Below are 144,179 nucleotides of genomic sequence, written 5' to 3'. Positions count from 1 at the left end.
GAGAAAGAACAAGAAATAATCCACAAAATAAAAACAACACCATATCCACCCAAGGGGAACATCCAAAATCAAGCTGGAGGTACATTGGAATAATATGGCTTTAAGTGCCTTGTAAAATGCAAAGAGGGAAGAGGTGAAATGTACATCTGAAAGAAGTGTGTTCCACTGCATGAGAACTACAACAGAGAAAGTCTGCAGCCTTGTGCACGTGTGCACAAACACACACACACACACACACAGAGTACTTTTGGGTGGAGGGGAATTCCCCGCAGTGCCTTTAGATGTTCAGACAAGATGAGCAAGTTCAAGTCTGCCAAGGTTGTGCTTGCTATAACCTGGATCTACGTGATAAATCAGCACTTCAAATTAAGCCGGGGAGCCTCCTGGGATCCAAGACAGCAACCTAAGAATTGGTGCTATCCTGAAATGGCAGGGTTGTCCCACCAGCAGTATGGCTGCTACATTCTGCACCAGCTGCAAGGGCACGAGTCACCATCATTAAGGCATCCAGTCTAGGTGGCTTTCAACCGGCACACAAGCCAAAACTGGGAAAGGCCACGTAAAATTACAATATATGGTTTGAATATGTATAAATGGAGGTGTGTGTCTTCTGTGCATATATATAAATATATGAAGGACTGTTGATATATCTACAAGAAAATATAAGTAGCCCTGTGCACTGATGGCTTGAACTACTTCCTCCAAAAAGTTAGCCATAAGATAATATGACCCTTTGGCTGAAAAAGGTTCCTCATACATTATCTTGCTTCCATCCATTTGGACTCCAAGCAGTTAGATAACTTCTCTTGTATATTTAATACTTCTACTGTTTCTAGATATTATCAGCTGTTGAATTCTTTTATCCAGATTTGGCAGTTACGGAAAATGTTCTCATAAAGTGAATCAAGTGACAAAAAGCCTTCGACAATACATTGACAAGATGTACTTTGTGTCAATGCTTTTAAAACTTGAGCCCTCCATACGCATCCAGTTCATTATCCAGTTCATTATCTTAGGGTATATAGGTTACTTTTGCATTTTATCTATATTCCTAAAGCATTTGGGGGTGGAGAGGGGGAGAGAGAGAGAGAGAGAGAGAGAGAGATTGATTTACTTATTTTGTTGTCTCTTCCTGATTATTCAGATTTTTAAAAGTTTCTTACCTTTCATCAGACAAGCTGTCTGATATGATATACAAAATAGCTAGAGTTTGAGTGCTAGCTTATAAAATCCACCAAAAGATTCTTACAAATTTACTTATTAAATAGGCCTTGTCCTCTGTAGCTGCATTTCATGCATTTTATGTACTGAAAATTATGTTGCTGGTTTTGGACCAAAAATAAAATTACTTACATCTGTGTGCAATTACAACACACCTACAAAGGCAGACATAACAAGCAGCTCTGGGCTAGTGCTACAGATTGCTACAAAGGGACAGTGTAAGCAAACCACCCATATGTGTATAGTTCAAATAGGTTTGCATGCCCCAAAATACGAGGTGTTTTTACTGTAAACAATGCATATCCCATGGAGTGGGGTCAGGTAAGAATGAAGATGGAAAGTGTCCAGCAAGTGCAACAAACACATTCATGTTTCGCTTGAGGGACATAATGGCATTGTTAGTTGTCAAGCATGAGCACCTGAAAAGAAAGTAGAATTAATAACCTACCAAAAACATTTCTGTTTGGTGTTGCAGCAGAATTATTAATTTAGCCAACAAGTTCAAAACACTCAAACCTCACGGAGCTAACAAAAACAAATTCTGAGATGAACTTAACCAGCTGATAAGTAGTGTGCCGTATATACTGAATTCCCATTGCATGAAACATAAGATCCAATGTAAAGACAATACGATTCTAATGTGATGTGAGAGAGAATGGTTTGTAATAACAGTTCAGTCTCTGTCTTGTGTCCTGGGGAACTCACAAATGATACAATGCTTAATCTCCTTGATTCATCTTTATCCAGCCTAAACATTCCCTACTTCCAAATGCTTTTGAGGTAGAATTTTCCTGTTTCCCCAGACTCTTCTTTATACTTTTCACTGAATTCACTGTGAATTGAATAGGAGCTAGTCCTCATGGAGGTACATAGAAGAGCTTTACTTCTTGGCTTTTAACCCTCAGGCATTTTTTAAATACTGCCCCTAAAAGTCTTGCACTGTCCCATGGCATGTTGTAGATAAATCAACTCATATGACTATTTCACAACACATGCATATTTATGCTGTGCCGAAGGAAAGCAAGCTTGAATCAAATCCATTGTGAAGTCATGAAAGCATTCTTCTGTCTGTCTTGAGGCTGGCAAGTAAGTGAATGAGTGTGAAAGGAAGGGGAGCATAGGGGGACATTGAAGGACTCTGACTATATCCCATTTTGTTGATCAGTAGGAATGAAGCCATACCCAGTCCTGTGTCTGGAATAATGTGAACAAAGCTCTAATTGGTCAGATACTTCTGGAATAATGTGAACGAAGCTCTAATTGGTCAGATACTTCTTGGATACTTACCATATTTGCAAGTAGAGAATATCCTACTGGAGATACAGATGGGGCTTGAAGGCAGAGAGAGGATCAGAGGTGATACAGGTCATATGCCCAAAGCCATTATTAATAGCAAGCCATGAGCCCGAATAAAACCTCCCTGTGTCTTACTCAATTTTTCATAACAATGCTACAACGAAAAGCTTTCACCTCACCACCTCCATGGTTTGGCTTACAAATTGCACTGAGAATAATCCATGATTATCCACATCACCTTAGCCAGGTTTGTACAACTTTAAGCCAAACCCAAATGAACCACATTGTGGCTTAGCATAATTGTCAACCTAGGCTTTATATTATACAAAACTTTGATATACTTTGGTCTGAAATTAGTGTGATGTTTGATGTGTGAAATCCAGAGGACAGTCTGGGATCAGCAACCCAGAAAAAGAAACAGTGACAATATAGCAGATACAAACCACAAACATTTTAAATCCATAAATCTAAACTTTTTATATCCACAAATCATGGACAACAGCATAGATGGACTGTCCACCCTGTATGCAAATGTGAAATATTCACCCAACACAACATGTTTACTTTGCTCGCTGAAAGAGGATTAAAAATCAATACTCAGCTTTCTAGCCTTGATTAGAAGTTGGGCAGCAACTTAAAAGGACTCCTATTCTGGCCGTCACCCTTGGCAACAGCTGGCCGGTCTGGAGGGGAGATGGAAGTGGCAGTCTACTCATTCTTTCTCTGTATCCCAATTAGTTTTTACGGTTGTCTGGAAACTGCTGTTCAAATACACCCATACAGCTTTATCTCCCATCTTAAGAGGACTGCAAGAGATAAAGTTAATCAGAGACAGCTTTCATGCTATGAATGTAGGCCAGGACAGCCTCCTGTTGCTGTCCCTTTCCCAGTTGCATGGTCTATCTAGGCAACATCCTTCATGTCATATGCTGAAAGTCACAGGAACATTTTTTTTTCTTGTTATTGTTTTCCTTTGCTTTTAAATTGCCTATGAAAAGCTGACAGGTTGCTCCAGGTCTATGGAGAGGAATGGTCTTCAGTTTCGTCTGTCCTGTCAGCTAAAGGAGTTCAGCCCTTTTACCAAAGGAGGCTTTCTGAAAAATGTGTGCTAAACCAGGAAAGCCATTAAAAGGGGGGTTGAATTCTACAGCAACCACAAGATGTCAGGGCAAGGCCGTGGTTGCAGTTCAGGTTTCAAAGTCTCAGACTTAATAAGGTATATCTGTGTTAATTCCCCCCAAGTAGTGTTTTACAACTATTATTATCTTTTCAGGAACAGCTTCCGTAATTTCTTAATGATTTTTCATATTTTCAGCTTAGAGCTATTCCAAGTAATAGTCACAGAGTTTGAAAATCCAAGTAATATTTTGTGTACATCCATAGATACTTACCCAACACCCAGTTCCCTTTCAGGGTAAATGACATAATGCAGAATGTGGAGAAGGAATAAGAAATGGTAAGCCAAAGAAGGGTATGAAATAAGAGAAGAAACTTAAACATAGCCAAAACAAGTTCATGCCAACAGCATTAATTATGCCTCTCCATACCTTTCTATCCTTGCAGGCCATCTTTATTACCACCATCTCCAAACATTTGTTATTACAATTCTTATCTGTCTCCTCTCTGAGGTTCTCATGAACTCTATCCAACCCTGACTTGCCCCATCTTCCATTTTCTCTCTTACTTCTTGTATTGTTTTGTGATTCTATTCTTTTATCATGACCAATGTACTTCTTTCATACTGGTCTTTCACTTTTATACTCAATCCACATTCCTCATCACCTATTCATTCCTGACACTGTTGCTTGTTTTATCAGACACACTACCCCATTCCCACTGAATTCAACTTACTTTTATATTTCTCCTGACATTCTTAACTCTCACTTCTCTATAACCAAGTGGGCAGAAGCACTATCTTATACACAGTCATTTGTGCTTCTTTCAGCATTCATTCCTCACAACAAACAACACACTACCACTCCTTTTCTACCAGCATTTGCACGGCTTAATATCTTATCCATTATCCTACCTTTAGTAGACACTAGACAACCTGTGAACCGTTTGGTAATCCTTTCAGAGATATTTCCTTACTGAAACAGAGAAACAGAATGACCATGGGCGGGCAAAAAAGCAGGGGAGTGGGAACGACTTCTGACTTCCTGCTGGTTTCCCCACTGACTTTGCTTGTGGGAAGCTGGCAGGGAGTGTCGGAACTCACTCCTCCTCCTCCTCAGCTGGCCCTCAGAACTGCCTGCCACTTTGCTGGGGGGAGGAGGAACATAGGGAGCTGCAGACCATGAGGAAAACTACACCCCCACTCCCCATTCCAGCATGTCCCCAAGGGTCCCCTCCCTCCAGGGGGAAGAGGGCTCACCCATTTGACTGCTGGCACCCCTAGCCAGCCCTACCTCTCCAGCAGGCATCTGAGTTGCTCTCTCATCCTTCCCTTACCACCAACTGCTGTTAAGAGATTTCAAATTTTGTCCTGGGTTCCAAAGTGGCCAATTGCTGATTGCCCATCAGACCTTGCTGCCAACCGATTGAGCACAAGGGCCAGAGGGAGGCAAGAAAGAGGGCAGGGATATGCCTCTCCCATCTTCCCTTCTGTCATGCAAACAATGGGTTTCTGAGATGTGTAGTTGGAAGGTGCCATGGTGCTGAAGCAGCCACAACGTTGCCAAATTTCAATCCCACGGGAGTAATGTGTCCCAGATTTTGGACACATTCTTTAAGTTAGCCCATTTGAGGTATGTTGATTCAAAAATTGTTGCCCTATGATACACCTTTTTACCCAATTAAAGGTTACAAACATACAAACACTGAGATTCTACCAAGGGAGGCAAATTCATCTAATTGCTCTAGTTTTTCTTTTGTTTTTATCTCTAGTTTTATATATAACTTTCAATCATTCACATCTTTTTCTCTGTCATACAGAGTTTCCCTAAAAGAGTTCTGCAAGTCTTTGAAAACATGACTGTCCTCCCAGGCCTGGGGTTAGATTGGTTATTGAACCCCTGGTTGAATGTTTTGGCTTGTAGCACGTGTTTTGTCCAGGTACACATATTCTTCTCTTTTTAATTGTTTTCCTTTCTTTTGATTATATAAGCTGCCCAGAGTCATATCAGAGTTGGGTAGCCTTCTAAATTTAAATAAATAAATAAGCACAAGTACCTTGGGCCTAGATGTGTTAATTTTCAGAACAATATTCCTTGTTGTATTATACCACAATTTCAAAACAAATCACTTAGGTTATCAGTCAACAACACAGCGTCATCTACATACAAAAGTGCCCTAATGTCCCATACAACTACATTCCAACATCATTACAAGCATTCCTTATACAGTACATTTATTCCAAAAATGCATTAAACAACCAAGAATACATCATATACTCTTGTTTTGCTTTCTGCTCAATGAAGAATTGTTCTCTAAGAATTCTGTTTCTTCTCACTCATGCTTTACTTCCATCATATCCCCACATATGGTGCTTTGGCAATAAGCAGGAGTCAGTAGAGTTGAATATGGCCTATGGATTATTGTACTTAGCTTTTGGTTGAAATCATTACATAGTCGAGCTGGATGGGGTTCTTTAATTATTGTAGATGATTTTGACTCCACCGGGAAAAAAGCCTTTTATGGGAAATTACATTCCTATGGCTTATTCCATCTATCCCTCACTTCAGTTTTCATGCCAAATAATTCATTTGCTTTTGTATTTAATTCTATTTACTCTCTTGTTAAAGACATCTTGTTTTGCCCTCTTTACCTATTCCCCAAACAATGTACTCCTCTGACTTTCCATTCAGTCTGATGGGAGATTCATCTATCCTTTAACATTTCTTCATACTTTCTCTTCCTGCAGTCTTCTCACTCCCATTTCTTTCACTTCTTTCCTTTTCTTCTGTGTTCATTTTTTCCCCAGGATACACTCTTGAGATTACCATTCAGAACCAGTTCTCACCCTGTTTGCTCCTACCCCCCTCCTTTTAGATCCTTTTAGATTCTTTTAGCTGTTTTATATATTTTAGCTTCTCAAAACTTTTTTTTAATAAACTCCAATGTATCTTTTATGCTTTTTAATTGACTGTACCCCACCCTCCTTATGCTCTATGACCCTAATAAAGATTTGATTGACTTGTCTCACCCTGTGTCCTTCACTGATTCTGTCAGTCTGTCCTCATAAAACATCAAAGACTTATGCTTAAACCACATATTTGGGGAAAAACCCTTTTTCTAAGCAGACGCTTACTTTTTACTTTTACCTTTCTCATTCATTCTTGGGTCTCCAAGTGGCCTGATCACTTTTTTTGTATTTTTTTCATTTCATTTATTGTAATCCCTTCTCTTGTTCTCTTTCAACCATTCACGTCACTTAGTAGAATAATTTTCTATCCTGGATCACATTCCTTCAAAATACTGCATAATTCTTCCTCAAACTCGTATCTAGGTCTTCCATTATCACCATTCATTACATCATATCATATAACTATCATTAACCTATGGATTCTTTCTTTCATATACACTTATAACAATCTAGGTGTCAAGTTCAGCCCAAGAAACTCCATGAGACGGTTCTGGAATTGCTCTGTTCTTTATTAGCTTGTACCTGCTAGACAGAATCTCACCAGACTAACTCTAACTCCCAAAGTCTGCAACTAAACACTATGAATTCCTTAGGGTGGTGCCAGTCTCATCCTCTTAGCTTTCATATGCTCCTCCTGTGGGCTGAGGAGATGCTTCTCCCCATGTCCTTGACTCTCCTCACGCACATCCTCCATCACACTAGGGGACATTAATTCATACATTCAGTCATACATTTTAGCTCTTTCATTCATAATTAAATCTATATCTTTAGTTCCCTGCTTGTGTTTATCAAATCTACTTCACAAGTTCATTCAGATCTATTACATCCTTCCCTTTCTCTTGGTTTCACAGATACTTTTTTGTATCTGTTTTTGTTTTTCATTTCATTTATTTCATGCTCTTTACCATTTACTACTCTTACATTCCAAATATTTCATACGCCATAGTGAATATCAGATGGGCCCATATACGACCTCCACCATCCATCAGGGTGGTCAACTGAGGCTTTCATAAAATGTAGTAAGACAGAGCAGTTGTAGGTTATGTTACCAGCCTTACTAATACCTGCATCATGTGCAGCATTTCCTGCTAACAGTAAAAGTAGTACCAAGCAGGCTGGCCCATTTTGGCCAGTATTCCACAAGTGCAAATCAGGCCCAGTTTTACTTAAGAATGTTCATGCTATTTTGGGCAAGGTAGGAGCTCATAGACAAGCTATGAAGTTGCATTGCTGAGTATAAGGATCACAGAAAGAAACTTTATAGCAATTTACAACATGCACATGAGACTAAATCATAAACCATGACTTCTATAACATAATGCAGAGAAAATGAGACAAAATTAATTGGCACTGAATAACTTTTTCTTTGTTATTGTAGTTGTTTTCACTAAGCAGCTGTATATTGATTCTTTTTCTCTTGCTTTTATTTTGAACAGATCTGAAGAAGTTCTTTTTGTTGTTCATAGCATCTTTTAGCCACATTCATTTACTGTATTTATGCTGGCTGCTTTTTATTGTATTTAGGCTGACTGTTTTTGCAAGATTCTCAGTGGTTTATATTAGTAATTTACAGTTTATGAGCAACATAAGCACTTAAAATGAAATGTCCATGATAAGAACTAAAGTAGATAAATCATTGGCTCATTCTGAACTTTAATCTTTCTAACATCATCTCTAGAATTCTGAATTGCCTGGTTGTCCCGGTCTTTGATGAGCATTTTTTGTCAGACTGTCTTCCTCTCCCTCTCCCTCCCATTCTCATTCTTTCTATCTCCAGCCAGTTAGGTGACAGTAACTTTAGTTGTCCTTGGCTGATTTCAAAAAGATAAGCAGAGTCAGGCCCTTTTAATACTTGAATAGAAGACCATAAGAAGACACCAGGAGTGTGAGCCAGATTGGAAAACTGAAAAATGTCCCAGGAGAAAGCAATAACAATTTTCTTCCCATGTTATTGCCAAGAAAATGTATTGGACACCTCCGTGAAGTTATCAGGTGTTAATCTGAGCTCAAAGGAGACTGTAGTGAATGGGAAAGCTAGCTGTCACCCTATACCTGTCTGGTCTGAGTTCTGACCCATATCTACTCATGCCAGCTATTCTGCTTTGGGCATTGGGAAAGTCTACTTTTTTGGAGATCAGGATCAGTTTTAAGTTCAGTTTGCATAGTGCTCAAGCTAGGGATATTAAACAATTGAGTCTTTGTTAGTTTTGAATAGGAGATTTTTGCTTGTTCAGAAGCTGGATCGTGTAAGTGCGTAGTAGCATCAGTGTGTGGGTTTCACCTTTTCTACAGAACAATTATATTTTCAGAACAGCGCTGATTTCTTCTTATCCTCACTTTTTAAAAACATTACTTCCTTACCTGGAATCTGGCCATTTTCCAATGTAACATTTTAAAATCACATCAAAATTTCAAAAGAACGGCTCCACTATTTAAGACTTCAGTTATGTTCAGATAAGCAAGCATTCATTTATTTTAATAAATTACAACAGTCTTGTGAAGGAAGGTTGTATCATTCATCCCCACTTTAGATCAAGCCCTGAAATCTTTGAAGAGTGATACTAACTACGCAGACACAGTCAAATAATATGTTGCAAATGTAATTGTAAATAGCCTGTTGGATTTCTCTAGAAACAAAATGTATGTTTAAAGTTAATAAAATAGGCATTCATATTAAGTGGTTGGTACAAAGTAGAATTGTAAGTTGTAAGTTGCAAGACAATAAACAAACAAAAATATCCCGTGATTTGTAAACAGTTCCAAGAATTAGCATCAAACAACAATCCTATAAGTAAATCAAAAATTATAGCAGAGAAAATAAACAGATGCTTGCATTTCAGATATAACATTTTGAGTGTTGAAGCAAAGGAGATTTTTTTGTTTCCATTACCTTGTATAATATTACACAGAAGCCTTATAATATAGAGATGTATCATTAATTTCCATTTATAGTGGTTTATCCTAACTGGTTATAGGACAGGTCTACAAATATCTGAAAGGGCTTTCTCTAAAACAGTGTAGAGAATGAATGAGGGCCTATGGACAATGTAGTGGCTTTAAAAACGAGCAAGGCCAAGCTTTGAAAGAGGTACAATCAGAGATCTAGACATGTGTGTATTTCTAAACGGACTTTGCAGATAGCCAGACGTGTAAAAAAATTAGGGAAGAAATTAGTATAGATGACCGAAGCAACTACAAGTTCAGAATGTGATCAGGTAGAAGGGTAGATATTATTGATTACAAGTGTTGTATAAAGGATGCACAAATCATATGAGCTTAATGAGATTTCTGAGAAATGTTTCATATGATCATCGTGTACTGATCATTTAATATGAACATGTTGCATATTAAAAAACATAATATAAAATTTGAGAGAAAGAGGCTGCTTGCAGCCCAGTTTGCACATTGCTAGGAAAGTTTAAACACAGCCTTTTACATTAACTCTGCATGTTTGATTTGTATTTTTAATCACTATTTTATATGAACAATGGCCATAAGCCACAAAATATAACTGAAAAAAAAGTAGCATTTATGACTTTTTACAATAGGATTGGAAAGTTTTGTTGGATATCCTATTGTGCATATTTATACATTTAATTTCCTTTATGACTGCTGCTTATCATGCCATTTCCCCTTTACAACTAAATGTTTTGTATCCTTGACAATTTATCTCTCTCAGCACACTTCTTTTGTGTGCTCTTGGTACATCCTGGGTTGTGTTATCTATTGTCATATACATTTTTCCACAGCCACAGAACATAATGAACAACATTGAAAAAGAGGGAAAAAATCATTTGTCCTAGCATTTGAGACCTTTACAATAGCCCTGTGAGGTAGCCATGCTGTAAGAATAACTCCATCCTTTAAGAGTACAGTTCGGAATGAAACATTCTGGAGTCAAGAGATGAAACAGGAGATTATGTTCTTCAGAAAGCACAAAACAACACAGGCTGATAGTGTATGTAAAATGGAAAGCACTGTGGAAGAAGGGTACTGAAAAATATATTCCCAAAGATTGGGAAACAAGCATAACCACACTCAAATTATAAAGCCTCTTCTAAAGGTCCTTGTATTTGAAGATGCCAGGTTTGAAGAAAAAATTCCATGAGGTGTGGAGAACTGAAAAATCAGTGACTCAGTCAGAAGCCCTTATTTCAAAGCTGCGCAACTGACCACAACATCAGTAGTTTGCCCAATCCAGGAAGGGACCAGGAACCTATGAAAGAAAAATGCTTAATGAGGCTCTTCCTGCTTTTGGTACCCGATATGCTAACTGTTTAGGACTGGAGACAATATGTCTGTATCTGTTTGTTAGCTGTAAAATTCCTCCACAATGTTATTGTAATTATTTCATAAATTGGTTAAGAATGCTGTCTTCACTGCTGAAAGTGACTAATTACAGGTGTTTTAATAGGGTGTTTACAATCTTGTTTGGAAATCTTGTTGACTTCAAGAAATAGGTTCAGGTAAGCTCATTGCAGTGGAATTTCTTTTTTCATAATTCAAGATTCTTCTTCTTGTTTATTCCTGCTTAGGGAAACTATATGTTCTAGGGTGATATTTACCAAAACGCCGATTCTCACAGAACTTGAAAATCACTCCCTAGGGGACTGGGTGAAAAGGCAAGCTGTGCAGCTATCATATTACTCTACTTGGAACTATTGTGCACGAGTAGGAAACACAAGAACTCAATTCCAGGCATCCGAGAGTTCCAGGCAACCTACCCAGAAGTCCAGGATCAAAGAGCAAGTTCATAGAGGTTCATAACACAGCTCTTCTGGGCCAACTTGGGAGGATAATTTGCAAATGCCTCTAGGTGTCCTCTCAGTCCTCACACATCCCAGTGTCCCAGAACCTCTGCCAGGAGGTTCATAGGATAAGGGCAAATTTGCAGAGTGGGCCCATGGGAAGATAAAAGTGGGGTGCATTCTACTTGCCTCTTCCCGGACATGGTAATCATTTTTTAAAAATGACTTGAGATAAACCCTACTTACTACTTCAGTTCTTTTGAGGTGTAATTATTTTGTGCCAGTAGTTTAGAATTCAGATTATTCAGACTCATCTCAGAAATCCAGTCTCTCCTGCTGACACCATTTGCTTAACAGTCATCCACCTGCAGAATTCTTCTCTCCTTTTCAGCCATCCTCTGTGGATAAAAGAGTAGATGAAAGCATCACCTCATCCCTCAATTTCTTCAGCTTCTTTCTTGGATCTTCAAAGTCCATGGTGATACAGTTGTAGGTTTTCTTTGCAGCAACATTTGTCCCCACGGGAATGATCAGGAAGAGATAATTATCAGCAGACCTAATAAATCTTAGAAATTGTTCTGTCACATGCTTGTTTCACTTAATACATAAGTTTCTCTAGGAAGGCCGTACTCCTTCATACCTTAGTAAGCCACTGAAGGATATTTCCTGCTAATATTTTCCATAATGAGGTATCTATTGTGGTAAGCTGCCTTGAGCACTTATGTTAGCCAAAAGGAAGGGTTCATACTTAATAAATAAACAGAAAGATAAAATAACTTTTCATGGACAATATAAAAAATCACTACCATCGACAATAATCTAGAATAGTGAACTGACTTGGCAGTGATAGTTACAACCAGACAATCCACTCATGTATTCATTTAAGAACCTATCATCCTAACATCCATTCAATGTGAAATATGGTCATTAATTTTGTGCTACTTCAGTGGTGTATAGTATCATTTTTTAAACTTTCAGGGCGCCACAGCAGTGCGGATTTTTCCCACAGCAATTTCAGAACTGAATTATTAAGGGATCTCTTCCAAGAAAGGAGTAGCAGACCAGTGTAATTCCTGTATGTTCACTTTTGGAAATTAATTTTCAAATCTGCAAATTTGTGTCTCAAATTTTCATTTTAAAATTAATTTTTTTATTTAAACATTTGCCAGATCAGATACAGGAGGGTAGAAATTGAATTTACTGTATAATCTTTATGAGGCCGCAGAAATCCAGGAGAGATTTGATTACCTGGGGCTTGCTCTCTGGTTAAGCTAAAATGATTTTGCTTTAAAATGGAATGGGATGAAATCTGTATGCAAACTAGAGTTTAGGAGCGACAAAATATAGCATATTTCATTAAAACTGGTAGAAGGATATTAGAGACAGATGCTATAATTATCTGAAAGAAACATATAACGTTGATTTCAAAACAATATCCCCAAGAGAAGAGTTAATTTAAAAAAAACTATATTCTTAGTAAATCTAAGACAGTCCTCCAATTTTAAAGATATTTGGCAAAAACAAATTAACAATATATATATATATATATATATATATATATATATATATATATATTTTTTTTTCCAAGTAAACATAGCATCTTGAAAACCGGTTAATCAGAGGGAACAATGGTCATCCTATCATGGTGTAGAATACAGTGACTTGTTATAGAAAATGAGCAAGGAAGCAGGACTATGGAGTCATCTACATGTCTAATTTGCCATGATGCAAAGGCACGTCACTAAATATTTCTTAAGGCTGTGTCCGGATAAGGTAGCATCCATTTCAGCCTGCTGCTGAGGCAGGATGAATCAGGTCCAAGGTGTTCTGACATAAGAATATTCTTTTCTCTGGCACTTCAGCAGAAGGCCTCCCATGCAAACATTTCAGGGTGCATGGGAGAGGAGCCTTGGGAGACAGTGATTAGCTGGGCTTCAGATCTGGCCTGGCAGGTCTGCTGAGGAACCCCTCTCCTGTCTACTCACTGTCCTTTTCACTTGCAATGCCATTTTGGTTGTGGCTTTGAGACAGATCAAAAAACTTGCTTGTGTAGCCTATTTCTTTTCTTTTGGTTGGGGGTAGGATGGGGTTTGGAGACTTTATGTAAGACTGAAGACAAGTGTATCAGGAGGTCAATAAGCAAAAAATTAGATGGAAAGAGTGGTGCTTTCTTTTGAGTTGCAATTGCCATTTGAGAATAAACTTCCTTTATAAACACCACCAGAAAAGGAAGTTCAGTTTTCCTGAGTACATTAATCATATCAATTTACCCTAAATACATACTAATTTAACATGAGACCATTCTGAATGGGAGGCAATCAATAGCTGTTGATAGAACTCAACAAACAATCTGGACAGAAAATGCCACCAGTAATCCTGGAGTGGCTCTTAAAAGAGCTTTTTAGATTTCATTAATAGGAAGCTTTCTCTGACTTTTTGATAGCTGCTTGTTGCACAGCCAGAAGCACCATTGGCAGAGATTCAGATTAACAAATTCAGAGAAGTGTTCTTAATTCCCTGTTTGCTCAACGTTCTTCACGCAAATGTTCCTTTTAATTAACTTTAATTCTGAGTTAATCCCAGAAAGCTGGGGAGGCCACCATCTGCCCTGCTTGCCCACCTATCCCTCTCTCCTGATGTGTGGAGTGACTGGTGGCAACCCAGGTTAGGAAGGAAAAGGATGGCAAGGAAACACCAGCTGCTGCCCCGAAACTAGCCTGTCTTATATTCTGTGAGAGCCGCAGCATTGATCAGCTTGGTTACTGAGGTGCACTAAAGGCAGGGGGCTATGGGGACGTCATATTTTATACCAACATGTTTTCTCTCACCTTAAGGATGGGAGGAAAGCAGATTATCATTGCCATGTGAATGAACCCTGGGTCAAAATATTATTAGGTGACTGAACACTGAGGAGAAGTGAGGGAGGTTCTTACAAATGGATTTAAAGTCATGAGAAGATTTATGTTTCTTTCCTAATACAGTAACTGCTTATCACCTGATTGGGGAGTTGAAAATGCTTACCTCTTGATGTATGTCCCAGTTTGAGTAAAAAAAAGAAACCCCAAAACCCCCCAAAACAAGGAAGTCTCTGTTAGAAAAAATACGCGGGTAATGGAAATAGCTAGTGGATCACAGGCACGTTTTGTTTAACTTGGAACTGAAAAAGTTCTCCTTTTCTGTCTTATCTACTGTGGTTAAACACATCTTTCACAGCTGTTATGTGGACTTGACTTACCAGACGGTTTCCATCCTTCTTCTCCTGTTCTAGATTAGACAGCGTGAGTAAGCCCAGAGTAGCACCCACACAGCTCCTTCCCATAAAAGGGTTCTTTCGACAGAAGCACTAGGATGGCGTTGACTGCTTTATTCACTGCAGAAAATCTGTCTGAAGGGACCTATCTTTGTGAACAAAAAAGATGATCAGATCAAATCAAATAACTTTCTTACAGCCATAAGGCCAGAAAACAGCAATATAAAACTTCAGAGGTGAGTGACTATGAATATACATATATGTCAATTTACAAATAGTAAGTATAGATATAAGATATATAACAAGGAATAAGAATGAAATATAGAAGTACAGGATAAAAATACAATAATAATAGAATAAAATAATACAAAATCCAAGTGAGCAAATGAATCAATCTTCAGCTACAAGTAAGATGAATAGCACATATAGAGGCACAAAACTGGGCAATGTGGGAGGATATACTTAGAGTCTTATCAGAGGAGGAGCAACAAATTCAAGAGGTAATCCAAATTGTAAGATAAGTCTGAATACTCTTCTGTTTCTCTCTCTCTCTCTCTCTCTGATCACACACACCTCTTTCTGCAGAGGAAATGATGCATTATTTGTTCAATTTGTATGTGACTGCCATAGGGATTTCTCCCGGTCTGGAGAACTGCTTGCACTTCTTGCTTTTGTAACCGGAACTTGACATCGGATAATGTTGGTAGAGAGGCAACAGGTACTTGGATTTCCATGTGGAAGAGGTTTCTAATCCTAAAAGTGGTTGAACCTGCCAGTAGCTAAACTACAAGCACAGATTCTGGTGAGATGGTGATCCATAAGGGGGATTATGATGATTGTGTTACCGATGGCAGTTATGGCTTGGTATTGCTTAGGGCTGTTTTTTAAAACCTCCATTCTTTTAAACATCTGCATAAAGACATTAGAGAAATTATGAAGGATGTGGGCTGAGCTACCAGTAACATGCAGATGACACCCAGCTTTATCTGTTTTTCATTTAATAAAGGTGAGACAGTTAGTATTTTGAATCAGTGCCTGGGCAGGGTTATGGATCAAATAAGGGACAATAAACTGAGATTCAGCCCAGACAAGATAGTCAGAGATACCGCTTGTAGTGGTTCATCTGTCTAGTCAAATGAAGGTCACCCTGGAAGGAACAGCACCTTCTCCAAAGGTTAAAGTGCCTAAGTGGCCTCAGTGGTTTGGAATGCCTTTTATCAGTTTTGGCAAATACCCTAGCTGGAACAGCTGTACACAATCTTTCAACCGCTTGTTTGTAAAACCTTTATCTTTTCCACATTTGGTGGTTTAGAACCTTAGTGTTGTTGCAATGAATTGGGATTTTACGTCACTGTGCTCCTCTATTTAGTTTTTATATAGTTGTTATATAGCTTTTATGTTGTTTTTATGCTTTTATATTGTTTCTATATTGTTTTACATTTTATAAATAAATATATAGTACTAGCAATATTAATAGAAAGAATAAATAGTTCATAGTACATGCCACACAGGAAGAGCACTGTTTTATTAATGTGTTCTCAAAAGCACTTCAAATGTACTTTATTTCTGGAGGAAAACCTAGTCGATATAAAAAGGACTTTCCCACACCTTCTTATTATCTATGCATCAATACCTGTAAGTGTGTTACGGAACATTCTTTCAGGGTAGGAATTGGGTGGAGCTTGGCTAGAACTTTCCCCAGATTTGGAAAGGCAAACTTTTATAGCTATTTCTTCGTTCCTCACTGCAAGTCATTTTAAGATGGCCGTTAGCCAAGTAGGTGATAAGCTGTGATCCCAGCACTGTCATCTCAATTTTATCATCTGTAGAAATCCAGCTGGAAGCAAAGAAGAATTTCTGAATCTGGCAAATAGGAGTTGAGAATTTATGGATTTCTTTGTCTTGCTATTGACTTAAAAGCACCACTGAAAGATGGTCATGAATTCTCAATCCCCATTTTCATTTAAGACGAGTGTTGAAGAAGCTGCATAATAGTCCTTGTCTTTTCTTTAAAACACATAAAAACAAAGCCAGTAGTAGCCATGTTAGCGTGAGGAAAGAATTCCAAACTATTTTCACTTACCAAAAGATTTTTTCTTTCTTTATTGAATAAAGCAGAAGAGGGGAAAAAAAGAATATCAAAAAAAGAAGACAAATTTTATGTGTGTGTGTGTGTGTGCACTTTTCATGTGTATGTGTGTATAAAATTTTACATAAAAGTTGACCATATTTCATTGTAATTGTCCATGTATAATCTGCATCCATAGGCAACTTGTTCATATGCTGCAAATACAAAGAGGACTTCAATCTACAGAGTAATTGGGGTTATTCTATTGTTGAAAAATTAAGCTCTTTGCAATAATTAGGGTACTGAGCATCCACTTCCATTGTCCAGCTGCCAATTTCCATGCGATAGGTATATGGTTCAAAGGAATAGTGTGCATCCCAAAATATTAAACATTATTTCAAAGTCAAATTAATATATGTAATCATTTCTTACCAAACATAGTAACTTTAGGACATTGCAAAAACATGTCTTTTAATGAAGCACCATTCTGGTTGCATCTCCAACAACACAATGATTTTACTCATTCCTTTTCTGTACAAACAAAATGGAGTTGAATAATTCTGAAAATATTGTTTTTGTTGTATAAGCCTTAATCTGAGATTTAGTAAGATTTTTGGTATTAAGGTTATTTTTTTTTCATTGTTTAGATAAAATGGGGGTCTCCAGTCCCTTATTCCTTTCAGTCTTTAAAATCTGCATATCAAATTGTTTTATTGGTAACCGATATTTATAAAGACTGACTGTGGGCTTTTTGGTCTGATAGGATTTACTAATCCCTTCTAATAATTTAGGTTTCTGAGGCTGAAAATGGCATTGGTCCAAACTAGATGTCGATAAATATAGTAATTGTAAATACTGCCCAGGGGGGTATGATAAACAATATTTATCTTTTAATATAGAAAAGGATAAAAGCCAATCACCTGCTAGTTGATCTAAAGAAATGATCCCAGCATCTATTCGGATCTTCTGTAAAACCAATGTTTTATCAATTTTGAGAACTAGATTACTCCATAGTGTCAATTTAGCATGAGTAATAATATAACACTGTTTTCAAGTTGAGATAATAACATGAGATATAGCAGCTGTATTATATTTTGAAGCAAAACTTGTCCAATTAACTAAAGGTGCTATATAGGAATATTCCAAAATTTTGGTATATGTTGGTGAAGTGGGCTGCACATCATGAAAACATATGCCTTTTAATAAAATTGGCTAGTGGGAAAAGGTGTTACCAGACTCCTGATTTTTTGTCATGTTATCTGATAAAGAATTCTTGGAAATATGAAATCTTGCAACAATTTAATTGGTTTAATAAATACATCCCCTCACTATGGATAAAAAGCAAAGACAGTCATGTTGGTTCATGATGAAAGAAAATCCAAAATCCACATAAGGGCAAGACCTTCATTGGAAGTGTCCTAAATGCCCCAAAGACTGACTGACTGGGCTTTTTGCTCTGATAGGATTTACTAATTCCTTTTAATAATTTAGGTTTTGTGAGTGGCTTTAGTGACTTTAATTAAGCTTTTTGATTGATTATGTGCCATGAAGTCGTTTTCAACTCCTAGTGGATAGATAGATAGGTAGATAGGTAGAGCTAGATGGTACAAAAAAGCAGGAACTGGAGAAGAAGTTAGGGTCCGGGACATTTTTTTAAATAACAGAACATTGTTTGGGAAGTTTTCTTGCACCACAGCACAATACCATGAAGGGTCTTTTCCCTAGTATGTCCTGAAGACAGCAATTTTATATATATATAAAATTATAAATGATATAACAATATAATATATATTATATATATAAATTATATAACAATATATAAAAAATACAAAATGCAAAAATACAGTAAAAATCATTTATATTAAGAAGAACAATTCACATATTATATTATATTCACATATAATACAGAATTGGTAAGTGGCACTGGCAAGAATTCATCAATCACATCGTCAAAACCTGTCAAAATAAATGTTTTCAATACAGTTGAAAGGAGCAGGTATTGGAAGAATGCTTAGGAAACAAACCATGTCAGCACAGAAACAAGTCTGATCTCAATGTGCATTTCAGCGAGACCACATTTTTTCTGGATGAATCAGAGCTGGCAAATTGGTTAAACATTAGTAAAAGTTGCTCTTTCCAACTGCTACCTCTTAGACTTGCAAAGAAAAAAATGGTTCAGAGCATACCCACACTACATGCCAAGCCTTACTCTGTTGCAAGGTGCTGCTTCATCCAGAATGGACTGAATTACGTTTTAGATGGCCAACTCCCTTAACGTCTCCAGCCTGGATGTCCCGCATCCATTCCTAGATTGCCTCAGACAGGAGTTAATCACTTCCCCTGCCCTTGTAGGCTTGGAAGAGATAGTGTGTCATCCACAGACTGATGAGCTAACAGTCCAAAACTCCAGATGAAGTCACCCGTGGTTTCATGGAGATGGTAAGGAAACAAGTCCTCAGTCACCTTTCAGGCCAAAAGTCATCAGGTGAAACAGGCTTCCACCAATGCCTTCTGAGAATGGCTCTTCAGGAAGGAATAATCCCTTACCATGACCTCCCACCATGATCTCCCACTTAAGTAAAGAAGATCTGGTGCATAACGGTAATTATTAGCATCATTCAATTCAAGAATAACTTACTTAAAAAGGACCTTGCTGCAACCTCCTTATAAAGAGTGGAAACTACCATATCTTAGACAGAGGTGTTGAATTACTTCCTAGAGAAATCAAATTAGACAAATCTAATATGGCTGCTTTAAAGAGCTATGCTGGACAATGATCACGTAAGCCTGGTTTAAATACTTCAGTGAACCTGTCATGTGCTCAATGTCAAGACACTGAAGTCTCCAAGGTGAATCAGCAGAGGGAGAGACATTGATCTCTACCCCTGGCTTGCTAAAAACACGCTGTGGAGAAGGAAAAAGAGGGATGACCCCAACCACTCTTATTAGCAATATGTATCACTCACTCCCCCAAATTCTGAGATGCAAGTCCACTATAGCATTTATATTAGAGTAAAATGTTCTGTATTTATTAGGTCCTTACACACACACATGGATTTTCCCCGTTTTGTACCTTACTACAGTATTTCAGTCAAGAGATGTCCCTTATATTTATGGAAGGCTAGTGGTGGTTGTATCTTAAGTAAGAAAGGAAGGGAACAGACATACCCTGTGCTTTCTGGCTCCTACATTTCTCCCTGTTGAAGAGCTGGTTTTATGTTACAGAAATGACACAATTCTGATACTTCCCCAGAGTCCATCTCATCCCACTCTGGTAATGGGATCCACTCAGCCCCACCATTACCAGAATGGGTGGGGGTGGGGGGCAGTAGTTCTGTGACACAGGACATGGCCTAGAAGGTTCCAGTAAAAGGGTATTACTGTGAGTCTCTTGATGCTGGCTTAGCAATGTAGCCGATACAAATACCAGCTACAGACTCAAGTGTCTGTAACCAACACTTTCTGATTTCACTAATCTTGACAACATCCCGATAAGGTAGGCCATGACAGTTCCGGGTTTTGTAGATAACTAGGAGGCCTTCTGCAAGAGCATAGTGCATTTTCACACTGCGAAAACCTACGCACCATGTGCCACCAGTGGGAAAAGGACACACACACACACACACGAACACGCAGGGGAACTGAACAACTTGAAACAACGCTGGTTTCTCAGAACGCGAGCGGGCCACTCGCTTCGCGCCCGCGGGCAGTTCCGCCGGTAGCACCAACTACTCAGAGGGCGGCGGCGGGTCGCTCTCCAAAGAGCGAGGGACAGAATCTGGTACCCCAAAAAGCGGCCAAAAGTCGGGGAGACGCCATTTTCCCCGACGAAAGGGAGTCGGGCGAGGAAGCAGCCAGAAGACGCACTCCGATTCCGGCCGCAGCCGCGCCCGAGGGCAGGGCGAGGAACTCCTCCGCGGCCGCCGCACCGCAGGAGGGCCCGCGCTCTCGCCCAGGGAGTGGGCGTGGCGGCCACTGACGAGCCCTGCTTGGCCTGGCCCCTTCGGCTGGGAGCTGCCCTCCCGGGGCACTGGGTGGCTTTACGCCGAGTCAGGCAGGCAGTAGGCGGTCGGGCGTTGCACAGGGCTGCGTCTGCTTTGTCTTGGACGCGGGAGCAGCCGCCGCCGCGACATCCGGACGAGCCCGTCTCGGCCAGTTGGAGCACTCCGCCTTGCGGAGGGGGTGCGGGCATAACCAGCCTGCCTTTAAAGCCCCTACGTCGGACCGTGTAGGACCTAAGCAAGCGGCGGTAGCAAGCCTTGCTAGTAGTGATGATCTCACGCGTTCTTCTGGCGGCAGGTAAGCGGAGGGACGGCGGGACTTCGCGCCTGAACGGATGCAAACGCAACTCCTGGGCATGAATGTTGGAGACTGCGCCTTGCCTGGAAGGAGGGCGAGAGGGTCGCTGCGTGGACGAAATAGCTGGGCGCTCTAAGTTATGAAGCTGCGTTGGTCGCCGTACAGGCTGTCGTCTAAGCCAATGTGAGACCTATTTCTGCCTGGTGATGGTACCGAAAATAAAATAAAACATGATTGGTAGTCCATTCACACAGTTGCCTGGCGGTTTTCTGAGAAGCTGTCTGCCCGGTCAGGACTTCTTTGCACTACTGCCAAATTTAGCTTGTTTTGATAGCCAACATGGGGCTATATGATAGCACTGAATCGCTGGGATGGGTGTAGAATATAGGGATGCGTTCTGAGTTCCGTTACCAAATTCTCTGAAATATCTGAGAGACTGTCCTGTAAATAAATTCTTCAAATTACGGAAAGTTTATAACAGTCTTTGATTCTCCGTTTGATAAATTTCTCCTCCTTAAAAAAGTGCTTGAAGGTATTTTCAGATCAGATGTTTCTGTACTAATAGCTAAGTCCCCGAGCTTAAAAGTCTACTAGGCAAATAGTTGCACGAAAGAATATGAGCGTCCCAGTCTGTGCTGTACTTGTTGTGTTAGAGAGTTGGAGGAGAAGCCGTGTGTGTGTGTGTGTGTGTGTGTGTGTGTGTTTGGTGGGCATGTGGTTATGAAAATATGAATACACATACTATACTTAGTACATTTGTGTGCCATTCACATGTAAGTGTGTCTGGCCTTCATTTATATCTTGTTTTGTTCATGCCTTTGTTTTCTGTTGCACTGTGGTTCTATAAATAACTTTGCCCCTCATGCAATGCAAGTTGATTTTGTGTTGTTCTGTGGGAGAATTACATGATAAAGTTCAGCGTTGCAAAAATCTTTTTGGAATTCGACTCCAAGATTTGGATAATGTATTAGAATGCCTAGATTTTCTTTCTTTCTGTTTTGGGGGGGTACTGAAGCATCCTTATTTCTACTTGTAGTTTGTGCCATCCTGGTGAATGGGGAGGGGATTGGCATACTCCAGAATGAAGCTTCCAGGAGAGAAAACAGAGAAGACTTGACAAATCTCCATCTCCGTCCGTCCCCAAAGGCTTTGGCACATGTGGGAGAGAGAGATGGTTTGTTATCCAAAGGAGATAACTTGAGTGAACTGCCTCAAGGTATGCCTAAGAATGCTAATGTTTCTCCTGTTCCCTATACTGTATAAATGGTGTGGCTGTAAGAAACACATACATGAGTGGGTGCATGGCAGATCTCTGAGAGTAATCATTATTGAGAGTGTTACCTTGCATGGTCTCTGGAGAAGGAGTTCATCTATCATTTCTTGGGATCATTGATTTTACTTACATTAACTGGCAGTTACTGATTTTGATTACTTGTATCAATAAATGTAATCATACCTACCTCTGAACTCTGTTGTGGCTTTTGAGAAATTGGGATTGCTGATGCTGGGAGGTGAATATTTTATAAGATCTGGGACATCATTCCAATTTTTGGAATACAATTTTATTATAAAGGACAACATTGGCTTCTATAAACTTTGTTCACTTTTAAATGGATGGAAAAAGGACGGCCAGGCATTCTGAAACATATAAATACATTTTGAAGGCTACGGAAATTCAATAAATAAATAAATATATGTTACTCTGTGTGTGTGTGTTGTTTTGTTTTGTTGTGCATTAGTCCTATCTCTGCTTAAAGAATTGGAAAAAGACCCATGAAATTCTGGGGAATGTTTACAATTTAAAGGGAACAACTTTGTGTCTGGGGATGAAGTATATAGCAAGACCATATGTTGCATTTTTATAATGTAATATAGTAATAGGATAATAGAAAATTAAAGCACCTGTATTTCAGTGAGAGTCATGCGACATTTTTATTGTATTGTTTTATATGTGTGTAATGAATGAGGAATGATTCTTGAGGACAAGTGAGGGAATTACAGTGAAATGATCCCATGGAAATTCTTGCCATATTTGCTTGATGTCAGAGTGTACTGATATTTTAGCCATTCCTTATTTATATGTTCTGAATTATTACCCCAGGGGCCCTAAGATGAGTCAGCCACACATTTCAGTTCTTATCAGTTATTAGGACTGCTACCTCTGCCACCCATGACTTTAAGTCCTCTAGTGAAATACTGCCACTTCTTTTCCACGTGTCCCTGCCATTTGTAGCTTGTATGCTACCCTAATTTCTGGATGGTGTAGTGGTATGGAACAGCTATATAAACTACTGCTATTTGGTTCTCTCTCACTTTCATAGAGATGTAATATGCTCTGATGGTGACTCTTTCTCCTTCACTAATTTTCCTCCAAGGATCTGCAAACTTGGTGACATCAGTATTTCCCTCCCTCTTCCTACTCCTCCTCATCCCATTGACAAAACATCTTTCATCTTATGGAAACATTTTCTAGCCCTGATATTCCATGGCAACAGTATTCTTAAATATAACAAAATAAGTCTTTCTGGTTGGCATTTTCACTACTGTATAGAATTAAAGTCACTGGGAGATTTGAGAAAGGATTAACTGGTGAATAATGGTCCTGGCCATGTAGAATCTATTGCTTGTCCCCTCATGTTAATTGCTTTATGTATGGGTCTGTCCAGACAGAAGTACTAATTTTCCAGTCTGTAAATGCTGTCAATTGATGAGAGGATCCACAAATGACTCACAGTTCCTCTCCCACATAGTGTGGCTCTTCTTACCTTACTGAGTTTAGTCACTAGGCTAAGTTGTGCCATCTGGGGGCGTCTAGCTTGGGTTTCCATTTCGACCTCTTTGCCTATTTATGTCTTGAGATCCTAGCATGTTTTCTGCCAAATACTGATGCCCATGAAATAGTCATTAGCAAATGTGTGGGAAGAACACTGAGCTGCTCTTCCTAACTAGGTTGACCATTCAGCATTTCTTTGGATCCAGATTTTCCATGCAACTAATATTGTCCATCCAGCTGACCTGTTCTGTTTAATCATTGAGAGTCCTTAATTGCTGGGAGTGGGGGAGGAAGAGAAGATAAATCATTCAAAGTGCACCTGCTTTCCTTCTAGTTTCTGAGGACTGGGATATATATTTCATTTACATTTCTGGAAATCTGTTAGGTATATAGTGGATATGGAGTAGTTGAACACCTCTACCTCTCCCTATCACTTTCTAATTGAACTAAGGGTGAGGACCTGTAATTGGGGTCCAGCATCAATAATTTCATGATAAGCAGTGAGCTATGCTGTAAAGACTCCCTCAAGTGAAGCTCAGCTGCTCTTGATAACCCAATGGAAATGCTTTGCTATTGCCTTCTTCCTTGTTTTTTCAACTTCCTAGTCTGATCTACAAACCTTAGGGCTTCCTGGTGGTCTCTCATCCAGATACTAACCAGGTCTGACTCTGCTTAGTGTTTTTGAGATCAGGTAATTGTGGTTTGTAATGTTATTACCTAATGGGAGTTATGAGCAATTGTAACTTTGCTCAATAAGAATGATTTCCTTTTGTTAGTAGTAAACACCCTAGCTATTTACTTTGACAGTTATGCTGCTGAATCTGTTATGCCTATTCTGCCACAAGCTTGGTTTCATGGAACTACAATTTGGGCCAAAGCACAACCATTACACAGTGAAAATCAACACAGTTTAATTGTAACTTTGCACAATGGTACCTTCTCCTTTTCTGTTACAGTCAGGAATGGAGGAGCAGGATAAAGGACAAACAGGGCTCTTAATCTTTTTTCTAATAATTATTTTCCTTTTCCCATAAGATTTTGTCCTGCCTCTTTCTTGATGCATATTGTCCTTTTTTGATAACACGTTGCATGGAGAAAGCAGCTTAACTCTATGTATGACTCCACTGTAAATTTAGCATACTATAAGTCAGCCATTGGTTAATTGTGGCAGACCTACTTTAGCAGGACTACGAACAGCATTAGGCAAAACCCAGAAAAATTAAAGGCAAATAGCAATACAATCTCTTGCTTCTCTGCATTGTGGTCACCAGCATGAACAAAGCAAACATATGCCTTTTCTGAATGTTCTAGTAATGTGTGTGCGAATCCTAAACTCATAATTGAAAACTGCAATTATGCCACAGAAAGCCCTTGAGGTTTCATTGAGGCTAGTAGACATGACAGGAACAAATGTTCTTATGTGAGTCTCAGATGGATCCCACTTTGAATTCTTCAGCTGTCATTCAGGCAATATAGGCTCTACCCAAAATGACAGCTTGGATCTGTCATTTTGCAAACTGTGTTTGGGGAGGGCACAAGGTTAGAGCGTGTCCATCTTACTGTGAATTTTTAGATGAAACCCCATTTTTAGGAGTAGGGGTACATTTATTAAGAGGCATCATAGCAGAACTTAAATTTCTAGAAAAAATGGAAGGGCTAATATTCCCAAGCCTATATTGGCTGGAATATCCTTTGATATTCTAATACATGATAACATGACGTTAGTGTTTTTCCTTCTTTTCCCAGTTGCTTTCATGTCCAAGCCACAAGATCCTGTCACTCCAAATAAAGGAGGGAAGAAAAGAAGGAAGGGAAAGGGAAAGAAGAGAGATCCCTGCTTGGGAAGATACAAGGATTTTTGTATTCATGGAAAATGCAAATATATTAAGAAACTTAAATCTCCATCTTGTATGTAAGTTACTTATACTATTTATATCCTGCAATATTTAATTGCATACAATGAAAGCCATAGCTGTACTGTAGATTTAATTGCTAGTTAAATACATTAGTAGAAGCGCATATATAGAGAGCTATACAGTATATTCAAACTCTCAATTTTTTAAAAAAGGCTAAGAATGGCAGGATATTCCTTTGCATAATGTAGCTTACAAGTAACAGTTGTACTGAGAAAGAACACAGGAAGTTTTTGTTTGTATTCTTCTTTGCAAAGTCATATTCATTATACATTAGGTCTCAAATATTGTAATATGGGCCATGCAGATTCTGGATTTTTAAAATCTGTCAGTATGTCTGCCAAGCATAATTTTGCTTCCAGAAAGACAGATGAATAAATGTGTGCTTTCTAAAAATGTGCTTCTACTAATTTATTTAACTAGCAATTAAATTTTAGGAATTTAGAAACCTAAAGTAACACAAACATTTGTAGTCAGAATGAGAAAAATTGGTACATATGAAACAGGGTTCAGGATATTGATACAGGCATCTTTTGATTCTTGCCTGAATTTCATTAACACTTGTAAGTTGTGAAACCTGAACATGATGCTCATTTTAAGCTTTGACTACATTTTACTGAAGTGGTTTGAATTTATTTGAAAATCACATTCCCTACCCTCCACCCCCAAGACGACAGTTGATTTAGGGTGCTAGATGACATGAAGATAGATGATACAGTGCAACAAATAGGATGGTGGACTAGTGTTGCTTCGAGCTGCATAGTGCTTGACTATGAATGCGAGAGAAAGTTGCCTGATTCACTTATAACTCTAAATCACAATGCCCAGTGCAAAACTCTTTGTTGCATGTTTCAGTTGGATGGATCTGAACAGTTGTAATTATATCAGAGATAGACTGTAAACAATGGATTTTTATAGTGTGTTCTGGGTAAAAGCTACAACCACAGAAGTATGTGTAGTAGTCATCTGGCTCTCAGCGTAGTGTTACAGTACTATCCAGAAAGATAACTTGACTATACCTGACTACTGTTTTCTTTACAATTCTGTCTCTCATCTCTTCTTTTACTGTTACTCCCTACTTTTATCAGCTGATTTCTGAAGGTTGAAGTTGGCAGATATTAGCTAGGTGCTATTACTTGTTCAAAGCACACAGCCCCAGCTTTTCTACATGCATCACACACACACACAAACCCCTAGAAGGAAAGAACTGAGCTTGTGGGTGTGACACCGTGATGCTGCTTTCATCACTCTGACAAAAGTAGTGAGATCCTGTGGATGCCACTGTACAATTCACATGCATAGTGGCCAGGCTAATCCTTTCCTCAGCCACTGTTTTACCATAAATAGCTCCTCTTCAGCTAATCCAGGAGCTGCTAAAATGCTATAGTGGGAACAGTAGTGTCTGTTTTGCCACTGTACTCCATGTCTAGAGCCAGAAGGAAAAATAAAGCATTGTCTAACTCTTATCTATCTATCTATCTATCTATCTATCTATCTATCTATCTATCTATCTATCTATCTATCATCTAATTAATGTATTAGGACCTCAATTGCCAAAGGAACTCTAGGTGGTTGGGAAGAAATGTGGGCTTGACTCAGAGAAGAGCGAGGGATATTCCAAGCCATTGCAGAAAACTTATCTAAGTCCTGGGACAGTAGAAAGCGTGAGAAAGAATCTAGGGGAAAAAAATCCCTCCAACTCCTGTTTTCTGACCTTGCCTACCTTGAAGGGGTGATAGCAGTGTACACAGTAGAATTAAAACAGAAGAAAAACATTTGCAACAGCTCTCTCTCTCTCTAAGTATACACTTTACATTAGGACAAACAATGCTATAAAACTCACCAAACAGCATTCTGAATCACCCTGCCCTTATGTTACAGTACGTACATTTGTACAGTTTGTGAGTTCAAACTAAGTCTACTGTCAGTTTGGCTTAGCATGGCATGCAGATACATCCTTATTCTTTTTAGGAAGCATATTTCTGTCTGAAAAAAAATGTAACTGTTCTTACTATGGAAGGCAATAAAGTGAGAAAGAATGAATCAGTGAGAAAATATGAATCAGCGAGTGAGAACTGTGAACACACGAATACTCTGCTAAGCCCATTCTTTGATAATTAGAGGAATAAATGCTTAGTTCTTAGAGCAGGGATATACAGCAGGTACGGCTGAAAGCATGAGGTGGTCGATTCCCAGGAAGAAGGAAACCAGGCATGGCTAACCACAGAGAAAAAAGGCGTTTGCTGGAAGGTGAACCAGCTTCTTAGGATGCTCCCTCCCAATTAATAAGATACTAGAGGCAGATGCTTTGCCTTGCAACATGCCTGCTTGCTATCTTTTTATTTTAAAATAATATTTTAAAAAGATTGGGAAGCAAGGGGGTGTCTGTGGCACATCAGTGCTCATGGGCATCATATTGTCTACCCCTGCCTTACAAAGATTTACTTACTTCCTGTCCCTCTGGGGGGCTGCAACTTGGCGTTGGTAATTCTATAAATTCCTTGTACAATAACAATTCTAAACAACAATAACAACAAATTACTTCTGTTTAAAAGAGTACCCTGTGCAGGCTTGGCTGGTTAAAATCTAAATAGATTTCCAGAAGTCTTCTGAAAGAAAACTCTGTACAATTAATTTGTGGGGTGATGACTCTACATGCTCTTGAATGAATTAATATGTATGCTTAGGATGTCAATATACAAAACAATCTTGGCAGAGTGTGGATTACAGTCAGCTACTGAAAATCTCAACAAGAGAGTGGTGGAGAAGAGGCTTGATGGATTGTAAATTGGGAGCATAGCTTTTATTCATTAAACTTAGATGGAAGGAGCCAGGTGTATCAGTAGCAGATGTTATTATAATCCTATGGAATAAGCTTCATGCATTGATTTTTTTTACAAATCTTGAATTCCTAGATGCCAGGAAGACTACCATGGGGAGAGATGCCATGCCCTTAGCCTTCCAGTGGAAAACCGCTTTCACAGTTATGATCGCACAACTATCCTGGCAGTTACAGCAGTGATTCTGTCATCCCTGTGTCTTATCATCATTGTGGTATTATTGATGCTCAGGTAAGTAGTTTGATGGGATTGAGGAGAAGCGTGGAGACCTAGGACTGCCTTCTGCTTGTGATGATTTGAAAGTGTAGGTCTTACGAAGGCAGAATGTATGTGTGTATTTGTATAACCTCTGTTTTTCTGAGGGCCTCTGAGTGGTTTATATTTTGTCTATAGCCTCTCATCCAAAACAGCTTATAAGGCACTTTGATAATAGAAATACTGAGTACACCAGAGTTTAACTGAGATTTGCTTTATTCTATTTCCCCTTGATTTGATTTCCATACACCCTCTGAGAAAGGCACATTATATCTTTATGACAAATAATTTGCTGATAAAACATGAAATGAATTTGAATCCTGTTTTCTTTCTTCTGCTTTGACTGTATGACTTTAGAAATTAATATTCAATTACTTTTTCTATTATTGAGTGGTAATCAGGATGCCTCACAGGAGCCAGCTGGTGAGTTTTAGTGCAAAGTATTTTGTATTTTGTGGTGGTCCTATCCCAAAAAATTTCAGGATGGGATTTCCCATATTAGATCCTCAGGATTAGGAATGGAACAGCCATCAGTCCTCTTTGAATATCTGTGTAGGTTTGGAATTGGTCTTAATCTTTGGGTCTTCTTCTTTTTGGATTATCCAGATGTCACAAACAAGGAGTATATGATGTAGAGAATGAAGAAAAGGTTAAATTGGGCATCACTGTCAATCAATGAACTGTCCAAGAACTGCAAGGTAACCCTTTTAGCATATAACTTCTGGGTAAACTGGGCCTTCTGTTTGTTGGTATGAGGAGAGACTATTTAATGGGTTTGGTCCTTTCCTCTCATGTGGCAAATCAACATAAAGAGGAAATGCCTGTGATACTGGGTTGAATCATAACAATTTCTTTAGAGGCAACTGGGGAATTTAAGAATCCAGAGCTAAATGTTTCTGCTGTTGCATTTTGTTGTCCTGGGCTCTCTTGCCAAGTAATACATCTGCTGAGACCCACTTTATATACAGTAGTGTCCTACCTAGTTGTGAAACATGGGGGAGGAAACAGGACTGTTACAAAAGAGACACCTCAGCCCAAGGGAGGGGGAAGCATAAGAGTAACTCTGCCTTAATTATGCCAGGTCTAAGTTGCTCTGAAGAATTGCTTTAGCAAGCTTTCTAGATTCTGTACTTTCCCCTACCAACTATATAGATCTTTCCAGAAATCTAAGTAATCTTGGTTCCTGAGTTTGCCTGCCTTACAGGGCTTGACACCAGTCAGCCTCTTTGCTATTGCAGTCCAGGCACTTGTTCCAACTTTCTTTTTCTGAAAATTTCAGCAGCTGAGCCACATTTTGTTTTAGGTATACATTATTTACCCCTTTGCCATTCTATGGCAGCTGCTATTTCCTATTTCCGCTGCATTCCTTCAGAGATTGTAGACCACAGTTTGGAATATCAAAACCAAATGTTCTGTTTTTCCTCAGAGACCATTTCCTTTATGGTCATCCTGGATTTTGAAGATAAACACAATCCTCTTACAGCATTTCCCTAATCAGGTTAAACCCTTTAAGCGGGTATAACTGGGTCTGCTGTAGGGGGCTAGCAAGTTGGATGTAGTTAGTTCTGTTGAATTCCATGAGAATTGTAGGCCTCCTGAAGTAGCTGTAGTTTATCCTAATTCTGTTTGGAGGTGGCTGCCAACATAATACTAGGATTGGGTCATTCAAAAATGAATATTATACATCAAATGTTGTGTAGAGTAAATTATTTTTTTAACCTGAGGCATCCTTTCATTACAAATTCAGGTTTTAGCAGTGAAACAAGTTCTACGTTCACAGTCGAATGGATAAAACTCTTTCTAGGACATGCTTAAAGAGGAACTTGTATGAATGAAAAAAAAAAAATTTCAAGGGGATAATGCTTTGTTGAAGAAGCAAGTCATCTCTCTAAATTGGAAGAGCTCTCTGAGAGAGAGAAGCACATTTATTTGTGGAAGACTTGTTCACAACGTGGAGCTATATAGCCCAAGAAGATTTGAGATTTGTCTTCTTACCAGTGGAAATGACACTGTCATGAACCAAGCAAACAATGAACCAGGAAACTGGATTCTTCACAAAATTGCTGATGAATACTGCTCTGAAAAACTGTGAAAAACTCTCCTGAAGAGTTCTTGAACTTTATTTAATCTGAAAAAATATTTAACAAGAGGCTTCATTTTAAGTTATATATTTATTTTAGATACATTGTACATGTTATTTATTTGAGACATAATCCTGTAGTCCTGAAATCAAAGGGAAAGACAGGAGTATTGTGCAGTGTACCACTCTAATAAATAACCCTTTCTTATGCTTGCTGGCACTTGAATCCTGATTTAGAGATTAAAAGCGAAAAGCAACTATTTTTACTGACACAATTTTATGATATCTAACATTTGGCCGAAATATATGCAGTGTGGACTAAAATTCTTATGGGAAATCTATTTGGACCTTGCTTAGAGGTATATATTAATAAAGTTGGCACTCTGATTGAAAACTTCAGAGTATTTCCTCTAGAACAGTTTAAACAATATAACTAATCCTGTTTCTACGGTATAGGGTTTGTTCAGATTTCAGTTCTATTACTGATGCTTTGGCAATGCTGAATTCTGCACTGTGCTTTTTCTAAAGACATTTTTTGGTCAGTATGTAAAGTGTTTGAAACTCAAAGCAGATGTTTTGCTTTATTCTGATGTTTTTATATTTTATTGGATTTCCTTATCTTGTTAGCTCTGGCAGCATACAGTCAGATAGACAGATAAATAGATAGATAGATGATAGATGTTAGCCATTCTGGAAGTGTGTTGAGCTCAGAACATCTCTGTGTTGAGCTTGAAGCAAGTGCTTCGAGTTCCAAATGAGAGGGGAAGAAACTTGAAGCATTTCCAGAATGAACCAAATGCGTTAAGTACATCTGTATTTTTTTGCCAATGGTAATGAATAAACATTTGGACATGGGAGGGACAAATTAAAGTGATGTTGCTGAATTTTAAGCAGGAGGTTTACTACTAAGGGGATAAAATTGAGTGTTGTCCATATCACTTTTGACTCCAGGTAAGGTTCACATGAGTAAGAAATAACACAGAAACCAGGGGAAAAATTCTAATTTAAGCTTCTTCTTGTTTATTTTGTAAATTGCTGAAAATATACTTTTTTTTTTTTGCATGGATGCATACAATTTAGATATAATATTACCAGATCAGCTAGAGATATCTAAACAGTGGTTTATCTTACTTGCTAAACTATAATTAAGTTAGATTGGCATGAAGCCACCTGCTGTGATATGTAAACCATGATTTATGGCTTCTCATGTAGTATATACTACAGGGTTTTACTTCTTTTATGATTTATGCTTAAGCTTTATGCTAAAGCATTGAACTGAAAGTTTACGTAGCAGAGTGAAACATTTTTGTATGACACATTTTGTATAACAGCAAATTAAAAAGGAAATCTTAAATTTATGTGTATTCTTTCACATATAACATACAGAAGTAGCTGATAGACAGCAGATAAGATGGGGAAGGATAAAAAAGAGAAATGAGAATATTCCAGGAGTTGGCTTTTGTCTTCCACTCCTATGTAGTACAATATATCTAATGTTAGCTTTTGTCTATTCCTTATTTCCATCAACCTTTTTAACCAATAGGAGTTAATCAAATAAACTCATTTGAATTACATAATTACAAAGAGGCTCTGTATTTCCCGCATAGCTATCAATTGTATAGGGTTGATGTCTTTAGGATATCCCAAATCTCTGCATTGTTATCATCCTACTCAATCTGTTGGGCTAGTTAGCAACCTCTGAAGTGTTGCCTTGACTAAAGTCTACTACTAACATGGCTCAAGTTCTGGGACATTCCTCCTCCAACTGTATCAGTTCCAGAGTGTTAGAAGCCCAGCTCTGTCCTCTTTTTATCCTCCAGTGTGTTCAAATACTTTCAGTTAGCAGGATCATTATCCTGTTGAACTTTCTTCATCCAGAATGCATTTGTTCTGCTCTTTGTGCAGTTCTTCAAGGAGGGTCACTCAGGATCTTACTGACAAAGGACTGCATGCTTCTTAGTAGGAGTTGGCATCATGCACAGGCTAAATGCCTCTTGCACACCATCTTGGATCATGGATATCCCATTCCCAGGGCATGGAAGGCTGCCACTCTTGCTCATAAAACTTCATTATAATTTGTTTAAATTGCTTTTTCTGCTTGTTGTCTTCTTTAGTTTCTGCATATTATGAAACTGTATCCAGACTGCAGAAAAGCTGCATCTTGTTGCTTCTCTGTGTTCTTTTTGTTTTGTTCTTCCATGTGGCTTTTTCAAATGTTCCGATTATCCCAGTTGTGTTGTGGGAAGCACTGAAGCTGCAAATCTGTCTCTGCTTTTCCCATTTCCATGGGCTTTTGACTGAATGTTCACTTGATGCATCTTTTTTCATTGTGCAATTGCTTGCTTTATTCCTATTATTCTCAATACAAGTGCTCAGTAAAACATCTAAATACCTTGAAATTATACATTCACCGGCTTTAAACTGAACAGTGAATCCTTTCGCTATTAAACTACTTACTCTAAACGTTTTCTCAATTCTGAAACCTAGGACATCTTTTACAATTACAGGATAATAGTGGTATTTCTCCATGTATGCATTTCAAAATTTCCAGCATCTTCTACTTTACTGCTGGCCCTATCAATAAAATAAATCTTTCCTTCAGCATATAATTTTGTAGGTTCAAGATCAGTTAATCAAATGTTCCTGTGTAAAAACCCTGTTCCACACCTCTGTCACTATACTGTTACAGTAATTATTTCTCTTAACTCTTTCTGAACCCCTTTTAAATGGCTTTGCTTTCAATACTGATTTTCCTTTTTTAAATATCTATCTTAGATTTAAAACAAATTTCATCTTTGTTTCTTCATTCTGATTATAATTTCCTCTCAGCTTCCTTTCCTTGTTGGAACCCATTTCCTTTTCTTAAGAAACACTATTGTTAAAGCTGCTTGAGGGATTTGTTTCTAACATACTTACAAAGGCACTGGGCATTTCAGGAAAACCACTGAGATTTGACTCAGTGACTGCTTTTTTTTCTTTCATCAATATCATGCAATAGTTTCACCACCTTTAGCATTTATTTATTTGTTCCCACATCTCTTTGATTTTCTAAAATTTCATCTTCTATAGTTCTTTCAGGAAAAAAACCCCTTGCTATTGAAGTTGTTCTTTCATACAGCTCCTGTAAAGTTTCCCATATGCACTTTGCTCTGTTCTCATTTCTTTGCATTTACAGATTATCATTAGCTAATAGAAGTCTTGACCTGTCTATTTTTCTTATCCCATTTTTCAGAATTTTCTAATGAGCTTTCTTAAATTATCTTTAGATACAAGCATATAACAGGTTTTTCTCACTTTCTGCTCGGATTATGTTCTCCCCAAACCTCGCATAAAGTGAGACACTGATGGAACAACAGGATATGGTGTCAAATTTTGGAACCCAAATGCATTGAGAAACATGCTCATTTTTAGAGCCTTTTCTTAAGGCTATTCAAACATTTTCCTCCTTACCATGTTTTGTGTACAGTTAAAGTATTTTCTTCATCTGGATTTCTAATGCATATGGTTGTTATGGCAGACAAAGAGATAGGATGCATCGCAGCACTACATATTATATTAGCATTCTTTTTAATGTTGCAACAGTAGATACACCTAGATTACAAGTTCATCCTGGGGTTAAGGATCCTTCACCAGCTTCAGCACAACACAGTATGTCCAACTTTGTTTCTGGTGTTAGATCCTTTTTGTTTTAGTTAAGGGATTTGGACAAGATGCTGATGGTTGTTTTGGCCCCATAGTAACAATTGTAGCTACTGCAAGTATGGAAGTAAGTGGAAGACAGAACACACAACTAGAACTACACAATACAATGGTAAATGTGTGAGCGGGGGCAGAAAGGGGTTTTGGAGAGAGAATGTTCAAGTGGCTTTGGATAGGAATAAACCTAGGCATGTATCCAAATCTTTGGGAATAATTGACTATGCTGGCACAAATTGCATAATAGTGATTTTTAGTTTTGTGTAAAGCAGATTTTTAGATGAAAATGATCAAGCATACAGTAGCAAAATCACATAAAGCACGGAAAACCTGTATACCTCACATTTTCACAGTTAATCTGATTCATTGACTTACCTATGCAGTTGTCAGATCTATTCTACTGGTCATATTTGCTCCTTAAAAAAGTGCTAACATACAATCACTCTTTGCTGAATATTCCTCTTTTATATACGTGTTTCATCCAGTCAACTTTTAATCATCAAAATAAACTCTCAGATCATCTGGGCTTGTTATAACTACTGCAGTGTTTTAATTCCTTTATGAAAGGGATGGGCAACCCACAACTAGAAGATTGCATTTGGTCCACTGCTATCCAGAGATTGAGTTGTGGAATTTCAGTGGCACTTTTGTTAATTTTTTTCTTCAAAATTAAAAAGAGAATAGGAATGGGAGGATTATGGGAGGCAAGCCACTCACATTTCTGCTCTTAAACCTATAAATACTTTCCAAAACCAGCCTGAAATATATTGTTTCATTTCTGTTGCTACACTATAATAAATGTCATCCAGCAGTAACAACTGAAAAGACAGGCAGTAAGAATGGTGAATGATATAAAGAATTACTTAGAGAAGCACCAACATTCCATATTGCTATATCATACAGGAATGAAATTTCACTAATGCCAACCTTTGTCTATTGCTTATTTTAAACAATGTCAACCAAGCTAGTGGAAGCTTATTCAACAAATCATGTCTTAAGATGATGTGTGAACTCAATGACACCTAAACCAGATGATAGGTTAGGACAAGCAAATGATTCCTCAGATAAGAATCATGACAATTTAGCTTTATAGGCCAAGATCAGCACTTCACGTCGGAGCCCAGAAACCAATGAATCATAATTATATGTACCTATTTTAAGAGCCACAAAGAGGATGACTCCAAACTCTGAACCAGTTGAAGCTTCTGAGCTATGTTTGCTAATCTCCCAGAATGGTCCAGGAATTTCTAAATTTGTTGCCATACTACCCCATCTAGAGATGCTGGGTAGATCATAACATACAAAATCACAAATTCAGGGTAAGGGGATGGGTTGGATTAACATGGGATGGATATCTCTAAATTGCTGTGTCTCCAGTTTATAGACTCCAGCAGAGATGTACAGGCAGTGTGTGGGAAGAGCAATATTTTGAGACCAAAACAACCATCCCAATATATTACTAACCACTTAGCAAGCTGTCCACACATGAAGGTGAAACAGCCCAATCTGAAAATGGAAATCAGTTGTTCATTTCTCCATCACTTGGTCAAAGTAGTCAGGTTCTGATATTCAAAGTAAATAATTGATGCCAATTCAATAATATAAGTAGATAAGTAAGATGTAAATAGTAAATTAGCAGATTTATGGTTTTGGCTGAATCAAGTTCAACTCAGGGTGACTTCATGCACATGTCCACATAATCTTCTTGGCAGAAGTGCTTTGTCAGTTTCCAATCTAGACTATAACCTGGTATTCCTTGAAGGGTTCACATTCCAAGTTCTAACTAGGCCTGATCCTGTTTTCTGAAGCCAGAAAAGATCAGCAAGACATTGGCATCTGCTAAGACAAGGAGTAGATGGGGGGAGAACATAATGTCATAACTCACCTAGAAACAAATAAGCTGAAACAATACAAAAGTCCCATGCAGACTTACAGAAAACTTATTTAAAGCTGCAGCAAAGACTGGCTGTGGGCACAATACATTTAACCAGGTCAGTTAGACATCTAATTAATCTAAACACATCACTAAATATAGTTAGTGTTACACTTGTTTTATTTTCTTGTACAAACTTAGTCCATTTGATTAATATGTGGTTCAATGTATTTTGTGAAGCCAGAAAATGGGTAAATTAATTGACCAGATTAAGTGTGTAATGAGAATGCAGTAGCTGTCTCTAAGTCTCTGGAAAATAGAAGTGCAATGCAAACACATATTTACTGGGCACAGGGAGTGGGGTGGGGAAATCCAAGACTGGCTTCAACTGGTGTTAGCAAACCTATTCTATGCTGATTTTAAAAGGAGCCCATATAGCCTTTAAGTACTATAACTTGATAACTAAAACCAAGTGCATTTTGTAAACAGAGGCCACAATTGGCAAGGAGTTCAGATTGATAAAAAACATTTCTAGTAACCACTGCCCTTGGTTCTAGCCATGGTCCTAGCCATCTGGGTGTACAGTTACAAGGGCTTGGGGAGATGAGAGGAGATGGGGTGCTATTTCCATCTTCATTCCACTCTGCCATCTGAGACACAGGTTTGTATTACACTAATTATTTTTGCTCTTACATTCCATGATGAACTATGTCAACTGAGAAATACAATCAAGGATGAGCCCAAGTATTATGCTAAACTGTAATGTGGTTTGTTTTGTTTTTGCTAATCACGATACAGATAAGCCTAACCATTGTGGCTTGCTGAGTACGATTTAGCATGTTGTGCATGAACCAGTCCATTATGGTTTGTTCAACAAACTGGTTCAGAGTGAACCATGCCTTTACATTGTGTTTGAACCCAGCTAGTGTTGAGGGCAAATATCAATTATTAGGACAGAGATTGTGCTAAAAGCAGAATTACTAGCTGCGAGGCTTATAATCATCTTTATATATAAATATAAAGCATAAAGTGAAAGCATAAAGTTTTTCTCTGATGGGAAAATATCCCAGAAATCTAAGCCTGAGTAGGCACTGGTGTCTGTAAGCTCACCCACTCACACGTAGTGATGTGTTTTCCTTCTGTCCCTGAGATGGGAGGAAGGTATGTTGTTTTGAAAACCACAGCTCCCACTGCTGTCTTTTTACTGCACCATGTCAACAAGGCTGGTAATGTTACTGCCCACATGGAAAATAACAGGGGTTGCTTTGTGGGTAGCAGCTGGTTAAACAGCTTTCCCATTGACTTTCCCTCTCCCTTACACCACGGCCATGTGCTTGAGGCACTGGTTTAGAGAAAGACCTGCCCACTCTTCCCTTGGTTACTTGCTGCTCTAGTCCAGGTGCCTCCAAGCAGCCAGCATTTTTGACACATACACTTCCAAAGTAGCTGGTTGGCAAAACATCTGGGTGGTTAATGGTGGGGAGGTGGGGACAGAATCAATCTGCCTGGGAGGCACCATCACAGAAGGTAAGAGGTGGGTCTAAACTCCTCTTTTAATTCTAAACTCATCCTGAGCAAGCAAACAAGCCATTGAGACCAGTATCACTCCACACCATGTCAACTCTTAACAGAAGGGAAATCCAATCTTGTAAGATGGTATGGAAAAGGGAATATCATCCTCATGGAAGATCTGCATCTTGTCTTCTACAATGTTGATATTCTGGTGACCAAAAGAAAAAAGCTGTTGGATGAAGTTCTGTTTTCTCTAGCAGCCAAAGGAAAAATGGTCACAGAGGCACAGAATCTCATGGGCAGATGAGAGGGGGCAGTCCTACAGTGGGCCAGTTGGAGCCCTGCAGAACACCAATCCTTTGAAGACTCTTCCATGGGATATAGAGTGTTTGCATAGGGAGGTTTTCTTGTGTTTTCCAATAGAAAACATAATTTTCCTGCCAGATCATCTTGATCCAGCTCCAGCCTGCCTTAGAAGCTTTCTGACGCCAAGATGGAGGTTGGCTCCATTGTCAAGAAATGTCCCCAACAACCAGTAAGTGGGCTATCAATTTTAAGAGCCCTTAAAATTGAATGAAATGACTTGGCTACAAGTATATTAACTGGTTGAATCCATATGTTGAGCTACCATTCAGCTGCAAGTTGGTTTGGAGGGAAAATTAAATATGAGCTGGCAAGAACTGTGGGAAAGAGCTAATATTAGAAGTTCACTCTGTGGAACAGATCAGCAGAAAACATGGAAGCGAAAAGAAGTACAGAGCAGAAAGTTCAAGTCTTGAGGGGTAAAAGGCTTGAAGTTAAGATCTACTGAACTGTGAACCTGTGCTACTATTCTTGTGAAGAAGCAGTCCTGTTCTATCAAGAAGCCTGAATGTAATCTATCAACCTTTGCTGGGAGGGTGATGTGGGAAGAATTTAGAAAGAAACAATTTGTATTTTGGGTAGAAATTTGAAGGAAAAAATCTATAGACTTTAGGAGAGGAATGTAGGATTGGCAAATGTCCAACCATGTCTCTCACATACCCGACACCTCCCCCTTTAACAGTAACTAAGTAAGCACCACTGACATTTTAATTTATCTTTTTGTATCTTTTAGTTTCTTTGTCAGATCTTTATTCCAATAACACACTATCTAAATTAAAAGGGGGAAAAGTAATACATTACTTTTATTAGGATTTCATTTTTAAGGATCAGTGAAGCTTTCCTTAAGCTGCAGATCTTGTCTTTTTAATTTTATTCTGGCTGATTTTCTGCTCCACTTCAGCATTTTGTTAACATCTAGTCTGACAAAGACCTCAGAAGATTGCTCACTGCTAAGTGACCTTTTTGTTGGTAACATTGCAGTGCCCATTTAGCCTTTCTCCCTTTGTGTGCCCATAACCACCATCATTAAGACCTCTTTTGCCTTCAGTGTCTGCCACAAATTCCTTATTTAATGGTTTGGTGACATCATTCTTTTAGCCAATGGTGAACTTTTTTGAAATCATGTGTTATTTTTACGTTAATGTTGGTGGTGGGTGATTAACAATGACCACCAGATAAGTAATAGGGCATGAAACCTTCCCCTGTTTCTAACCAGTGAAGATAACAATAGTCAAACTGTTTATAAGCCAAAGCTTTTTCATTAGCCTGTGGGAAAATATGATAATAATTTCAGTCCACCAACTAGCGGTACTGAATTCGCATCACTGTTCTCCCCCGGGTATTGCCAGCGTCAGCACAAAGAACCTTTCCCCGCCCTGCCTCCTCCACATGGGGAATTGGAAGACGGTTTCAAACATGCATGTGCAAATAACTTGGATCAGGCATGAGTCCAAGATAATGTTTCCCATTTCAGAGAGATTTATCTTGTTTTCAGATCAGTGCCTGACTCTGGTCTGATGTGGTCCAGGGCAAAGCAGGCTGGTTTCAAAGCTGTGGACCAACTTTGGAGGGTATAAGTTATTTTTGTAGGCCTAGTTTGATTTATTCTTGCCCCTCCCATAATCTCTCTGTAAAAGGACAGTTTTGGGGGGGGGGGAGGGGGGACAAAAGAGAAGGCACATGGTTTCAAGCTGAAAACTTTATAAGGGCTTTCTAGTCTCAATATTTTTTGGAGGAACAAAGCCATCTGGTTCTTTCTTTTTGGTCAAGTGGATAGTTGATGGGTAATAGCAGCCACAACTGTCATGTCCGTGTAACTTCCATAAACAAGAACTGCAACTAACTGGGAGACAGATTATCTGCTGTGGGTGGCTGATAACATTGGCAACCTTGCAGAGTTTCATGCTCCTTCTCCCTGACTTCACAGTAGAGGGAGGGCAGAACAGGCTAAGCTGGAGAAGGTTTCATCTGTCTCAGTGAGACAGGTGGTTGATAAGAAGAGAGGGTTTTATAATAGTATTTGGCAACACCGGCAGGGTTCACACATTGTGCTAATCCATAATTTAACTGTGTTTTATTAAATAAACCAGATTGGGCTGTTGGCACAATGCTAAGCCATAATTAATAGTTTACAGACTACAATGGTTGCATTCACACAACACACCAACAGCAACAAAGAACCAACCATGTATTATGGCTTAAAGTTTTACATGAACCCCAGGTTTTACTGGATAAAAAATGAGCAAAAATTCAGTTTGGATTCTACTATTTTAAAAGAACTCAAATGTGAAATTGTTTGCTTAAGTGCAATTATCTCTAAGATGAACCTCTGTACAAGAAGACTAGAAAGGTACCAAGATAATGATTAAAAAAAAAAAGGATCTGTTAAGTTTAGGAAAATCAGAAGGAATGAAAAATGTAATTTCCTCTGTGAAGAACATTTTCCCTCTACCTCCAAGTCCTGCTATGCTGCCTCTTCATGGTGGTGAGGTGTTCCTGAGAGGGATGAGCCAAGAACACCAGGAATATACGCCAAGAGTATATACTCCCAGTAAGGTTACCAAAGGCATGGTGGTCATTCCAGCTGCCTAGCTAAAGCAAGCAGGCATCTATATTAGGCAGCAGCAATATAAGAAGATGCTGGAAGCAGATGATCACTTTGGTGACAAATGGTATGACATACTGCATGGGAGAAGGAAATCATTCCTATATTTTACCGAGAAAATCACATGGATAGACAAGATTATATGATTGACAATACAGTGCCAGATGATGGGCCCCTCAGATTGTATGGCACTCAACATGCTCCTGAGGAAGGATCTTTTGCAGTATCAATGGTGTTTATGATATGGCTAAATTGAAGCCTTCTGGATGTCTAGTTGCTGATATTTCATACAAGAAAAGAAAATCTGAAACTGTAAAGACAGAATTACAGTGGGAACATGGAACGTAAGAAGCGCAAATATGAGAAAACTTAAATGATTAAAACTTAATCTTAAAACTTAAAAGATTAAATGACTACACATTAACACCTCAGGCATCAGCAAATTGAAATGGACAGGAATTGGACACTTTTAGTAAAAAAAAATCATGCTGCTACAGACTAAAGATAGCAATGAAGGTAAAAATTGCTGGAAGAATAAAAATTGACTTCAAGAAAAAAAGAGAGACCTTGAGAAAAATGATAGAATTTGAAATGTTTATACAGAGCCAAGATCATTTATTGGGATGCATTTACAAATTCTTCCTGAAATATGACATGAAGATGGAATAAATTCAAAATTGCATGATAAAATGGATGCAAAATTTCAAAGAAGTAATCACAGAGGAACAATACACAGAGCTAGGGGGGAAAATAAATAAAATTCATTCCAAGCTATACATTAGGGAAACTTGGTATAAAATGTTTTATAGATGGTATACATTAATGATCATCAAGATAGATAAATCAAATAATAATAAAATGTTGGAAATGCCACAACAAAGAAGGAACAAAGAAGCAACTTGGATGTTAGAACAGATGGTGGAAATTACCAAAAAGAGAAGCCTAAGTCTGTTTTCAGAGATGAAAATAGACATGGAAAAACAAGGAAAATCTTCAAAAAGATTTTTGAACTCAGAAGGAGATTCCAACCTCCAACTGGTATTCTAAAAGACACCAGTGGACAGATAATAACTGATTCAAAGAGGATCACACAGACATGGAAGGGATATACTGAAGTTCTGTACAGTAATGTCAAAATCCAAAATATCTTAGAAGAACTTAGAAGATCTAAGAATAACTAGAAGATACTAGATGATCATCAGCACTTTGGCCATTACCAAATCAGAAGGCTACTGGAATTGATAGAATATCCACTGAAATATGACAAACAGCAGAAGTAAAATCTGTTGGATTGTTGGATAGGATGTAACCAAACTATGCTAGAAAATCTGGAGAATGATACAGTGGCCATAGATTGGAAGAGGTTAGCCTACATACCAATACCAAAGAAAGGAGACTTAACAGGATGTGCAAATTATCACATAATATCCTTAATTTAAATGCTAGCAAAATAATGCTTAGGTCCATCCAATACAGATTAGAGCCCTACATGGAAAGAGAAATGCCAAATATTCAAGCTGGAATTAGAAAAGGCCAAGGAACAAGAATCATTATTGTTGATGTATTCTGGATAATTGAAAAATCAAAGAATACCAAAAAGAAGCCAACATATGCTTCATTTATTATAGAAGGACTTTTGATTGTGTTGGCCATGCCATGGCTTAAGAACCATAGCTTAATGCACAGCACTCGGTTTTCAAGTAAAAGTCTCAGTTCTGGCCCAAAAATCTCCAGGTGAGCTAGGAGGAATCTCAAAGGCTGTCACCAGGTGTGAAGGAACATAGACCTGGTCTTGAGAGAAAGAATGTAGACCTGGTCTTGGGAATGGGGAAGGAATGAAAGGGGGAACATGCAGAAAAGGTTACACAATCTGAGAAAGATTGCAACAGCGAGGAAAGTGTAAGAAAAAAACCTCAAAATGATCCTGCCTTGATTTTGTTTGGTCTAAGATGGGGCAGAGAACCTCTGAAAGGTTTCTGAGATTCTGTTAATCAACCCTATAGTGTATTTCTGGAATCTTTCCTGTGCTTGTTTCTTGACCTTGCCTACCTTGAAGGGTGGACATCAGTTAGCACTGACAATATTGAACTAGCTTGGCCAATGATCAGTGACTGGGTTCACACATTATACTGCACTGTGGGTTGCTGAAAAAGCTACAATAGTTGGATTTATATGCTAAATCAGAGAAGGGTTTACAGAACACCTTAAGTCAATACGATTTGACTGATTCCCTAAATCACTTTGGTCAGATTGACTGAGTTTATAAATCACACTATACAATAATACACTGTAGCTTATTATTGTATAGTGTGATCTATAAACTCAGTCAATCTGACCAAAGTGATTTAGGAATCAGTCAATTAATTAAATAAAATTTGAAGTCCATGTACTTGAATATAAACCTGACTGGGTTTTGTTTTATTTCATTAGAGTCAATGAAATGGTGTAATTTCATAAACATCTCTCCAACATTGCAAGAGTGTTCAGGCTCTTAAAAACACACACAACTTCCAAAATAGATGACCTAGACAACTGAAGTAAACAGTCTGAAAGAATGACAGACACTAGTCTTGCTACTATTCATCCCTGTCGCTCACAGAAGCTCATTTCTGAGGTGATGCCCATACATATACTCAGTCATAAATTGCTGAAACTCCACAGGCAGGATCCCCTTTCCAAGCCAATAAAATGAACAGGTCCTTGAAAATAGTGGGCTGTGTGATTAAATAACAATGCCAGGCCTTCCCCCCTACTATCAGTAGCAAGGACTATTACTAGCTGGGAGACAGATGGCCTCAGCCTTCCTGTTGCACAGCTTGAAAAATAGCAGACCTGCTACTGGAACAGACTAACAGACAAGCAAGGTAGCATGGACATCTAAGAGCAAACAATCTGCCATAGCCATGGTTATTTCTCTGATTGAAGACCTGCTGAATTTCTAACGAGGAAGGCAGCCGACAGCACCAACAGCAGCAGAGCAACAATAACTGGAGGCAGATCTTCCCTGTAACCTCCCTCTGGGTTGAACCTTTAGGCTGGTTGGAAAGTAAGACTAGCCCCCACCAAAAGCCAACTTAAGAAATTATTCCAATTTTTCTCTTATTTAACTGTGAAAAGCAGTTTGAGATTTCCAGCTTCCAGCTATGCAAGTGCTTTACATTCCAAAGCAGAACGTTTTCTCCCATCTCAGTGTAGCAGCCTGTTTTAAAGCACAAGAGACAACATTTTTTCTGCACCCTAACTTTGGACATCATGGTATTTCATATATGCACAGAGAGAGAGAGAGAGAGAGAGAGAGCGCACTTGGTACATATGTGTATCTGGCAAATATACACACATATATGTGTTAAATACTAGAACTATTCCTATGTAGAGTTAAGAAAAAGGCTTACAGAACCTATTAGCAAGATATTCAGTATATATAAGAAAAATACCAAAAAGCTCTAGATTTTTAAATGCAATTACATTCAACACAGCTTCCTCCCCACCTACTTTTGCATCATGTCCCTGTCTACTGTTGAATGTTGTTGTGGTTTTAGTAATGGGCTAGATGAACAAAGAAAAATTAAATCCAAGCTAGTCCAGGTTGATATTTGTCAACAGAAAATCAATCTCAGGGATTGGGATTCAACTTGATTTAGGTGGAGTTGAGTTTGGCCAACACAGGACTGACTCCATTTCAAGTTCAAGTTGTTGAGTTAGAGCAGTTTCTCAACCTTAGCAAATTTAAGATGTGTGGATTTCAAGTCCCAGAATTCCCCTGCCAGGATCTGAAGTCTACACAAAGTCGACAAAGGTGGGAAACACTGAGTTAGAGTCTTTAAATGGTTTGTGCTTCTTGGATTTACCAGCTAAATAATGGTAAAAGCATAATTACTTTTAAGGGAATTAATGTTATTTTCAGTATGTTTATAAGTTATTTTGAAATGACAACCCACCACATAGGAAGTTTGTGTTGCTAGGATCCTCTCTGAGGGAGGAATGTGAATTGGTACTGAGGACACACTATTCTCATAGAGTGTCCTCACACCTCTTTTCTAACCTATCTTTGTAAATTCTGTCTATAGAATGTGAGTGTGTGTATTTGTAATGTTGACCTGAATTCCTCTAGCAGCAGAAGTAAAGTTGGGAGAAACCATATGCTTAAAAAAGCCATTGTTGTTGCTATTTCTTTTAATATATTTATTAAAGCAAGACATGTTTTTAAAAATACACTAAGGTGAGAGGAAGCCTTTGGAAGCCTCCTTCCATACACAATTTACTTTTATCATAGTTCAGAATTAGAATGCTAGTATTCAAATGTCTAATTAAAATAATTTACTAAAAGTAAATAAGATCCCATCTGAATTGGAAATATCAATTTCTTGGATAAGATTAATCTTTTATGTAGTAAAACCTTTAAAATAGTTATACTGTATCAACTGTTATACTGTAGCAAGAAGAGCTTTTCTTCCTGTCCTAGGCCAAGATCACTTCACTTCTTTCCAAGAAGGAGTCTGGTGAGTCCTTTTGTTTTTCTTTTAGCTTAAATCTTAAAAGGCTATTACCACTATGAAGACATCAGCAGGTCTCACCATTTAAAACCACAGATACTACTGGGATGAGGGCATTACAGTGGAAACACTTCTATATATTGTAGGAAATTAATGCGAATGATTCATTTGTTGGCACCATTCCCTTTCAGTCATTGTTAAATTAAAACCCTACATGGCAGCTGTCAATGGCTTCCATCTTTCAGATGATACAAAGTAAGATGCTGGCTTTCACTATCAAGATACTAACTGGAGAGAAAAAAAATTAGTCAGGAAATCACAACATCCTGCTTCTCAGACAGCTTCTATGCTACAAATGTATGTTTAGGAGGAAAACAAAAACAGTCCAACCGCTTCTAACCAGACTTAGCCTTGATTCTCTGGGCCAAATTCCTTTCAGTGTATCTGTCCACTCTATGTTCAGCTTATAGTTGAAGAAGCCCTAAAAGGTCAGGCTCTGACAAACATCCCTTTCAGAGAACTGAATACACATGGATCAACCATTCAGAAGCCCTACCACATGGCTTTTTTGGCACATAGAAAATAATTGTCACTTGGTGTCTCCAACTTTAATAGCTAACAAGAGTTTTATAGGTCAAAACATGCATCAACAATTATATTCTTTGTACACTGATGAGTGGAGAAGTTGGCAAATGTTAATCATGCCAGCTAAAGACTGACCTAGTTTTCTTCCCAATTTTCATATAGCTCTCTCTGCAGCAAGGAGGAGAATGCTAATGAGTTAGTTGCTGGGATCATACTTCACACTAAATTATAATGTGATTTAGTTGGCTTTGGAACAGCAGGGTACATGAACCAGCAAAATGGGTCATATTCAACAAACTATGGATAAACAAATTATGACTTAGTACAGTAGCTGAACCCAGTCACAGAATATTTTATTGCATATGCATGAAACACCAAGCAAGACTTGGTGCTAATCATGGCAAAAGAGCCACCTATGGCTGCTGCACTAGGTGATGTACCAAATCATAGACTAATATGTTTGTTGGTTGTCTTCAGTGTCTTAGTTACCCTTGTGGTGGCTAGCTGGTTGACCCTTGAAGCTGTGGCTAGATGGTAAACCGAATGCTGTCATCTAGAGATAAATGATAAACCATTAGTACACTGTGATTATGTATTAAATGCATAATGTACTAAATACATAATCATAAGGTAACTAAAGGCAACTTTCCCTAGCCAAAATTTAACCTATGGTGCTGATTCAGATGACTTGCTAACCCTTTTATGGCTTAGCGCATCATGTAATCACATTATAATAGAAGTTTAAAAGTTTCTATATACATTGCAGTGCTGAAAAAGAAGACTTATGACTGGTCCTCAAAGTTGCGGCTATTGCAGTGTCCATGCAGTCATGTGATCATGATTTGAGCCCTTGGCAACTGGCACATATTTATTTACAACAGTCACAGCGTCCTGCAGTCACACGATCATCATTTGTGACCTCACAGCTGGCTTCTGACTGTCATGACCTAAGACTCAGACTCTGACTCTGAAGAAATGCAACAAGAACCATTGGGTGGAAGTTTTACGAAGAGAGATCTGAATTTAAAATAAGGAGGAATTTCTTAAGTGTGAGAGTTATTAAGTATATATTAAGCAGTGGAATAGCATGCCTTCTGAAGCTGTGGGTACTCCACCATGGAGATTCTCAAGCAACGGTTGAACAGCCATTTTTCTGGAAAGATATGAGGATTCCTGCTATGGGCAGAAGAGAGGACTAGAAGACCTTCAAGGTTCCTTGCCATGTTGTGCATGGCATCTGTTGCTCAGGTAACTGCTTGAACACTAAGTCAGTGGAGTTCCTGAGGGAACTTCCTGAGGACTCAGATCAGGATCAGTGGAGCTTCTATTCTCTGGTGGAAATAATCAACAATCTTAATGGCACTTGACTATAAAAGCATTAGAGGCAACCTTGATGCTATCTTGGGTTATCTTGGGGTTGCCCCTTCCCAACAAAACCACTCTGCAAAATCAGATTCAATTTGTAAGCAATACAGCTGATGCTAATCCATTATGTCTGCTAATGGATTGCCCTTTGCATGCTGGATCCATGACCACAAAACACAGTTGAAATTTGGCTGCTTAGATTATGCAGTTCATGGCTATGCTCACCTTGGCTACTGTGTGAGCCATGTCCAGGACCTAGGCATGAGACAGCACCCACCTCTGCTTGCACCATGGGAAGTGCTATGGCCTATAGTGGCAGGCATCCCCTCATTCTCACTTTATCCCCACCAGTGCATGATGAAGGAGAAATAACAAGCATATACTTAACTTTGGCTGGAGCAAATGTCTGAGATAAAGTGAATGCAAGTACATTGGTGCCATTGGAAGGGCACCATTTGCCTGCTTAAGTTTTGGTAAGTGGACAGATCTGGCATTCACAGGTAACTGAGACATAGAGGGGATACCATCTGGCATTCTTCATCATGCTGAATGGCTAGTCATCCAAATGGCAGCACTAATCACATCTGACACCTTTAGATCACTCCTGGCTGTCTGGCAGCTACTTTAACTATTGCACAGGCATCTTGTTCTGCTTATTGTTATTCAGCATCACAGGCTGCCTAATGTTACCAGAGGTCAGAAGACACCTGGATGATACCTAAACAGGTGTCTAAATATCCCCTAGGCTAAAAAATGATTGATGTCCTTTTCCCTGCTGACCTATGCTTTGCAGTGGTTGCAGCACAAGCTGGAGTACATTTATGCTACAGTATGTTGCCTTGGGGCCTGCAGCATATCCACTTTGATAGTAGTGGGAGATCTGCTGGCATGTTTGTGTCATCACTACCAACCACCTTGTGCTGTTGCTCAGATTCCTGCTGCTGCTGACCTTTGTCTTCAGCCTCTACTTTTGTGGAAAGAACTCGCCCCTCAGACTGGGCTCTTCCTCAGCCTTACCCACAATGATGCACTATTGTTACTTCAGGAGGAGTGGGCATAGTACTAAGTTCCTGCCAGCAGTTGCCTCCTCTCCAAAAAACAAAGCCCAAACCTTTGACAATGCCCTTTCTCTAATTTGCTTTGTAACTGGCTTATTCAGTTAGTTTTTTTATAGGGCAAGATGTATTTTGGATAACTAGCTAGCTCTGAATTGGGTGGGGTGGGATAGGGGTGAAACTTAAAGGAAAGCCTCTTTTTAAAACAGAAAAAAGGGGTTTCTTATTCATGTCTCTCTGTGTGTATATTTGTGTATCTAGTAAGCAGCAGTGCTATCACTGCCTGTACACAAAACTAATTGGAAGAATTAGTTCCCCCATTTGGGGAAGGGGGTTTGTTTGAGAGGGAGGAAATACTCTTTTGAACATTTAAAAGGGGGCTGATTTGAAAAACAAGGGAACAAGAATGGTGAACTAATCCCCCCTCCCCTTTCTCAAACCATCACACTGAATCAAATCTGAAATTGAAGGTGCTGTGAAGGTTGTCTCAAAGGCACACTAGAAAACCAGGGACCATGACCACTCCAGCATGAAATCCCATAGTCCCTCCCAGTAATTTCTTCCTCTGTAGCTTGCTGTCAGATCACAGCAGTTGGATCCAGAGTGGCTCCTTCTGTTGCTATGTATTCCTTCAATGTCTGCCGCTGTTTTGCCCCAAAATTCCACCTGGCCTTAGTGACAGCTATACAAATGTGACCAATCTTTCCTGCTGTATTGGCTCAGATGGGTGAATCTGAAAGTAACACTCTGGTTGCCACTTCCAATCAAAGCAGGTAAAACAGAATGGAACACCCATAACCCTTTTACCCAGAACAATGATGTTTTGAATGGTATCCAAAACAAATCCTATTTCAATTTGTGCCCTTGAACAAAACATCCTTGGTTCAAGCATGGACAATTTAAACCACCTGTTTCATGCACAGAATATTTTGCACATCCCTGAATTTAATTTATTAAAATATTTAGCTTGCTTTTTAATAAAAGTAATGCCAAAACAGATTAAAAAGGATGAGATAGAGCTCAAGAACGTGTCAAAACATATTAACAAAACTGGATCAGAAAATACGTTAAATATATTTCTCTTAGCATTAACAGAAGGCTATCAGCACACATAGTTAGGAAAAATTAGGACAAAAAGCATGTCTTAAAATGAATTAACGAAAAATTATTGTAAGGAAAATGGTAACAGAGGTTATCATGGTATTCTGCAGATTTCCTAAAGCAAGCCCTGAATAATACACAACACTGACATGTACACAATGCACATTACTGTTATTGAAAAAGTGATTTATATGTCTTAGTATGTTGTTTGAACTCAGTCACTGTAATTTATTAAATAAACAATGGTTAAGCATGCTATTGCAAACCATAATGTGATTTGTTAAACTATGGGCATAGCAAATTGTGTGAACCAAACCATTGACTTAACAATGGTTTATGGCTTGATATAATGTAGCTTATTCAACAAACCATGCCTCAACAGTTGGTTGCACAATGTATGAACCAGGACCCAACAGCATAAATTAGCATGAATGTGATGTGAACCAGTCTGAACTTCCAAGACTGCGTTCATTTACTGTCCATATAACTTGTTAGCTGCAAAAGGGGAGGAAAGTGGAGGGGGACGGGGTGTAAAATTGCAGCGCGCGCTTATTACCTGAACTTTGTTTTCTTGTGTTATACCAGTATTGCCAATAACTCTCAAGGTTGGAGGGCGACTAACTAAATATCCAATCTGTTATTTATATGGGAACCAGTGATAGAGCTGTTATTATGACAGAAGAGAAAACCCTTGTGTATTTTTATTGAAGACATTAAAAACTGCTAACTGAATGATTTAAGGCGGATTTCCTGGTAAACCGAAGAAAACACTGAGCAGGAAAGACCTAACGTTCCACACTTTTCAAACTACCAGTAAGACGCGCCGTCACCTGCTGTTCCCCACTGCGCATGTCTCAACTGTACAGGGACAAAAGACCGCTAGCGCCGTCCGTTAAAGCTGTTGCCCATGCGCATGCGTAGCTTTTTTGGACTAGTTAAAATGGCGGCTCCCGTGGATCTTGAGCTGAAAAAGGTAAAGAAAGGGAAAACAGGGTTGGGCTTGGGCTTGCCTGGCAGCAAGGAGGATTTGGAAGTTAGGCTAATGTTGTCCATTAGCAGAGGAGTCCGGTTGGGTTTTGATGGTTGGTGTCGCCTCCCGAGAGGGTCTCCGAGGAATTTTAGGCCACTTCTGTATGAAGAATATCAGACTTCTTAGCGTTTAAAAGCTTATTCTTGATTGAAAGATAAACTTCCCTTCCAGTCGAGTTCGACGTCATAGAACATCAGCAAATTCTGCTGGTGAGTTCATCTGATCTATCTCCTCTTCCCAGCTTGGCGAATGATCTCCGCAAACTTTTTACTTCTATTGTTTCCCCTCCCTCAGCAATATATATTTGGAAGCATTTTGTCTGTGAACCGAATTGTGGCGACAATTTATTTCTCATGTAATCCATTTTCTCTTTAAGCAAGTGTCATTGCTCATTGTTCGTAGGAGAATGTTTAACAGAATGTTTTGGTGGGAATTTATTTGAATCTTTTGGCCCTAAATTTCGTTGTGTATCTAATTCGAAGAATGAAGGGAGAAAAGCATCGTTATTGATTTAATTCTATTTGGAAACTGTAGTCAAGTGATAGTCAAATTTAAATTAGGTTGCTTTTTGTCTTGGATCTATATAACAAACATCTAGATGTAAACATTTTGGGTAGGGGTTAAGATATGTTTTAACATTCATATATTTAATCCTACACAAGTTGCATAAAAGATAAAACTAACAAAATTTAAAATGTGTAGTATTTCAATTCAAACTGAGCTAACTTGTTGCAAACTGTAATTCTAGAAGTTTAAGGTATCAAACCAGAACACTTTGATGATATCTGTCAACTAATGACTCTTATTGACATGGATCTGTCTCCCTTTTCTGTTCTTCCTTCCCTGCTGTTATTTTTCCTAATTGTAATTATTTATAATAAACTATCCCCTTTCTGCAGGAAAAATATAAGGTCATTATACTTCTGATTTCATCTATCATTTAGGCTCCATCGAAGATAAGCACATTAGCTAACTGTATTTGACTTTCAAAACCTTCCATATCCCTTTACACTTTAAATTTCATTGTTTCTTGTTCACCCAGTTTTAATCTTCGGGGTCTGCTTTCCGTATGTGGAAGAAATGAATTAACCTATCATAAGCAAGGAAAAATCTCCACTCAATGATAAAACTCACTGGGTTCACACATAGCTAAGCAAGGGCACCAAACGTCTGTTCATACATTGAAGAGATAATGTGGCTTTTGCTTGTTATAGTGTATGAACCAGTTATAAGGGAATTTGTAGAATGCAGAGCAGATCTACAGTTGAGTGAGTAGTACTGCCCATTTACTTTGCAGAATTTTTGTATGCAATTATTATTGCAATTTTGTATTGCAATTATATAAACAAGGTAAATATTATTCTTTCCACTAAACTGTCCCTCAGAGCTGTGATGCAGGCCATGATGGTAAATTCCCATTTCATCACAACATTCTCTGAATTATATAATCTGATTGTCATTAAAGATATATGCATATTAGTCCTCATTTAGTGTTATTCCTGGTTTTCTTCTTTAAACTTTCTTGGTCTTTGGTGCGTAATCCACCTTTTTCTTTCATTTACAGTACCTGATGTTTACATATACAGTACATGCTGTTTGTAAGAGACTGCAGTGGGGGGAAAGGAGCTCTTCTCTATTTTGCCATCTTTAATCATGATGTCAGCCCCTACCTATACATTAGACATTCTGAAGTTGTCCTGGCTTTTCTCTTTGAATAGATGACTAGTTAGATATCTGCTAAAAAATTTAAAATGTGCACTATAAAGGGGCTCAGATGTTCTTTGCCACAGTGAAGTCAGTCACTTATATATATTTTTAATTTAGCTGCATTTGTATTGTTCTCCATGTCAGGCATTTTCTGAACTTCAAGCCAAGGTCATTGAAACCCAACAAAAGGTGAAACTGGCAGATATACAGATAGATCAGCTGAACAGAACAAAGAAGCATGCACATCTTACAGATACAGAGATCATGACTTTGGCTGAAGAAACAAGGATGTATGAAGGTATAGGACGAATGTGAGTAATTGCTATATTTCATCAGGTATCTTATTTACATTCAGTTTTCTTGTTTTCTCAACTGTTTTAATTTTCCTACAGCATTTATACCAAGTTTGTACGGCACAGTCAACCATATTGGTGTTGAGTTTAGCATATCATGCATACCAGGACTGTGGTTAAAAGAAAGATTGTTAACTCTAATCTGTAGAACCATTTGTCTTTGCTTTATTTGGTCTAGTCATGGTTTTGCATGTCATATGAATCTAACATGTCTGTCTCATGGTTAAACAGCCATTGGTCTGAGCAGAAAATGAGGTGAGATATCAGATTATCTCCAGTGCTTCAGGATTGTTCTAACCAGAAATAATTTTTAGGTAAAAAGGTACAGAGATTGGTCTTCTTTTTTTCTTCTTTTTTATTATGTTGTTATAAATCTTAATACATTGTGCTGTTTCAGTACAGCGATGTTTATTATTTATTGTTAAAGATTATTGACATTCTTTTATTTAGGTAGCTTAAAGTATTGAAAATAAAGGTCAAAGTAATCACAAGTGGTAGGCAAGGGATTTATCTTCTCCCCTACCACGTGTGATTACTTTGATCTTGATCAGTTACCATGTACCTATACTTTAAAAAAGTGACAGCTGGCTACTGCAAAGGTGGCTGGAGTTCTGGCCATAAAACAAGGAATCTTTCAGATGGTTCCTGACAGCAGTCAGCAGTACCTTCTGTAATGCACTGTATGGATATCTCTTTTTTCCCCAGACTTTTTCTTTTTGGTGATATACTTTTTTTAAAAAAATGGTTTATTGTTGTATTTTGTAGACAGCCTAGAGTTATGGCAAATTGGGGCAACCTATAAATTCCATAAATAAACATCAGTCAGCGGATAAAGCCTAGGCCTCCCAATTTCTGACCTCTTGTAGAAGTGGCCGCTAGTTTCAACTTCAGAATCCTTAAATTGATTTCCCAATTGAAGAACAGTAAAGTGGTGGGAAGGGACAATGCCTTCAGAATTCTTGGAAATAAGTCTTAATTGGTGGGTCTCTGTACTAGCTGCTGCGTGCGAATACCTTTACACATATCAGATGTAAAAACAGTAGAGAATTAACTACCTCCATTTCTGTCTCCAAGAGAGTCAAGCAGGGATGCATTCTAGCTTCTCTACTGTTCAGTTTTTATGTTAATGACATCCCTTGCAAAACCCAACTTCATCCTCCAGCCCTCACCCATAGGCCCATTTTTATTTTACTCTGTGCAGAAGATGCCACCAAGTTGGCCTTCGTGGTTGCTGAGGAGCAGTAATATTCTTTTGTTCAAGGGATGACCTAGACATTAGTTATGCTTAACACAAAGATCCTAGTTTTCACTAAAAAGTATTTTAACCTTATAATTGTCAAATCAATGATAAACCTATTGGGTGAGATTACCAGATTTGCAAACCACAAAAGCAGTAACTGTGTGCCTGCAGCCATCAAATTATTCAAACTGAATGTCTTAGGTTTGCTGCTATATGGTGTGAAGCTCTGTGCATGCAAGGATACTTCTACCCTGTAAGTAATTCAATCCAACTTTCTGAATTTTTGACACATTCTCTGTGTCCCTTGATCAGCTGGAAAGGTACTCTTTGGGCTGGAATTTGGCTGTCTCTCTCTCTTGAGGCCTGGCTTAGTCTTTGCCAACTTGCTATATACATACATGCTGTATGGCTGTTTACTAAATAAATATCTACACATATAAATTAAAACTTAACCAAGATAATTTGAGTCACAGATGAACTGAACCAGAATGTTAAGGCTACTGATAATGCAGTCTCAAATATGTAAATTTTCCAAAAACTTTACTGGTTGGATTTTTCTTTAAATAAACATTTTATGTATATTTTGTGGCACTGTAGTCACTTAGGAATTACAGAATCATAGAACTGGAAGGGACCAGTTTGGCTACTAAACCCAAATTTTGTTCTGTGCAGGAATTCATATTAAAGCATCCCTCACAAATATCTGTTCAGCCTCTTCTCCCCAGCCAAGGGAAGCCTACACCTCCCTTAAGGAATTGGTTCTATTTCAAACTGATCTTACAATTATGAAGTGTTGCCTAATATTCAAGTAGAATCTGCTTTCCTGTAATTCAAAACTATTGCTTCATGTTTTGCACCCTAGAATAAATAGTGAACAGGTAATACCTTTCTTCAGTGTGATCTTCCCTCAGGTATTAGAACAGTATTATCATATCCCTTCCCTGTCATATTTTCTCAAAACAGATCTCTGAATTTTTTCTTAAGATTTGGTTTCTGGTCCCCTATCGTCCTTATCTTTATTTGCATTTGTTTCAGTTTGTCTGAATCCCTTTTAGCAGGTGGTGCCAAAACTAGACAGTACTTAATATAGGATCTGATTAGAGCACAACAGAATGGAAATATTTACTTCCCCTAATATGGACAGTTTAATTTTATTGATGAGACCTAATACTGTGTTTCACTTTTTTGCAGCAATGTTATATTGTTGATATATATTCCTCTTGTGATCAATTATAATTCAAAAATTCTTTTACCAAGTCAAATATTCCCCATTCTGTAATTGTGCATTTGATCTCTTTTTTCTAAAATTGCATATGTCTCTGTTAAATTTCATTTTGTTATTTTCAGACAGAATCATCTTTCTGTCTGCTAGACTAATTATTATTTTATTTCTTATCATTATTATATTCTGGCTTTCAGGATAACAATTTTTCCAAAGCAGCTTGCAAGTAATATGAAAATTTGTAAATAAATCTACAATAAATATTATGGAAAGCCAAATAAATATTTCTAAAATCCTTTCTCCGAATAGCTAGTCATAATGGTCTGTTGGTTTGTTGAAGGTAAAGAAAGAATCCAGTTGAGCTGGCTTCGTAGATGTTTGTCACATGTCACCTCTGTCTCTTCAGGGCTACTTGCAGTAGGATGGTTGGTTCCTGCCAGGAATCCTACTTCTTCTTGTTCTGGGTTTGTTAAAAAATTGTTTTTTTTTTAATCATGTGATTGGCTACCCTCATCTTAAGTTTCCTTAAAAATCAAGAACTGCAGCATGGTAAGTTTCCTGCAAAGTTTCTGCTATTTCCACTACATATACCTATCGTTCCTTCTTTGTTAGATTCCTCTTGTTCCATCATCTAAAGGAGAAAATTGCCAGCAAGCCAACTCTGAAAGTTAGAGACCAGGCTTGGCAGAGTTTCTCTCCAAAAAGATGTCAGGATGTTTAACACCCCATTACTTATACTATATATGTCTTTGAAAAATCTGCATTTTGCAGAATAACTTGCCCCATCCTGAATGAAGTTAGTCCTTAATGGACTTGATGAGCCTTGGCAGTGGCTTTGTAACATCTCTAGCAGAGTACTTCATCAGCAAGCTTGCCTGGCCAGAGAGATCATGTAGAATGCATTTGTAGATATCCACATAAGCAGCTGAAAGTCACTGGTGGGCAAAACTTTTTGGCAGACGAAAAAGGAACAAGGCTACTGTTCTGTCTGACTAATTAAACAAAGAAGTTGAGGTGGCCTAGATCTGAAAATGTGCGAGGCAGTTCAGATAAAATTTTATTTATTTAAAATATTTGTATAGCTGCCCATCTTATGTATCATAACTCTGGCCAGCTTACAACAATAATGAAACAATAAAAAGTCTAATAGCGACATAAAAAACTCCTGGCACTTCACAGAGCAACACACCGCTCATATCCAACAGGGACACACTACTCAACATTTGTGGGAAAAGCCAGGGCTTCAGGACTTTTCGGAAGGCCAAGAGAGTAGGAGCCTGTCAAATCTCGGGGAAGGATTTTCCAAAGGTCAGGGACTGCTACTGAGAAGGTGTGCTGCCTAGGTCCTATTAGATGGCAACATTTAAGGGAAGGGACCTGGAGCATGCCCATTCTGTCGGACCTGGTGGAGTAGGTAGATACCCTCAGGGAGAGGCATTCCCACCAGTAACTGGTCCTGTGCCATGTAGTACCTTGAATTGCACCTGGAAAAGAACTGGAAGCCAGTGCACATAGCAAACCATGGAGTGCCCAAAACTCTGTGTGCCGCTGCATTCTGGACCAATTGTAAATTTCTGGATGGTTTTCAAGGGCAGCCCCATGTAGAGCGTGTTGCAGTAATCCATCCAGGAAGTGACCAGGGCATGAGTGACTGTGAACAAGGCCTCCCAGTCCAGGAATGGGCGCAATTGGTGCACAAGATGAATTTATGTGAAGGCCCCTTGACATTTCCAAATTGTACACCACCTCTGTCCAGGGCAAGAGTCAAAGATGATACCTCACCAGATTCATAGCACAGAATGGAAGCAATACTTAAGCATCTTTGTCATGACCTCTGAACAAATAGCCAAAATTGAGCCTAGCAGAGAATCAGTTTAATCAACACAACTTATGGATAATACCAAAAATCCATTTCTCTGGGTGTTCAGTTGGAGCTTTCTCCAAATGCACAAGATTGCTTCTACAATGCACATTTTGTGCATTTAGCAGTAACTGTGTAACACTCAGCAAACAAAGTTGTCCATTATGTCATCACTAGAATTCTAGAATTAGCTTTCCTTAACTGAACAACAGTTAAATGAACATTTTAAAAAAATCAGTTTTGATCATGAGCTTTAATTTTTTTTACAATGTTTATTTTAGAACACTCATATACTGCTGCGTTCCAAAGTGATTCTGGGTTGTTTAGAGTAATAATAATAAGAATGACATACAAATTAAAAACTCTATTAAAAATCAAGAAATACAAAACAAAAACCTCCACCTTAATGGTGAACATCACTCCCACTTTCTTTCTCACACAGCAATGGGCTGTAAGTATTTTCATTATTTGGATGAATTTGAATGAATTCTGTTCATTATCCCCATATTCAGAGGGAGTACCAGAAACACTTGCAAATATTCAGACAGGGTATTATGCATTTTACACATTCATCATAGTATTCAAATTAAGATATTGATGTCAGTTCACAAATAGTCCAAGCAGCAAAAGTCAACATTGGTGTATGTGCTTATATCAGGCTACATAAGTCTTTCAAAAGAATATGAACTAACTGAATTAATATGTACTGGCAAAAAGCCAAAATGCTGGACTGTCTTCTGAGAAACAGATACTACTTGAATACAACATAGACTAATTTATCATCCTGTACTTTGCATTGCTGGCTTTCCTTTTATGAAGCTGCAAATAGCTTTTGTTGAAGATATCCCTATCAGACCTAAACATCTGAAAGTAGCACACAGAATTATGATTATGTTATTGCTAGATAGTGATTAGTGAATTGGTGATAAAATGTCTGACTTAGTAGGATTTTAGTGCACGTAATTTCTCTGAATCTATTTCTGAATAAACTTACATGAGATTCAGTTATGAAACTCCTGTTATGTTGAAAGTGCTTTGTTCCTATGTAAATATGTATCAAATTGCAGTGTACAGTATATTCTTTTTTTTATGATGTTCAAGTATAATAATATGAAACCTCTTGTGATTCTGTGTGCTTTATTATATTAACATCAGAAGCATTTGTGCAATATCATTTCTCTCTTCATTTTTAAATTGATAGTGCAAGATAAATCTTTGTGCTTTAATATAATATATGCTCCACTTCAAATTTGTGCTTCAGGAATCTGGTAGTTAAGCAATAGCTTTGCTGCTTGTAGAGCTAAACCTGTACCACACGTTTCTTAAAATTTGATTTGATATTAAAAAAAATCTCTCTCTCTCTCTCTCACACACACACACCCACACACATACACACATACACACAGACAGAAGTTTGTAATGGAACTGAATATCTGATTAGAAAAGCATCAGAGCTGCAACATGGCCAGTAAATGGTTTGTTAACTATGAGATACAAATATAAAGGAGACTATAAAGGAGTAATAATGATACTCTATTTTTAAATTCAAAATGCTAATACAGGTAGTCCTCATTTAGTGACCACAATTGGGACTGGCAACTCAGTTGTTAAGTGAAATGGTTGCTAAGTGAAACCACAACTGTGCTTATGCTCTTACTTCAGCTTTCATTTGCTTTACAGACCTACAAAGGTCATAAATGTGAGGATTGGTCGTAAAGTTACTTTTTCATCACTGTTGTAACTGTGAATGGTCAATAAATGAGGCAATCACTAAAAAAGGACTACCTGTAAATGGAAACTGGCAGATTTTTCCTTAACAATTGTTATGAATTTTTAGCTACAGCTGAGCATTTTGAAGTTCACTGATGTCAATGTGGAAGAGATGCTCAAAACTGTAGAACTGAAAAGACCAATTACACCATTAATACTAATCCCATCTGTGCAGTAATCCAAATCAAAGCACCCATAACAATTGTCCAGCCTCTGAATATACAGTGGGGCAAAAAAGTATTTAGTCAGCCACCAATTGTGCAAGTTCTCCCACTTAAAAAGATGAGAGAGGCCTGTAATTTTCATCATAGGTATACCTCAGCTATGAGAGACAAAATGAGAAAAAAAATTCCAGAAAATCACATTGTCTGATTTTTAAAGAATTTATTTGCAAATCATGGTGGAAAATAAGTATTTGGTCACCTACAAACAAGCAAGATGTCTGGCTCTCACAGACCTGTAACTACTTCTTTAAGAGGCTCCTCTGTCCTCCACTCGTTACCTGTAGTAATGGCACCTGTTTGACCTTGTTATCAGTATAAAAGACCCCTGTCCACAACCTCAAACAGTCACACTCCAAACTCCACTATGGCCAAGACCAAAGAGCTGTCGAAGGACACCAGAAACAAAATTGTAGACCTGCACCAGGCTGGGAAGACTGAATCTGCAATAGGCAAGCAGCTTGGTGTGAAGAAATCAACTGTGGGAGCAATAATTAGAAAATGGAAGACATACAAGACCACTGATAATCTCCTTTAATCTGGGGCTCCACGCAAGATCTCACCCCGTGGGGTCAAAATGATCACAAGAATGGTGAGCAAAAATCCCAGACCCACACGGGGGGACCTAGTGAATGACCTGCAGAGAGCTGGGACCAAAGTAACAAAGGCTACCATCAGTAACACACTATGCCGCCAGGGACTCATATCCTGCAGTGCCAGATGTGTCCCCCTGCTTAAGCCAGTACATGTCCGGGCCTGTCTGAAGTTTGCTAGAGAGCATTTGGATGATCCAGAAGAGGATTGGGAGAATGTCATATGGTCAGATGAAACCAAAGTAGAACATTTTGGTCTAAACTCAACTTGTTGTTTTTGGAGGAGAGAGAATGCTGAGTTGCATCCAAAGAACACCATACCTACTGTGAAGCATGGGGGTGGAAACATCATGCTTTGGGGCTGTTTTTCTGCAAAGGGACCAGGACAACTGATCTGTGTAAAGGAAAGAGTGAATGGGGCCATGTATCATGAGATTTTGAGTGAACACCTCCTTCCATCAGCAAGGGCGTTGAAGATGAAACGTGGCTGGGTCTTTCAGCATGACAATGATCCCAAGCACACTGCCCGGGCAACGAAGGAGTGGCTTTGTAAGAAGCATTTCAAGGTCCTGGAGTGGCCTAGCCAGTCTCCAGATCTCAACCCCATGGAAAACCTTTGGAGGGAGTTGAAAGTCCATGTTGCCCAGCGACAGCCCCAAAACATCACTGCTCTAGAGGAGATCTGCATGGAGGAATGGGCCAAAATACCAGCAACAGTGTGTGAAAACTTGTAAAGACTTACAGAAAACGTTTGACCTCTGTCATTGCCAACAAAGGATATATAACAAAGTATTGAGATGAACTTTTGATATTGACCAAATACTTATTTTCCGCCATGATTTGCAAATAAATTCTTTAAAAATCAGACAATGTGATTTTCTGGATTTTTTCCCCCATCTTGTCTCTCATAGTTGAGGTGAAATTGATGATGAAAATTACAGGCCTCTCTCATCTTTTTAAGTGGGAGAACTTGCACAATTGGTGGCTGACTAAATACTTTTTTGCCCCACTGTATCCAGTGAAGGGGAGTCTACCATTTCTCTGGGTAATTGATTACATATTCAAACTGTTCTGTTTGCATTAACAACAACAATAATTTTATTAAATTTAATAATATACATGTTTATGCAAGTTTAATAAGTTATTATTATTAATGTTAAACTGGAATCTGACTCCTTGTGACTTAAAATCATTATTCTATGACCTGCTCCATAGGATGTTAAAAAAATATATTCTTTTGTATAACATCTTTACAGGTATTTGAAAAGTGGTCTCATATCCTTTCTTCCTTCTTACGTTTTTAAAATTATGAACTTCTCTATCACTAATTAATAGTAAAATGTCTTTAAAATCCAATCCTTTTCTTCATTTACCAATGCCATGTTGTCTCAATTACTGTTTTAGAGATGTTCCACCATTTTTATAAAAGGTTGCAGTATGAGCAGTGGTATAAATCTACCATCCAGTTAACTGTCTAGCTATGCAAAAATACTAATTTGGAAGCCATATGTTTATTTCTGTTTTCTTAAGTCATGTAAATATATTAGAGTTGTAAACAGCTCCCATTTCCTCAAGCAAGCTGATTCAAATATTAGATATAGTAAGACTGATAGTGTTATTAGGGTAAGTAGTGCTGTTTTTTCCCTTGCTCTGGAAGAACTGTATCTCATCATTGCATCTTCTTGCTAAGAATAAATTATAGATTTCACTTGAAGAAGGCAAAGGGTTGGATCAGCGAATGATCACACTTAAGCTAAGCAGATTAGAAGAAGATTAAAGTTTATCAGAGAAAGTAAGTCTCCAGAAAGAAGAGAATCAAAGGACCATGTCCAGTGGTTGAGAGTAAGTACCAGGAGCAAAACACATAGAAGATATTCTACATCACAACAGCAGAAACAGTTTTCAGGTTGCCACAGGAAAAAAAAGGCTTTCGGTGTACATGGGAAGAAGAAAAAACATTGTGGAACAGGAGTCAGGATAGTGGATCCCTGAAGGAATGGGGGATACAACAGCATTCTACAAGAAGACAAAAGAGTTCTGATAATAGAAAACTCACTATTGAAAAAAATGTGTGGCAACCAGACCAAACATTTGAAAATAATGCTGCATATCAGGAAGATAAGGAACATAATAAAACAACTGTCAGCATTTATAAGTTCATTGACAATTATCCTCTTCTCTTAATCCATGTGGTACTGCAAAGGTCAGCTGCATTCATATCATTAATATTCGTCAAAAATCTGGGAGGAAAGCTCAAGAAATGTGAAGCCTCCAGTGATCCATTTATCTGTCCTTCCAATCTATGAAAAATGATTAAAAAGGGAAAGATAATTATAATCTTGTAGAAGAAAAATATTGCCCCTATCTCAAAACTATTGGAAAAGGATGATCAGGGAAACTACAAATCAGTTAGTCTGACACTAATGTTTGGCAAGATTCCAGAGCAAATAACAAAAAGATCAAACAGTAATCACTTTGAACATAATGCAGTCATTATCAGAAGTCAGCCTGGATTTGTCAAGAAGTCTTGCCAGACCAACCTTATCTCATTTTTCTTATATCCCTGTGAGATTGTGGGAATGTTGGAAATATAAAATAACATGATTTCAACACAACATTGACAAATTATCTCATAACTTTCTTATTAACAAGGTAGTCAAATGTGGGCTGGATGGTATGACAAAAATATATAGCTGGCTCCAAAGGTTAGTTGTTGTTTCAGTTGAGAAGCCAATAATTTACTAGGTTTCAATAAAAAAAACTATATCCAATGTATAAGGGAATTAAATTCCAATTTAGCAGACGTAAACATCTAGCTCCAGTGTAAGCAATAAGATGACCATGAATCTTTACCCTTAAAAGCAGGCCAGGCATTCATTAAATTCATAGTGTCTATTTATACAGAAAAAAAATCTTGTTTGATCTACTTTGTAAATTGTTCACATTGTAATAATGATGTATTACAATAGCATCTTGAAAAGAACAAGATAGTCTTTTCTTATATTAATTGATAATATTAATGGAACACCATTGGATATTATAGTAGGACCTATATTGCAAATATCTATCCAATCAACTAAAAACAGGTTTGAAAAATAAGTCACGAACAAGTGCTAGGCATGTTTTCAAAAAGTATGTTCTAGTAATTGATTTAATTTAAAACTATATTAAACTTAAAAAAGAATTGCATTGTTTTCCATGTATAGGAATTAATGTACAAGGCATAGTGCCCCAAAACATCAGCTACACTAATTGTTCAGGCAGAGGTTGACATTTTTTAAAAAACACATGTCCATTCTGGAAAGAACTCAAGACTCTATTTTGGGTTCTGCTTAAACTAGAATAGATCATGCAATGGGAACAGAATTTGTTTTCTTTAGCAATTAAGCTCTGCCCATCCTATATACTGATCAGTTTACTTAGCTGCCTAATCCACCTTTTCTACCAATCATTACCCAAGTCTTCGGTCTTTCACTCCAGTTTGCTCTCATAGCACCATCTATATCACCAAGATGGACAACAATTTCAGCAGCAAGAATCTGTTTACAGATTTTGGAATGCTGGAATATGCCAACAAAACTATATCTAACTTTTGTGGCAAAGATTAACATGGAGTCTTTATGACAATTGTATATTAACAAGCAATGGAAAGGGAGGTGATCCATCCTCACCCCCAAAGTGAGCCATAATGGCCAGATTCTAAACCTTACTGGTTAATTTTTCAAAGTTAACGTCTAGTGCTTCTAGAAGTCAAGGTAGGGGTAAAATGTAAAGTTCCTATATTCCCATTTTGCATCAAAGATCTGTTCCTGCTTTTCATTTTTTTAGCAAATGGATGAACAGTGCTAGCAATGATTAACATAGACTGCCTGGAGAGGAAATTGATTGATTTGTACATTGCAAACTGTCTTTTTAAACAATTTTTTTTAAAAAATCCATTTTAGTGTGAATTAATTGCGGCTTTATTTTTAAAATAAAATCAGATAAGAACAAAGATAGGAGCTTAAAATGTTTCTTAGTTTTAAAAAGTTATTTTTTTTAGTATAGTTTTTTTTTAAGAATCTAAATGCTTGTAGATAGTCTCTGTCATTCTTAATGCATCTTGCAAAATGCAAGATGGTGGTTGACATGATGAGCTATGAAAACCCTGCAAAGTAGCTCAACATTGATGTGTCCAGAGGTGGTATGTGGCACATTGAAATAAGTAAAAACAGCTGTATAAAAGGGGTTGCTTCTGTCCACTTTATTATATGACAGAGTTGGGTATGTCAGGAGGGACATAAAAATAACTGGAATAGAATACATAAGAAATGTGTGTGCTAAAATGAGGAGAGATGGAATCCATAATTATTCAATCAGTGATGAATACAAAAGCATGACGTCTACAGGATCTCACTGATTTCCACAGACTGACAAAAGCAGCATTGCACTGCAAGCTCCACTCCTTTTGGGTATGCATGCAACCTTGCAACTTACACAGAAAAGGGGCAGGGCTTGTTTTGTAATGTAGTTTTCATCAGTCTGTCCCCCCTTGCTCCCCCCCATTCGTGGTTGCCACTGTATGAATGTGAGTGACCAGCGTGAAGGAAATACACTGAGATGGTTTGTTCATACAGGAAGAATGAATGAGAATCAAATAACTAAATAAATACATGAAAGAAGAAAGAATTGTATGAGAGGAAGGGGAAGATGGAGAAATTCATGGCTGGATGGAGCTGATGAAATCCTCAAAAAGAGAAATGTGAGAAGTTTAAAGAACAAAGGCCAGTATGTGAACTGTTGTAGTAAAAGCAAAGATGGTTTGTAAGGATAAAAGAATTAAGTATAATAAATTGAATTTCTTTTTCTTATCATTCCTTTGGCTTGCTTTTTTTTTACTTCTTTTCTGTGCTTTACCTAATGTTTTCCCTAAAAGGGAATAGAATGATTGTTCTGTATGTATGGTGTATATATGTAGTCTTCCAGCTGGATATTGTGATGTTCTGATTTATGATCCATGGTTCCCTGCCAACTTAAAGCATTATCTTGTCATCCTCTGCCCTACTCTTTAATTAGCAAATAGTAAATCCTTGTTATCTTTCTTAATTTATATGAATGCTCTGTGGGTGATAAATTATATACAGTATCTAAAATCAAGAAGGTAAAAAAAGAAGGAATCATCACACCTCCCCTCCTTCCAAGCTGTGAAACAGTAAAAGGCTGAATTTATTCATGAACTTAAGAGAAATTAGTAATGCAAGAAACAAAATTATTTGGAGCTACTTATCATTTTAAAAGTTCATCATTTACAGTCTTTTAGAACAAGTGAATTTTAACAGCTGAAATGAAATGAAGAATCATCTGAAGATGATGCACAAGACCTTACTCTCTGGATCAGAAAATAGCTGAGTTAAAAGTCTTAGTTACCAATTCACACATAAAAAAATCACTTTAAAAATTCCGATAAATGTACTACAGATTTTGAAACAGAATTGAAAGTAAATGAAGATATTCAAGATGAAATTATCTGTGTACAGAGTATTTCACAGAAATAAAGTATGATTTTTAAACATTCCTGTTAAAACTGAGCAAGATCAGTCCATAGTTTTTCTTTTTTTAACATAAATTAATATGTTAGATTTTGATTAGATTTGTAGGATCAAAAGCACCAGGTAATATATTACATTCATCTCAGCAGGTAGAATCTTGCTGATACGGACAGTGAATTAAGGATAATGATCTTTTCCAGATCTGTCTCCACAACATATTTAATATGGCTCATTTGGCTGTGCGATGAAAGGCATTTTTTTTCCAGTGATTTTTTTTCACTTGTTTCTGGACTCTGGACTAAATACTTTTTTTTATCAGGAAGCAACAGAAAAGTTCATTGATCTGGAATTTGCTGAAGATGTCTTTTAAAATATCTGATATTTTTCATATTTTAAAAAGAAAAATGGGTCACCTTGGTTTGGGGTGGAGTTCCTGTGTTTTCTGAACCCCCCTTTTCTGTTTCTTTTATAAGGTATTGATCACTATTTTTCTTATATTGTTTTCCAGTACTATTTTTTACTAAATGTGCTAATTGTTTTTTTTTATTTTTAGCTACTTATATTTTTTTATGTTTAATGAAAGAACTAAAATGAAAATACTTTATTTTCCCTTGACCCACAACATTTTTTTCATGTACTGTTTTTATATTCATATCATCTTTAGTTATTTCCTACAATGTGGAAGGCCTTACATGTCCTTTCAAGACAGAATTTTAGTAAATCAAATAATTTAAAACTTTCCAAAAGACCATTTGGAAGATGGATAGTCAAATGCATATAATTTCAAAATCTGCTAGAGGTGTTGTGAATTAAGTCTTCAAAATTTTTAGTGGAGCAAGAAATAAGTGATCCAGAAATATAATTTTAATAATGGTGATTAAATTTTAAGATAATTACACTGCATTTATTCGTTATTATGGCCCCACTAAGCATGTTGAACATACATGCTTTTGAGTATCTTTTTACTTTAGCAGTGAATCAGATACATTTTTGGCTGGAAATGTTAATCAAGTTTTAAATTCTTATAGCATTGTTAACACCTCTTCAATTTTTTTTTTTTTTGGTACCTTTGAGTCAGTCTTGACTTCTGGCAGCTGTCTGGACAAGTCCATGAAGGGTTCTTGGGAAGATTGTTGGAAGTGGTTTTTCATTGTTTTCTTCATGGGGCTGAGAGAGGGTGACTAGCCCTAAGTCACCCAGCTGGCTTTATGCCTAAGGCAGAATTAAAACTCACAGTCTCCTGGTTTCTAGCTGGGTTCCTTTAACCACTACAACATACTGGCTCTCAAGTCTGGGTGTTAATATTCTCATGAGGACAATTTTTTTTTTAGTTTATTGCTGTAATATACTTAACTACTCGATTAATTCTGCCCTGAATAGCTAGAAACCTTATATAGTGAAAATCAGTAGCTTTACTATGAATTAAAATCAGTTCTGTCATTTTATGTGTTTTGCTGCAGGAGCCAATATGCGCCACACTGAACTTTGCTTAGTCATTTGTAGGACCTTATCTGTGAATGTTTAATAAATTAGATTGTTCTGTTTTCTTCTCCCTTTTGTTCATATTTTTGTAGGTTTATTCTTCATCCAAAAGAAGTAATTCACAACCAGCTCTTAGAAAAACAAAAAATAGCAGAAGACAAAATTAAGGAACTGGAGGTAAGTTTGGCATATCTAAAAATGATTGCATTTATTTATTTATTTAGCATTTTTATTCTATATGGCTCATCTATATAAAGTGATGCCTTAGCAGAATGGAAGTTTCAATGGAAATCGGCTGTGAAGCCTGAGATAAGAAAACACACTAACTATGCCCAAAATTTAAAGGCATAATTTGTCTCTTCCTTTCTTTTATACCAAAAAGTGTTAAGGCGGGGCAATTTTGAGATTCTTCCTCATCTCTTCTTGCCTTTCTGGGCTAAGTTCATGTTTTCCTTATGGTGGCTACATGCCTCAACTCTTCCAAATGATGGTCAATTAACAGTGTTGGAATAGCTCTTCTAAATATCTTAACAACTCATCTCTCAGTTCATAAGCAAGTCCTTCTCAAAATTGGTCAATCAAATCCAAATAATCCTACCCCACATCTCTGGCAAATAATTAAAACTTGATATGATTCACAAACTTTATCATTATCTTGTTTCAGCTTGCAAGTTTCTTAATTTGTTGTTGTTTTTCTGGTCAAATCATCAAATGGAGCTCTGAAACTTTGCCTGAAATTAGTAATTCAGTAATGGATCAGTTCCTTCAATGAGGAGCACAGCCAATTTGTTAGCCCTTTCTTTTAGCAAACCAGAGCAAAAGTCATTTTGATGTGATCTATAAGAAATTCTGCCAGTCAACCTGCCATGAACAATTCATGCTGAGTCATGAAAGTCAGAAATTGTTCCTGGGCTCTTCTAAATGTCTCTGGTATGCTCCTGTGAGAGTACAGAAATATTGGCTGGGCTGCTGCTTGCTGTACTGCTCCATGCTGAAGCAAGCCTTGTCCCAAATGCTGTATGAGCTGTCCATTACAGAGTTCTTGGGGTTCTCTGAGCTTGGTTATTTTCTTGCAGACGTTTCATTACGTGGCTAGGTAACATCTTCAGTGCTAGAAGGGAGTGGGGTTTGCTCTCTGTTTCTATACAGTAGCTTTCCCTCTCAATGTTGGTGGAGGTGTTGTTTTTTCCTTGGTAATTACTTGATTAGGCTGTTATTTACTCCTTGCTTGTTTGTCTGAGTTGGTAGTTCCTTGATTAAGGTATTGTTTACTGCTTGATTGTTTGTCTGGTGTTAATCCTGGTGTTAATCTCTGCTTATCTGGGTGTAGATTGCTGGTGAGGAGGTGTTCTGGTCTTTTTGTTTCCTTTTAAAAACAAACAACACCCCCACCAACACTGACAGAGCAAGCTACTGTATATAAACAGAGAGAAAACCCCACTCCTTTCTAGCACTGAAGATGTTAACTAGCTGGGTAATGAAAAGTCTGCAAGAAAACAACCAGGCTCAGAGAACCCCAAGGACTCCACAATTCAACCCTGAGCTACAGTGGGGCAAAAAAGTATTTAGCCACCAATTGTGCAAGTTCTCCCACTTAAAAAGATGAGAGAGGCCTGTAATTTTCATCATAGGTATACCTCAACTATGAGAGACAAAATGAGAAAAAAAATCCAGAAAATCACATTGTCTGATTTTTAAAGAATTTATTTGCAAATCATGGTGGAAAATAAGTATTTGGTCACCTACAAACAAGCAAGATGTCTGGCTGTCACAGACCTGTAACTACTTCTTTAAAAGGCTCCTCTGTCCTCCACTCGTTACCTGTAGTAATGGCACCTGTTTGACCTTGTTATCAGTATAAAAGACCCCTGTCCACAACCTCAAACAGTCACACTCCAAACTCCACTATGGCCAAGACCAAAGAGCTGTCGAAGGACACCAGAAACAAAATTGTAGACCTGCACCAGGCTGGGAAGACTGAATCTGCAATAGGCAAGCAGCTTGGTGTGAAGAAATCAACTGTGGGAGCAATAATTAGAAAATGGAAGACATACAAGACCACTGGTAATCTCCCTTGATCTGGGGCTCCACGCAAGATCTCACCCCGTGGGGTCAAAATGATCACAAGAACGGTGAGCAAAAATCCCAGACCCACACGGGGGGACCTAGTGAATGACCTGCAGAGAGCTGGGACCAAAGTAATAAAGGCTGCCATCAGTAACACACTACGCTGCCAGGGACTCAAATCCTGCAGTGCCAGATGTGTCCCCCTGCTTAAGCCAGTACATGTCCGGGCCCGTCTGAAGTTTGCTAGAGAGCATTTGGATGATCCAGAAGAGGATTGGGAGAATGTCATATGGTCAGATGAAACCAAAGTAGAATGTTTTGGTCTAAACTCAACTTGTTGTTTTTGGAGGAGAGAGAATGCTGAGTTGCATCCAAAGAACACCATGCCTACTGTGAAGCATGGGGGTGGAAACATCATGCTTTGGGGCTGTTTTTCTGCAAAGAGACCAGAACGACTGATCCGTGTAAAGGAAAGAATGAATGGGGCCATGTATCGTGAGATTTTGAGTGAACACCTCCTTCCATCAGCAAGGGCATTGAAGATGAAACGTGGCTGGGTCTTTCAGCATGACAATGATCCCAAGCACACTGCCCGGGCAACGAAGGAGTGGCTTTGTAAGAAGCATTTCAAGGTCCTGGAGTGGCCTAGCCAGTCTCCAGATCTCAACCCCATGGAAAACCTTTGGAGGGAGTTGAAAGTCCATGTTGCCCAGCGACAGCCCCAAAACATCACTGCTCTAGAGGAGATCTGCATGGAGGAATGGGCCAAAATACCAGCAACAGTGTGTGAAAACCTTGTGAAGACTTACAGAAAACGTTTGACCTCTGTCATTGCCAACAAAGGATATATAACAAAGTATTGAGATGAACTTTTGATATTGACCAAATACTTATTTTCCGCCATGATTTGCAAATAAATTCTTTAAAAATCAGACAATGTGATTTTCTGGATTTTCCCCCCCATTTTGTCTCTCATAGTTGAGGTATACCTATGATGAAAATTACAGGCCTCTCTCATCTTTTTAAGTGGGAGAACTTGCACAATTGGTGGCTGACTAAATACTTTTTTGCCCCACTGTACATATATTCTCTTCTGTTGTCCATTGCATTATGCAGATTTGCTATTAGTAAATCCCCTTGCTCTTGGTGTTGTAATCATGCTTTGGCAAGTTGTTCATGGACAGTGGGGTTCCCATTAAGATCTAATGCCATCTTCACAATCAAAGACAGGGTTCAGTGTCTCTCCTAACAGACAGCAGTGAGGCTTTCAAGATGGATATCAGCCCTTCAAGGTAGGCCAGGTCAGGAAACAAACTGTATGATCTACCAGAACTTTATTTTATTGTAATAGTGTATAATAGCAGAACCTTGAAAGCCTGACAAAGTTTTTTGCTCTTTCTCCCTCTTCTACAAAAAGTGGGGCAATCTTTAGTTCCTTTCCCATCTTTTCCTGTTTTCCATGCTAAATTCATGTTTTCCTAATGGCTGCTGCATCCCTTCTTCAAGGCTATAACCATACTGCTCTATGTTTTTCTTGAGGAAGGGGAAATTCTCGCCTATTTTACGTCAGTGTTAGTCCTCTCATGAATCCACCATGATTTTCTGCAGCAAAACTCCTAGATCTAATCTCTTTAGGATTTTGAATGGAATTGTTTGAAAATCCTATTTCACATATGTTTAGTTTAATATCAGGCTGCTATGAAAAATGCCCTCTATTTTATTGCTTCATTTAAATTTTTTAACTAGAATTTGGCCAAGTTAACAAAGCACAAAGCAATTTGAAACAACAAAAAGCATGTATGAACAACAATCGTATCAATGTGAATATCTCTTAAGACTTGGGGAAATAGCTTGTTATTTGGCAACTTAAATGTTAATTGATTGATTAGGTAACCATGAAAGCAATGCTGTTTCTTCATTTTTGTTGTGTATTAAGTAGTAAACAGTATGATGTTCTGACTGAAAGTTTCCAATTTCAGTTTGTTTCAATTTGCATGATGCTTAAGATATCCACATCTAGTTGATTTATTTCATTTAAATATTACTACTTCAGCTTATTTGATTATCTGAATTCAGTACTTTGTGGCTTCTGCTGTTTGTTGTAGGAAATTATTCAGTTTTTAAAATTTCAGAAACTTGTTGGCTTAAGCAGGACTGCTGGAACTTTGTCTAGCTGAAATCTTAACCTTCGCGCATTTGAAGTGTTTTATTATGTGAAGCAGTAATAGCGTAGCCAAATTCTGTCGGAAACAGAAGTTTTAGGTGTGAATAATTCAGACAACTATTAGCTAGGCTTCTTTTGGTGCCAGTATTAATGGCTGTCTTAATTTCATATTCACTTCTTTTAGTGGGCCTGTTTTTTGCTCTAGATTGTTGCAATCTTCTGTTAAGGCCTTACTATCAAACAAAACAGTGGGTTAATCATAATTTTTATTCTCCTCTATGGTATAAGTGGGTCCTAGAAGCATTCTTCAAGTAGAGGCTCTGTTAAAGCAATGTTGTTTGGTAACCTCCAAATTAATTGTTGAAATATAGTGATTAAGGATTTGGATTAGGACTGAGTCCCAGGTTTTAGTCCACTTTCAGCCATGGAAGCTTACTTGGTAACTGGACCAGTCACTCTCTCTCAACCCAGTCTATCTCATGAGATGCTTGTTAGGGGAATAAAATAAATGTAAGCTATACTTTGCTTCTGGAGGAAGGGCAAGTTTTATATTTATATAAATATCTAATCTGAGAATCTAAGAAAATAAAATCAGGTGGGCATAGAGCAGATGGGGTACAAGAAGAGTGTCCATGAGCTCATCAGTGTTGGAAATCCAAGATTTACATCATATTCTGATTGTTTTGCAGTCCTTTTGAGGTTGAATGTGCCTTGGACATGATTTTGTTATTAACTTTGTAGTCTTTTCTCGATTGTTATGTAAGAATGATGAATCACAGTTTGATTTTTTTTTTTTTTTTTTAACTTTTCACCTGCAACCAGCATTCTGTTTGCTTGGTTCACATAACTGTTCTTGGTTTACCAAAAGAGATATTTTGAAGCATTTGCATACAAACTCAAAGGAATTTGTTTGGCTTTACATTTTATGACAGACTAGAAATATTTTGCTAAAAAACTAGAGATATTAGTAATATTTTTGATATTTATTCTCCCTATTAAAGCCTTTTACAAGGTGTGAGAGAATTATGTATATGGAGGTATATAAGAAACATGTAGAAGATGGAGGATGATTTGTGGATAGGAAGAATAGGATATATAAAGCTATTTTTTAGAGTTCTATCATTGAGGCTTGTGACCTAATATTATCACATTTAGCTATCAACAGTTGTCCAAGAACTATTACCTCTTACCTAAACATTTATTGTTTATCCATTCCCAGAGAAGATTACAATATAGAAAAAATCAATTTTGTCACTAGAAAAACAGCCGCTGAACTTTGGATCTTTTAACATGCAAATTATAAGCATCATGACTGAAATTTGGGGGGTGGGGGAAAGAGGCTTTTTTGGGCAGCCTGAAAAGTAGTTATTGTTAGGAGAAAATATATACAGTATTTTAAAATCCTTCATTTTAAGGAAACATAATCCACAAGTAAGCAAAATATTGTTTGAAGAAAACATTATCTGATTTTATTTTGTGTTTAAATTTTTTCTATTTCAAAGAAAACAATGTTGGGATGCTCTAAGGACATGGAAAACACCCATTCTTCCTTATGAGAGGAAGTGATTATGCTGTGTGTTTTTATTGTTAGGGCTTGATAATCTCTCTCTGTCCTGTACTATTCTGAGCTTGTTTAGTTGCTGGGTGTTGTCAGACAAGGTAGCTAAAAATAACAAACAGCGGGAGGTTGCTATGAGGTGGCTTTCTGTAGTGCTGTAACTTGCTGGAATGATATTTGCAGTGTGAAGGAGGTTCAGACCCTTTGGCATTTTTGATAAATGGTTTTCCTGTTTTTCAAATCCTTTCAAGTTTCAGAGTCACATTGTTATTTATGCTTCTTATGTATAAAAGGGACAAAGCTAAGAGTTGTTTTACTCTTTAACCAGAATTCTTGCCCTATGAAACAATAGGAAAGATCTCCTTTCTTTGCTATGATACTGTTCTAGCCTATTAATATAGCTAACAGTATTTAATAATTTTTTTGTAGTGTTAAATTGAGAGTTACAGTTTAAGCTTCACCTTAAGATAGGCATCCCTATTGTTGGGGATTGAACAATTTGAAGTAATAAGAAATGTCACATATCTACTTAACAAGTAAAGGAGGAGCAAGGGGACCTGGCACGTATTATTGAGAACTGGTGGGCGAAGATAAGAATTATTATTATTTATTTAAATTTATTGGCTGCCCATCTCTAGTGGACTCTGGATGGTAAATGTAATGGTAATGGTAACCCTGCTGGTAATTTGCCTATCAGAGTTTTGGTTTTTCAGCAGCCATGACTCCATGGCCAGGGAGGGGGTGAAGTTGCTTCCACAAGAAATATTGGATGTAACCATATGCAAACCATCTTTGCACAGGTGACTAGAAGTGAGTGCTTGTTTTTGAAATTAGGCTTTACAGAGAAATTGGGGTGCTGTACCACCTGCTCTGCTGCCCAGTGGGATGCCTCCCTCAGCTTTTGGACTTCATCTCCAGGATAATACTGGATTCCTCCCCTCTTCCAGTTATTGGTGCTGAGGGAATTTCAGGCTCCCTGAAGCATGGGTAGCAGATTAGCTCAGGAGTTCATGGCCTCTATGGGCTTGTTTCAACTGATATCTGGCCTGACTCATACAGGCAGTCACACCTTGTATCTAGTATAGGGCAGTTAGTTTACAAGAGTGGGGATTTGTTAGGATCGTGTGCCCCAGATGTCTTATAGTTCCAGAAGGTTTCCTACAGGCATTTCCCTAACAATTCAGTGGGGGAAAGGAAGACAGGATGGATATGCAGGTGCAGGTTACAAGTACCAAATCAGATTAACCTCCTGAAGAAGTCATCTCTTGGTTTGGCCACGCTTGACAAACTTCTGCCTGGTTTCTAATATCTTCATCTTAGGGAAGATTCTGGAGAAAGTGGTGGGGGAAATTGCAGAGAATCCTGGATGAAGTGGATTATCTGGATTCTTCTAGCTGAGTTTCAAACCTAGTCATAGGATAGAAACTGCATTTGTTGCACTGTGGTTGACCTTCGTCGCAACCTTGGTGAAGAGAATGTGGCCCCCCAATTCTGTTTGACCTTTCAGTAGCATTTGGTGCTATCAGTTGTGCTGTCCTTCTCTGGACCACTTGCAAGAGTTGGGGGCACTGTTTGACAGTGATTCTACTACTTCTGGAATGGCTGGTTCCTACTGATGTAGGATGGGCATTAAAATAGGTTAAGTTAGTGCCCTTTTGAATTTAGGAACTGTAATATGATTTAGATATTAAGTTTTAATTTTACAAAAAGGCTGTTTGTGAATGTAATCTCTGGGCAGGGAGGCCTATTCATTTTTTTTTTTAGATTTTTTATCTTGCCTTTATTATTTTTTATAAATAACATTTTGGCCTTCGATGGCCAGTACTCATTGCCAAAGTACAAGCTTGGCTGTCTTGTATCTCAGCATTAATATCACCTCTCTGGAGAAGCTATAATAGTTCAGGTTTTTGGGATGTGATTTTTTTTCCAGCTGTAATTAAAACTATCAGCTATATAATAATGTCATATTATTATCATATAATTATATAATAATATAATAAGGAGATCAATCCAGTATGGCCAAAGGATAACCTTAGCCAGTGTGCAAAGATGGTTAGCCAGAGCCCAATCTCGACTTGGATGAAGCTTGCTTCTTGTTGGAATGCCATGTTTGAAACAAAGCAGAGATCTTGAAATATATTTCATTAGAATTTGGACTGTATGCTAAGAGTTTTTTGAGAGCATCAGTAGGCACATAAGTGAAGGTAATCCTGTTGACAATGTGTACTTGGATTTTCAAAAAACATTTGACAAATATTTTCATCAAAGCCTGTTAAATACTCAGTGTTATCACTAGGCAGAGGACAACATACCTTTGCATACCAGTTGTAGAGGAGCCACTGCGGGAGGGGGGTATGACTCCACCTCTTGCTTGTGAGTTCCCTCAGATGTGGGGTGGCCACTATTAATCCAAAATGTTGGATTAAGTTGCATCTTGGCCTGATCCAGAAGATCTGTTCTTACGTTCTTATCACATGCCCTTTCAAAGCATCAAAATTGCAATAAATATTTTTAAATAATCATGTCCCTGAAATTCAGAATTAAGACAGCTCACTTTTCCTAAAATATTAATAACTTACCCAGCTGGATTTCTCTCACCATATGATTTTGAAAATAAGCTTAGCATCATGCACTTATATTTTTTATAATTACACATCACTTCCTATGCTAAAGCATATCAAAGTAGTTTTATCTTAAAACAGCAGTAAAATACATAATAATTCATTAAGCCCCTATACATTTAATTAAACCTATTTTTAAAAGTTTTGGGGGAGAAAACACACATTCTTCATATTGGATGAAGAAGTGAGTCTTCAACAGACACCTGAAAAATAACATAATAGGTATCTATGAGATTTTAGGGGGGTGAGAATGTAGGAGCTACTCTAGAGAAAGCCCACCTGTAAGCAGCTGCCAGTTTAATTCTATGATTGTTTTCCTTTCAGTCTGCTACTGTTTTTATTACTACTTATTTTAATGAACTTACATGGTCGCCCATCACACATAAGTGATTCTGAACAGCAAACCCAGTTAAAACATCAATATACTAATATGAAATGAAAATAAAAAATAAGGATACACAATATAGTTGAGGTACATGTTAGCGTTTTATTTGCAAAAACTGATTAGGATGTTCTTGCCTTTAATGTAGTTCTTCTGGAAAACATGTTTTAACTTTGTAATGTCTCTATCCTTATATTATTTCCAATAGAGAAAGATTTTAAAACAAACTCATTTTAATGCACAGCTATTCATAGAATCCCCCTGGTCCAGATTAAAACAACATCCTATTGCTTGATAGTTTTATTCTACCTGTATAATGTTGATACAGCTGCAAAGTTCTAATTTTCCCAATGGTTAATGGAAGTCTACTGGTCTTTTGATGTTGTGGTTGATATCATCTGTTTTTCTAACTGTTCACAGTAAAGGGATGCCCATGAGGTCAGTAGTGCTGCTTAGGTCCCTGTCTCCAACTTACTAATGTATCATTATTGGGGTCCCCTAAATAAATTAAAATGTATGCATTATAACACCTTCCTCCTTTTTTTTAGCTGGGGATTCAACAGCAGTTGAACTCTAACATATCTAAATACAGAATACTAGGTGGTAGAAATTTATTTTCCATCTGTAATCAGTGTTCTCAGAATCCATATAGGTTTTATGATGGCTTATTCTAACTAATCTTTCCTTTTTCTCAAGTACTGCACAAGAACAGAAAAATCTTAGCAGATTTTTATCGTATCCCCACCCACTGTGCTTGAACTGATTGAATAGAGCAGTTAGAGCAACTAAAGCTGACAAAGCTCTGAATCATAATTGATAATATGCCTCAACTTTCAGGTATGTGAATCATAACTTCCTGCTTGATTCACACCTTGCTTTTTAATACCATTTACTCTGCTTGCAGTGATATGCCAATAAAGAAGGAAGGCCTCTTTATTGCATGCAGTATTAGGTGCATAAAATATGTAGAGGGTAAGGAAGATGACCTTCACAGAGATAGGAAGGATCCGTTACCAAAGCAATGAGGGGAAAAACATATCTTAAGTCCACCACAAGCAGAAAATATGCGGAAGAGGCTTAGATACCTCCCTAACTTACATGAATATAAGAAAGAGTGGAGGTACAGCATAATTAGACTTGCAAGATTCTTTTATTATAGCCAATCTCAATAAAAGCAGTTTTGCCTTCCTGTGGAGTTGATTCCTGGTCTGGTCTACCTGGGAGGGCTGACAAAATATGAGATGAGTGTACCAGAAAGATGATGTATTGTTTCATATTTGATATTGATGCTTTGACTTTCAGATGTATTATATCTTTTAGAAGGAGAAACAAAAAGCAATAACTTTTGAAAGCCATCTTAATTTTGAAAGTGAAACCGTCTGTTTTTCATATTCTTGAAACAAAAGCCTTACTTATGAAAGTTTTGCAAGAGACCCAACACATCCTCTGTTATAATAGAAACACTGGGTATCAGAAATGGTTTTTCTCAGATTTATATCTTTCTATCTAAGTAATAACATGATACATAATGTAGCATGAAGCTATATAGAGGAAGATGTGAGTTTAATGTCCCTTAAGAAAACCCATCCTGATATACAGATGTGCAGAAAGGATAAAATAATTGTTCTATTCTTTCACTTTTCATTAATTTGCTTTTTCAATCCCTTTCATAACTAAATGAATGGGAGACCCAGCCAGTACGCTACTAGGTGGTCTGTGTGTATGTATAGATATACATATATATCTATACAGAAGGTTGAAGACAAATCTTACACCAATTATTTATTTATTAAATTTAAATCTCACCATGAGTGGAATGATGTTCCAAAGGGCAGGTGTCACAGCAGAAAAGGGTCTCCTTGTTGGTTCCACAGATGAAGCTCCTTGGGAGATGGAACCTGCAACATGCCCCTCCTGGCAGACCTGATGGGACAGGTAGATGTAACTAGGGAGAGGCAATCCCTCAAATAGTGCCCCCCATGCCATGTAGGGTCTTTAAGAGGCATAACCAGCATCTTGAATTGGACCCAGAACCAGAGTAGCAATCAGTGCAGCTTGCAGAGCAGAGGCGTAACCTGCAGTTCTAGGAACATACATAACTGCCCGTGCCACTGCATTTTCCACCAGCTGAATCTTCTGGATGTAGAGTGCATTACAGTAGTTCATTCAGGAGGTGGCCAGGGCATGGGTAACTGAGAATAAGGCCTCCCAATTCAGGAATGGGCACAATCTAGCACACAACATGAAGTTGCACAAAGAACCTCCTAGCCACACTGTCAACTGTTCCTTGAGCAGGAGTTGTGAGTCCGAAAGGATCCCCAAATTGTGCACATGGTCTCTTTGGAGCACCAAAGATGGTAAATTCCTGGATCCAAAAGGCCCCCAAACCGAAATCCACTCAGTTTTGCCAGGGTTGAGCTGGAGCCTGTTGTTTCGCATCCAAACCCTACAGCCTCCAGGCACTGAAACATGACATCAACAGTGTCGCTTAATTTGTCAGGGATGGAGATGTACATTGAGTATCAGCATACTGATGATACCTTACCCCATGGCAGTGGATAACCTCACCCAGCAGCTTTATGTAGGTGATAAATAGGAGCAGAGAGAATTCCAGATCCTGCTGCACTCCACATAGTAGGAATGGAGAGTAGGACCTCTTGCTCCCAATCAACACCGCCTGGAACTGGCCTCAGAGGAAGGTAGAGAAGAAGCAAAATGCAGTGCCACCCGCTCCCAGCCCCTGGAGCTGGTCCAGAAAGATACCATGGTCGATGGTATCATAACTGAAACCTTTGAATTGAATCTGAAATTAGAAAAAGATCTTTGTGACATGATGGTTATTTGCTTTTCATGTAGATGGTGGACATGGTGGACATTAATATAGAAAATGTGTGGTAAAACATGAAGTCCTAGAAAGTAATCAAATTATCATAGTACTCTGGAATGGAATCTGGTCCAGGGGATACCTGTCCAAATCCATAGTGGCCTTCTGATATATATTCATCAGGCACAGTAGCAACTGAAGCCCAAGGGAAGGGGATTGCCATCCATTCTGTAAGAGTATTTGCCACTAGTTTAGTTTAGTTTAGTTTAGTTTAGTTTAGTTTAGTTTAGTTTAGTTTAGTTTAGTTTAGTTTAGTTTATTCAAGAATGTATTTAGAAAAGCCATTTGGATCTCTGTATGTCAACTCTTATTTGGTGTCACTTATTCAGTGTTTTGCAAACACTTGGCTGAGTCCATTGAGTTCTACTAAGGAGATGAGGAGAGCTCACTTTCTGGCCTTCATTCTGGTACTTTTTGGGGCCCAGGGAGACTTTTCGTGTTTTTCCCTGTTATTATCCTGTTTGTTCCTGACTATATAACAACAGTATTACGATACGGTGGGGGGTTTTCCCCTCCTTTTATCTGGTTAGCACTTTGTTGCTTATTATATTTCTATTTGAATAGAATCCCTGTTGTGACATATCTCATGCTATTGATACTGTGGGAAGTATTTTAATTAGATCTGTATCCAGAGTCTGACTTCCAGGTGGAAACGTGGCAGACTAGCACATCTCTGAAACAGCGTGGATAAAGCAGAGGCAAAGCCCGGCAGCCAGGCAATATGCTCAAGCTAATGGAGCTTCTTTGGACATGTGCTGGGGGGCGGCAGCTCTTCACAAGGAAGTCCACAGGGTCCAGAGAGAGCCTGGGGGTGACCTGTGAATAGAGCTCCAGGAGCTGCAGGAGAAGACACCATGCTCACAGCTCCACACGAAGTTTGTAAAGCTCATTTACAAAGTTTCTAAAGCACATTTAAATGGAGCAAATTAAAGTGTAAAGAGACCTTCAGAGCAGCAGAGAACCTAAAGCCACCAAGGTGAATGTATCCTCGATCCGGGAAAGATTGAAGTAAAAAGGAAGGAACCAGTTATAAAGATTTTAAAATAATTAAATGCAAAAAGCTTACCGGGATTTTGGAATAAAATAGTTAAAAAATGGACTAAAAGAACAGTTAGATTTGGAATATTGCCTCATTTAAAGTATTTTGTGAATTAAACAAACAGAGAATATATCTCTGTGGGAAAGAAGAATGTTTACATTTGTTAAGGAAGCTGATTGTTAGAGAAGTAGAAAAAGAAGGGAAAAATGAAGTTCTGAGAAGACCATGTGATTACAGAAGTATGGAGTGCTGAAAGGGTCTAAAGTGTTATGGACATGGGGAAACAAGCCTCTCTTTATTTTTCACCCCCCTTTTATGAATTACAAATTTGAAATCAAGAAAAAATGGCTATTACTAAAGGGATTGAAAATTATAGAAGGGAGGAGAGGATTATTGGGTCTCTCCAGAAGAATATATTTGTTTACGACAGATAAATTCATAGAAGAGGATACTATTTCATCGGCCAGCAAGATTATTATGTGTGTATAAAATGGAGATATATTGAAGTACCCACAATGGACGATAAAATAACAAGTACTTTTGCGGAATACTAAACCTTTTTTGAACTTTCTGCTGAAAATTGAAAGAGCTAAAATGATGATGTTTGGATTGGACAATTGAAAAAGTGTTGAATAGGGGGATGAAGGGATTATGGTTATGTTTAAAAGAGAGGAGGGATAATAACTTTGACTGTAACTGCTGTGATGAAGGTCAGAATTCACTTTATCTTTTTTTCTTTCTTTTAACTGTATTGTTTCTTGTACTTTTTCTTCTTTTTTTCTTGTTTCTTCTTTTTATATATTTCTTCTTTTATTCAAGTAAAAATTCTCAATAAAAATTATTTTAAAAATCTGTATCCAGAGTCTGAAAAAAGGAATACTTGGGGCAAATCAGTGTGCCATTCCAAATGGTTTGGGTCACTAGGGCATGTGAAGTATTAACATTTGTTGTAGAGGTTATTCCTGTTTGCCTTTCCTCTTACAAAAGAGTAGCTTTCATCTATACTCATGGAAGAATACTGTATGTTGTGCCCAAAAACTTTTAGCTGTTTCACTTATTGCATAGTAAATATGTCGACCAGAAAATCCTCTGTTGGAACATATTATGAATTAACAACTGAATTCCAAACATATGTTCTAGTTTTATTTATCTTAATACTGTTGTTTTTGTTATGTCTCATCCTGACAACATGGCTTTATAGTTAGCATAGTGTGGCTCTGAGAGCTACAGTGGGGCAAAAAAGTATTTAGTCAGCCACTAATTGTGCAAGTTCTCCCACTTAAAAAGATGAGAGAGGCCTGTAATTTTTATCATAGGTATACCTCAACTATGAGAGACAAAATGGGGGAAAAAATCCAGAAAATCACATTGTCTGATTTTTAAAGAATTTATTTGCAAATCATGGTGGAAAATAAGTATTTGGTCACCTACAAACAAGGAAGATGTCTGGTTCTCACAGACCTGTAACTACTTCTTTAAGAGGCTCCTCTGTCCTCCACTCGTTACCTGTAGTAATGGCACCTGTTTGACCTTATTATCAGTATAAAAGACACCTGTCCACAACCTCAAACAGTCACGCTCCAAACTCCACTATGGCCAAGACCAAAGAGCTGACGAAGGACACCAGAAACAAAATTGTAGACCTGCACCAGGCTGGGAAGACTGAATCTGCAACAGGCAAGCAGCTTGGTGTGAAGAAATCAACTGTGGGAGCAATAATTAGAAAATGGAAGACATACAAGACCACTGATAATCTCCCTTGATCTGGGGCTCCACGCAAGATGTCACCCCCTGGGGTCAAAATGATCACAAGAACGGTGAGCAAAAATCCCAGACCCACACGGGGGGACCTAGTGAATGACCTGCAGAGAGCTGGGACCAAAGTAATAAAGGCTACCATCAGTAACACACTATGCCGCCAGGGACTCAAATCCTGCAGTGCCAGATGTGTCCCCCTGCTTAAGCCAGTACATGTCCGGGCCCGTCTGAAGTTTGCTAGAGAGCATTTGGATGATCCAGAAGAGGATTGGGAGAATGTCATATGGTCAGATGAAACCAAAGTAGAACATTTTGGTCTAAACTCAACTTGTTGTGTTTGGAGGAGAGAGAATGCTGAGTTGCATCCAAAGAACACCATACCTACTGTGAAGCATGGGGGTGGAAACATCATGCTTTGGGGCTGTTTTTCTGCAAAGGGACCAGGATGACTGATCCGTGTAAAGGAAAGAATGAATGGGGCCATGTATCGTGAGATTTTGAATGAACACCTCCTTCCATCAGCAAGGGCATTGAAGATGAAACGTGGCTGGGTCTTTCAGCATGACAGTGATCCCAAACACACCGCCCGGGCAACAAAGGAGTGGCTTTGTAAGAAGCATTTCAAGGTCCTGGAGTGGCCTAGCCAGTCTCCAGATCTCAACCCCATGGAAAACCTTTGGAGGGAGTTGAAAGTCCGTGTTGCCCAGCGACAGCCCCAAAACATCACTGCTCTAGAGGAGATCTGCATGGAGGAATGGGCCAAAATACCAGCAACAGTGTGTGAAAATCTTGTGAAGACCTACAGAAAACGTTTGACCTCTGTCATTGCCAACAAAGGATATATAACAAAGTATTGAGATGAACTTTTGATATTGACCAAATACTTATTTTCCGCCATGATTTGCAAATAAATTCTTTAAAAATCAGACAATGTGATTTTCTGGATTTTTTTCCCCATTTTGTCTCTCATAGTTGAGGTATACCTATGATGAAAATTACAGGCCTCTCTCATCTTTTTAAGTGGGAGAACTTGCACAATTGGTGGCTGACTAAATACTTTTTTGCCCCACTGTAATTTCTTTCTAGATAAAAGAAAACCACATGGTACAAACATGGAGAAGGTAAAAAGCCAGCTACTCTCCTTGTATGAGCTTAATCTCAGTTCTGAAGCTTTCATTTAAAAATGAAAAAATTATTTAGCCTTCTAGAAACCATGATATATAGATAGTCCTTGACTTGCGACCTCAGTTGGGACTGGAATTTCAGTCGCTAAGCGATGTGGTTGTAAAGTGAGATGTCACGTGACCGCATCGCTTAGTGACTGTAATCCTGGCAATCCCCACTGCTGTTGTTAAGTAAATGCAATCGGTCGTTAGCCAAGGACCCACCCCAATCCAAGTCATTCTGGGCTTGGTCCATCCAAGCCCCAAGCCTCAGTAAAATAAGGGACTGCCTCCAACCACCACCCCCGCTTGCCTATCTCTCCCCTTTGGGCTGCCCTGAACGCTGCGTTGCGGGGCAACAAGCAGCCCCAGAGCTGCGCAGCTCTGGGGCTGCTTGCCACGCCCCGGGAAGACGCAGCTGTCCCAGCCCAGTCCCAGTCACCCTTGCCACCCTGCACTCTGAGACCCCTGCCGCCCTGGGCTCCACTACCCCAGCTGACCTTCGCTGCCATCTTCTTGCTCCTGCTGCTGACGAGGTGTGCCTGGCCTGGCTGCTGGGCCATGTGGGGCTGGCTTCACGTGGTGAAAAAGAAAAAGTACAAAGCAGCTTAAAGGGGCTGCAGTGTGCCAGAGCACCTCTTTGCGCCATGCTCCTAGGCCCTATGGGGCTGGCTTCACGCTGCAAAAAAGACAAAGCACAAAACAGCCCCTCCCTGAGCCAAAGCATGCCAAAACGCCCCTTTGCACCTGTCTCCTGGGCTATATGGGGCTGGCTTTGTGCTGCAAAAATGAAGGGGGAAAGGCTGCTTTCCCCCCCCTTTTTCGCAGCTCAAAGCCAGCCCCATACAGCCCAGGAGCGGGGCTCAAAGGAGTGTTTGGTGTGCTGCAGTTTAGGGTGGGGCTGCCTTGTGCTTTTTTTTTATTTTTTGTTGCGTGAAGTCAGCCTCATATGGCTCAGCAGCCAGGCCGGGCACACCTCATCAGCAGTAGAAGCAAGAAGACGGCAGAGCACATGGCAGCAGGCAGCCAAAAGGGCATGGGGGGAAGATGGGTAGGGGGAGTTGCAGCGCCCCGTGGTTGTAAGTGTGGGTGGGCTACCAGGTGCCCAAATTTTGATCACATGACTGTGGGGGTGCTGCAGTGGCTGTAACTTAGGGCATGGGCCATCAGCCCCTTCATTCAGCACTGCCATAACTTTGAATGGTCGCTGAACAAATGGTTGTAAGTCGAGGACTACCTGTAAGGCAAAATTATGTGTGAGACATGAGTTTGAGGTCAAAGCATGTACCCGTTGTTTGGAGAAGAAACTCCAGCTTGAGGTCATAGTAGCCATGATTTCATTCATAGACCATGCACTTAAGTATCTGCTGATTACCTGATATCTAGTGATTTTAACACTGTGACAATAAAATAGCATGAAATTGTACAAATTGCTTCTTCAGTGAGGCTGCTTAATGGGGTCAGAGCAGGTAGAGGATAGAATGATTAGTGTAGATATATTAAGTATGTTCTGTCTTCAGGGTGATTGGCTAGTGCAATTCAAATCCATCATTATTTTACCAATCTTACAGAAGAAGAGGTTTACAGGTAGTCCTTGAGTTATGACCATTCATTCAGTGACCATTTGAAGTTACAACATTGCTGAACGAAGAGACTTATGACCAGTCCTTGAAGTTCTGGCCATTGCAGTGCACCCATGGTCATGTGAACAAAATTTGTTCACAAAACAACCAGCTTGCACTTACGACCAGTTGCAACATCCCGCAGCCATGTGATCTCCATTTGCACCCTTCCCTGCCAGCTTCCCCCAAGCAAAGTCAATGGGAAGCCAGCAAGGAAGGTCGCAAGTCACTGGGTAAGTCTCTGCCCCCTCCTTTCCCAGCCTTTTTTCACTCCTTCCCACCTTCACTTGCATATCTCCCATGCCCTCTTTCCTCCAACCTCCCTGCACTTGCGCACACATAGGCATGCAACCTGTGCCCTTTTTTCATGGCCTCGCGATCTCACGCATGCATATACTTCGTGTCCTCTTTCCATGGTCTGCCTGCAATCACACACACCCTGCACCCTCTTTCCTTGGCCTCCCTGCAATCACGCACACACAGCCCGCATCCTCTTTCCCCAGTTTCCCAATTGCATGCACCCCACACTTTCATTCCCTGGCCTTTCTGAGCTTGCAGTGCACTGAGCACCCCTTCCCCTGACTTGCGTGTGGCCTGTGCCGGGCCTCCCTGGGCCTCCCCCACCCCCCTGTAGCACCCCTGCGCTCCTTACCTGGGACTCCCTCTGCTTCCTGCTTAACAACCTGCTCATCTTGAGTTACAATGACAACCGGGATTGCCTGGATTGCTATGGCTAAGTGATGCAGTCACATGACATTGCTCTTTACAACCGCATTGTTTAGTGATGGCAATCCTGGTCCCAATTCCTGTCGTAACTTGAGGACTAGCTGTAACCTAGTAGTAGTATATATATTGTTACATCAATATATATACTACTACTATTACATCTATTTTGCAAAGATTGGGGGAAGTTAGAGTATGATAAATATAAAGGGGCTATAAAATTGATTGAAATAACAATACAGGAAGGGAAACTACTAGTAGAAACACATCTGAATATCAGTGTTACTCTTTTAGAAACAACAGAGTGTACACATTATCTCAGGACAAATCTGCACAGTTCAATAAAATGGGTGCCCAGGCTTATTGCCATTCAGCTAGCAGATTTACAGTGTTTTTGGTGAAAACTTTGATTCCAAGGACCCTGCTTTAAATTTTGCCAGAAGACAGACATCCTTCAAAAAATCTGCAAGATATTTCACTAAGAAAGTCTTGCATGCCACTATAATAAGAGTCATCACTGGAGATAACTATTTTGACTGAGGTACGCCAGTGAAGCCACTAGACAAATAAGTAATTTGATCATGTCAGTCTATCTAAAGTTACTTATTTATATGCCTTGTAACACGGACAACTTGGACAGAGTCTGGAATATGAGGAAATGTGGTTGGATTTTTCCCTTGTTTATTTTCATCTGATGTTCATTAAATGTTCAGACCTTGGTGTGTCCTATAGCCAGCTTTTCTGTGAAGAAGAACATGAAGCAAATTGAGCACATAAGTATTTGTAGCTTTAAAAGGAGAGAAATAGGCATAAAAACGAAAACTTACCATTACTGAGCATATTTGCTTATTTATCCCTTATTTATTAGCATGTTTGGGTATGTAATAGCATATTCTGTATGCTCATCATTAACCTTATAAGATAGCACCATTTGAGTTCAATTAAAAATAGCTTATGTAACTGAGATATTTATACTTTTAATTTACAACGTGTAGATGTGTTGGATTTATTACTGTTATAAAGCATTTGATTAAGTCTTGATTTGAAAGTAGATTACGCATTTTCTAAATACACTAATTAAACTTTACAGACTTCGTTGTTAGAAAGTCTACTTTTTTTCTTTGAAAATGATCCTTTAGTTACTCTAGGACCAAGGGGGCATTTTAAAAATTCTAATGGTGACAGCAACTACAGCAGCTCAGCTGAAGCCACAATAATCTCATGGCTCCTGTCTGATATCTCACTTTGGGACGCAAGTCTTTTCCCCCTTCTTGAGGCCAGGGAGAGACATGTTATCCAAATAAATGAGTATGCTGAGATAAGTCCCAAGATGATCACTTTCCTGAAGAGTGTCAGAGGAATGTAAAAAATGAGAAATGTTAACTTTAGAGATTCAGACATTCCAAGCTAGGTCTTTTTTTTTCTTTTTTCTTTTTGAGGTGAAGTCACAAGACATGACATCAGAGGGTTTTATTCAAGGCAAGTGCATCATATCCAAGCCTTCCTGTAGAAAAGGGTCTGGTTCCAACACTTCATGTATAAATGAATCTATTTGTGAATATCTAAGAGGCTAATCCAGTAAGAGCATCCTTAGAGATGCTGTCATTTAGCTATATAGGAAGCTCATCTGCTTCTTTGGACAGTACCATTCTGATACTGAAAACCCCTAATTGAAATTGACACTACTAGTCTGTCCACATTGCTAACTCCACAAGGAAGCTCTATAAACTTTGAAAAAGAATGGCTATAATGTATTAGGGAGTAAATTATATCCTCTATTTACAGTTTAGTTACCATTGAGAAAGTGTGGCAAACGCTCTATTTAGATGGATTGTATGTGAGCTAGCAGAACACTTTGAATACCAAGATGATATAATGGCAAAATGTCCACTGACAATAGAGACTTTATACTTTAACAATAATTCAAAGTCCACCAGTCACCATCGTAACTAGTTTAATATTTGGCATAATAGATATATATGACTCCTATTACAAAATTATAGTTTTCAGAACTCTGACATTCTGAAGTCTGAATCATCAATATTTCCTGGGTGTGTGAAATTCCTGCAGAGTGAGTTGCCTGAATTCTTTCCTGTCTAAATTGCAGCTACATATAGATTTTACTGTGAACTGAAATTTGATGTTCTGGAAGAAGTGTAGTGAAAGTAGCGTGTTACCTGATTAAGAGCCTTTGAAGTTGTGAGCCACAAAACTGGCTGTGAATGCCGTATCCACCCTGGACTCTTGTTTTAGCTAACTTTGTTGCAGATTGTAAAGGCTGATTTGGCACTAAACCGTTTGGTTTTGGTTTTTTTCAGAAAAAAACAAAACCAGGAAAGCTGCATTTTTTTTCTGCTGTGTGTTGTATGTCCAGCTGCAGGTTGAGAAATTTGATATGGGGAAGGGAAGTGGTGGTGGGTAACACAGAAGATATTGTCAACCTCTTAATTTCCTACGCAAAATGTAATGCAATCTTGCTGAAGAAAGAGTGTCCAGGCTTCTTGAATGTGTTCATTGCTTTATCTTTATCAAGCTTGTCTTAATTTTTGGTCTATTACTTTGCATAAAGACACCATACAATGTGGCCATCCTTACTTACCCAGTTTCTAGCTGAGATTGTTTTCTCCCTGCAAGCTTATTCCATGAAGAATAATATCTATTATCCTCTGACAAGAATGAGAATATATCAGCATAATATTGTACAGTATAGTTTAACAATGAATTCTATTTCTTTGTTCTAATGAATTATAATAGTCATATTGAATAATTAATTCAAAATTGCCAGAAGATTTCTCTTTTGATTGAAGAGATTTCTGAAGAGAGCCTTTTCATGTATACTTACATGAACTCAAGTGGAAGCACAGTGGTACCTCGGTTCATGAACGCTTCTGTTCACGAACAATTCGGTTCACGAACAGCTCCGGTTGCAAAATTTTGCCTCCGTTCGCGAACTCCGCATCGGGTGATGAACAGGATCCGCGGCCATTTTCCCTCCCGTGACACGTGGTCACGGCTTCCTGTAGGGAGGGGGACTCTCCCTCCAAGCAGTAACCGCCTCCCCACCCGCCTTCCTGTCCTCCACGCCAGAAGTCGCGTCGAGCAAGGTTAGCTTTCTCTCTCTTCGTACGGTACTTTGTGTCATATTTTTGCGGTTTAAAAAAAAACAACATATGGTTCAGAATGGATTAACCGTATTTACATTGAACCTTATGGGAAAATTTGTTTCGGTTCACGACCAATTTGGTTCGCGACCAGAGTCGCGGAACGAATTAAGTTCGTGAACCGAGGTACCACTGTACTTGAAACTAAAACTAGAAAATGTTACCTGCCTGATGATGGTAGGTCTAATATGGGTCTAATATTAAAGAGGGAAATAGTCACAGTAAAATACAGTGATAGCTAATTGTAAAAGTGATGTGTAGGTAAAGCCAGAATTCACAGTAGGTGGAAACAGAATAGCTTCAAGAGGCAAGTCAGTTCAAGATTATGATGTGTTTTTTTTTTTAATAGGAGAAGAAAGAAAAATGAGGGAAGATGAAATTGTGAGGGGTGAGGGGCTCTGAGGATACACTTCCTTATCTCTCCCACACATCTGGGTTGTTCTTAGGAAAAAAGGGTTAGTGCTTTTATTTGCTTACTGCTGAATGCAAGGCCCTCTCAGTGGGATGGTTGTGACAAGCACCTGTCTTTTGATATAGTTCAACAGTGCCCTCTAAAGGGTTTGAGAAGTGAGCCCCATACTGGGAAGTCTGAAAAGAAGGCTCTGCAACGTATGAACTGTTTTAAGTGCTTGAAGCAAGAAGTGTTTTAAACAAACTCCCTCTTTCATATGGTGCTGTTTTGGAATTTTCCATGTGGCTTTAGGTGAATGGAGGTGAATCTTGCCTCTTGCCATCAGACTGTTATCTTTTGAATTTTTTTCTACCTGGGCTGCTGCTGGAGCATTCATGTCCCTGATGGTCCTGGCTTTGGCTAAGAGGGGTAGTATGGAGCTTGGGTGGAGTTCTGGAGCCAAACAGCAGTCATTTTAGCAGCACTTGGCACTTTCTGGACCTGGCTGCTGTTGATGAAGGACAAGAGAGGAGGACTAGGTTTGCTAAGAAACTGGCTTGGTTGGACTGATTTTATTTGGAATTCTCAGTACAGTATGTAAAAGAATAAGAACCCTGTCTGCCATGTAGAACTGAAGTGAAGGGGAAGAGCAGCTAAGCACCCTTTTGTTCACAAAATTATTAATTAAATGAGTGTGACCCCCAGTTGATCCCTATAGAAAAAGGAGCGGAATGGTAATGCTCCATATTAGGAATTAGGCAGGCTTCAAACAATTTGCAAGAGTCACCTACTCTTCAGAATGTGTTGAAGTCTTTATTTTATATCTTGCATTTCTTGAATTTTTTTAGTCTTGTTGTAAAATATACACTTTCCTCTATATATTGGTGATAAATACTTCTCTGTCTAAAGAATGGGCTAGTCTCCAATGTGAGTTTGCTTCTCAACTGTATGAAAAACATTTTATTCGATATGGTTTTGACAATTATCATTTACCAGTATGGAAAGTGAAAAGCAGAGTTTGATTCGATGCAATGTGTAGAAAGATTTTGCTAAGTGGATCTTAAAATGTTTCTTCTGTTCTGTGGAAGAGGTCTCAGTTTTCTTGCCAATTCCAATGCCTGTTTGTCTGTCTCTCCCTATCTATGCTCTGCTGGTACTACTACTGCTGCATTATTTACTTTTGTGTCTTTCAGCAGAGGAAGTCATATCTGGAACGGAGTGTAAAAGAAGCTGAAGATAATATCCGGGAGATGCTTATGGCTAGAAGAGCACAATAAGTTCCTTACATTTGGACTGAATAGCTGAAAGCAGAGATTTTGAACCCTTATTGTTATACATCTTTGAATGTTAAAGATATGAAGAGCTTGGTTTGTGCAGCTAGCTACATCATGTCAACCCAACCTTGTATTTTGATGCACTAATAAATTACTTAATTTATATACCATGGCTGCTAAACATGGCCTGAACTTGTTTCTTGAAACAGAATAGCATAGAATTGACAAAGGACCCAGTCCTCTACACGTGATTATGTCGAAAACATAGCTTCAGCTAGAATGGAGCTCTAGATTGGTGTTTTGCTTTTCTTCAAAATGACATGCAAAAGCCAGTTGGATTTGGATTATTCATTCATAGTAATTCTGTTAGGAAAAGATTGTGAGACTTCAGCGCACAGTAGAGAGAAGTTAAAGCAGTAAGGTTCTTGCTGTCGTCTTGCTGCTTTCTGTTACTGAGAATGGGCACAGTTGTTATTTGCCAGGGACCAAGAAGCTTGTAAAACTCGTGACAAATTATAGGAGAATGGAAAGAATTAGGAAAATTCTCTGAACAGATGCTGTTTTTTAAGACTGCTAGCTTTTGAGATGGCAGTGGTTGGAGTGTGGGCAGCTTTTACAATACAAGCATTTTAGAGTGGATGGAAAAGTTCAAAGCTGGCACGGTACAGGTAGAGTGGCTTTTCAGTAAGGAAATACTTGTGGTTAAATCTTCCTATAGCTTTCTGCCAAATATGTATCACAATGCTATTATATTAAAAGCAGTCCTAAAAATAAAAGTAATAACATTGTCAGGTTGCTGCCATCTTGTGGGTGAGAGTTCTATAATTCATTTCTGTGACTAGATTCATAGGTGATGCTAAGTTAGGGATAGGCAATCTATGATGCTCCAGCTGTTCCTGAACTATATAATTCCTGGCATCCCTCATCATAGCTAATGTAATCCCATCATACTGGGAGCTACATCGTTTGACAACAGCTGGAGTGCTACAGTTTATCATGTGTGAACCTGGTCATCCCATCTTTTCTCTAAGCCCAGAGCAGTGTTCTTGGGTTTTCCTGCTTTCCCTTTTTAACCTTGCAAGAAGTGTAAAATAGATTAGGATTAAAAATAACAATTTTCCCAGTCTTAATTCATTACTACTATATGAATGTTGGTTTGCGGTATTTTACCAATGTTCAATATTGTCCCAATAGGATAGCTGCACTCAGAATGAGAAACTGAGAATGTATTCTGCTTTCAAACATAAGGGAATTGAGGGATTTTAGAGCAATCTGATTGGTAGAGGAATGGAAGCTTCTATAAAGCCACTTTGAAATATACCTAAGGTGTTGTGATAACTATGATTATAATCCATCAAGCCTACATTGCTTGATAGTCTCTTTTTGGAAATGAAAGGTTATTCTAAATCTAGCCTATCCTACGAATGAAAAGATTTGATAATCAGTATGAAAACAAAATCTCTCAATGGTAGATTTGTTCTTCACATAATATTTCTTTGTACCTCCTCGCAAACATACATAGCAGCATAAGTACAAAACTAATGTCAAAGTAATGGTGTTCGAAAAAAAAGTGATTCAAACAATGGAGGTACCATTCTAAATTGTCAGCTTTCCTGTAGGGCTTTGGGTTCTTGACTGACTATCTTTCGGTTATTTCTCTGCAGAATTTGGAATATTTTCTACAGCATAAACTTTTGCTATAAAGGAAGATTAAACAACCAGTCAGTATTTAGTGCTGCCACCTGCTGGGAGATACATGTTATTTTTAATTTTGTTGTAAGATGTTTTGTTATTCTGGCTATACTGCCTAAATCTCTGTATAAATGCACTAACAATGAGCATGTTCAGGCAATCCAAGTGAAGGTTTAGAAGACTAGAAGGAAGCAAAGGCAATTAAGCCCATGTGCTGCTTTCCTTTCCGCTAGTATATGAAGAAGGGGAAGCACAAAGCCTTTTTAATTTTTGACAAACCATATTTGTTACATCTGCATGTGAAAAAACATAATTGTAGCATTTCTTTTTCACTTTATTAGGCTAAACATATCCAAAGAAGAATGCAAATAGCAATAAAGGATCAGTACAGCTTCAACTTTGATGAGTGTAACAGTTTAAAAAGGGTGGAGTGGGGGAAACATACCTGGAAATTGCATTATAAACAGAACAACTTCAAAAGCTTTGACCATATTGCTGAAAAAATTTCCTTGTCCCTTTGTTTAAAAAAATTAATTCAAATGTTGATAAACAATACACATTAGTAATCCATTGCTACAAATCAGTAGTAGATTTCTCCTTTTACTCTTCTACAGTATAATAATTCTTTGAGCCAACCTCCATATCTGAAAAATCAAAATTCTTTTTTAAATAATAATTTTATTAAAGTTTACAGATACAAAGATAAAAAATTAATACAATCTACGGAGAATGTAAAAAGAAAAAGTGCAGGGGAAAAATTTAAAAAGAAAAAAAGAAAAGAGATATATAAAGAAATGACTTCCCCCTTCATCAAGATAAGTACAAACAATTTCAGTAACTTATCTTCTCTGATACTGCAGCATAAGATCTCTTCTTCCAATGTCTCATCCTTTATCTATAAACAAATTTTAAAGCCTCGTCATTCAGTCCTAATCAGCAAAAGTCCATTAAGAATTACCAGAAACAACAACATATATATTTTAACCTTGATCAAATAAACCAACTTTATATTCCTTGCCTTTGCTTTTAAGAATCTTGATCTTTAATCCCTTTAAATAGTGTCCCAAAAGTTTATTTCTTTTCATTTTCTCTTTGTTTCTTCTCAGAAACTCCTTCGTAAGTTTAACACGTCTTGTTTGTAAACTTTGGCCCTCACAAAGTTTTTCTAGCCAACAATATTTCCCCATGGGAAGATTTCTTATACTTAGTTTCAAAATCTTCATATATTTTTATAGAATTTTAAACAATCCACAGGAAGGATTCTTATAATTAATTTGAAAATCTTGTTTCAAATCCATCTGACCCCTTAGTCCTTTTATAACTTCCCAAAATCAACATCCTAATCACGCTTTTGCTGTTTATTCCAAAATAAGAATTTTTTAAGTCCTTAAACTTGCATAAAACTTCTTTCGCCACAGATTGAAGGAAACTCACCCGGTGTAATGAAACTTGCCTTTCAGAAGGTTCTTAATATCCCAAAAGCCATTAACAAGCAATTTCCAGAAGTGATTAAGAAAGGAAGTATGTGAACCCGGTGTCCTTTTGAAGGCACCAAACCACGGCTTGGTAAACATGGTTTTCCCTTGGCTCCCAGAGCTCTAAAACCCACCAGAGACTGCTGTCTTACAGTCTCCTTGTGGGGAGCCACTGTACAGAGTGCTTTTGGGCAATCCCAGGTCCTCTCCTTGTCTGAAGAGGAAACTTGTTCCACCATGGTCATTGGCTCCAGTCTCAGCGGAGCCATCTTCAGTCTGCCTTTGCTTCCCTGGAAGTCCTCAAAAAAATCCAAATTCTTGACATCTTAGTAGATTCCAAACACTAGGGATATAGCCAAGAACATATGTGTCTTTAGCATTGATTGATCCAGATTCATACTGACAGTTCTACTGATGTCAGCCCAAAAATGCAATAACAATAGGACAAGACCAAATCATATGGGTTGATGTTCCAACTCCTGAACTACATCTCCTCCAATAGGGTGATTGTAACCAATTCTTACTGAATAATCCAAGATAACCAATTTACAGGACGCAATTTTTTATTCTATTAACCTCTTTTTAAGATAAAATTAATTTCATGTTCCTTAATCCCACCTTTCATTAGGTTGCCAAGACAGGACATTCAAACTTGTTATTCCAAACATCATTTGAATAACAGTAATTTCATCACTTTTCTGTACAGGAAGCTTACAGACTTAGAATCCTCACCAGAAAAGAGTAATAGAATACCAAATTTCCACAAATTAAATGCAGACATGTAATTTAGCAAAATATGGTGAATCCTGGAAAAAAATGGGGTGATTGATTTAAAAAAGTATCTGAAATTTGAATCAAATCACCACTAACAATTATGCGATCTCCTGACTTAGTATATAAGCTTTGAAAACAATTGTACGCGTATTCTGAAAAGTTTGTGGTTGGCCAGTATCATTTTAGGAGTGCTAAATGTTAATCGCTGTATCTAACAAGGTTACCTCTATCCAATAACTTTTCAACTATCAACTTTTAAAAATTACTAATCAAAATAGCAACAGCATGTAGTGTTATGTGGTACATGTAATTATGTACTACATGTAGTATTATCATTTATGTAAACCTCTGCCATCTAAGCTTTCTGGAAAACTTGCTTTGTTGTTAAAAAATGGGTCGCTTGGGGAAAAAAATTAATTTCAGTTCTCATCCTTTTTAACTAAACTAAGACTTGTCTATACTTGGTGAGGGAGCCCAATCCTTTAACATTCCACATTAAATGGACACTGCTATTACATATCATTAATATTAAAAAACAGTGAGCAAGATGCAATATCCCATCCCATCCATACCATATCTCATTAATTACCAGTCTTCCTCCAAAATGAGAAAAATAATACTACAGTGATTAAAAATACAATTTCCAGACCTCAGTTGGTGATAGCCAGATATTATAACACATCTCCACTACCCCCTACACAAATTGATAACCTAATTAGTTGACTGTTACCAGAGTCACCCGCTGGGGCAGATGGGTGGCATACAAATTTAATAAATAAATAGTTAATATTACATGAACCAATGGGAAAGATAGGGCAAGTTTAATAAAGGGAATAATCTTCAATTATTACCAATTTAAAGGAGGAGTGTGGGGAAACAAGGATGGGGCAAAAAAAAAAAAGCACAGCTGTAAGACTGATTTGTAAACTTGCCGTATAACCATGGTCTTACTGAAGTAAACACAAATGTATAATTAAGAGCTGAAGCTAAAGAAGTTAACAGCCTGAATACATGTAAATGTAATAGCAAAACTTTAGAAAAAAGAAAAAAAACTTTGTCTGTTGTATCTTCTAGCAGTCAGTCATTCATCCTAACCTGTCCAGCACCATCATCTCCCATCCCACCTTATCAGGCCGGTACTTCAAAAATGGACTATGAGGACCAAACACACCCATATTCTACAGAGAAAAAAACCAAGACTGGTAGGTCATGGAAAACAAGACAATACACAGTTCTCCATCTATATAAGGCGTATAGAACAGTGAATTCAAAGTATTTTGACCAGATTAGGAATTGATAGTAGTTGTCTCCTGATATTTTGCATCACAACCAGGGGTTGATGGGATTACCTTCTCATCATTAGGGTTATATCTGCCATATAATATTAAGGGCAGATCAGAGGAATCATCCACCAACATGTCCCCATGATACAAATGAAATATGCAAGAAGCCACAATCACATCTGGAGCCATATAGTGATATACCTCAAGAAGAGTGCATAGTGAAGGCAATCTTCTGTTTAGGTGTTAAATGTGCACCCCACCACCATGTGTGCTGGCTGTGATAGCTGTAGAACTCTTGCTGTGTGATGTGGAAGAAGTAGTAGAGAGTCATCACCAAGGCTGCATGTCGTAGGCCTGGTCTTCTAGGGTGATGGCATTAAATCAGACAGCTCTTAACCAGCACGGCAGGTCCAATGAAGAAATTCCACCTGCTGCAAGGTAAGGTAACTCCAAAACATTGCAGTTTCATAGCAATAGCTGGTGGAGAATCTTCCATGGTATGACTAGCAGTTTTTGGCACAGGGAAATCGCACTACCAGCAGTGTATCCTTGGATTGCATTTTATCAGCAGGATGGTGGTGGGGTATAGTTCTTGATATGATTCCATTTCTTTGTTCAGTATGGAGACCTCCTTGAATTGTTCTTCATGGTGATCACCTTGTCCAGCCCCTTTTCTTCTTTTTTTGTTTATTGTATCTGTTATCCAGGTCATGATGTTTGTTTACATAGACCAACCCCCCCCCACCCCCAGTTAAAATACAGTCATAAAAGCCTTGTTTATAACAGAAGCTAAGCACCATTGGATTTTATTCTAGATCAGGCAACTTCTAACAGCAATTGCTATAGCATAAAAATGGACTTCTGGGGGACATTTTGGAATACTGATTATTTAGAAAGAAGTGCACAATTACCTGCTTGGACCAACCTGAGTGGCTTATGGTATGAAGGGAGAGTAACTCCAACCACCAAGAAATACAGGGTAATTCAAGGATACATTTGCATTGATTTGATTTTGGTATCTCAACATACACAAACTTTGATAGTGTGATTTAATATCTCCTACCAAAGCATTGAGGGTAGGGTGTCTAGGAATGCCATTATAAGCACCCTTTTATCTGAGGACACAAGAATGTGGGGATAGTAATGGATGGATGCATATGCTTATTGTAGCAAAGGGATTAGTGCTATCTCTGCATATCACAAGCTAAGGTTCTCTGCTTGACCTCTGTACAGGTTTTCTTTGATGCAGTATAGATACAGCTTGGGGGGGGTAAAGCATCATTGAGCCAGATTGGAGATAGCTGGATCTTTTCATGGAGAAATGTGTTTGTCTATCAGTACAATCTGGGCAAAAGACTCACCTTTGTGCATTGGTTTGAACTAATACTTTAGCTGGCACAGCCTTAAACAGGCTTCAACAGAGATGCATTTAAGCTGTAACTGGAGGAGTGCAGGGAACTTGGAGCACAGATCTCAGAAATAGAAATGAGACTGCTTCAAGTGCAGAGATACCCTTGTATACACAACATTGCGCTGTACGCACCATACAACAGAAGGCTTAATACTTTGGCTCTGAATAATTTATTTATTCTATGGATTTATATGGCTACCCAATGACACATGACTCGGGGGGGCTAACAATCAATGAAAAAAACATAATTAAAACAGTATTTTGCACACAGCAAAATCTAGGAAAGAGCAAACAATCACCATATCAAAACAGGCTCACCCACTACCCAGGCCCAATGCTTGGGGGAAGAGCCAGATCTTTGGCATCTTACAAAAGTCTGGAAAAGTCAGGGCCATCTGAATCTTTGGGGAAAAGAGGAGGCATACTTCCTGTATACCATTACATGGTATTGTTTAATAGAAAGAGTGTGGAGCATGCCCACTTTGCTAGACTCATGGGAGAAGAAGAAATTGAAAACAGAAGGTCCTGCAAATAACCTGGGCCTATGCTATGAAGGGTTTTATACGTGATAACCAGCACCTTGAATTGCATCCAGAAGTCTCAGAATATAGGTGTTACGTGGGTGAACTGAATGAGGCACACCCATGCTGCTGTGTCCAGCTATAGCTTCCAGTAGTTTTCAAAGGCAGCCTTATGTAGAATCTGTTGAAATAATCCAGATGGGAGATAATTAAACATGAGAGACCATAAGTAGAGCCTCCCTGTCTAGGAATGGGTGCATAAAATGAAGCTGTGCAGTGGCTCTCTTAGTCACAGCCACCATCATCTACTTGCAGAGGAGTTTAGACTCTAAGAGGACTCTCTGTCTGAACACCAGCTGGGTCTGGTAGATACTTCCCTATTCATAGCCAAACGTGGTAAGTCCCCAGCTTTGAGAGCTCCCAGAATCCATAGCCTTTTGGCCTGCTAAGGTTGAGTCTGAGCCTGCTTCTCCCCTTCCAGGCCCTTACAGCCTCCAGACACTGAAAAAGCACCTTGACTAAATCACTTGGCCAGCCAGGGCTAGAGATTTAAGTTCATTCTCTATTTATCTGAAACACACACATATAACCCTCAGCAAACTGAGAGTTATCTAGCAATGAAATATTATATTATCTATATCATTTCTCTCATCTATCTATATCTATTTAATCAGCTATATCTAATCTATATCATCTCACTGTTTTTCCCCTCAAAACCAATGCCATCATTACTAGTCCATGATCAGAAATTGTGATTGAACCATTTTTGTCAACGAAGGTACTAAGACATTTTGCAATTCTGAACATGCACTATGTGGGTAAATAAAAAAGTATGTTCCTGCTTGTTTAAAATTAACCTAATGAACCTAATGAACTAATGGCAGCTTTTTACATGTAATAAATCTTCCACAAATCTTGGTTGCCCAATCAGGAGACTTAGCTGCAACCTACAGGAAATATTTGATACTACCCAATGAGACAGGTTATCTACAGAATGATAAAACATTTGAGCTGAGTTTGGCTTCCATTGTGTTGCAGATATACCAGGAATCTTTTGAAAAAGAGGCCTTACTAGCTTAATATTCTGAAATTTATATAACTTTATATAGTAGCTAGTTTAAAAGCTAGTGAGAAGCCTTGAATTATGTGAGCTGTTGTCCAATTTTCTTTGTTAAATACTGATGCCAAGAATTTACAACTACTTTGGCAAGATTTCAGAAAGTATTATCTTCAATAATTCATCCCACACAGTCTGATTTTATGAAAGGGTGTCAAGTCTCTAATAACATTGGAGTTCAGATTTATTATCATTGCCTCCTGAGAAAAATGAAACCACTGTTTTGACATCACTAGATGCAGAAAAAGCCTTTGACATGATGCAAATCAAGTTTCTGGTAATGGGAAAATTGGATTTCCATTAGCACTTATCTCTTAGATACATTATTGGATAAAAAATTGCTGTTGTAATCTCCCTGCTTGAGTGATTCCAAATCATTTCTCTCCTCTATAATCAATATGCAACAGGGCACACTCCAGGGATCTCCTTTATCTCCTTTAATACTTTATTTAGTGTTGGAACCTTATGAAAGGTTCTAGTATGAAAATTTGGTGACTTCAGGTACAGTATGGACAGAATATAAGATGTTATATACAGTGGGGCAAAAAAGTATTTAGTCAGCCACCAATTGTGCAAGTTCTCCCACTTAAAAAGATGAGAGAGGCCTGTAATTTTCATCATAGGTATACAGTCAGGTCCAGAAATATTGGGACATTGACACAATTCTAACATTTTTGGCTCTATACACCACCACAATGGATTTGGAATGACGTATGTGAATGTTGTGTTTAACGTACAAACACAATGTACGTTAACTGCAGACTGTCAGCTTTAATTTGAGGGTATGTAGATCCAACTCAGGTGAACGGTGTAGGAATTACAAGAGTTTGCATATGTGCCTCCCACTTGTTAAGGGACCAAAAGTAATGGGACAATTGGCTTCTCAACTGTTCCATGGCCAGGTGTGTGATATCCCCTCAGTACCCCAATTACAATGTTCAGATAAAAGGCCCAGAGTTCATTTCAAGTGTGCTATTTGCATTTGGAATCTGTTGCTGTCAACTCTCAAGATGAGATCCAAAGAGCTGTCACTATCAGTGAAGCAAGCCATCATTAGGCTGAAGAAACAAAACAAACCCATCAGAGAGATAGCAAGAACATTAGGCGTGGCCAAAACAACTGTTTGGAACATTCTCAAAAAGAAGGAACGCACCGGTGAGCTCAGCAACACCAAAAGACCCGGGAGACAACGGAAAACAACTGTGGTGGATGACCGAAGAATTCGTTCCCTGGTGAAGAAAACATCCTTCATAACAGTTGGCCAGATCAAGAACACTCTCCAGGAGGTAGGTGTATGTGTGTCAAAGTCAACAATCAAAAGAAGACTTCACCAGAGTGAATACAGAGGGTTCACCACAAGATGTAAACCATTGGTGAGCCTCAAAAACAGGAAGGCCAGATTAGAGTTTGCCAAACGACATCTAAAAAAGCCTTCACAGTTCTGGAACAACATCCTATGGACAGATGAGACCAAGATCAACTTGTACCAGAGTGATGGGAAGAGAAGAGTATGGAGAAGGAAAGGAACTGCTCATGATCCTAAGCATACCACCTCATCAGTGAAGCATGGTGGTGGTAGTGTCATGGCATGGGTATGTATGGCTGCCAGTGGAACTGGTTCTCTTGTATTTATTGATGATGTGACTGCTGACAAAAGCAGCAGGATGAATTCTGCAGTGTTTCGGGCAATATTATCTGCTCACATTCAGCCAAATGCTGCAGAACTCATTGGACGGCGCTTCACAGTACAGATGAACAATGACCCAAAGCATACTGCAAAAGCAACCAAAGAGTGTTTGAAGGGACAGAAGTGGAATGTTATGCAATGGCCAAGTCAATCACCTGACCTGAATCCCATTGAGCATGCATTTCACTTGCTGAAGACAAAACTGAAAGGAAAATGCCCCAAGAACAAGCAGGAACTGAAGACAGTTGCAGTAGAGCCCTGGCAGAGCATCACCAGGGATGAAACCCAGTGTCTGGTGATGTCTATGCGTTCCAGACTTCAGGCTGTGATTGACTGCAACGGATTTGCAACCAAGTATTAAAAAGGGAAAGTTTGATGTATGATTCTGTCCCATTACTTTTGGTCCCTTAACAAGTGGGAGGCACATATGCAAACTGTTGTAATTCCTACACCGTTCACCTGAGTTGGATGTACATACCCTCAAATTAAAGCTGACAGTCTGCAGTTAACGCACATTGTGTTTCATTCCAAATCCATTGTGGTGGTGTATAGAGCAAAAGATGTTAGAATTGTGTCGATGTCCCAATATTTCTGGACCTGACTGTACTTCAACTATGAGAGAGAAAATGGGGGAAAAAATCCAGAAAATCACATTGTCTGATTTTTAAAGAATTTATTTGCAAATCATGGCGGAAAATAAGTATTTGGTCAATATCAAAAGTTCATCTCAATACTTTGTTATATATCCTTTGTTGGCAATGACAGAGGTCAAACGTTTTCTGTAAGTCTTCACAAGGTTTTCACACACTGTTGCTGGTATTTTGGCCCATTCCTCCATGCAGATCTCCTCTAGAGCAGTGATGTTCTGGGGCTGTCGCTGGGCAACACGGACTTTCAACTCCCTCCAAAGGTTTTCCATGGGGTTGAGATCTGGAGACTGGCTAGGCCACTCCAGGACCTTGAAATGCTTCTTACGAAGCCACTCCTTCGTTGCCCGGGCGGTGTGTTTGGGATCATTGTCATGCTGAAAGACCCAGCCACGTTTCATCTTCAATGCCCTTGCTGATGGAAGGAGGTGTTCACTCAAAATCTCACGATACATGGCCCCATTCATTCTTTCCTTTACACGGATCAGTTGTCCTGGTCCCTTTGCAGAAAAACAGCCCCAAAGCATGATGTTTCCACCCCCATGCTTCACAGTAGGTATGGGGTTCTTTGGATGCAACTCAGCATTCTCTCTCCTCCAAACACGACGAGTTTAGACCAAAACGTTCTACTTTGGTTTCATCTGATCATATGACATTCTCCCAATCCTCTTCTGGATCATCCAAATGCTCTCTAGCAAACTTCAGACGGGCCCGGACGTGTACTGGCTTAAGCAGGGGGACACGCCTGGCACTGCAGGATTTGAGTCCCTGGCAGCGTAGTGTGTTACTGATGGTAGCCTTTGTTACTTTGGTCCCAGCTCTCTGCAGGTCATTCACTAGGCCCCCCCGTGTGGTTCTGGGATTTTTGCTCACCATTCTTGTGATCATTTTGACCCCAGGGGGTGACATCTTGCATGGAGCCCCAAATCAAGGGAGATTATCAGTGGTCTTGTATGTCTTCCATTTTCTAATTATTGCTCCCACGGTTGATTTCTTCACACCAAGCTGCTTGCCTATTGCAGATTCAGTCTTCCCAGCCTGGTGCAGGTCTACAATTTTGTTTCTGGTGTCCTTCGACAGCTCTTTGGTCTTGGCCATAGTGGAGTTTGGAGTGTGACTGTTTGAGGTTGTGGACAGGGGTCTTTTATACTGATAACAAGGTCAAACAGGTGCCATTACTACAGGTAACGAGTGGAGGACAGAGGAGCCTCTTAAAGAAGTAGTTACAGGTCTGTGAGAGCCAGACATCTTCCTTGTTTGTAGGTGACCAAATACTTATTTTCCACCATGATTTGCAAATAAATTCTTTAAAAATCAGACAATGTGATTTTCTGGATTTTTTTTTCTCATTTTGTCTCTCATAGTTGAGGTATACCTATGATGAAAATTACAGGCCTGTCTCATCTTTTTAAGTGGGAGAACCTGCACAATTGGTGGCTAACTAAATACTTTTTTGCCCCACTGTACAAATGACATTTAGAGTCTTTTCAATAATTATCAAAGATTTTTTCTCAATTTTGTAGAAATTGTACAACGTTTATTATTAGGTAAACATTGTACAAGAGCCAGGTTGGTGTAGTGGTTAAGGTGCTGGCCTAGAAAGCAGAAGACTGAGTTCTAGGCCTCCCTTAGGCATGAAAGCCAGCTGAGTGACTTCGGGCCAATCACCCTCTCTCAGCCCAACCCACCTCACAGGGTTGTTGTAGGAAAAATAGGAGGAGGAAGGAATATTAGGTATGTTTGCCACCTTGAGTTATTTATAAAAATAATAAAGGCCGGATTAAAAAATCTAAAAAACATGGCATATATTCTGGGTATACAATAATTTGGAGTTAAGTTTAACATCATTCCAATTAATAACAAGGTTCCTACTGATTACAATTTTTTTTGGTCCTTATTCAATTAAATATCTGAGGATAATTTAGTTTAGTAGAAATGTGTATTTCGATTTTTATTACATAGATGAAAAGGGATATTAAGAGATGGATGAAAGTACCCCGAATTTGTGGGGAATAAATGTAAAATGAATAATATGTATGTTGAGAGTAAAAGCCTGTGTTGGTTCCCCTTAAATATTTCTTAAAAATCATAAAATACTAGTTTTTTATGGTAAAAACACCTATGATCATGCTTTCATGTGAAAATTGTGATTTTATTTTTTCCTGATTTTAAATCATGTCATTGGGCATTTCTCTTAACCTTTAATGAATTGGAATGAAGATATTGAATTTGTTCAGTTGTGGGTTCAGTTTGGAAATTCTTACTGAAACCTTGGACATTCTGGCGTGTTCTTGATTCTAACTATAGCATTTTATAATTTTTCATAAGCTTTTTAGACATTTTTAGACTTACTGGAAAAATTGACACTTTGGAATAATTTTTATTGTAAATAGGAAGGAAAAAACTTGGCGGGGGGAATCATGGGCTAAAAAGGAGATAATTGTCCTTAATCAATTAATGATATTTTAAAATGTTTGAATTTATTAAAACTAGCTGAATTGCAATATAATCAGTTAAAAAGTTGGCTAATTCTTTAGCCCTGAAGTTTTCACAGCCTTTGAAATTTTTAAATTATTGGAGGTTTCTACAGATACTATGGCAAAAATTCAATATTATTTTTTTAAAAAGATAATAAACATGTACTTGGATAACATACAAGAAATTTAGATTAGAGAACTAAGTATCTTATAACATCAATGGTTTTAGGTTTCAAAAAATGTAAGTATGTTTCCTATGATTTAAAAACCAAGTTTAGATCAGCAAATAATTATTTTTAGGGTTTATTGGACTCCCCAGTGAATGTTTAATAAACGGCCATCCTTTTTATGTTCAAGATGTATTAAATTGAAGGAATTTTATTACATGTGTTTTGGACATATCCATTGCTAGTTGGTTAGATATTGTTATGGTAAACCAGCTCCTTGCATGGACATTAAGGTTAAGAATGTTAATGAGATATTATGTTCCCAAAGTTTGGACTCTATTTATGAAGAGTTTTGGACATACTGAGCCTGGACTGTTGGAAAAAAAGGCAATTTTGTATTTTTGGAAAGAAGCAAGGCTTTCGAGTATGACAGGCAGACCTTTTCTACTGTTGCTCAGTAGCCATGCAGCCGTCTAGATTCAGATGTCAGATAACAGCTGGAGCATCTCCTCAACCAAGCGCATACTTTCCTGGGATGCCCAGAAAAATGTGCAGTTTATTTGAATAGTTGCTGAGAGGTGTTATGTGAGCACCCTGCCTGACCTGAATCATCTTTCCCGATTGAATCTAGGACCCAGCACAGCCCTAGCCTTTAAGACACATGGTTTTGATTCTAGAGGTAAAAGAGACCCATCAGCCCCAGGAGTGATTATTATTTAATTCTCCATGAATTTGACTATTCTCCTTGTAAAATCATGTAAGGCAATGACCATCACCTCCTTGACAGTAATTAGTCGAATAGTGTTATCTCCTTCCATTTTTCCTTGTAACAACAAACCTGTGAGGTAGGCTAAGCTAAGAGAGATTGGCCAAAAATCACCCCATGAATTTCCATGGCTGAGGGTAGACTTAGAACCTGGCTCTCCCTCTTTGTAGTCCAATAGTTTAACTATCACACCACACTGGTTCTTCTCTTATTTAGATAATAAAGGTCAACACAAAAAGAATAGTCCTTAACCCATCTTTGAGAACCAGTATGCAAATAACTGGCATTTTGGTGCTCTAAACATTTTCAGAAGAAAAAGTGACTCGTTCCTTACAGATTTCTGGGTCATATTTTATTGGACAAAGTTTATTAAAACAGAAAATTAAGCAAGTAAGAGAAAATAAAAAGTTGCCTTAAATTATTGCATATTACTCCATTTCTAAGAATGGTTAAATTATGAATACATAATTTGTAGTAAAAGCTTTTGCCAAACAAAATATAGTACATTATTTAAAGAACAATCATGAACAAAGATGGAGGGATTCTCCACTCAAATCAAAAAGGATGCATCCAACCTCATGCATCCGACTCTGGCAGGCATGTTATGCTCAGGCAAAGCATCTCATTTATTACAGTACTAAAAAGCTGCTGAAAAGAAGAGACAGGAGGAGGAGGAGGAGGAGGAGGAGGAGGAGGAGGAGGAGGAGGAGGAGGAGGAGGAGGAAGAGACTGCATAGCACTCCAAGAGAGAGGTATCGAAAGGGTTAGCTTCTCGGGGAACTCAGGTCAGCATGTCCCAAAGGCAGCAGCAGCACAATGCAGTCCAACATGCTGTCAGGCAGGCACTTTCACCAGAGGTATCTCTTCGCCGCTCTTCCACAACATACACTGAGAAAAGAAAAGGCAGATCAAAACTTCAGAGGAACTCTGTCTAACTCCAATCTTTCATGCAAATGCAGGCGACCAAATAATGGCTTAGACTTCATGCACTCAACTGCTGCCACACTGCTTTCTGGGCAGCACCTTCTGGCTTAAGGTAGCCAACCAGTACAAGAATGGCCAACATTAATTCATCCATAAGCCTGGCACAAGTGTGTATGACTAGAAAGTCCTGGAAATGGGGGTACACATCCAGAGAAGCCTAGACTCATCACCATTTCATAGTCCTTTTTTTTTTTTTTTTGGTCTGCGCTCAGTCATTGCTGACCCTGCAGTGACTGCTTGGACGAGTCCTTGCAGTTTTCAAGGCAATTGTTTTTCGGAAGTGGTTTGCCAGAGCCTCCTTCCTAGAGCAGAGCCCAGCTGGTGAGCGCAGGAGGTGGGGTTTCCGTTGCTTCGCGCCCTTTTCGGGCACGCGCGGTTTTTCGCGCTTACCGGCAACTGCTCCTGACTCCTTTTTGCAAGGCGCCGCCAACATTTTTCCTCCCACCGGAGTGAGAGTACCCATTTATCTACTAGAGTACCCATTTATCTACTCACGTGAGTTTTCGACCTGTTGGGTTGACAGGAACTGGGGAGGAAACAGGAGCTCACCCTATTTAACGCGAAGGCTGGACTCGAACCGCTGAAGCGTCGACCATTTCTGGCCGGCAACTTTCAGCGTCATTAAGCCGCTGCACCACCGCGTCCCCCTTTTCATAGTCCTAGCTAATGTTAAAAAGAATTGCTCTGAATCAAGAAAATATTTTGGTTTTGTTACCTGTCTTCCCCAAATATTTAAATAAATAATATGCTAGACCATATAGCTTATGAGAATCACAATACCTGGTACCATAATGATAAGCATCCTGACCACCATGAGGAACATAAAGGGTTATGGACACATCGGACTTACATGCTTAGTAGGAAGTAAGCTTGGTTTCATCTTCAAGAGTTCTGCTCAATGGATGACCAAAAGGCATTTTAAAGATGCATGAAATTTAACCACAACTTATCCATGTTTAGGTTTTTGCTGCTTTTTGTTGACGTCTTCAAATATTTTTTCCTGGCTGGGTATCTCTTGACTTTGTTAAATTCAGTGAATGCCTGAACTAAGGAAGCCAAGGTGTATCAGATTTGTCCCAGTATTTATATATGCCTATGTGTGTTTGAATAGAGTCTACTCAATAAGACTTTGGTTTGTCTGTGATGTATGTATTTTTTTGCTAGATATCAGTATCAGCAACTCCATTCTTAATACTCCAAATTCATCTTCACCTGCATGGTTCTTGACAGCTTAGTCAGTGGCTGGGGTAACCAGGGATGAAGGGACTTATGGCACATTATATCTGAACAGCATCTGGCTATTTATAACTGTCTTCCAGAGTGGTGTGAGTGATCTCCCTCATGTTCCAGCCCTGTGTCTGGCAACTCGTAGCTGGATTTTGCTAGACATTCTCTTTGAAATACATGCTCTCTGTTAGGAGGAAATCTGAATTTCAGAGATGAGGATTCTTGTATAACACTCCACCATTTTTCCTAATAGGAGAAAGAAAGGCCCTTATGCCCAGAACAAGCAATGTCCTCCATCCCAGAAAATTATAAACAAAATGTAAATGCACAGATCTCATTTTGGGAGTATGCTGACCCAATTTTCTTATCTTCACCTATTTAAAAAACATGTTCATTGATAACAAATATTTTAAAGGTTGATCCTCTTACAATTTGAGGGAGAAAAACAATATTGTACTGCATGACTATCTGACTAAATATGAAATAAGGAATCATTAGGTAGACAGTTTAACTGGAAAACTAGGACCTAGAGCTGAAACAGGCTTTGAGCTCTCATATGGAATAGCTTGAAGACCCCTTTTTCCTTGTTTGCCTCGGATAAGCTGGATGGGGAGTGGCTCACCCTGACTTGTTCCTGATTCTGGAATATTATTTAGGGAATGTGGAAGCCTCCTTCCTCCCCCTTCCCACCATCTTCTTGGGAAATGCTTAGGTCTTAACCACTGGCCAAACCACTCTTTAGCCTTTCCTCTCTCAGGCAGTCATGTAATGGTCCAGAATTTCTGCAATCATGGATCACTAAATAAACATTCAGAAAATGCAGGAACCACCCAATTAAAGAAACATGTTCCCTTTTTTGTCTTTAAGAGCATGGGAATTCACATATTCCAGCAAATATAGCTGCAGTTGTATAGATCTTCTCATCCCCTCCATTTTAAAAGGCCTCTAAAATTATTTATTTGAATTATTTTATGTATCCCATTTTTCAAAGAGGAAAAAATCCAAGTGGCTTTTAGGGCAATTACCATGATAGCAACAAAAGCAGAGGATTTAAGTTCTGAACAACAGAAACAATGCTAATAACTGAACACAGACTTTTATCATTAATTAAAGGCAAGGAAAGATATTTCATTCAGGAATGTTAACAAACAGGAAAACAACGAGAAAAGGAAAACAAAAGATACTTTTAAGAGGATCAGAGAAATCACTGGAAAATTTACAGCTAAGCTATGAAAGCTCAAGAATTATTATTAAATTAACAGAAGATGGAAAGACTGAACCCGAACACTTTACAAGTGGTGAGAGAAACTTTTGTAAATAACACATTCAGGAACGGAATCTATTAGAAATTGAGGTATCAGAGCCAATAGTCCAACTGTTGAATAAAAAGGCACTAAACAAAGGAGTCAGTCTTAATTCCTTCCTGCAATATTTTGAAGATGCATAATCATCACTATGATTGTGTTTTGTTCAAGGAAATATTTCCAAGTTTTAAATTTTGTGCAATATTGGAGAAGGTATTTCTTTAAAGGATTTTCCTACCAGGACGCACCCAGAGTAAGCTGACACTCTATATCTGTAGTCTCTTTTGGCCCCCAAGGAAATAAAAATTAAAAATAGCTTTAAAGTTTGACCTCCAACTAGTTCCACAATTAGACACAACCCTATTTGGAAACAAGGAAGCATTCCAGATTGGAGAAAAATGCTGTAGGATTTTGGTCCTTATAGAGTAGGAGGAAAGGGGGGAAATGGTATTCAGGAGATGCAAACATGTAGGCATGATATTAAGGACAGCTTAGACAGCAGTGATTAAAAAAGACTTAGTTACTATTGAAAAAAGGACTCTCCTAATAGAACTGTAAGCCTTACAAAGCTGATGGCCAGCTCCATTTCAACTGGGTACACTCTGCACGACATTTCAGATGACCTCTTCTACTGACTGAAACCAGAAGACTAAATTGGAAATTCCAGTTTTTCATCTCAGAAGAATCTCACAAATGTTTTTGTATTTTACCTTATTTGGAACTTAATGTTTAAGCAATTTACTGCTTTAAGTGGCATCCAGCAAAAAGGAAACATATCTGATTTATTAATAATCTGAAAAAATTCAAGATACAAAAATTTATGGCAGTCAAAACATTAAGTGCATGAGAGAAAAGTCAGGAAACAAGCTGGGAGACCCATCACTGGACTTCTAGTTTTGTTTCATGACTGATGAAAATGGCAGTCAGTCACCCAAGCAGACTCCCGAGGGTTGCATGGCAACCAACACTGTTCAAATATGCAAGAGAGTTCATTATGAAGGAAGCGCCAGGAAGAGGGAGATGAGCCCCAACCCACTCCTTCCCCAGTCTACAAGACAGTATCAACGTTCCTCAAGTCACTATTTGTCTCACGCTATGGGAAAGGAAAGGAAGGGAAGCATATGCAAACAGCTCTTTGAAAACAATGTGGAAATGTTGAGGAGCAGCAAGATAATCGAAACACAAATGAACTCTTCTCTTCCCTGTATTTCTTTTTCCTATTTAGAGCTCTTCTTCATCCAAGATATCTGAAGGGGGCCAGGTGGGGAAAGGCTGCTCTAGGGAAGCTCTGCCCAAGAAATGAAAGCTTTGTGCTGCAGCTCTCATTAACACGCAGCACTTATTGATTTATTTTATGAAGAATGGACATACTCCCCAAACAAAGGTACCTGGGGGTTATATCACTATGCACAAAATATTTATAGATGCAACAGCACAGAGTTTACTACCATAACAGAAACAGATACCTGAATAGCTGTCAAGCAGGTTTATATACTTATTTAGGCATTTCCAACACCTTTCCAAACAAGAAACAAAAAAACCCACCACCCTTCCACAGTAGGTGTCTTGAACCAGCTAGTTTCTGAACACCCTTATGCGAATAAAATGACATTTCATTATAAATTAATGTTCTCAAGCAACCAGGGTTTAGCCAGACACTCTTTTCAGTTGGCTGTGTCCTATCAAATTCAAGTTTCTGCTGGAGTTTGTCAGACTGTACTTATTATATCCCAGAAATTAAAATGCAAAGCATGCATATGTGTGGCCCAGGCCCTGGAACTGGAAATAAATATCGTATGAGTCTATGCCAAGAATCATCATAGCAAGACCCGCACTTCACAAGTTCCAGCACAAACTGACTACGTTCTGACAGGGATGGTTTCTCTTTGCAGAAATCAAAAAGACTCTGCCTCATAGCAGACCTAAGGCCAGAAGGAACAGAAAGTGATTTTGCTCCTGGTAGAGCATGAATTAACAGTACAAATGAACCATAATTTCAGGAAATGGTAGTCACAGACTTTGCCAAAGTCACAGGATTTTAATTAGAAAAATATCTTGTGATGTTTGTTTGTTGATTTGCCCTCATAAACAGAGGCTACTAGCAATCAAGAAATCACATCAGTGTAAAAATATATCTTATACTGCTTCTGATAATACAAAATCAATGCAAAATACAACACTGAATAAATGGAAGACCACTGACTTCTATCTTCCCATATTTTCTGCTCCTTCTTGTAACAATGCCATACTCAACAAGTTGCCAAACAGAATTTTGGCTACTTGTCATGAGATCTGCAAGTACAGAGTTTCCATAAAAATCTGGATCACAAGAAATTATTGTGTTGGGAGCTATCATGCTGCTATGGATGTCCCTATAGAATAAGGTACAACTGAAAAACCTGGGTCAGGGTGTTTCTGCCATTCCTTTTTGATACAGGCAGGGTCTTGTATTGCACGGAGGGTCCTATGCTGAAAATTGCTACAGGGAGCATGTTAAAATGTGTAAGGATGAATACTCTGTGACATTTCAGAAGAGTAAGCTGTTTAAGATATTGTGCTCCTTGGGGATTAGTAGCTGATGCCCATCCTACACGACCTGGCAGAGTTGGCATGCTGCAGGTCCCGTCGATTAAATAGTGCGATCTGATGGGATCCAGGTAGCAGGCCTTCTTTGTCATAGTGCCTGCCCTCTGGAATGATTTCCCCCCAGAGATTTCTATGTCTCGCACCCTGACCTTGTTTAAACAGCCCTTAAAACCTGGCTCTTTTCTCAAGCCTTGGCCCAAAGTAAGTGGCAGAACCCTTGTGGGGATGATTGATTTGTGAGACTTCTTGTACTATTTTCCCAGACATTTTTTGTACTGATTATATTTTATTGTTTGAAATGTATACAGTATGCTGTCCAAAGTTGTGAAGGAGTTGGGAGGCCTGTAACTTAAACAATTAAATAAATGAAGTAATTGGAACCCAGCTACCGTACCTGCAGAGATTCTGCCTTGAGCTTTCTGAGTCTCCATTATCTCTAAGTTTCTGCTTCAGCATTTCTCCTGCTTGGGCATAGCCCATTCCCACCAACATTTGGGGAGAATGCTGCAACAGTCTGCAGCATTTTTCACTCTACCTTCAATTTCCATGATGCACAGAAAGCATCTACTAGTATTAGAGGAGCCAGGCCTTGTGATAAGAAATTCAGCTTTAACTGAAAGTTACATATCACCCATACTCAAGTTTCAAGTCTTATGAGGCCCATCTCTAAGCAAAATACTGTGAGTGGAATGCAACATGTCACTTGGAACAGTTAGGAAAGGTCCAAGTGGCATGTTGCGTTCTGAATGCAGGAATGCAGAAACTTGATCTGAACAGTCTCAGGTAGAGATGTCTTACCTTCCTAAATCTAATTCCTCTCCATAGACGAGTTATCCTAGGGGTTTAGACACAGAAAGCTTTATAGCAAATGGAATATACTGATCTTCCTTTCCATAGAAGATGGAACAGTTGCCATGTACTCTGAACTGAATATAAACAGTGTACTTTTCAATTTTCAGTTGAATGGAAAATCATCCCTAGATAGTTAAATCAGCTTCTGCCCATTTGTGATTCCAGTCAGGCTTCTGAGTCTTGAAAATACTATGATCTTAGTTCTCTTGCAACTTAACTGCAGCTGTTGCTCCATAGAGAAGAAGGATAATGACTGAAGTGCTTTGGCTCCATCAGTGAGAGGATCCCTCTATCATCTGTGTGTAGTGGCACTGCCATGTGCCTGCCTCCAGTATTCAGTGGGTGAAATTCTATTTTTGTTCCAGAGATGGAGAGAGCTGCCTGCTGACAGCCTTGGCTGAATTCAATTTAGATAAAAAAACAAAAAATCAAACTGAGATTCTCACGACTTTCAAAAGCTCTTTCCCATTCTGCTTGACTAAATGTATTACAGGTAAAACCTCTGTGGAAAATTTCAATAATTTTTTTTTGAGATTTGAACCAGATATTTTAGGTTAAAAAATGCTGCGCCTGAAAAGTCTGGTGATGGATTGCTATGAACCTCAAAATTGTTATTGCAGAAATAATTTACATCTAAATCTGGTGAAATGCCCTTATCTGTAAGTTGTTCCAGTGAACTCCTAGATCCTTCTCCCAATTTGGCCGCCTTCCTGGTTGCCATGGTAAGAAAGTGAAAGTATGTCAATTACTACGGTGAAAGTAAAAGGCAGGCTTCTTCTCTCTCTTTTTCCTGTTTTGCTTCTATCTTTAAGACGTTAGTCCCAACTGGCTCTCCATAGTCACAGTCACAGTCGCAGAGTCTGGCTCATATTACTCTTATCTTTTGTTTTGTAAAATCTACCAATTATCTGCCGTTCTTAAAAGTAAACAATCCACATTCCCACAAACGTCTGGTCTGTTAGTCTAATTAATTTCACTAATTTCAAAAGTATTTCCATCATAAAAAAAATTCTTCTATTTTTTAAAGTCACTGTCCCCTTCTTCCGTTTGAAACTTTCTTAGATCATTTGTTAAGCTTTTTGCTTTTAGATTAAAATCCTTTAAAATAGTGTGGTTCCCCCCCTTTTTTTAATTAATTAAAAAAGAAGGCACTCACCAAGAGACTGTAATCTTCACTGCTGTTCGGAATATCTCTTTTGGGTTGTAAAGCAATTAAATCATAAAGTGATTAAGAAAGTGAGGCTTTTGCCAGTCAAATGTCCATAAAGGCTGCACAGCAATTTAGGGCAGGCTGTAAATCCCTCGATTCCCAAGCCATTCAACCCATGATTGACCACAAGAAACTAAATTCCTGTGGTCTTGTGAGGAGCAACTTTCCCGGAGCATAGGCGGGCAATCCCCCAATTTCTCCTCTGGAGAAATTTCTGTCAGCCAGAAGCATCTCCCACCTGTCCCAGAAGGTTGTCCCCACCTGTGGAGCCACTCGCAGAGATGTCTAACCGGCCATAACACCTCACCCAGAATCTATTTTTTTCTAATCATCAAAACCATAAATCATAAGTTCAATTTTTTCCATTTCACACAAAAAGTCTATAAGGGGTTTCCAGTCAGCAATAAATGTAGATGTTGTCTTTAATCAAGAAAGTCAATTTAGCCATCTCTGTAAGTTCCATCATCTTCAGCAACCATTCCTCCATTGTGGGTAGTGCCGAATCTTTCCACCTTTGTGCATATAATAATCTCGCTACAGTTATCATATATAAAAACAAAGTTCCATGATTTTTTTCCAGCTGTTTGCCCATCAATCCCAAACGAAAAGCCTCCAGTTTAAATTGTATATTAATCTTTAACATCCTCTGAATTAGTGTAAGTATTTGTATCAAAAACTTTCTAGCTTTTTTACAAGTCCACCAAACATGATAAAATATCCCTTCATGTTGTTCACATTTCCAATATAGATTTGATGTACCTTTATACATTCTAGACAATTTCTCTGGTGACATATACCAACAATACATCATTTTATAAAAAAATTCTTTAAGATAATAACATAATGTAAATTTCAATCCTTTCAGCCACATATTTTGCCATTGTTTCATTTGTATAATGTAACCTTTATTGTTATAATTCCATTCATAATTTGTCTTTGTTCCTCTGTAATCCTTGGTAATTTGTTTTCTAAGATATTCATCTATTTTTTCCAAAGAAACATGAACATTATACAAATTGGAATAATACTGATGAAATGCTTCTTGTATAGCCACATTATCTATTAATACAGTATCTCCCTCTTGAAGTTTCAGTACTGTCTTTTCTCTTTCTTTTTGTAATTTATATGCCAGCCATTTCCCTGGTTTATTTGCAAATTCAAAGTTTTTTTGCTTTACAGAGTTCATTCTTATTTCCATTTCTCTTATTGTTAACATAGATAGCTGTTGCTGTAAAAGCTTGATTTGTTGAGAGATACTTATCTTCTCTGGAAATTTCTTTAATTCTTTTCTTTTTATCTCATCCAAAATACTTTGTATTTTCTCTTGCTTCTTAAGTTCAATATTATTCTGTATAAAGCAACCTCTAATAAAAGCTTGACTTGCATCTCAAACCATTCTCAAATCAGTGCCTTTATTCAAATTAATTTCAAAAAAATATTTTAATTTCTTCTACAATCCTCCACTATTGCTTCTTTCCGTAACAACATTTCATTTAATCTCCATCTAAAAGAACTAGGTTTTCTTTTATAAACCAAACTCACAGTATTATGAAGGCTGGTGTGGGTCTTCCGGGCTATGTGGCCATGTTCTGGAAGTTTTGTTTCCTAATGTTTCGCCAGCATCTGTGACCGGCATCTTCAGAGTGCAGGAGCACAGACAGGGGCAGTTCTCTCTGTGCCCAGGATGATGTGACCGTTTTGTGGGTATTTATAGAGATCTGAAGGGGGAGGGTTGGGGGGATTAGGGGGGGCTTGGGTTAACAAGTGGCTGCTTGTTTTGGTGTCAGAATACGTGTGTATCTTCCTGGGGGTTAGGCAGGGTTTTTTTCTTCTATTGAGTTGTTAACGTGTGGCTGCTGGGGGTGATTAGCATGTTCATTGTGTGAACTGTTCACACGTCCTGGTGGTTGAGCTGAGTTTGTTGACCTTTTGCAGGCTGTATTTTTCAGGACTGGTAGCCAGGTTTTATTGATTTTTAGACTCTCTTTTTTATTGAAGCTATGCTGGTGTTTGTGAATCTCAATGGCTTTCCGGTATAGCCTGGTATAGGCTGTTGGTGTTGGTTTTTTCAGTCAAAAAAAAAAATTCTCTTGCATAAAATTCTGATAGGAATTTCTTTTAGAACAATTATATCTGGATTATCAATTTTCAATCTTATATTAAAATGCTGCTGCAAAACTTGATCCCTTGTCTTCTTCCTGACAAAATGCACCAAAACATCCCTTGGAACATTTCTTGTTCTGGCAAATCTAGAATTTATTCTATAAATTTTGATTTTTCTGAACCAAATCTGATATTGTTCCTTTCTCTGCAGGTTGCTCTAACGATCCCCTTTGCCCTTCCATTCTTGCTGCTTTTCTAGTAGTTGCTATTCTTATATTATAATCCGAAAATAAAAGTGATTCAAACAAGGGGAAAGGAACGGGGGAGGGGGTTCCTCTTATCTTTCTGTGCCTTTAACACTTTCATCTCTAATGGCACTCCGTAGTTTCAATCCACATCACAATCCACATCTCCATAGCAACAAAGCATCACAGTCTAGCTTATACTACTTTTATCTTTTGTTTTGTATGTCAATTGCTTGCACTCTTTAATAGTAAACAGAAAGCATTCCCACAAAGGTCCGGTCCATTTGTCTAGTTTAATTCAAGTTTATGCAGTTGTAGCTGGTACCAGCATACTTTTTAATGCGCCTAATCTATGGAAGATTTCTTTTTGCTGTATTTGTAGAAGACTGGGTTTCCCATTCTCCTCCTCTTCCTCTGCAAAAATAAGTTATCTTTTAACTTTGAGAACGTCTGCGGATGTCACATATCTCTGATTCTCTTCCATGATCATCCCCTGCAGCTAAAGATTGTTTTTCAAGAATCAGTATGTTCCTTGTCAGTTCCTTTTCAAGAATCAGTATCTTTAAAAAAACCAAAGTTCCTCGGTAACATTTTCATTTTAATAACAATCACTGGCAATATGATGATTGAAGGTGAATTCAATTTACTTGTATCCACTACAACTAGCTACTCATGTAATTTCTCTCAAGTCACTGAAACAGAATCGGTAATGAAAAAGTTGAATGAGGGAGTGAATTATTCCTTGCCTGTTATGTCATTGTCCTTATTCATTTCATTCACAGGAATCTGTAACTTCATATTTAACTCTAGTCCACAGGAGTTCCTGTTCTGTTCAGAAGTTTGGCATCCTGGCTTTGAAAAAGGGGGAGAAAAGGAAAGTTGTTTCTCACTTTTTTCTTTCCCAGTCTCCTTTACTGCTGGATTTTTCCACTCAGACTACTGTTGTTGCATTTCTTATTTGTCTAATACTCCTTTATCTCTGATGGCCCTTTTTATAATCTTATCTTCTCAAAGAGAAGGATTTTAAGTTTGCTTTTTATTGTTAGCAGTCACTAACTAATCATAAATCAAGATTCATTGGGTATTATTAGCAGATTGTTTTAGGCATAAATCCAAATCAGAGGCCAAACAGGGGGTGTTATCTTCCTCCTTGTGTAGTCTTTTGTTTAACCAGAATTTAGCATAATCAGTTTTGAGCAAGTTTTCTCCTCCTCCCACCCCAAGTATGATGCCTCTTCGCAAAGGATTTAAAGGAATTTTCCAGATGCATTTGAATGAACACAGACCTCCATATTTTATTAGGAACTCTCATCCTCAAAACATGTTCTTTCAAATATATGTAAAAGTCCTCTTAGACTTTCATGCTAAACATGTAGTGGTTGGGATAGAGCAGATAGAGATGTTGGAGTTAAGTCTGATCTTAAGAAAAAAAATATGGCAAAAAAAAAAAGAGGGAAAAAATGGCAAAATAACCATAAAGAAATATAAGCAACATTATAACAAAAACTTTGGCTGAAATGTCACAAATGGATAGAGTTGTGGCACATTACGGTATAATTACTCTATTGTTCTCTATGTGGGAGAGTCAGAATCTATATTACAGTATCAGTAGTAGCTAGGGCAAAAGCGGAGGACTGGATTTGCCCCAGAATATTTAAAGGAGAAGGACTTAAAGGAGCTTCATTCCTTATGGCTCTCCATCTTCCCTTGCATACAGATTAACAAAGGGCATCTATACAGGATAAAATGGGGAGCCAGTGCTTCATGCATCAATCATCCCAAACAGCCTTGTCAACCATCTCCTCCCATTCCATGTTGGGAAAGTTATAGGATAGTCAGGGCACAACCATTCCAGCAGAGATACCTGCAACCACAGCTTTGCTGTATCCTCAGCATCTTCTCCCACACTTTAAAATTGCATTCCTCCCATATTGAGCATAACTGAAGCAGATGATATCTTAAATATACATATTTCTCACTCTCTGCCTTAAAATATTCTACATGTTTTCTCTTCAAGACACAAAGTTTAAAAAGCTTCAAGTAAAAACTAATATACCGTACAATATATTCAGAGCAACAGACATTAAGAGTGATGTTATTAAACACTTCCTTTTAGGCAATTATTTGTGAAATATCAAATGCAAAGCAGACGGCTTTTTGTTAGGAATACAGTCAAGCTACTGAGTGATGACCTAACAGTCCTCACTAATTCCTCACTTAAGTAGAAAGAAATTGATGTTCATGATTTTAAATTAGTACAAGGAGCAACTAAAAAAAATTCAAAACATAATTTCAGCTTTCAACCTGGCTATTAAAGTAATGTTCTTTTCTTTCAACAATAGTCAATACAAGGAGAGATATTGTGAAAAATGGGAGGTGTTTTTTTCTGAAAAACCAACCAACCAGAACTTATCCTGATTTGTGATAGTTACATGAACATCTCTAAGAAAAACTGAGCACAAACTTCCGGTTGAGAGCCACTGTGAGCTAAACATCCCTTTTTGCAGCGGGATGGTGTTATGACAGAGATTGGCATGGGATGCAGAATCCTGGCTGCCGAAATGCTCTCTGAATTAAGGAGAGATCTTTGAGGTAGCCCACATGACTCCGCACAGCCACTCCTTGTGAGTAAACTGCAGGAATCGTGGTTTCACAGTTTGCCTATGGGTCAAGCAGCTGAGAGTCAAGAGAGGAAGCATCTTTGCTCACAGTTGTTAATGCAGCCTTTTTAAAGGACATTAAGCTCGACCAAGCCTCACTTCTTAATCACTTTGGATTTGTTTTTTTTCCTGCTGCTTTAAAAGGATTAAGACCCTTCAGAACGGCAAGTTATATTGTATTCACTAAGTGAGTCATCTTCTCCTTAGGGAAAGAACTTTTAAATTTAAAACTTAATACAATTTTTATTACTTTTTGAAAAATATTACTTTTTGGATTAAACAGCAAAAGGGTGCTTAGAATATGGGCTTCAGAAAGCTTAACAATGGATTAAGGGCTCAGACAGACTTGAAATTATAATTTTAAGTGCCCACAAAAGCTTTGAATTAACTAGAAAAAAATTCCCATGGGAAAAATAGCAATTGTTTTGAGTTTTTTTGTGATAAGGGAACTTTGAAAGTTGGACACTAGGGAGCTAGAGGAAAGAAAATGAAGCACAAATCTATAATACAAATTTGGGAATATTTGTCTGCCAAGCTTCTTGACAAAATATACGAATTTCTTGACAAGATTTACATAACATGTTGTAATGAAATTACAGAACAATAACAAGTTGCAACAGATGATTTTGAAATTACTTTGAAGGAGGTCTTAAATGTAACAAGTAATGAGAAAGTTATGGAGAAAGATATGGGCACACAACTGGAACCGAGGGATGACTTATTCCCAAAAAGAGATATACAAATATTGAACCAGGAAACTGACCTGGATATATATATTTACAAAAGAGCTCTGTTAAGGTTCTGAAGGATTTTATTAAAAGTGACAAACAAAAGGGCAAACTTTACTTATTGGATATACAGAAGAAATCTCCTAAAGTTCTGAAAGATTTTTGACTTGAAACACAGATGAACAGAAAACTAGCTCTGGGATTTTTTTTTGAAGGGGTTAAAAAATATTTTTAAAAACTCAGGGAAGGAATATAAGGTTGGCTTATTTGACCAGGGCTAAAGGAGAAAATCAGTTGCATCTGGTTGCCCTTACTGGACTTTTGCTGACAAAGAATGACTGACAAAGCATTTGGATTTTATTTCGTTTTTTTAATTCAATAAATGAGATATGGGGTGAAGAAAAATTATGTTGTATTTAGAGATAGTGATAAGCTATTAAACTTGTCTTTACTTACTGGGATAAAGGGGGAAGCTATTTCTTTCTTTTTTCTTTTCATTTTTCTATTTTTCTTTTTTCTTTTTCATACTTTTTTCTTTTCTTTTGTATTTTTCTGTTTGTATTTTTTGTAGCCTGTACTGGCTTTTATTCTTTTCATTTATAATTCTTATTAAAATTATTTGGAAAAAGAAAAAGAAAAACTAAGCACAGAAATTCACAAGTCCTTCAGTTGATTCCGGAAATAGTACCACCAGATTTCTAAAATTGAACTAGATTAAAACTGACTCTTTATATCAAACTTTTCTGGTCTCTTTTTCTTGAAAAGAAAAACTAAGGTTAAAGTCTCCCGTGCCCCACCCTGTCCTGCCATATCTGCACTGTTTTTTGTAAGCAACCAAATGAAATCTTACACACATACGCACACATATAAACCCCTTTGAAAATGAACTACCGGTCCCTTGGAAACTTGTTATCTAATCTGCTGTAGGTCAAAGTTAACCTTGCTTTATTATCTGTAGGCGTTGACATTTATGCCAAGTGCCACTTTACTCAAAAACAATTTGCATGGTTTTATTTTAAAATGAGGTACTGTATGTAACCTTTGTCTGTATCCTGAGTATTCTTGTTTGGTTTCTACCTGTACAGATTATTAGTTACTGATTAAACTTAGAAGAAACAAGGATTGTTAATAACTGCTTTGAACCATGGTCTATAAAAAAAAAGAGGATCACCTAAGTTAATACTGGTAGCAAAACATGTTTTTAAAATAAAATCAGCTGTAAAACAATAAACAGGGAATGGCCATTAATAAGAATTAATCATTCACTTTAGGTGATTATCTAAGTATAGGATTGGCTTCAATAACTGTTTTTGTCAAGCTGTAGTAAGAACGAATGCAGAACTTTTTCAGAGGTAGTCCCTCAGGCCAGACAAGACCAAAATACATTTTGTGCAACATGGAACAAAAGTGTTCCTCAGATAACAGAAATTTCGGGGGGGGGGGGACTTGTTAGCTCCTATGTTCTGAATGTGTCTGTCTACGGTGGGAAGATGAGTGGAAGAGAGAGACAGACAGCATGAGGTTGCCTACAAGTTGTTTTTGTAAAAATAAAAAAAAAATGCACAAGAAAAGAGTCAGTCAGGTAAGACTTACAGTAATCAAATTTGCAATAATCAAAATGTCTACTTTGTTTATTCCATTCATTAAGAAACTACAGCCTACTGGTAGTTTCCAACATCAACTAACAGTAGTCTTGGTAACCATCCTTTGTGGCTTCATGAATATTCTCATATTTACTGCTGCCCAGAACTCTCTTTAATTCCTGTGCAAGAATTACACAATCTCTAATCTAATCACCACCTTTACAACTAATTTAATGTTGGGCAGTTAACAACAAATAAAATAGAAAAACACCTTGTAGAGAAAGATTAGTGTTATAGAGCATTCCATGGCTATATGCTTCATTGGAGAAAATCCATGAAGTTCTCCTTCTGAGAATGCCATCTGAACTATCAGAACATCAAATGCTGATCTGTTTGCATGTGCAAAGGATCACAATGTGATCTCATCAGCTAATACACACAGAGTCTTAGTAACTTCCAGCTTCTCAATGGATTTTACTGTGAGATATCAACATGTACATATGAAACAGCTCTAGAGGAAACTAAAACTGATCTGTTGCTATTGATTTATGGGCAGCGTACAAAACAGGTCTATGTGCTATGCAAGGAAAAGTCACATAATACTTTCTTATAATAAGAAACTGCATCCTGCTCCCTTCTCCTGGGTTTATCATCATACCGGTTTCATACTAGTTCACTTCTGATTCCAATTTGTAGTAAATGCGTGCAAGAAATAATTCCTTGGTTACATTATATTTGAAAAGATAACCAGTTTATGGAAGGACTTTATTATCTGGGTAAGGGCTGGGGTACCTCCTAATAATACAAAAGTGTGTGCAGATCAAACTGTGTCTGCACTTCTGCAATTGTTTTTGCTTGAAGCTGGCTAATTAATACCATCTGACTCTGGAATTCCCTGGTAGGCTCCCATTCAGATACAAACAAGATCCAACCCTGCTTAACTTCTGAGTCCTGAAAAGGTTGGCCAGTTGCGGAGGCAGCCTTAATCAAGCCTAACCACAATCAGTTGGAGAATGGAGAAGAAACAGGGGTAAAAGGAAGAGACATAGTATAGGAGGAGGAAAAAGGACAAGGGTAGCAAGATTGAGATCCCTGTGAAATTGAAACGAATACCTGGCAGATGACTGGACAAAATAAGGTACAGTATGCAGAACTAGAATTCCTGAGGGCCAAAAGCCAGAACAATCTAATAGTTCAAATCAAATCATGAACTGCAAAAATATATGTGACTGTCTACAACAGCCAGTAATTTCATATGATCAAAAGAGTTATCCTACCCCCCCCCCAAAAAAAACAAAACCAGGAGCAAAAAGAAATTGTATGTGCAAAACTGGAGATGAGAACCTCAATAATAGAAATCCTTCCTTCTTTTCAAAGAATTGCCAAGTTGGATAAAATTATAGCAATACTGAGAAACACCCTTTGAACACAATGTTCTTGTTAACATGAATAACCATGCTAATATTTAGATCTGTAAAAAATCATGAAGTCTGTATAATTTCATACAAGCAATTTATATTACCTGTATTTTTAGGTCCATCTGCATAGACTGGTCCTGGAGGTGGAGGAGGAGCATTCTGCCATCCATATGGTGGGTAACCATTGTAGCCTGGTTGACCAGCTGGATATGGCCCTGTAGGCCCCGGTTGATAGGCAGGATATGGACCAGGACCTGCTGGTTGTTGAGTATATGGTGGGTAAGGGGCAGTTGGGCCCGGGCCAGGATATGGTGGAGGATTTTCGTAATTCATGTAGGACACTAAGTGTTTCCTAAAGATACAGAAACAGATTTTACTTTCAATTGTTTTCTTCAAATAAGGAACATCCATTTTAATCTCTCATGAGCAACCTGCTTAATCTTACATTTCATTTGCAGCTGGGGAACCATTATGTACACATCGCCATAAAAGAACATACACTGTCATCAACTGAAGTATTCTTTCTAAATCTCAAAGTAATCATTTCCTTTTTTTCTATGTAAGTCAGATCACACCTACCACCAAGCAGAGCCGCAGCAGATGCACCAGACTTCTTAGAGCAAGGGGAGGCAACCTGCGGTTCTCTGGCGCTCCATTTTCAGCCCCATGAGAACCTTGGAATGAATGGGCTGAAATATTCAGACCTGATTTACCGAGGGGAACTAAATGGTGGTGGCTAAGAGGCAAAATAGATGCTTTCAGTACTGTGGGGTTTTAAAGTATCCTGTATCCCTTTAAAATCCTGAACACTCTCCTCCAAAAAATTGGGCCAATTTTTACCACTGGGTGAGATTTAATTATCAAAATACTTAAGGCAACCATTTTGCTTCATGTCATACAACAACCTTTGCAGTCCCCAGGCAGAGCACAAAGACCAAGCGTGGCTGTTATGGCAAAAAAGACTGCCCTTCCCTGCCTTATGGCAAAGCATTCCAGAAGCATACCTACTGTAACAGTTATTACTGTAAGGAACTAACCAGTGGATCTCTGGAGTATCTGGATGGACCTTGCTGCCTTCTTCAGAATGATGCAATGATTGCTCTCGGGAATCTAAATACCTCAATCTAACAATACTTCTTCAAAAATGCACATTCTGGGCAAGATGGCTTGAAAGCCACTATTGCAACACAACTTCCAGAGTCACCTGGCCAACATGATTTCGCTTCGCTCTGAGGAAGGACTATTAGACGAGGCGATGAAAGGCAAGATAGCCTATGCTAGCACAACTGTTAGAATGACAAGTTGAAGGAGAGGGTAGGCAGTGCCATTACTTATGGATGTGATAAGCTAGAAAAGTACTGTATTTAGGCAATTCTGATAAGGGTTGTGTATAGCCTCCAAAGCTATACCCAAGTGAACCAGTAGCCTATGGTTGGAATAAAATGTTGCAGTAAGTGAACATTACATATTGCTCAATTCATTTAGGTCACAGAATTGTTTGATTTAGCCTAGAATATTGAAGATAAGTATAAAGCAGAGATTGACCACATTTTTCCACTGAGGGTTGACTTTACTGTGTTCTTCTGAGGGTACAGAGGACATGGTGCTGATAACACAAGTGGGCAAATCCAAAACTGTATTTCCTGTTTTCTCTTTTTTGAGGCTGGGAGGAGCTGAAGAAAAAGTAACTGCATTTAACCTAATAAGCCCTAAAGCTCTTATTGCTGCTCTCAAGCAATAATGGTAAATGTTAGCTTTTGTTTACACACTTTGTATCATTATCTCAAGAGGAAGAACTTGAGTCATTCCCCAAGGTACAGTACTTGGTTCCTCTGCTTATTTAAAAAATCACCTTGCTTAGATATTCGTTAGTATGAGGCAATTTTTCCATGTACCCTTGATGCTGTTAGAGCAGCTTTGTTTTTGCATAGCTTCTCCAATTGGCTCAAAATCCCTAGAAGCAACTCCCATACCCAAGAAGGTTACTAGCACCAAAAAATTTCAGTAAGTGCTTCCCAAGGGAAAAGTATTCAATCCATACCACAGCAGTGATATAAAAACAGCTATATTTTAGAAACACAACCCTGGAAGGCCAATGAAGAAGACTGGCTGGTGATATATTAAAAAAGACGAATTTTTTTTTATTAGAACAAAAGCAGAATTTCACCCATTTCAAGCACCGTTTACCCACCACACAACACTGAATGAGAGAAACAGGTATGGGAGCCCCAAATGAAGATTTGCATCTAATTCCATTTTCTGTCATCTTGATAGTATACCGATTTATGTTGTTTTCATCATTACAGTAGTTGTTTGACCAATGGTTACCTAACAAGTTAGGTTACATTTGAACAACTCATACTTAGCTACCAGGCAACATCAGCAACTGATAATAAACAAGAGACAAGATGAAGGTAAAATCTTATCTGAGTTGAGCTCAACTCCTGGAGAATTCTGGGGACTTCCTGTCCAGGTAGTTTTCTTGACAGTAACGTAGAAGTACTTGATCACTTTTTTGGTCTGGCAAGCTTTTTGACTTCCCAGCTGTCATATTTCTTGGTGGACTTCCACCAAGTACTAACTAGGTCCAACCCTGCTTAGTTTTTTAGATAATCCAAGGTCAACTAGATGCTGTCTCCTAATGTAGTTTTAATAAACCAGGCCTCTAAATGAACAATGATGGGAACAGGAATAGGGTACTAGTCTTCCCCTACTGGAAACTAGGCTAGAACAACGGTTGGGACAGAATTATTGCTGGAGTAGGTTTCATACCGATTTTTGAAGTAGGATCTGAGTCTGTTTCAGAAAAATAATAGGAATCTATAAACATTGCGCTTCCCATCAGTGCTGGGAGGCCTCTAGTGGCATGGAGGAAAAAGATAGACTGTTTCCAAACTGGACAAATTATTGACCTTGCTGAATTTTATTTTCTGGTTTTAATTTTGTGCTTAGCTTTAAGCTTTGGTATCTCACATATGGATGAGGCAACTTTATGTATATATGAATGGAATTAATAGATGAATTTATGCAGTATGCTATAACCAGATTCTCCCTCTTTTAATCATTTAATTCATTTTTTAAAAATTATCTAATTCTCATACCACTTCTATCAAATGAGTTTTAGTTAATCAAAGCAGTAACATTTTTTTAAAAAGCATACTATTTCAAAGTAGAGCATTTTGGAAGCATTCCCTCTTGTATAAAAATAATAAAGAAATGCCTTTTCTAAGATACAGCCTACTGCCTATAATTTTAAAGGATATTCATTGTAAAATTTCACATTCTTCTAAATATTTTCTCATTAACCGTTAACCGAATATGTCTTTAGTGGTTAGAAAGGTAAGATTATTAAAATATGCACTCTTAATATTTGGAGCACTATTTAACAAGAAATAGTGCTCTAAAACAAAGTATATTTAAAATCAAACAAAAAATGTAATACCTAACAGATGAAATACAGGGAGGCAGTGAAGGACAGGAAGGCCTGGCGCAATATGGTTCATGGGGTCACGAAGAGTCGGACACGACTTAACGACTGAACAACAACAACAATTTTGTCCATTCTTTAAACCAGTTCTTGTAATGTGGTTAAAAAAGTGTTACCAACTGACCTGTATGGAAAATTCCTGACAAGTTGTTGTTATGGAAAGAAAGGTGAAATTGGGCACATATTTTTATATCGGGAAGTGTTAATATTTTTAGCCAATTAAAAGCCCAGATTTGTTTACTGCATAAAAGAAAGCTGTGAGAAAGGGTAGATGCTGCTATTGTTTCTTATCATTAGGGAGAACACCATGCTGCTATAAATGGGTTCTGGAATAGAGAGAATGTAAGTGGATTTCTATCTCTGTTTTAGCAACACAATTCTGGGAAATATGTTAGTTTAAGTACTGAGTTTCCTAATTCAACTACATTATTCCTTTTTTGATTATAATTATAACATGATTTATGAGTGGTAATTTGGTGTGCAGCTAAAGAATTTGACAGTACTTGGGACTGAAAAAAGAAGACACTAACTGTATCAGTCCTCATCTATTTGTACTTTTCCTCATACGTGAATTAGATCGCTTTGCATTTTAATAAACACAAACTCCTTTCTGTTTCAGCAACTAAGAGAAATTGCCTTCAACTCCTCATTTTTAGAAAGCTGAAAATATTCAACCCAAGTTGCTGGTTTGCAATTTAGTTAATCTTAATAAAAATGGAGGGAGTGGGGAATTTGCCCAGTACCTAGCACCAAGACAGAAGAGAAATTGTCTGTTTTCAGTCAAAGGGCTGGTGGCAATATACAAATCACTGGCCTTGACCAAGGGATGAGATCTGGAAAAGCCCTATAGTCTTCAACCATTTGTTTGTTAGACCACATGGCTTTCGAAAGATGAAATCAAGAGAGTAGAAATAGGTGGACCTTCCTTGACAGGGAGTCCTAGGATCAAAATGATCCAATAGCCCCTCTCTGCATTTCAGAGGGCAGTAGCACCTGAGGAAGTGCACACAAAATGAGTCCAGGCATACCAAGAGATTAGAGCATTTTTTTTTCAAGGATTAATCCATGTGAAGATAAAGAAACATGCCTGAATAAGATTGTGGAATCTTGAGTTTTAGAGAAGACCTTCTGCATTTGAACAACAATACCAGCTAGGAGGGAGTGCTAGAAAAAGGTAAATTTTCATGTAGCCCCCAGGAGGAAACCCTAACCTAGAGAGCAATTTCTACACATACAAAGCACAGAAATAGCTGAAAAATAACCACATTTATTTAAGGAGAAGACAATATACAAAAAAAAATACTTTAATGACCAAGTATAAAATATATACAAGGAATTTGTCTTCGGTGACGAACAGCAAGATCAACGGTGCATTTGGATAGCAACAGAAAAATAATAAACAGTAACAATAACACTGCCCAGTAAAATAACTTTTTCAAAGGGAGAAGCCACTGCCCAGTACATATCAAGTCATATAGTATTTAACAGAGCAATGGCACAAGGAAAAAAACTATTCCGATGTCTAGATGTTTTAACATATGGTGCTCTGTAGTGCTGTCCTGAAGGAAGAAGTTGGAACAGATTATATCCAGGATGGCAAGAGTCTGCGGATATCCTCTCTGCCCTCCTTTTAACCCTCACAGTATATTGTTCTTCTATAGAAGGCAGGTGGGTTGCAATTATCCTTTCTGCAGACTTAACTATCCATTGGAGTCTGAGTCTGCCCTGTTTGGTTGCAGAACCAAACCAGACAGTTATAGAGGAACAGAGAACAGACTCAACAATTCCCCTGTAGAACTGTACCAAGAGCTCCTGGGATAATTTAAACTTCCTAAGTTGCCGCAGGAAGAACATCCTTTGCTGTGCCTTTTTAATGATGGCTGTAATATTAAGCATCCATTTCAGGTCTTGGGAAAGTATAGAACCAAGGAACTTGAAGGACTCTACCACTGATACTGGGCTGTCGAGTATGGTAAGGGGAGGAGTATTAGAAGGATTCTTCCTAAAGTCCACAATCATCTCCACAGTTTTAAGTGTATTCAATTCCAAGTTATTACAACCACACCACAAGACCAGTTATTATGTTTAAAATGAAAAAGTAGACAGAAATTAGGTTATGAACACATATACAAAGCCTATACCCTCCCCAGCTTCCCTACCTAAGTCAGTGTTTCCTCAGCCAGCATGCTTTCTGGGAATTGAAGTCCACACATCTTAAGGTTGTTGAGGCTGAGAAACACTGAACTAAACTATGTCCTATCCCTACTTAGTTTTTCAAAATCAGCCAATGAACCTTCCTGAAAAAAAAAAACAGCTTCTGCAAAGGAAGCCTTCTCACTAACCAAGGCATTTTTGAGATTATCAATAAGCATGCAGGCCTTGATCCAGTAGATACTGTATTGTTTACTTGGACTTTCATAGAGCTTTTGACAAAGTACCTCACCAAAATAGTATCAGCCTATTCAGCACCCCTGAGAAAAAGGACAAGTGTCCCCTTGGATTGGAAACTTCAATAAACTTGAATAAATGGACAGTTTCAAATTGGAGAAATGTTTACAAATAATCTGAAGTTAAGGGTGAGCAGAGAAATGGCCAAGTTTCCTGATAATACCAAACTATTCAGGATAGTAACATAAAAGTGAGACTCAAAATGGTACATAGAAATGCAAAGTGATACATGCTGGCATAAAAACTCAAATGTGGCATACTGTATACATTCAAGGAATCTAACCTGACTGTGACTGATCAGGAAAGGGGTCTTGGAGTCACAATGGATAATTCAAGGAAAATAGTAAAGCAATATGCAACTGCTTAAAAAGAGAAATAGCAAATTCCATGCTGGAAATCATCAGGAAAGGAATTAAAATAACATAGGACAAGAATGCCTGTACATAAATTTAAGATTGTATCCAGTGTACCATGTTTAGAATGCTGACCACCTCAAAAAGATGCAACAAAGCTGAAAAAAGATCTAGGAAAGGGGAACCAAAATTAGTAGAGAGCTAGAGCAGCTCCTTTATAAGAAAAGATTACATCACGAGGCTTTTTAGTTTGGAATGAACATGGGGAAAAGGGAGATACAATAGAGGTAAGAAAAATGATATGAGAAATGTGGATTGAGGTAACTTTTCCTTTCTCATATCAGAATTTGAGGTCATCCATTAAAACTAAATATGGGAAGAATCAGAAATGAAAAGAGGAAACATTTCTTAGAACGCATACATTGTGCAATTTTCTGCCATCAGAAGTCATGATGACTACCAATTTTAAAAGGTGATTTAAAAGAGAATTGGGCAGATTAATAGTGTATTGGTCTACCAATACTTACTAGTTTTTTAAATAGTAATTTTATTAAAGATTATAATTACAATAGTAAAAACTAATACAAACTAAAAGAAAGAAGAATAGAAAGAGTAGAAGGTGCAGTAAAGAAAAAAAGGAAAAAATAGAGAAATAGGATGGAAAGAAAAAATAATATAGTAAAGAAAAAGAAAAAACATATCAAGAAGTGAATTCCAACCTTCATCACAACCAGTATAAGTAATTTTAGTAACTTATCACCTCTTCTTAAAATACAACAAATGATCTCTTCTTCCCATATCCCATCTCTTATTTATAAACAAATACATAAGGCACCATCATTTCAATCCTGGTGTCAGCAAAACTCCATTAAAGGTTACCAGAAATAACAACATATCTATGTTGACCTTGATCAAATAAACCAACTTTATATTCCTTCCTTTTACTTCTAACAATCTTTAGTCCATTCAAATAATGTCTCAGAATTTGATTTCTTTTCATGTTTTCTTTGTCCCTTCTCACAAGGCTCTTCAAAACTTCAACAAGCCTCTATTGTAAATCCAATATAAGAAAGTTATTCAGGTCACTCTCTTGGTTTATTATTTGTATATCCCTTTTACTTATTAAAACATCAGCCAGTTTCTTTTGTATGTTCAGTATAACATCTTTTTCCATGTCATTCTTATAGCCTGTCATTTGCAAATCCACTTTCAACTCAGTCTTGATCTTGTCAGGTAAAACTTGTTCTTCTTCCATAACATCTTTTAGACACAGTTTCTCCACAGAGGCAGATGTCTCTGTTGACGCTATTAACTTCTGAGTCAATTTTTCAAAAATATTCTACAGTATGTCCAATGTTAGAATATTTTGCCCCATTCTGTAATTGTAAGTCAAGTTTATATGTTCTTCTCCTTTAATTATAATCTTTAGTTTTCTCTACTGTCCATTTTAAAATCTTACTATGTTTTTTTTAAAAATTCAAAACAAAAGCACTTTCCCACAGGAAGGATCCTTTATAATTAATTCCAAAATCTGATTTCAAATTTGTCTGGACCCGTCATACATTTGTAATCAAAGTTTAAATCACCCTTTTGCTGTTTATTCTAAAAAATTTTTTTTAAAGTTCTTAAACTTGTAGTTAAAACTTCCTTTTGCTAAGGATTGAAGGAAAATTCACTTGTCAAACTTGTCAAAGTAGTGCCAAACTTGTTGATACAAAGGTTTTTAATAGCTGAAAAGCAGTTAACAAGCAATTTCCAAAAATGATTAGAAAAGAAAGTATGCAAACTTAGTGTCTTTTCAAAGGCGCTGATCCCAGCTTGAGCAGGATGCCTATTTCCTTGTCTCCCAGAGCTCTAAACCCACCAGAGACCATTGTCTTGCAGTCTTCTCATAAGGAGCAGCTGTCTGGAGTACTTGTGGGCGATCTCAAGTCCTCTTCTTGTCCGGAGAGGTTCGAAGAGCTGGTCTATTCACCAGCTCTTTGTTCTTTGCCACAGTCATCGGCTCTGCTTTTCACAGAGCTATCTTCAGTCTGTCATCTCTTCCTCCAGAAGTCAATACTTACTACTTTTGATGACCGCTTGCCACCTCCTGAATTACAGGCAGCATACTCTGATAAGGAGCAACAGTGGATGAAGGCTACCCATCTCTTGGCTATGCTTGTCAGCTTCCCAAATGCATCTTGCTCAGCACAATGTAATCCAGAATGTTGAACTAGTTGGGATTTTTCCTTGATCCAGCAAGCCTCTTCTTATATTCTTAGCTTGTTTGTGAAAGAAGGAGTAGTGAAAGCCCAGGCAGAAAGGTCCTCCAGAGAAATTATGGGAAAAGTTTCTTATACAGCAAACTAATTAACTGTTAAGATACTACCTTCCAGGCTTGGTTTAGGGTGGTGTGAGCAACCCTGTGGATTGAAGTCAGAGCTCAAATTAACAATTCACCAGATTTGGGGGGAAATTTAGATTTTTATTCAGTTTGCTGTATGGTTTTAAATACGTTCAGTTTTTTGCTTAAGACATTCTCTATTTATGAAAACAGGCTTTGGATTTAATTTTCTTTCTGAACTGGAAATCCCCTTTTTCCTATAAATTTCAGTCCTAATTCAAATCTTTTCTCTATGACAAAATGTCCTTATGTATTAGCTTTTAATTCTGTTGGTGACTGTGACTGTCACATTGATTATTCATTTATAAGTGTTTTTGTTGTCATCTTTTGTTTTCATTTTGGGGGGCAAGGGGAAGGAAGACATTTTACCAATTTGTGTCATCTTTGCAATAGACAAAATATACCAATAAATCTGAAGTTAACTCTTTGTTCCAAAACTGTGAGGAACCCAACTTTAAAAATTATTTTTTAAAAATACTGCTCTGTTTTTTTGGGGTTGGAGTAGCACCAATTAGTAACCAATATAAGCTTATTGACTCTGGAGCTACAGCCCCACATTCAGATTTATACAAATGGTCCACCCAAACCACAGAAAATTATTGCCTTTTATTTGCCAGGACAATTAATGTAAATATATTCTCACCTGCAAGAAATTAATATAAAATTGGACATTATCAGTGCAGTAATTAAATCGTAAGAAAATGCCTATTTAAACAGTTACTGACTTCCTTGTAATTTTTTCTCTGACTTCTTCTGTTTTACAGCATAACAAAGGAGCTTTTTCAGATTGAGTGAAATGGTAGACTAATGCTTTATTTTTTTAATGCCAAACATCAGGCCTGCATCCCTCTGAGGTAGAAATTTGTCAATGGAACATTTCTACAACATGAATACAACTTGAAGATCACCAAAACCTATCTCTGTTGAGAATTAAGTATTAGTCTGGCATGTACTCTCCTGATTCTCTTCTTCCTTTCAAAATAAGCATATGTGAGGAGTCTGAACAATTATCTCCCTGTAAGAAAATGATGAAAGCAAGTTCTTTTTAAAAAAGGCTCAAACTGACAGGTCTGTTTGTTTGCTTATTTTATGAGATTTATAGGCTGCCCCAATATGTTGCTACTCTGGGGGGGTTCTTTTTCCAAACCCCTTATAAATGAGCTATCCAAAGAGTTTAAATTTATAAAACTAAGGTCAGCTCCTTACCTCAAAGGATCACAGAAAGTTATTTTCTTCAAACACCATAAATTAGGATTAAATTAATCTTCAGTAAACAGCTGCAAGGAGCCTGTGTATTCTGAACCCACTTTCTTGAATTCTTCTTGCAATATTTGCTAGAAGAAAATATTCTGGAAGTGATCATATATTCTGAAAGGCCAAACAAAAACAATACCAAAGAGAAAGAAAAATAAAAGACACCTAACAAGACCAGCTTGGTTGCACAAAGAGCCCTCTGTCAAGCTGAGGGACAAAAAGGACAAGCATAAAAAATGGAAAGAGGGGCTTGTAACTAGAGCAGAATACCGCAAATAGCCCTAATCTGCAAGGATGGAGTCAGGAAGGTTAAGGCTCAGAATGAGTTAAGACTTGCAATGAATGCCAAAAATAACAAAAAAAGTTTCTTTCAATATGTAAGGAGCAAGAGGAAAGTCAAGGAAATGGTTGGTCCACTAGTGGGAGAAGATGGCAAGAAAGTGATGGGCAGCAGGGAGAAGGCAGAACTGCTGAATTCCTTTTTTGCGTCTGTCTTTACGCAAAAGGAAAAAATAGTCCAACCTGTCAAAATCAGCACCATGGGAGACAGAAGACAAATGCAAGTCAAAATAGGTAAGGAATTGGTTAGAGAACACCTAGCTGCTCTGAACAAGTTCACATCTCCCAGACTGGATGGTTTTTAAGGAACTGGGGTATTTAAGGAACTGGCAGATGTGATTTCTGAACCACTGAATGAAATCTTTGAGAGCTCCTGGAGCACGGGGGAACTGCCAGAGGACTGGAAAAGAGCTGATGTGGTTGCAATCTTTAAAAAGGGGGAAAAAGTGGATCCAGGAAACTACGGACCAATCAGCTTGACATCAATACCTGAGAAAATCCTGGAAAAGGTTGTTGTGAGCACCTAGAAATGAACGTGATTACTAGAAGCCAATGTGGGTTTGTTAAAAACAGGTCATGCCAAACAAATCTTATTGCCTTCTTTGATAAAGTGATTAAATTAGTGGACCAAGGAAATGCTGTGGATATAGTATACTTAGATTTTAGTAAGGCAATTGATAAAGTAGACCACAGCCTACTTCTTGGTAAGACAGAACAATGTAGGATAGACAATACCACTACCAGATGGATTTGCAGTTGGCTGACCAACCACACTCAGTGTGTGTTCCTTAATGGAACTATATCTACGTGGAGGGAATTATGCAGTGGGATACCTCAAGGTTCTATCTTGGGCCCAGTGCTCTTCAAGATCTTCATAAATGACCTAGATGAGGGGACTGAAGGGGCACTCATCAAATTTGTGGATGACACAAAGCTGGGGAGGATTGCTAACACTTTGAAAGATAGATTCAAGATTCAGAAGGATCTTGACAGTCTTGAGCATTGGGTTCTATTCAACAAGATGCAGTTCAGTGGAGAGAAAAGTAAGGTCCTGCGCTTAGGCAGGAAAAACCAGATGCACAGGTACAGGATAGGCAGTATCTGGCTCAAAAGTAGTGCCTATGAGAGGGATCTAGGTGTCCTGATGGACCATCACTTAAATGTGAGTCAGCAGTGTGCTGCAGCTACCAAAAAAGCCAACACAATCCTGGTCTGCATCAACAAAGGGATAGTATCAAGATCAAGGGAAGTGATAGTACCACTCTACACCACACTGGTGAGGCCACATTTGGAATATTGTGTCCAGTTCTGGTCACAATACAAAAAAGATGCTGAGTCCCTAGAAAGAGTGCAGAGAAGTACAACAAAGATGATAAGGGGCTAAAGAAAAAACGGCTAAAGGAACCTAGGTATGTTTAGCTTAACCAAGAGAAGACTGAGGGAAGACATGATAGCAGTCTTCCAATACTTGAAGGGCTGTCCCAGGGAAGAGGGCATCAATTTATTTTCCATAGTACCTGGAAATAAGGAGGAATTACTTGACAGTGAGAGCTATTAAGCAGTGGAACAGCTTGCCTCCCAGAATTGTAGGTGCTCCATTGCTGGAGATTTTCAAGAAAATATTGGACAACCATTTGTCTGAGATGGTATGAGGACTCCTACCTTGGGCAGGGGATTCGACTAAAAGACCTCCAAGATCCCTTCCAACCCTATGATTCTATGATCAGCCATAAACAGTGACTAGCACATGGGTCTGATTATAGTATAATCAAATTTCCTCTGGAACTATAACAGGCTGGAGACTGATATGCAGAATCAGATGATCTGGTCATCTTATACTTGTTTGATATGTTTTATTATAGGAAACACAGTCTTGCGAGTTTATTCATATGGAGGGGTTCATTACTCTAAATCTTTCTGCTGTACCTTAAAATCTAGTATTTTATTTCTATATTTATTTATTTAAAAAATGTATTGCCATCCATCTTTAATACATAACTCTGGGCATTAACAACCAGTTCACAAAAGAAGTATAAAAAACCCTGTAATACAACAGAGATTCAGTTAAAATAATCCAAAGGACACTAAGTTCGCAAACCTCACTTTCTAATCGCTTTAGGAAATTGCCTATTAATCATTTTAAAGGTATTAGAGACCGTCAGAACAAGAAGTTTGAAAAGTTTTCATTGGGTGAGTTTATCTTCAACTCTGAACAAAAGAAAAATTAATTATAAGCTTAAGAACTTAAAGAATTTGAAATAAACAGAAAAAGCTAAATAAGATTTTTATCTAAGAAAGTTATAAACAGATTATAAACGTTGTCACTGAGTATTATCAGAGTTTAATGTGGGTTCTGCTGATATATAAAGAAGTATGCATGAATAAACAACCCCAAAGTTTGGTGATAATTCTTCCAAATGTTAAGTCTGGCTCTCAAACACCAAAATGTTATCCTTTCTGCTTTAAGGTGGTGGGCACATTTGCTTGCCAAAGTGAGCTGTTGTAATTTCAGCAATCACTGAATGGATCTTTGGAGGTCCTAATAAGTAAGTTGGAAAGGGATCAAACATTGTTTGTTTGCAAAAAGTGTGATGAACAGACACAAGAACTTCATCCACTTCCTTGAGACATATGCATGAAATTGATCCAGATAGATATCATTGCCCTACACATCAGGTACTGTATTACCCAAAATGTTATCAAGCCAAGTATGATCTGAGTGATTTTATCCTCAAAGAACTGCTTGTTCACAGATGATGTTAGTGTATTAGCTGAAGCATCAAGAGCATGACATCAGGCTGACAACCTAAAATAAAATAACTAATTACTAAAATTATAAAGTTGGTAAACTAGGTGCCTATTCCTGTACTGTACATAAAAAATTTCATTTATCAAAAAACAGTGAAAAAAATTAATCTTATTTTCAGGATTAATTACAACTCATTGCTAGTGACACTTGACACTGGAGACTTGATGCAATTAATGAATGGCAAATATGGATATAAGTCAAAAGAAAAGTCATGCATCAGAAAGTTGGATAGCTCTGGATTCTAAATACCTAAAACAAATAAAAACAGATTTTACCTGTTACATCAAACCAATCAGCAATCTTGCTATGTATGGCTAAGCAACTGTACTTTGCTTCCTACTCCTGCATAGAAGCTATCTTACTGGCAATTTGAATTAGGCAAGAACAGATCCTATTGTGACTCTTGCAGCTTTTTAGTTTTATTTCCACTGAGTCTGTAAGTAAAAGATCTTCCTGCCTTTGCTCTGCAAATTATGTCAGTTCTTTACAGATTAAGACTTCAAAGCAACTCATATTTAATTTATATCTAATTTCTTCTTCCAGTAAGTACAAATGGGAAAACCCAGAACAGCTAGAAAACAGATTTTTTTCTGGGTGGCAGTTATTTACTTATGGGCCCTAATTGTCCTTGTATGTTGAAGTTCAAACCTTTAGTATTTGGAGGGTAAATATACAAGTGAATACAACATCTATTATTTGAAACTCCAAAAACATATTTTCTAGGAATCTGTCTTCATGGATTGTCATAAGAAGAATAAAACAATTCAAGTTTACAGTATTTATTTTGCTATTCTCCTAAGAAATAATCTGAACATTTTGATGCCTGTCTACTTTGCATGGGCATTTTAATAGAACACTTTAAAGTTATTGCATAATTTTATGCATAATTAACAAGTAAATTCACCAAGTAGTGGTATTGCCAGAATATGAACTGGAATCTAAGTCATATTCCTGAACATATGATGTAACAGATTTCAGTTTTTTTCAACATGCATACAGTTTCTCAAGGAGTGTAAATTGGATTAGGCTTTAATTTGACCATTCTCAAAAACAATTTATTTCATGCCATTCCACCTAAAGCTATTTATTTACCTCACTACACTGAAACGTCATTTTCATAAACATGTGTCAGAGAGTAGCAACAATTAATTTTCTGTGCCAGTTATCTATAGGTATTTATGGTTATCAACACATATTAGCAACAAACATCCTTTTCAAAGTAGACTTCCTTAAATCATCTCATAGGAATTTCAATCACTGGTTTTAGCACTGAGGCAATATGCTTTTGTCAGTGGAACACAGCTTTGCTTGCCCTATTTGCCACAATCAGCGAGGAAAGATCTAAAGAAGTAGATCTTTGCTATGACAGAATTTTGAATACGGTGTCTCTGGATTAAATATAATTATTCATATATACCCACAACAAAGGAAATAATCTCAGTGTAAAAGCATGATAGATGTCACTGTTTATGATGGAAGACTGAGAAAAAGAATTAAGGATACAAGGCTGATGAGAGGTTCAAAGGAAAAGGAAATGTAGGTCCTACATACAAGTGTGAAGAAGAATTAATCTCCCAACAGAAAGAATAAGTGGATGTAGGTGTGGAGGCTGCTTAGAAAAAAGTGAAAAGAATTAGGTTACAGAATGTCACAGAAGTGTGTAATGTTAAGTCAATGGGGAATATGAAAAAGGATGTTTGATGTAATTATTAAGTGAAAGAAACTGTGATGGAAAAATGTATACTGTACAATAAAACCTTGATTTAATGGACAACTTGGGAAAGAGGGTATTTGTTAAAGCCAAATGTTGGAAGAATGTGAATGTACACAGCTGAAGTAATTTACACCATTGTTCATCTGCTTAATTACAAACTGACATTTTAATGTTGTTTGTATAATTACATAATTAGGCAAATTATATAAATTGCAAATTATATAACATATATTAGTTGTCTGGACATCTTGATAAAAATTTTATCTACTGCTTGGGAGTGAAGTTTGAAGTAAAATTTTTGTCTGTTGAATACAAAATCCACCCCATGCAGGTCTGAAGAATTGAGATTTTACTGTAAAATAGAATTATTGCTACAAAAAACAAAGGTGAAAGTCAGTTATTGTGTATTATGTATAGAAACAGACAGATGTAAAGAATATAGTCAAACAGAGCAAGAAAATGCTAAGATTAAAAGAGGTGGAGAAAATGCAGAGCAATTTTAGGAAAATTTTAAAAACAGGTACTAATTGAACATGGACTGAATACGAAAAAGAAGTGGCAAGTATGAAAAAAAGTGCAGTGAGATGGTTTGATCATACAGAAGAACAGATGACGGGAAAAATCACAAAGCAAATATACAAAATAAGAGTGAATAGATTGAGAGGAAGTAAAAGACTAGATAGCTATGGTTGGATGGAGCTGATGAGATTTTCAAAAAGAGAAGGTGAAAAATATAAAAACTAAAAGGCAATGTATAAAGCAATGTATGAATGTGATGGAAGCAAGGTTCATTTATAAGGATAAAAGTATGGAGAGGTATAGTAAATTGTGCTGGTATAAACCAGACTTAGCTATATTTTACCTTTTTAAAATCTCAAACCTTTAATTTCTTTAGCTTATACATATTGGCAGATGTGCAGACGTAAGACCTATGGATGTAATGCATGGCACAACTGAGTCAAGACTAAGGATTATTTACAAAACAAGTATAAAGTACTCTGTTATGTTGAATGAATGCTCTTAAGAAATCATGAGTACACAAACACTAGCCTTGCCCACTACTATTATGGTATAGTGCTACCATGATATCCATTTGGCATTTATCAAAAATAATCCTCCATGGCTACAAATAAACATGCAGTGTGCTCCTACTCACAAGAATGGACTCTAGCTCATTTGAGATAATATCATGTGTAGGAGCTCATCCTAGGACCACATGGGCTGTTAAGCGGGAAGAGGTGGGAATCCCAGGCAAGCAGGCCAGCGGGTGAGAACTACAGGCAGGTGGGGGACTGCTATGGGTGGGTGGTAGGGAGCAGGGGTGGGGCGTGGCTGCCATAGGCACATGCTAGGGAGCACAGGCAGGGCATGCCATGGGCAGGCGCTCCAGAGCGTGGGTGGGTGTGCATGTGCTGCAGTCAGATGCTCCAGAGAATGGGCAGGTGCATGGGTGCCGCGGGCAGGTGCTACAGAGCCGGGGGGGGGGCAAAAAAGCAGCAGGAGCAACTCCCGCACTGACTTTGCTTGTGGGAAGCTGGCAGGGAATGTCGGAAATCACAAGCACGTGACTGCAGCTCACTGCAACATTGTAGTTGCAAGCCAGGCACTAACTGCCCAGATCACAAGTGCATGACCGTGGGGACGCTGCCGTGGCCGGAACTCCAAGGACCAGTCATAAGTCTCCCTTGTTCAGCACCATTATAACTGAACAGTCACTGAACAAGTGGTTGTAATCCAAGGACCATCTGTAGTTAAAGAATCCATGATTTAGATGCTCAGAATAAAGTAATCAAAATCCCTCCTTATTGTTTCAAGGACCTCTTTTACAGCCTCTTTTGTGTCTTTAAAGTATCTTCATAACATCACTTCTGCCACATGCAGAATGGCGTTCACCCTAGCAAAGTTTAATTCCTTACCATCTATGCTGACAAGAGAAGGTTTAACAATATCCTCTATTTGGAGAGCTTTTGTCAGTAGCTCAGTGTTGTCAGTTGCCCACATTTTATTCTGCTGCCCCCTTTGTGACAGTTGGCATGCAATTCTCATATTCCACTTCTTACTGGCTGCACTGGTTAGCCACAAACTGAAATTGCTCACTTCCTTCTTTTAGCCTTTTCAAGATTTCCAGGAATGTTGCTAAGTTCTGTTCAATTGCTCTTGCCATTAGATGGTTTTGGACTCAGCTTTTATCTTAGGGGGTCATATGAATAATCTCAGCTGTACTAGACCATTTTCTCCCATCTTCCTTTGTTACATTGCTTCTTTTACTGTGCATTACTTTGTGTTTTTGTTTTACTTATTTTACTTATTATTACTATCTCTTTTTTTACTTTTTGGCCTTGGACTGTAACTTGCTAAAGTAAATATCCCTCTTATGTTGAATAGAGAGCATAATCAAATTTAAGTATGTTACAAGCTACTGTTCAATTAAATGCTCGGATGTGGAGCCTGCATTCACCTATAACTTGAGCTGTCAATATTTATACTGTACAGGAGGTAGACACTGAGGAAGAGACAGAATATGTTCTTTTTACTCCCTCCTTCATACATACATAAGCAGCCTACCTTTACTTAAGATCAATTAGGCAGTACTTTGGAGATTGCAACACAATCTTCAGTTGCTGTTTGACCCATTAGTGAAAATATATTTGTATGCAATGAAGGAAGATTATTTACATTAGGAAAATGGTACAGGAAGGATTAGGCCTTAACTGGCCTAGGCCAGCATTCTAGCCCGAACATCACAGCTGCATTTTAAAAGAGGATCAAAGATGGAAGTTACAGTGTAGAGACAAAATGGAATCCTGATGCCAGGAGTAAGGCACTCTATGAACAACCTACAGCTCTCTGCCCCACCTGAATTTAATTTATAAACATTATTTTAATTTAAACAAAGAAACAAAACCAGCATACTGCAAAGCATAGCATCTGACTCTAGTATCATTTTTGTTTCTAAGAATGTCTTTGGGCATTACTCTTCTCAAACTGTGAAACAATGCTCAACGTTAAAAAAAACAACAAACCCTCAGCCCTCTCTCCGCTCTCGACTGTTTTAGCTCCAGTTACAGAAGACCTTCAGCGTTTTAAAATATGCCATCCAACATCCCTTGGTCTTAGAGTCTTAAAGGCACAACAATCTGTATTTAAATAATTCTTAGAGATAATTTCTTTATTTTTATAAAGAATTTTATTCAATTTTAACAGATAGAAAATACCAATCTGTTACACTAAAATAACATTAAAGGATTACAAATGCACTGCAATATAAGCATAATCAAACAACCCATTTTGACATCAACATTCTACCAGGTATCTAATACAAGCTACATAAAAGCACATGAGCTTTCCTTTCAGAGAACTGCAATGGCCTCTGTAGAGGTTCCATTTTATGTTTTTCCAATGTGATGATCTATCTTCTACAAACAATACCATATCATAAAATATTGATGTGTTGAATGCTTTTGATGTACATTCACGTAAATAAAATATTTGCATTCTTCCAAGGGTAACTTCCTTGTGCTGTACCACAAGGTTCTCATCCTTATGCTTTAATTCTTTTATAATTTGCTGTCACTTTCCAGAGATCTGTTATCTAAGAAACAGTGGTTGTTTAAGCTCTGATATCACTAACAAAATGCAACTGGGTGCCAAACCAAACAATATGAAATGTTTCAAATGAAGAGAATTTTCAGTCAGATGAAATTCTTGTATTGGTACCACTCTCCTTACACTTGGTTTTCAAGGACAAGATACAAAATATTGACAGTCTTTCGAGACCTTGGAATTTAATTCCTTTCTCCCCACTATGGAGGAAGATCTCTCACTAGCCACCCAGCTTCTAAAAATCATATTCATTTATAAAAAGATTTGAGAAAATGCATGCAGTTAGGAATACTTGTTATACAGTTACTTGTGCCATAAGCAAAATGCCATTATTTCATATTTTTGAACAGATATACATTATGGTTCCAGTTGGCCACTGCTCCCCATGGTATGGTGCAGCGTGGGAAAACATCTTTTACAGATTATTGAGAAAGGAAAAGATCACAATACTGAGCCACTGAGCAACAGCAAACTCAATAACACCTCAGTGTCTCAGACTTAAGTCCAATGAAGTACAGGTGAACTGCCAGCAAAGAAAAAAACTACAGTGATAATTTCTATATATCTGTTATATATTGTATTACATTATTACCATAGGAATTTGCTTCATTATATCCTTGCATAATATAGCATTTTCTGAATTAAGCAGTGGTTTGTTTTTGCATTATATCAATATGAATTAATGCCCTTTACCCATTCAACAGTTAGAATGTGGGAATCCAAAAAATTGAACGGTGGGTTTTATTTGGCATGCACAAATGGCTGTGTGTTTAAAATGGTTTCCTTGTGTGGTACACCACAAAAACTTTCAATAAAGATGTATAAAGAAACAGATTGGAACTGCTGACTACGCTAAGCTGGCGTTCACATTACTTGCTGCTTAATCATATGGAGAAGGAAAATGTAGCTACACTTATCATATAAAAGAACTAACAGCTGAGTTGAGACACTCATGTTCCTTACCTGAAGAATAAATCTTGAGTGCACCTAGGAAAAGGATGAAAGATTCTGCCTCCTATTTTAAGTGAACATTAATTCCCTTTGATGCCATTAGTTCCCTGGACTTGAGGAACTGTGGTTTATTCAAATGTTGGTTAAAAAAAAGAGCCATAATCTGAAATCAAATATTAGACTTGGCTGTATTTCATACCTTTTATACCTACTGGAGTCTCCCAGAGAAAGTCAGAGGCAGATGTCAGGAAACAGGATCTCAAACAGCCCTGAGTTCTGCTGGATGAGGTTCTCCCCTAACCGGCCAATAACCCTAAACCTGTGGCTCTCAACCATTTTTTTCTTTTTTGTGACCCATGGGAGCTCCCTTAAATATATGGCTAATTTTTTATGACAATTTTTCATCACCCTGAGGCAGGAAACAAAAAATCCTGTAAATCCTAATGTAAGTTTAAAACAGATTTAAAATGACCCTCCCTAAAAAACAGGAAGCCATGGCCCTGCTCATGTATGTAAATTAGCCAAGCTCTCTTTGCAGTCTCACCTCATCCAAATTAGCTCTTGCCCTGTCCCCAACCACTTAGCACTACTCTTGTCCACAAAAACATTGCCTCTACAATTTACTATTTTTCTGCAACATTTTAAAGCTGTCTAAAACCTTATTCAGACAGCCAAAATCTGTACTGTGGCCAGGTCCAAAGTTCATCTTTTTGAGAGAAGTTGTCTGGATTGTTAAAGCATCCTTATCAGAATCTGCAATCTCATATTTGTGATACGCTGGAGAGATAAAGTACTCCATGTACCTAATTACTATGCATTTTGGCCAGAAAAGACCACTGCAGAACCAATGGTCCTTCCTCCATGAACTTCTCAATATTTTCTGTCACATGCTATGAAATCCAAAGGCTGGATGTCATGAAAGAAACTACTCTGCTTCTTAATTATTTCTTAATTGTTCCTGTCCTGCCTTTCCTCTAAGGAGTTCCAAGTACCTTACACAGGATCACTCATTTTATCCTCACAACAGAAACCTCAAGCGGAAGGTGGGGGTAAGAGAAATGGATGGCCCAAAATTACTCAATAGCTGAAACTGTATCACCCCCTCATTTCCTATCCAATGATCTAACCATTACATCAACTGTGACATGGCTCAGCCATGCACCAGTTTCGCAAGACCAATGCTTTATAGCAAGTTTACAGTAAGCAAACTCTGTCTTTCCCATATTATCCCAATCAGAGAGACATAAATAATGTAACAGGTTTGGGCTCAATAGGCTGACACCAATGTTCAACTTCTTTCCCCCATATACATCCATACGGTTATAACAACTCTTTTGGTAAGATACCCCCACCCCCAATATTTATCATAAACAAAGGGTGGCAGTATTTATTTTTGTATTTACATTCTCCAAAGCCAAACTTTCCTGTCTTAAATCTTTACACCGCTACTCCTTCATTAAGCACTTTAGTGTTCCCTATGAGAAGTTGCCACAGTGAGCCACAAAGACAAAAAGATACCACTTGTATCTTCAGAATAAAATCAGGAATCATGAAGCCATACAGTATTGCTTTCATAAATAACTATCCCATTCCAGGAAGTCATCAGGACCAATGTGGGAAAATCAAATGCCTCTCCCTCTTAGTCCTTTTTGTTAACAGTTTTTTTTTTTTAACCTTTATGAACAGTGGCTTTATTTTCTTCTGTACTTTGTTTTTATATAGCTATATATTCTTCTATTTTATACTATTTTATCCACTGTTCAACTTATGGCTTTTATCCAGTGTCTTATTTATAGTAATGATGCTTATCTTTACATGTAATTCAATTATTTTACTCTGATGGTTTATTGAACTGAAAACATACTTTGGCAATAAATGCAGATGTGAGGCATTGAAATGAATAGGAGTAGCATAAAAATGAGGAAGATGAAAAGGAAACTAAATAGTTGTGACAGACCATAATGGAGCCTAGAATGAAGTTAAACAATTCTCTTGAACTGTAGTAAAAACTTAGACCAGCCTGTTGTAAGTCTCCAACTGAATTAAGAAAGAAACAACCAGACCCAGCATATATGATTCACACAGTAACAGCAATTAATGAGCACATCTACTATATTTAACAAATGAGGATCTTATGCTTGACCCAAAACCAGTTTAGATAATTTGTTTGTGAAGCAATGTAGGTGAAAGGTAGACAGATATTCATTTCAATCTTAAAGAAAATGAGGAAGAGAACCCTGGCCAGGAAACACGTTCAAAAGGAGTTCAGGAAGTAATCTTGCCCAAGAGTTCAGTCCCAAGTATAGGAAAGCATCAGAAAAGAAAAACAAACGGAACAGTCATTTTACTTCTTATTCAAAGGGGAGGAAAAGAGAGTCACTAGATGAGGAATGGAGACAGAAGATACACAAAGAGATAAAATTACTAGTGCTGAGGTGCATTCTGTAGGTCAGTCTTCTCCAAGGCTGTTATTAGGAAAGGCTATGGGGTAATATAGGCTTGCCAATCAAATAAGATCAGCATTGGCATGGGCATTATGATGGATTTTACCCATACCTTTTGAACAATTTCAACAATAAAAGATATATCTCAGGCTTGTTCTGATTGCTAGATACTAATATAATGCAAACATGGGTGTGTGGAAATGTTATTTTTATCCCTCTTAAAGAACTTTTGGCACTTTTTAACCACTGATTCTCCCCTTTGATTTTTATTTTCATGGCAACCCAGAGAAATAATTTAAGCAGAGACAGCTTGACTGGGCCGCAGCCAGAGCGAGCTTTACTACATTGAGTACAGCATAGAGCTAGTTATTTTGCCTCCTCTACCATCCTTCTCAAAGGAAAAAAAAAAAAAAAGAGTTGCCCTGCCCCACCCAGCCACCCACCCAGGAACTCCTATTGTACCTCTTACTGCCAGTTAGATTCAACCTTTGCCCAGACACCCTCTTTCTCTTCCTCCTGCCCTCCAAACGAAGAGGTTTGGGTAAAGCAGCTAAGTCGCCAGGCCAAGAATATTAAAAGCAGCCCCTTCCAGCCCTGCTAGATGGTTCTTCCTAGAAATGCGGGAAGAGCAAATGGTCTCATCAGCTCCAGGGGGAGGGGAACCGCGCTGAATCAGTTCTAGAGGAACAGCCACCTCATCCTGTCGCTGCAAAGACAAGGAGTCTTGGGGCGCCTGAAGGATTAACAGATTCGTGGCGTCCGTCTTCAGAGACGGGCACACCTCAGTTACGCACCTGGCGGAGTAGCTGCGGACACCCCAAAGGCGTTCGCCTTTCCCCTCCTTCTCCACGACTTCCTCAGCCTCGTGATATGACTGTGAGCGGAGCACGCCCCCGCCTGCCTCCCTAAGCCTAATCCTGCGTTCCAGGAAAGGGGAGGCAACTGGGCACGAAGAACAAGAGAGGCAGCCCCCGGGAGGGAGGCCAGCAGCCGGTGCGGCCGCAGCGCCCGGAGCCTCCGAGTGGCCTTCCCGCTCAGGATGTCGGCCCGAACCCGGTTTCCTTCGCCCCGCCGACTTAAGGCAGGCTACGCTCGATAGGCGCGTACCCCCACACCCTGGGCTTCCCGGGGGTCTTCCCCGCTGGCGATGCCGAAGCGCCGGTCCCAGCCCTCGCGTCGCCCCAGCGGCAGCCGTGCCTACCTGGCTCACGAAGGCTCGCCGCTGCCGTCCGCTCTCCCCGCTCCCGCCTTCTGCCGCGTTTCCACGATACACCCGCAGAGTGCGCACGGCCGTGACGTCACCCCCGGCGCTGTTGTCGCCGGGCGGTCAGCGGGGGAGGGCGCTGCCGCTGACCCTTCTTCCCACCAGAGGCTGCGCCGAGGCGTCGCGAGGGATCTGGGCGCCCTCTTATTGAAGGGTCCTCCTCCTATCGGTCCTAATGCCCAGCCTTTTGGATCCCACGGCGACAAGAAGGAACGGGAGCGGGCAGGCAGGTCACGCAGGCAGGAGCCACCCCCTCTCCCGGTCCTTTTAGCTTTCTGGCTGGTTCTTTTTATTAGGCTTGTTTATTTATTTCATTTATCACATTTATATCCCGCCGCAATCACGAGCGGGCTCTCGGCGGCTCCCGGTAGGAGAAAAGAGTAAATAAAAATAAAAAACCGCAATAACCTACAACCCAAATTACAGAACTATCCCAGACAGCATCTGGCGTCAGCCCGCAAGCTTCTTCCGGAAAAGCTCCGTTTTCAGTAGCTTCCGGAAGGCGAGTTGGGGTGAAATACTGAGGGGCTGCTGACTTCTTGCAGCCGCTTCGCTTTTACCGTGCTGCTAGAACAGAGAAGAAGGGCATCCCATCTTACTCTGGAACGTCTTGGACCTCTTAGCCTTATGTTCAGCAAATTCTTAAGGAGATTTGCATCTCTGTGGCTAAGATGGTAATTAGGGATCTGGGATTTTTTGAAGGGTAATACAGTACTGTATATACCTGCATCTTTTCCTATGCAGGATCAGAAAGTCGGTGCAGGAAGGAAACTTTTTCCACGCTACGAACTAAAAGGTTATTACCATTTAATAGCTGACAGTCTTCCTGTCACACTCTTGATAAGGTACAGCACGTGAGGTTCTTTGAATGCTGTAAAAGTACTGGATTTTGCACTCTGTTTTTCACTGGTTTGAGCTGAG

General features: G+C 38.3%; 3 protein-coding genes and 1 pseudogene across 4 annotated transcripts; 2 read left to right on the top strand and 2 right to left on the bottom strand.

The window, feature by feature from the left end:
- The first annotated feature begins 20,652 nt into the window (after window positions 1–20,652).
- Window positions 20,653–31,037, top strand: HBEGF (heparin binding EGF like growth factor). The gene is made up of 6 exons (XM_007431072.3): window positions 20,653–20,966; window positions 22,003–22,182; window positions 25,486–25,651; window positions 28,568–28,723; window positions 29,354–29,445; window positions 30,495–31,037. Exons 1-5 carry the CDS (start codon window positions 20,939–20,941, stop codon window positions 29,424–29,426), a joined length of 603 nt encoding a protein of 200 aa, XP_007431134.1. The 5' UTR covers window positions 20,653–20,938; the 3' UTR covers window positions 29,427–29,445; window positions 30,495–31,037.
- A 19,296-nt stretch (window positions 31,038–50,333) lies between these two features.
- On the top strand, window positions 50,334–89,461 carry PFDN1 (prefoldin subunit 1). The gene is made up of 4 exons (XM_007431071.4): window positions 50,334–50,448; window positions 52,357–52,523; window positions 66,575–66,659; window positions 89,209–89,461. The coding sequence occupies exons 1-4, from the start codon at window positions 50,383–50,385 to the stop codon at window positions 89,290–89,292; spliced, it is 402 nt and encodes a 133-aa protein (XP_007431133.1). The 5' UTR covers window positions 50,334–50,382; the 3' UTR covers window positions 89,293–89,461.
- A 14,175-nt stretch (window positions 89,462–103,636) lies between these two features.
- Window positions 103,637–143,353, bottom strand: CYSTM1 (cysteine rich transmembrane module containing 1). Of its 2 annotated transcripts, none has more exons than XM_088131441.1 (3): window positions 143,196–143,353; window positions 120,311–120,558; window positions 103,637–104,194 (listed from the first exon to the last, which is right to left on the bottom strand). In XM_088131441.1, the coding sequence occupies exons 2-3, from the start codon at window positions 120,537–120,539 to the stop codon at window positions 104,088–104,090; spliced, it is 336 nt and encodes a 111-aa protein (XP_087987567.1). In that variant the 5' UTR covers window positions 120,540–120,558; window positions 143,196–143,353; the 3' UTR covers window positions 103,637–104,087. The 2 variants fall into 2 exon arrangements, with proteins under 2 accessions (XP_087987567.1, XP_007434663.1); XM_007434601.4 differs by lacking the exon at window positions 143,196–143,353 and adding an exon at window positions 142,789–142,921.
- On the bottom strand, window positions 125,043–131,888 carry LOC148213623 (uncharacterized; annotated as a pseudogene).
- Window positions 143,354–144,179: the final 826 nt, after the last annotated feature.

Source organism: Python bivittatus, unplaced genomic scaffold (assembly GCF_059951505.1).
Source record: "Python bivittatus isolate LINGU-HERP-01145 unplaced genomic scaffold, Pbiv_v1 ctg000960_np1212, whole genome shotgun sequence".
NCBI lineage: Eukaryota > Metazoa > Chordata > Lepidosauria > Squamata > Pythonidae > Python > Python bivittatus.
The sequence above is the reverse complement of the archived record's forward strand: the minus strand, read 5'-3'. Positions and strand labels throughout refer to the sequence as shown.

What these genes read in the sequence shown, in the direction of transcription:
- HBEGF (XM_007431072.3), top strand. Translation starts at nt 20,939, where the DNA reads ATGATCTCACGCGTTCTTCTGGCGGCAG. An exon ending in CTTAAATCTCCATCTTGTAT is followed by an intron (nt 25,652 to 28,567) that starts GTAAGTTACTTA and finishes TTGAATTCCTAG; the next exon opens with ATGCCAGGAAGACTACCATG. An exon ending in GTGGTATTATTGATGCTCAG is followed by an intron (nt 28,724 to 29,353) that starts GTAAGTAGTTTG and finishes TGGATTATCCAG; the next exon opens with ATGTCACAAACAAGGAGTAT.
- PFDN1 (XM_007431071.4), top strand. Translation starts at nt 50,383, where the DNA reads ATGCGCATGCGTAGCTTTTTTGGACTAGTTAAAATGGCGGCTCCCGTG. An exon ending in TGGATCTTGAGCTGAAAAAG is followed by an intron (nt 50,449 to 52,356) that starts GTAAAGAAAGGG and finishes TCTCCATGTCAG; the next exon opens with GCATTTTCTGAACTTCAAGC. An exon ending in TATGAAGGTATAGGACGAAT is followed by an intron (nt 52,524 to 66,574) that starts GTGAGTAATTGC and finishes ATATTTTTGTAG; the next exon opens with GTTTATTCTTCATCCAAAAG.
- CYSTM1 (XM_088131441.1), bottom strand. Translation starts at nt 120,539, where the DNA reads ATGAATTACGAAAATCCTCCACCATATCCTGGCCCGGGCCCAACTGCC. An exon ending in AGATGGACCTAAAAATACAG is followed by an intron (nt 104,195 to 120,310) that starts GTAATATAAATT and finishes TTCTTTTCTCAG; the next exon opens with TGTATGTTGTGGAAGAGCGG.